At 44.6% G+C, this 118,189-nt stretch overlaps 3 protein-coding genes, 2 long non-coding RNA genes and 1 other non-coding gene across 11 annotated transcripts; 4 read left to right on the top strand and 2 right to left on the bottom strand.

The window, feature by feature from the left end:
• Window positions 1–5,428: 5,428 nt before the first annotated feature.
• On the bottom strand, window positions 5,429–5,500 carry trnat-cgu (transfer RNA threonine (anticodon CGU)). The gene has a single exon. It is a non-coding gene; the product is annotated as a tRNA-Thr (tRNA).
• Window positions 5,501–5,854: 354 nt separating this feature from the next.
• On the top strand, window positions 5,855–10,280 carry LOC116359968 (uncharacterized). Of its 2 annotated transcripts, XR_004206844.1 has the most exons (3): window positions 5,860–6,067; window positions 6,973–8,601; window positions 8,972–10,280. It is a non-coding gene; the product is annotated as an uncharacterized LOC116359968 (long non-coding RNA). The 2 variants fall into 2 exon arrangements; XR_004206843.1 differs by having other exon boundaries at window positions 5,855–6,067; window positions 6,973–10,280.
• Window positions 10,281–22,697: 12,417 nt separating this feature from the next.
• LOC116352974 (polycomb protein suz12-A-like) lies at window positions 22,698–56,472 on the top strand. 2 transcript variants are annotated; one of them, XM_031813673.1, is made up of 17 exons: window positions 22,698–23,201; window positions 23,303–23,492; window positions 25,697–25,743; window positions 26,455–26,519; window positions 33,135–33,203; window positions 34,106–34,155; window positions 34,874–34,959; window positions 35,761–36,004; window positions 38,114–38,213; window positions 39,132–39,237; window positions 40,076–40,259; window positions 40,998–41,089; window positions 42,994–43,137; window positions 43,465–43,622; window positions 51,733–51,931; window positions 52,646–52,725; window positions 55,534–56,472. In XM_031813673.1, the coding sequence occupies exons 2-17, from the start codon at window positions 23,420–23,422 to the stop codon at window positions 55,940–55,942; spliced, it is 2,106 nt and encodes a 701-aa protein (XP_031669533.1). In that variant the 5' UTR covers window positions 22,698–23,201; window positions 23,303–23,419; the 3' UTR covers window positions 55,943–56,472. The 2 variants fall into 2 exon arrangements, with proteins under 2 accessions (XP_031669533.1, XP_031669532.1); XM_031813672.1 differs by having other exon boundaries at window positions 22,698–23,492.
• A 571-nt stretch (window positions 56,473–57,043) lies between these two features.
• On the top strand, window positions 57,044–61,415 carry LOC116359833 (uncharacterized). Its single transcript, XR_004206785.1, has 3 exons — window positions 57,044–57,230; window positions 57,282–57,361; window positions 57,809–61,415. It is a non-coding gene; the product is annotated as an uncharacterized LOC116359833 (long non-coding RNA).
• An 811-nt stretch (window positions 61,416–62,226) lies between these two features.
• On the bottom strand, window positions 62,227–98,878 carry crlf3 (cytokine receptor-like factor 3). 2 transcript variants are annotated; one of them, XM_031813669.1, is made up of 10 exons: window positions 98,753–98,878; window positions 85,607–85,743; window positions 76,019–76,226; window positions 74,296–74,383; window positions 73,882–74,059; window positions 73,361–73,430; window positions 67,899–68,063; window positions 65,423–65,561; window positions 65,213–65,325; window positions 62,227–64,767 (listed from the first exon to the last, which is right to left on the bottom strand). In XM_031813669.1, exons 2-10 carry the CDS (start codon window positions 85,721–85,723, stop codon window positions 64,499–64,501), a joined length of 1,347 nt encoding a protein of 448 aa, XP_031669529.1. In that variant the 5' UTR covers window positions 85,724–85,743; window positions 98,753–98,878; the 3' UTR covers window positions 62,227–64,498. The 2 variants fall into 2 exon arrangements, with proteins under 2 accessions (XP_031669529.1, XP_031669530.1); XM_031813670.1 differs by having other exon boundaries at window positions 73,373–73,430.
• A 4,148-nt stretch (window positions 98,879–103,026) lies between these two features.
• Window positions 103,027–115,587, top strand: LOC109876376 (mpv17-like protein). Of its 3 annotated transcripts, none has more exons than XR_004206816.1 (5): window positions 103,027–104,267; window positions 104,597–104,667; window positions 109,386–109,415; window positions 113,520–114,733; window positions 114,853–115,587. XR_004206816.1 is itself a non-coding variant. In XM_031813943.1 (4 exons), exons 1-4 carry the CDS (start codon window positions 103,946–103,948, stop codon window positions 113,751–113,753), a joined length of 657 nt encoding a protein of 218 aa, XP_031669803.1. In that variant the 5' UTR covers window positions 103,027–103,945; the 3' UTR covers window positions 113,754–115,587. The 3 variants fall into 3 exon arrangements, 1 of the variants encoding a protein (XP_031669803.1); XR_004206815.1 differs by having other exon boundaries at window positions 113,520–114,762; window positions 114,808–115,587; XM_031813943.1 differs by having other exon boundaries at window positions 113,520–115,587.
• Window positions 115,588–118,189: the final 2,602 nt, after the last annotated feature.

The following is a 118,189-nucleotide window of genomic DNA, read 5'->3' as shown; positions in this document are numbered from 1 at the left end:
CATGCTATTGTTTAAGGAGAGTGGCACATTATGTACTTGAAAATGTATTAATAAACCAAATTAGACACATTTCGCAAGACTTGTGAACAACATTTGAACAGAAATACAATGCTTCATTGAATCAGCCTAAAACGTGCGTGTACACTGGTGCTGCCATCTAGTGGCCAAAATCTAAATTGCGCCTAAAGGAATATAGTACATTGTGGCCTTTCTCTTGCATTTCAAAGAGGTAAAAAAGAAAATAGCCGTGTTTATCTTTGTATGATCTTTTTCCAGATCTAAGTGTTATATTCTCCTACATTAATTTCAATTTCCACAAACTTCAAAGTGTTTCCTTTCAAATGGTATCATAATATGCATATCCTTGCTTCAGGGCCTGAGCTACAGGCAGTTAGATTTGGGTATGTCATTTTAGGAGAAAAGTTAAGAAAAAAAAGGGTCCAATCCTTAAGAGGTTGTTAATGTTCAGTGCCAAAAGCATAGAGACACTGTGTTCCATATTTCTTAGTCTTTTGGTATGAGTGGACTTGGTGCAGGTCCATAGTGGTTACATACAATGATGAAAATAACTAAATAGTCATTATTCAGAATAACAATATAACATTCTTCAAGAAAGAAAAAAACGTCCCCCACTCTCAAGGGAAATATGTTTATTTAATTAGTATAATCTGATAAAGGAACATTCTATTATAGGATGTAATTATAAAATGTGAATGTTTATTATTAAATCCTTCTTTCTTGAACATCTCTTTTCCACTTGACGAAGTCAGACGAAGAAGACGCCTTTCATCAAATGTTTCCAACAGGTCAAAGTTATTCCGGGTTTTTCCTGTTTTACTGCACTAACATTCCAAACCAAAACCATGTGTGGTTCATTATTGTGATCCCTGGTCAGAGAACCGCACTGGCCCTTTAAATAACCTACTGCACCGTACTCAACTCAACAACTACCTTGTGACAACTTGACCCAGTGTATACTATATGTCTGTGTCTGGAACGGCAACCTATTCTCTATAGTAAACTACGTTTGAAGGTGCATAGGGAATAGGGTGAGATTTTGGGACGTTTAGGTTCCTGGTCAAAAGTAGCACACTAGGGAATAGGGTGTGATTTTGGACGTTTAGGTTCCTGGTCAAAAATAGCCACACTAGGGAATAGGGTGTGATTTTGGGACGTTTAGGTTCTTGGTCAAACGTAGCACACTAGGGAATAGGGTGTGATTTTGGGACGTTTAGGTTCCTGGTCAAAAGAAGCACACTAGGGAATAGGGTGCGATTTTGGGACGTTTAGGTTCCTGGTCAAAATAAGCACCTAGGGAATAGGGTGCGATTTTGGGACGTTTAGGTTCCTGGTCAAAAGTAGCACATTAGGAAATAGGGTGCGATTTGGGAATGAAGGGCCCGGTCAAAAGTAGAACGCTAAGGAATAGGGTGCTATTTGGGACGTACTATATGTCATCAAATCAACAACGTAGTCACGTCCCTCCGTATATGCCGACTGTATGAGTGACATGCTAATAGTGGAGATGACATAGTCCGTCATAAATCACACATTCCCTCAGCCTGCCTGTGGTGATCTATTTTATAACATGATTTATGTCAGTGAGAAAACATCGGAGGGGTTTTAGCACCCTGCGTACGGGGACTGTTGTGTGTGTGTGTGTGTGTGTGTTGTGTGTGTGTGTGTGTGTGGTGTGTGTGTGTGTGTGTGTGTGTGTGTGTGTGTGTGTGTGGTGTGTGTGTGTGTGTGTGTGTGTGTGTGGAGGGTTTTGTACAAACTAATCAAGCCATTTCTAGACTAGGTGTGAGAACTATGAAGCTGTTGGTGAGGATCACACACAGATATAGTCCTGACGTTTCAGTTAAACATTCAGGCCTGGAGCAGAAACACGACTTGGGTGCACACACACAGTCATACACCACACACACACAGTCATACACACCCACACGTCACACACACACACACAGTCACACACACACACACAACATATACACACCCACACAGTCCATATATACACACACACAGTCATACACACCACACACAGTCACACACACACACACACAGTCATACACACACACACCACACACAAGTCACACAGCACACACACGTCATACCACACACAGTCACACACAGTCATACAACACCACACAGTCCACACACACACACACAGTCATACGCACACACACACACAGTCATACACACACACACAGTCATACACACACACACACACAGTCATACACAGACACACACAGTCACACACACACACACACACACAGTCACACACACACTCCTACGTGCTCGCTCACACACAGGGATTCTGGTCTGAATCCCATGTCAGAACGGAAAAACATTTGGTGGATTCTAGGTATCTACTACACCATCTCCTGCCGTTGTACCCTCGAGCAAGGCACTTGACTCCTAAACTACTCCAGGGGTGTCACATTGTGGCTATACAGGTTCAGATGAACTGGGTGATCTTGTGGGCCAGAAACTGGGACTTTGTAGGCCAGTTGAGAGGAGGAACACTACTCACCTTGCCAACAAAGACCCACCCTCTAACACACCAGGACCAATGGAACAACAAAGACTCTTCCTCTAACAACACCAGGACCAATGGAACAACAAAGACCCAACCTCTAACACACCAGGACCAATGGAACAACAAAGACCCACCCTCTAACACACCAGGACCAATGGAACAACAAAGACCCACCCTCTAACACACCAGGACCAATGGAAACAACAAAGACCCACCCTCTAACACACCAGGACCAATGGAACAAAAAGACCCACCCTCTAACATACCAGGACCAATGGAACAACAAAGACCCACCCTCTAACACACCAGGACCAATGGAACAAAGACCCACCCTCTAACACACCAGGACCAATGGAACAACAAAGACCCACCCTCTAACACACCAGGACCAATGGAACAACAAAGACCCACCCTCTAACACACCAGGACCAATGGAACAACAAAGACCCACCCTCTAACACACCAGGACCAATGGAACAACAAAGACCCACCCTCTAACACACCAGGACCAATGGAACAACAAAGACCCACCCTCTAACACACCAGGACAAATGGAACAACAAAGACCCTTCTTCTAACACACCAGGACCAATGGAACAACAAAGACCCACCCTCTAACACACCAGGACCAATGGAACAACAAAGACCCACCCTCTAACACACCAGGACCAATGGAACATTGGCTAAAACATGGCTAGTTGTGAAACACACTAATGATCTATTTACTGAATTAAACGATATAGATAATGTTGAAAAGACAAGGAAGGGAAGCTAAGGTACACAATAGTAGGTTTTGGTAGACAGAAGGTGCTCTTTGGTAAAAGGGATACATTTTGTCACTCTTCATATAATTAATTAAAATGCAAAGATTAAAAACTCTGATTAAAAACTAAGGTTAAACAAAGTTTTTAATCTTTGTTTCCATTGAACATGCTATACAAATAAAGGCATTTTAATTAATGATATGAAGAGTGCCTTGGTCCTCCCTTATTTTAATATTTGACCTATATTTAACTTGGCAAGTTAGTTAAAAACAAATTTTATTTACAATGAAGGCCTACCCCAATGACACTGGGCCAATTGTGTGCCACTCATATGGGTCTCCCAATCACAGCCAGGAATCAAACCAGAGTCTGTAGTGACATCTCTAGCACAGAGATGCAGTGGTTTAGAGAGCTTCGCCACTCGGAGCCCCAAGACAATGTATTTTTCCACTTTAATGTACTACTAAGATTGTATTTATTCATTCCAAATGGGTAAAAAAAAACTGTAAAGTTGCTTTGAAAGTAAAACTATTGTTGTGAAGCAAAGACAATGCTCAATCTGCATTATGCTAATCTATCCACTGAAATTACCTTGTTGTCCTCAAGTGACCCGTCTTGCTCTCATACTTCAGCGTTCAGTTGAGAGAGAAATTGGCCTGGTTTCTTTGTAGTTCAAAAGTATTTAGGGTAAGGGAAAGAGTTAACTACAGTAAAAAAAACGTCCTCACAGATGCACCCATCATGTAAACCTATCGATCTTAGCTACAGTCGGCCACACCATGTGCGCGTCATCCTTGCACAGGTTGGGCACACTCTCCAAAGCGCACAGTTGGAACACGAGGGGATACTTGTTGAGTTCTAGAGCCCACGACCAGGGTTCCCTTTCGCAATCCCCAAACAACTTTCATGTTATGAGTAAAATCCTTTAGGAAAAATGTATATGCTATCCTCCAAAAAGCAGGTTTAATTGTCCAGTCAGACACGAAACAGATTTCAGAATGGCCTCTATCGGCATGGAACATAGGCCCATCTCTCCAAAGATAGTTGAATATTCTCCTAAAGTTATTCCTGAACAAAAAAAGCAGTAGGCTACGGTGTGTCCCAGACCGGTAACGTTGCCCGGGGAAAAATAAACCCACCTGATCTCTCTCCCTCTCTCTGCGTGTGTACTGACCGATTGTCCCGTACAGAACCTAGAGACAGTAGCCCAAACCCAGTGGCTCTGGCTGTGCTGTGTGGGCCGCGTAGTGCGAGCCTCCTTTTCAGGCCCTCCCTAAAATGGAATTCTAGGTGGTGATGACTAGGCAGTAGGTATGTCGAGCTCCATGCGTGCGCCACTCCAGAATAACACAGTCCCGGAGACAGTTGAGATCGTGCAGTAACCATTGCCACCAAATGGAAAGGTTTGGCTCTGCACTCGCGTATGTAATAGTGTGGGGAGTAAATTACTATTGTACCTTCCTCTTCCCAAACAATAATCAGAAAAACGAGGATTTTCGTATACCATAAGGATTTATCAAGTTTCTGAGTAAAATATAAAGTTATAACGTTGATTTGCCTAACATATTTAGGCCTATATTATCAGGCTGTATTATTACGGCATTGGATTGAAAACAATATCTATATTTATAAACATGTGTATTTACAAAGATAGACAATAACTCAGTCTTAGTTTAGTTTTAGTTTTTTTTCATCCATGTGTCATTCTATGATGGCTGATCTCTCATCTGATCTGTATATACAATCTCAGTGGGCTACTTAACTGGTCGATACACACTATTGTAGTTGGAGCGCCGACTGGTGGTCATTAGGAGGGGCGTGCCAAATAAACGTCTGAAATAAAAGTTTAAGCTTTTTAGCTGTTAAACTGTTTAAACTTTTATTTCTCCTAGATTTGTTTTAGCTCTAAACTTGTTTTTACCTTGATTGTCTCTAATGTATTGTCTTGATGAACACCACTTATGAATGAGAAGTCTTAAGCATATAACTTTTACATTGTACATGGTTGAGATTTAAACGTTTTATCAACGTATTAACTTAATATTGACTTAGAAATCTGTATCAAATATCACCACGTTGGAACTGTCCCGTTTTAAAAATGTGTCCACCGTGGACTTCGTTTCCGAGGCACGGACGGGGATCGAGCCCGCGATCTTCGGTTTACGAGACCGACGCCTTACCACTTGGCCACCGCGCCCGGTAATAGTGCGAAGGAAAAATATGAGTTTTCAAACCTTTTTCCTGCCAATTGACTGAATCCGTTTGGAGAATGTTATGGATGATACAAATATATTTATTGATAGTAGCACGTTTTTATGACGAGCAATCTCAAACATACATCTCCAAACCAAGACACATCGTCTCATCTTCCAGTTGACCACTTAGCTAAGCTTAGCTAAAACTGACGTTGGTATCTAGCTACTGGAAGTTAGCTACACGGGTCGTTTTCAAAATGTGACTTTAGCCGCTAGAAAGCAAAATATGATGATGATGATGATGATGCCCGATACGTATTGTGTTTATTATCAGCAGTGATCGATTGTAATGACGCTATTTCGAACACGCCCTGTCCACGTGTTCCTGAATGTAACACTGCACCCGGATGTAGTGGGTGATTAAGCTAAGGATCATGTTGCTAGCCCGGTTTGGTATCTCGACCATCAAACGTTATATGTTGACGATTATGTGATTTATAGCTAGCTAGATAACTTGGATGCAGATTGCAAGCGTGGCTCATTTTAACCTGTGCGCTTGGGTCATTTTGGTAAGTCCTAGGAATGTTCCTAGCTCAGCAAAGATGTAGCTGGCTAACTAAAACAAATCTCTTACGCTAACTAGCTAACCATATGAGATCAATACAGTACATCCAGTTCTGTACCGATGTCATTGTCAAAAGTGGTCACCGAAGGTTGCAAATTCATGAAATTTTGTTCGAATACATATGGTCCTAATACTATTATTTGTCTGATATGTGCACCGCACTGTAACAAGTTGCAATGTTGTTAGCTAGCTACAATAACATTACAATGTTGTTAGCTAGCAACAATACCATTACCATGTTGTTAGCTAGCTACAATAACATGACAATGTTGTTAGCTAGCTACAATAACATGACAATGTTGTTAGCTAGCTACAATAACATTACAATGTTGTTAGCTAGCTACAATAACATTACAATGTTGTTAGCTAGCTACAATACCATTACAATGTTGTTAGCTAGCTACAATAACGTTACAATGTTGTTAGCTAGCTACAATAACGTTACAATGTTGTTAGCTAGCAACAATAACGTTACAATGTTGTTAGCTAGCAACAATAACGGTACAATGTTGTTAGCTAGCAACAATAACGTTACAATGTTGTTAGCTAGCTACAATAACATTACAATGTTGTTAGCCTGAGCTTTGAAATTAAGCTAAGTTCCACATGTGTGTTCTGTGGAACATACAGTATTATTCAGGTTTCCTGAATCAGGGCAGTGAAATGTGTTCTATAAGATCATAAGTGTGCGTGTTTCACTTTTTTGACCATGCGAGTTCTCAGTTAGATACAACAGAGGAGCCTACCTATGTTACTTACCGTAACTGAATTTCATATTCCATTCTATATTCATAATATTGCATTTATATATAACCTGGTAAAACTACATTCCCAGCCGTTCCTTTGCAGGTGAGGAAGCCTTGAAATCAGCACTACTGCAGGAGGAACCTGGGAGAGGCTGGATAACCTGGGAGAGGCTGGATAACCTGGGAGAGGCTGGATAACCTGGGAGAGGCTGGATAACCCGGGAGAGGCTGGAGAGACCCTGAACTGACACCCCAGCCCTGTCCCAAGTCGTCGTTGATCTTCCACGCCTCCATGTCCCAGGTGTAGGTTAAACCCTTGAAGCTGGCGAGACCCTGAAGTCCCACCCCTGGGTCCCCTCCCCAGCCTCAGCACCAGCCTCAGCCCCTTTGACGACCTACCATGCCTCTGATCGTGGATGCTGTGTGGGCCGTGTGGAGCATCGGGGCCGGGGTCTATGACTACTTCCACACCAGTGCCATGGAGGAACGCATCGGCAACCTGGAGAGCGTCCTCACCATCCACCAGTGTGTCATAGCAGCTCTGTCCGCAGGCCTCGTCCTCCTCATGACCTACATACTGTGGAGAAAACACTGAAGCCATGGTTGTATTCAGTCAGTGAGATGGCACCGGGGGGGGAAGTTTCCCCCTAGGTACAGATCTTGGATCATTTCCCCCTCCCTCAATCCTATCTGTAACCAGTAGTGGGGAAAATACTAAACTGACCCAAGATCAGCATCTAGGGGCAACTTCACCCTACTCTAGCGGGGATGAGACGGTCCTAGATACTCCAGACCTAAGTACTGCATTACGGATAGCATCGGCTACTCACCAAACTAACAGCCAGTCCCAAATCACGCCCTAACTCTCCCCCATTGTCTTATGTCATATCATGCGATGACTGTCAGTTTAGGGGCGGGGCATCGTGTAGGAGTGGCCCCACCTAGCATAAGATAATGACCTTGGCACTAACCCTTGGGTGTTGGCAGATCTGAAGGGTCTTGATAGGTATAAGCAGTGTAACGCTGGTTCATCACATTACTACTGGAGCTCAACAGACAGTCCTCAACCCCTCCCTAGTCCTTCCCCTCGGCCCTGACCCTCAAATGAACATGGATAGGTATGACAACTGGGTAGGTATAGGATTCTGTTTCATCAAAGAGCTACTATTGGAAGACGAGCTCAAGAGACCATGAGGAGTTGCTTGTGGAAGCTTCCTGGTGGACAGTAGCCCTGGTATACAGTGCAAAGGCTCTAGCAGAGCTGGTTGGAGTAGAGTCATCCCTCCAGGTCTCGTTCGTCACTCTGCTGTTACTTGGGCAAAGGCTCTATCAGAGCTGGTTGGAGTAGAGTCATCCCTCCAGGTCTCGTTCGTTACTCTGCCGTTACTTGGGCAAAGGCTCTATCAGAGCTTGTTGGAGTAGAGTCATCCCTCCAGGTCTCGTTCGTTACTCTGCTGGTACTTGGGCAAAGGCTCTAGCAGAGCTTGTTGGAGTAGAGTCATCCCTCCAGGTCTCGTTCGCCACTCTGCTGTTACTTGGGCAAAGGCTCTATCAGAGCTGGTTGGAGTAGAGTCATCCCTCCAGGTCTCGTTCGTTACTCTGCTGTTACTTGGGCAAAGGCTCTAGCAGAGCTTGTTGGAGTAGAGTCATCCCTCCAGGTCTCGATCGTCACTCTGCTGTTACTTGGGCAAAGGCTCTATCAGAGCTGGTTGGAGTAGAGTCATCCCTCCAGGTCTCGTTCGTCACTCTGCTGTTACTTGGGCAAAGGCTCTATCAGAGCTGGTTGGAGTAGAGTCATCCCTCCAGGTCTCGTTCGTTACTCTGCCGTTACTTGGGCAAAGGCTCTATCAGAGCTTGTTGGAGTAGAGTCATCCCTCCAGGTCTCGTTCGTCACTCTGCTGTTACTTGGGCAAAGGCTCTATCAGAGCTGGTTGGAGTAGAGTCATCCCTCCAGGTCTCGTTCGTTACTCTGCTGTTACTTGGGCAAAGGCTCTATCAGAGCTTGTTGGAGTAGAGTCATCCCTCCAGGTCTCGATCGTCACTCTGCTGTTACTTGGGCAAAGGCTCTATCAGAGCTGGTTGGAGTAGAGTCATCCCTCCAGGTCTCGATCGTCACTCTGCCGTTACTTGGAACAGGATTGAGAGGAAGTTTGAGAGCTGAGGGTAGCTGGAGAGGAGTTCTTCAATCTGAGAGCTCGAGTGCCGTGTTGACTGTAGCCTGGTCCCCAGATCTGTTTGTGCTATTGTGTCCACTCCTTGCCATGCCAAACATGGAATTGACATGATAGCACCAACAGATCTGGGACCAGTCTATCATGGCTGGCTGTGATCATAAAACACTGTATTTTGCTACTGTGTGGATACTGACGTCTAGCCTGGTCCCTGTTCTGTTTGTGCTGTCTTGCCAACAATGACCATAATGACCGTAGGAGTGGGCAAGACCATACGAACAGATCTAGGACCAGGCTAACTCAGGCCCCCTTGTTTAATTTAAAACTACCATCCATTGAATGTGATTGATTCATTTTGGTCCTGTTATATTGCTGAAAGGGATTTGTGAAACATGGCTTCTGTCCATGTCACTGTAGAATAAGCCTACATAATAATGACACTGTTGGGACTAAACATTATAAACCGCTTTTCCGGTTTTCTCTGTATTTGTACGTCATAACATCTCCTTTTAATATCATGCTTTTATCATTGTTGGATCTGTTCCCTGTCTACCTGGTTCACTATTATCATGTCTGTCGGCCATTGTTGGATCTGTTCCCTGTCTACCTGGTTCACTATTATCATGTCTGTCGGCCATTGTTGGATCTGTTCCCTGTCTACCTGGTTCACTATTATCATGTCTGTCGGCCATTGTTGGATCTGTTCCCTGTCTACCTGGTTCACTATTATCATGTCTGTCGGCCATTGTTGGATCTGTTCCCTGTCTACCTGGTTCACTATTATCATGTCTGTCGGCCATTGTTGGATCTGTTCCCTGTCTCCCTGGTTCACTATTATCATGTCTGTCGGCCATTGTTGGATCTGTTCCCTGTCTCCCTGGTTCACTATTATCATGTCTGTCGGCCATTGTTGGATCTGTTCCCTGTCTACCTGGTTCACTATTATCATGTCTGTCGGCCATTGTTGGATCTGTTCCCTGTCTACCTGGTTCACTATTATCATGTCTGTCGGCCATTGTTGGATCTGTTCCCTGTCTACCTGGTTCACTATTATCATGTCTGTCGGCCATTGTTGGATCTGTTCCCTGTCTCCCTGGTTCACTATTATCATGTCTGTCGGCCATTGTTGTCGACTGAAGTGCTACTGTGCGTATTTTGCTGAATCACTACCTGTTTGTTGGTTTCTATGTGAACAAACGGTATTAATGTCAGGTTAATAAATAATGTGATTAACTCTGCACTATTCTTTCCTCCTTAATGTATGTGAGGTATTCGTTTATCATGTACAAACTATGATTTGTAATTCCTTTGAAAGTCGGTTGCCATGCCAGTGGTCACAGCTGGTTGTCATGACGTCACTGAGATACGGTCCTGTAGGTTGTAACTACAACCTTGTTCCTGGAGAACCAGATCCCTATGGGCCCTGGTCAAAAGTAGTGCACTACATAAGGAATAGGGTGCTATTTGTAATGGAGCCATGGACGAGGGAATGTCCACAGATAAATATGGTCCATCCAGGTCAAAGATTCTTCTTCTCTTGATTCGTATCAGGGATTGAGGATGTCAGGAAGAGACTGCTTCTTCCTTCCAGAGCTACTGTCGACTTGCCCAGGATTGCTGCTTCCATGGTGCCTGCCCCCTAAATATGTCATCAGACCAAGTTGCTGAATAAAAACATCTGTCTTTCTCTCTCTCATTATACCAGGCTATTTGCTCAGTCGGGCCAATTCCCGTCCTCATTATGTTTGTGGGTCAGTCCATTCTTATTAGTACCGTACTCTTCACTTCCACATGTCTGATATATATACTCTGTTTATTAGGTACACCCATTAAGAACCGGGTCGGACCACCCGTTGCCTCCAGAACAGCCTGAATTATTCAGGGCATGGATTCTACAAGGTGTGGCATTCAAACGCTGCTCAATTGGAATCAAGGGACCTAACGTGTGCCAGGAAAACATTCCCCACACCATTACACCACCACCGCCACCAGTCTGTACCGTTGATACCAGGCAGGATGTGGTCATGGACTCATTCTGCTTACGCCAAATCCTGATTCTGCCGTCAGTCTGTACCGTTGACACCAGGCAGGATGTGGTCATGGACTCATTCTGCTTACGCCAAATCCTGATTCTGCCGTCAGTCTGTACCGTTGACACCAGGCAGGATGTGGTCATCGACTCATTCTGCTTACGCCCAATCCTGACTCTGCCGTCAACAGGAACTGGGATTCAATTGGACCAGGGAATGGTTTTCCAGTCCTCAATTGTCCAGTGTTGGTGATCGCGTGCTCACTGGAGACACTTCCTTGTTTTTAGCTGATAGGAGTGAATTCGGTGTGGTCGTCGGCTGCGATAGCCAATCCGCGACAAGGACCCGTTCTGAACACCACTGTTGCACTGTGCTGTTATCTGTCTGTTTGTGGCCTGCCTTTTAGCTTGCACCATTCTTGCCATTCTTCTTCGACCCTCTCTCATCAACAAGCTGTTTACTCCCACAGGACCCGCTGCTGACTGGATGCTTGTTGATTTGTCACACCATTCTCTGTAAACCCTAGACACTGTCGTTCGTGGAAAAACCCAGGAACAGAGGGAAGTGGGAATCACAGGAACAGAGAGAAAGAGTGACGTGGGAATCACAGGAACAGAGAGAAAGAGTGACGTGGGAATCACAGGAACAGAGAGAAAGAGTGACGTGGGAATCACAGGAACAGAGAGAAAGAGTGACGTGGGAATCACAGGGACAGAGAGACAGAGTGACGTGGGAATCACCGGAACAGAGAGAAAGAGTGACGTGGGAATCACAGGAACCGAGAGAAAGAGTGACGTGGGAATCACAGGAACAGAGAGAAAGAGTGACGTGGGAATCACAGGAACAGAGAGAAAGAGTGACGTGGGAATCACAGGAACAGAGAGAAAGAGTGACGTGGGAATCACAGGAACCGAGAGAAAGAGTGACGTGGGAATCACAGGAACAGAGAGAAAGAGTGACGTGGGAATCACAGGAACAGAGAGAAAGAGTGACGTGGGAATCACAGGAACAGAGAGAAAGAGTGACGTGGGAATCACAGGAACAGAGAGAAAGAGTGACGTGGGAATCACAGGAACAGAGAGAAAGAGTGACGTGGGAATCACAGGAACAGAGAGAAAGAGTGACGTGGGAATCACAGGAACAGAGAGAAAGAGTGATGTGGGAATCACAGGAACAGAGAAAGAGTGACGTGGGAATCACAGGAACAGAGAGAAAGAGTGACGTGGGAATCACAGGAACAGAGAGAAAGAGTGACGTGGGAATCACAGGAACAGAGAGAAAGAGTGACGTGGGAATCACCGGAACAGAGAGAAAGAATGCAGCTGCATTGCTTGCTGTTTGGGGTTTTAGGCTGGGTTTCTGCACAGCACTTTGAGATATCAGCTGATGTACGAAGGGCTTTATAAATACATTTGATTTGATTTGAATCACAGGAACAGTGATTCAGTGAAGTGGGAATCACAGGAATCGTGACATCCAAAGTGTGGTATTCTGAACTCGGTTCAGGGAGTCATCTCTGGGATGTCGATGGAAGCTGAGGTCAGATACCTAAAAGAGAATAGAAGAGCAGGTGGGGTTAGTTTCCTGTCACCTGACCAGAACAATGAATGGAGAAAGGGAAAAGAGTATTGGTTCTTATTTTTTTATTTTTTACAAAGAACACCTCCCTACCACAGGAGGTTGGTGGCACCTTTAATTGGGGAGGACGGGCCCTGGTCAAAAGTAGCATGGACCACAGGAGGTTGGTGGCAGATTTAATTGGGGAGGACGGGCGAAGGTCAGGGCTGTGATTGTGGTGGAGATCATGATCCAGAGTTGTTGAAGTGCCCTGTAACAGGGTGAAGGAAGTTGAGCTGGCGAAGGTCAGGACGGTCCATCAGATCTCCTATGGGGATGCAACCAAAAGAGTTGAGAAAGCAAGTGACAGTGTTGAAGGTATGATATGCAGATGCAACACAGCCCGCTGGTCAAGCAAGACAACAGTGTGTTAAAAAGGTGTGTTTTATAGCATTTATTACAACTGTTATTAATTGTACGGCACAAAGTATCAAATAAATCTAAGAAGTTGAACATCATTGTGGCTGCAGCTGAAAAATATCTGAGACTTCAATGGAAGATGTGCCACACTCCCAGGCTCCTGAGCCTGAGTTTGGATTGGATTTGGCAGTTTGGTTTTAACAGAAGAAATAATATGTTTTGGGTATTTTTTTGCCCCCTCACACCGACAATGTTTCGATTTTTGTGCTCGTTTTGTTTTCATCCCGCACAGTAGGTGGCGGCAATACACTTTTTGAGTGTAGTCTGCCCCAATACGTATAAAGAAAAAGAAGTAGCTCGTGTGCGTCACTAGTTACCACAGCCACAAGGTAAGAAAGCCCGCCTACTCGACCAATCAGATGAAGGAGTGTGATAACGTGAATGCCGGCTTACGCTTCGTGGGAAACGACCAATCAGGTGAGAGAGTGTGATGACTTGTTTGCCGACCGGCTCGCAGGGGCAGAAAAGAGACCTGTATTTCTTTTATCCAGTGATCCATCAATTATTTGATTATTTATTAGCTATAATAAAACCAACCGTTCTAACTGCAAAGTGGTAATCAGATGTCTTATTCAAACTCAGCAAGTTTATCAGGATGTTTGCTTTTAGCTGCATCATTTTTCAAATGGCATGTAGACCAACAAATTAATATATCTTTCATTTTAGATCTTTATTTTCAAAATCCACAAGTAAAATGTTCACAGTTTCACAGAAATGTTCACATACATTTCAATTTTGGAAATTGTCTGATTTAAGATGAAAACGTCTACCCTGTTACTTTATTTAACATAGCTTTGCTATCCATCTTTTTGGTATTTTGTACCAGTTTCCAAAGGCATGGTCTTCAAGCTATGGAATGTGGTCAAAACATTTTCATTCAAATAATAATTGATTGGATTTACATGGCACTTTTCTCACCACACGAACAACCCCACGTACAACCTCTCTATTTGATTTGATTGGCCCATCCACCCCAGTCTTCTTCAGAGGATAAAGGTAACTTTATACATTATTCATACACTTCAGATACATGGCACTTTTATACAAAGTATTACATGATAGGAATACAGTTTGATATACACATTACACATACCACGGTACTCATCCATAAAGCAGTGGGATGTCGTGGTGCTGCAGCAACCCCCATGGAAATAATGGAAAAATACAAATGTTGAGAGAAAATAAATATCCACAAAAGTAGTGCACAGGGCCTTTACTAGTCCTTTACAGGGCCTTTACTAGTCCTTTACTAGTCCTTTACAGGGCCTTTACTAGTCCTTTACAGGGCCTTTATTAGTCCTTTACAGGGCCTTTATTAGTCCTTTACAGGGCCTTTACTAGTCCTTTACAGGGCCTTTACTAGTCCTTTACAGGGCCTTTACTAGTCATTTACAGGGCCTTTACTAGTCATTTACAGGGCCTTTACAAGTCCTTTACAGGGCCTTTACTAGTCATTTACAGGGCCTTTACTAGTCCTTTACAGGGCCTTTATTAGTCCTTTACAAGTCCTTTACAGGGCCTGTATTAGTCCTTTACAGGGCCTTTATTAGTCCTTTACAGGGCCTTTATTAGTCCTGTACAGGGCCTTTATTAGTCCTTTACAGGGCCTGTATTAGTCCTTTACAGGGCCTTTATTAGTCCTTTACAGGGCCTTTATTAGTCCTTTACAGGGCCTTTACTAGTCCTTTACAGGGCCTTTACTAGTCCTTTACAGGGCCTTTACTAGTCATTTACAGGGCCTTTACTAGTCCTTTACAGGGCCTTTACTAGTCCTTTACAGGGCCTTTACTAGTCCTTTACAGGGCCTTTATTAGTCCTTTACAGGGCCTTTATTAGTCATGTACAGGGCCTTTATTAGTCCTTTACAGGGCCTGTATTAGTCCTTTACAGGGCCTGTATTAGTCCTTTACAGGGCCTTTATTAGTCCTTTACAGGGCCTTTACTAGTCCTTTACAGGGCCTTTACTAGTCCTTTACAAGGCCTTTACTAGTCATTTACAGGGCCTTTACTAGTCATTTACAGGGCCTTTACTAGTCATTTACAGGGCCTTTACTAGTCCTTTACAGGGCCTTTACTAGTCCTTTACAGGGCCTTTACTAGTCCTTTACAGGGCCTTTACAAGTCCTTTACTAGTCCTTTACAGGGCCTTTATTAGTCCTTTACAGGGCCTTTACTAGTCCTTTACTGGGCCTTTATTAGTCCTGTACAGGGCATTTACTAGTCCTTTACAGGGCCTTTACTAGTCATTTACAGGGCCTTTACTAGTCCTTTACAGGGCCTGTAATTGGTCCTTTACAGGGCCTTTATTAGTCCTTTACAGGGCCTTTACAGGGCCTTTACTAGTCATTTACAGGGCCTTTACTAGTCATTTACAGGGCCTTTACTAGTCATTTACAGGGCCTTTACAAGTCCTTTACAGGGCATTTACTAGTCATTTACAGGGCCTTTACTAGTCCTTTACAGGGCCTTTACTAGTCCTTTACAGGGCCTTTACAAGTCCTTTACAGGGCATTTACTAGTCCTTTACAGGGCCTTTATTAGTCCTTTACAGGGCCTTTACTAGTCCTTTACAGGGCCTTTACTAGTCCTTTACAGGGCCTTTACTAGTCCTTTACAGGGCCTTTACTAGTCCTTTACAGGGCCTTTACAAGTCCTTTACAGGGCCTGTATTAGTCCTTTACAGGGCCTTTATTTGTCCTTTACAGGGCCTTTACTAGTCCTTTACAGGGCCTTTACTAGTCCTTTACAGGGCCTTTACTAGTCATTTACAGGGCCTTTACTAGTCCTTTACAGGGCCTTTACTAGTCCTTTACAGGGCCTGTATTAGTCCTTTACAGGCACTTTATTAGTCCTTTACAGGGCCTTTATTAGTCCTTTACAGGGCCTTTATTAGTCCTTTACAGGGCCTTTATTAGTCCTTTACAGGGCCTTTATTAGTCCTTTACAGGGCATTTACTAGTCCTTTACAGGACCTTTACCAGTCCTTTGCTAGTTCTTTACAGGACCTTTACTAGTCCTTTACAGGGCCTTTAGTAGTCCTTTGCTAGTTCTTTACAGGACCTTTACTAGTCCTTTACAGGGCCTTTAGTAGTCCTTTGCTAGTTCTTTACTAGTCCTTTACAGGGCCTTTAGTAGTCCTTTGCTAGTAATTTACAGGGCCTTTATTTGTCCTTTGCTAGTAATTTACAGGGCCTTTATTTGTCCTTTACAGGGCCTTTACTAGTAATTTACAGGGCCTTTACTAGTCCTTTGCTAGTAATTTACAGGGACTTTACTAGTCCTTTACAGGGCCTTTACTTGAGTTTGAGTTTGAGTTTATTTTTATTTTTACAGGGACAGTGCACATTAATCAACATTTCAGTAAAAGTGCCGGTTTTAGCCAACCGGCTAATTTTCAACCGCAGTCCCTGGGCAGGTTATTAAAAACAATTACAATATAGACAATAGCAACATAGAACAAGCAAGACATAGCAACATAGGACAAGCAAGACATAGCATACAGACAGAGCAACATAGGACAAGCAAGACGTAGCATACAGACAGAGCAACATAAAACAAAAAGCAGCAAGACAAAATTCATAAAAGCAACAAAGTGTTTCCACACCTCACAAGCTACAGATAACAGACAACATGGAGAGCGGCAACACACAGCTAGGGACCATGATCACAAATCTGATTGACCTTTACAGTTCTGTATTAGCAGACCTAATAGTGTTTAGTGAGGGCAAAACATTCTCACCCCCCCCCCCTCCCAAAACATCTTCCTGCAGTTACGTACTCATCATTACATACTCTTGCAATAAGTGCCATGGCCTCTTTAGTGACCACAGCGTTAGGACAACCCTTTAAAGTGCCATGGCTTCTTTAGTGACCACAGCGTTAGGACAACCCTTTAAAGTCCCATGGCCTCTTTAGTGACCACAGCGTTAGGACAACCCTTTAAAGTGCCATGGCCTCTTTAGTGACCACAGCGTTAGGACAACCCTTTAAAGTCCCATGGCCTCTTTAGTGACCACAGCGTTAGGACAACCCTTTAAAGTCCCATTGCCTCTTTAGTGACCACAGCATTAGGACAACCCTTTAAAGTCCCATCTTATTGAGGAACATTCCACTGTTAGTACTTCAACATGATTCTAATTAAATGTTATATCAAGTGTGTGGTGTAAAGGACAGTGATCCGTCTATGAACTTACTTCCTTCTTGTCTCTTTCAGCAGCATACTTCTCAAATCAAATGTATTTATAAAGCCCTTCGTACATCAGCTGATATCTCAAAGTGCTGTACAGAAACCCAGCCTAAAACCCCAAACAGCAAGCGATGCAGGTGCTGAAACACGGTGGCTAGGAAAAACTCCCTAGAAGGGTCAAAACCTAGGAAGAAACCTAGAGAGGAACCAGGCTATGAGGAGTGGCCAGTCCTTCTCTTTGGCTTTAGTTTGTCTGTCTTTCCTCTGGTGTCATTCATACAGAGCCTTCAGAAAGTATTTACACCCCTTGACTCGTTCCTAATTGTCTTGTGTTACAGCCTGAATTTAGATGTTTTTTTTGGTCACTGGCCTACACACAATACCCCATAATGTCAAAATGGAATTATGTTTTTCAAAATGTATTAAAAATTCAAATCTGAAATGTCTTGAGTCAATAAGTATTCTACCAAGACTAATTAATGCCTAATTAAAGAATTAAAGTCTAATTAAGTTCAGGAGTAAAAATGTGACCGACCGCCTCGATTCGGTCTTATGTAGCAACATTTGAAATGTTGTCTTTAAACACTAGATAAAGAGCAGAGCAACACTGCAGTTGAGGAACAATGGGAAATTAATTATGTTTTGAAAGTTGATAAACTTGTAACCCCACCTTTGAGAAAATGGCCCTTGAATGTTTTGGTACACCTACTGAAGAGCCCTTCTTTGTCTACACCCATTCAGCATTGTTCACACGCTCTTAAGCCTTAGCCCCACCCGTCTCTTTAAGGATTCACATGTGAGGTCATGTGCTAAACAGAGTTAGAAATGTAGTAAACAACCAAAGATTTCAAGACTAAAAGTTGTGAAAGTAGTAGCCTACAATAAGGAAAAACTCCAAGTAAAAAAATACACTATCTAGTCCTTGACCTATATCGTAGTCTGACTTTGGTGTGGTCCCGTGTGGCTCAGTTAGTGGTGCTTACAACACCAGAGATTGTGGGTTCGATTCCCACAGGAGACCAGTATGAAAAATGTATGAAGTCGCTCTGGATAAGAGTATCTGCTTAAATTACTAAAATGTAATGTTGTTCTTCACATTACTGTCTCTGATAAACACACACTATATGAAATAAAAGTGTATTTATCACATGCACAGGATACAGAAATACATGGTTATTTGCATAGTAACGATAGAACGTGTCCAGACTCAAACATTTTATAATTATTAGATTACGCTTACTCAGAAACTTGTCTAAATTGATGGATCATGTGCACGAAATGCTATATAATCACCACCCAATTCACACTGGAGTTTCTTACCAAGAAGACAGTGAATTTTCCAGAGTGGCCGAGTTGTGACTTAAATCGGCTTGAAAATCTATGGCAAGACTTTTGAAAATAATAAATTAGAAAATAATAAATAGGCAAATATTGTACAATCCAGGTGTGAAAAGTTCTTAGAGACTTACCCAGAAAGACTGTAATTGCTGCTAAAGGTGATTCTAACATGTATTGACTCAGGGATGTGAAAACTTACGTAAATTAGATATTTCTGTATTTCATTTTCTAAAAATTTGCTAAAAATGTCTAAAAACATGTTTTAAAAAAACGTTTTCATTATGGGGTGTGTTGTAAATGGGTGAGAATTTGTTTTCCTTTTCATCCATGTTGAATTCAGGCTGTAACACAACAAAATGTGGACTCAGTCAAGGGGTCTGAATACTTTCTAAAGGGACTGTATGTCTTTGTGCCCACAACTTGAAATGGGAGGCTATAAAAAAATAAATAAAGAGAGTTGCATGCCCTACAGTTGAAGTCAGAAGTTTACATACACCTTAGCTAACTACATTTAAACTCAGTTTTTCACAATTCCTGACATTTAATCCTAGTAAAAAATCCCTGTCTGGGGTCCGTTAGGATCACCACTTTATTTTAAGAATGTGAAATGTCAGAATAATAGTAGAGAGAAGGATTTATTTCAGCTTTTATTTCTTTCATCACATTCCCAGTTGGGTCAGAAGTTTACATACACTGAATTAGTATTTGGTAGCATTGCCTTTAAATTGTTTAACTTGGGTCAAATGTTTTGGGTAGCCTTCCACAAGCCTCCCACAATAAGTTGGGTGAATTTTGACCCATTCCTTCTGACAGAACTGGTGTAACTGAGTCAGGTTTGTAAGCCTCCTTGCTCGCACACACTTTTCTGCCCACAAATGTTCTATAGGATTGAGGTCAGGGCTTTGTGTTGGCCACTCCAATACCTTGGCTTTGTTGTCCTTAAGCCATTTTGCCACAACTCAACTCCCAGTAATGTACTGGGTAGACCACCTCCCAGTAATGTATTGGGTAGACCACCTCAGAGTAATGTATTGGGTAGACCACCTCCCAGTAATGTATTGGGTAGACCACCTCAGGGTAATGTATTGGGTAGACCACCTCCCAGTAATGTATTGGGTAGACCACCTCAGGGTAATGTATTGGGTAGACCACCTCCCAGTAATGTATTGGGTAGACCACCTCAGAGTAATGTATTGGGTAGACCACCTCCCAGTAATGTATTGGGTAGACCACCTCCCAGTAATGTATTGGGTAGACCACCTCCCAGTAATGTACTGGGTAGACCACCTCCCAGTAATGTATTGGGTAGACCACCTCCCAGTAATGTACTGGGTAGACCACCTCCCAGTAATGTATTGGGTAGACCACCTCAGAGTAATGTATTGGGTAGACCACCTCCCAGTAATGTATTGGGTAGACCACCTCCCAGTAATGTACTGGGTAGACCACCTCCCAGTAATGTACTGGGTAGACCACCTCAGAGTAATGTATTGGGTAGACCACCTCCCAGTAATGTATTGGGTAGACCACCTCAGGGTAATGTATTGGGTAGACCACCTCAGGGTAATGTATTGGGTAGACCACCTCAGGGTAATTATAAGGTATGATATATTACTATTAAAATGAAAGGCTTGTAGGCATAGCCGCAGGAAGTAGGGGTGCTGAGGCTGCTGCAGCACCACCTGAAAAATCCCAATAAAATAAAAAAAAGTATTCATATCAAATAAATTGTGCTCTAGGAATTTATTACTCCTGTGTGAGCCGGAGACAAATACTCCTCAAAAGATCTCTACTGGACAACTTATAATGTAGACAGGAGTTTTTCCATGTAGCATCACCTGAACAGCAGCTCCGCAGGTGGAGTCGGGGTCTCAGGGACCATAATTCAGGGAATGGGGTCGAATCCCAGCCAAGGCATATTATTTAGAAAATCGTTTTATGTGACAACACACTTTCAGCACATTGTTGTTCAAACTATTATTTGTATTTAGTCAAGTATAAGCTTCAACCTTAAGCATCCTAAATAATGCCATAGAATCACTGTTTTTAATAGCAAAAAAAGGGGATTCACCACGAAAAAGGGAAACATGATGGAAGGTACAAACTGTACGGTAACTGGTAGTAGGCCACTAAGACCCCGCGACTAGCCAAATCAAATCAAATCAAATTTATTTATATAGCCCTTCGTACATCAGCTGATATCTCAAAGTGCTGTACAGAAACCCAGCCTAAAACCCCAAACAGCAAGCAATGCAGGTGGAGAAGCACGGTGGCTAGGAAAAACTCCCTAGAAAGGCCAATACCTAGGAAGAAACCTAGAGAGGAACCAGGCTATGTGGGGTGGCCAGTCCTCTTCTGGCTGTGCCGGGTGGAGATTATAACAGAACATGGTCAAGATGTTCAATGTTCATAAATGACCAGCATGGTCGAATAATAATAAGGCAGAACAGTTGAAACTAGAGCAGCAGCACAGTCAGGTGGAAGTTGAAACTGGAGCAGCAGCATGGCCAGGTAGACTGGGGACAGCAAGGAGTCATCATGTCAGGTAGTCCTGGGGCATGGTCCTAGGGCTCAGGTCAGTTGAAACTGGAACAGCAGCATGGCCAGGTGGACTGGGGACAGCAAGGAGTCATCATGTCAGGTAGTCCTGGGGCATGGTCCTAGGGCTCAGGTCCTCCGAGAGAGAGAAAGAAGGAGAGAATTAGAGAACGCACACTTAGATTCACACAGGACACCGAATAGGACAGGAGAAGTACTCCAGATATAACAAACTGACCCCAGCCCCCCGACACATAAACTACTGCAGCATAAATACTGGAGGCTGAGACAGGAGGGGTCAGGAGACACTGTGGCCCCATCCGAGGACACCCCCGGACAGGGCCAAACAGGAAGGATATGACCCCACCCACTTTGCCAAAGCACAGCCCCCACACCACTAGAGGGATATCTTCAACCACCAACTTACCATCCTGAGACAAGGCTGAGTATAGCCCACAAAGATCTCCGCCACGGCACAACCCAAGGGGGGGGGGGGGCGCCAACCCAGACAGGATGACCACAACAGTGAATCAACCCACTCAGGTGACGCACCCCCTCCAGGGACGGCATGAGAGAGCCCCAGCAAGCCAGTGACTCAGCCCCTGTAATAGGGTTAGAGGCAGAGAATCCCAGTGGAAAGAGGGGAACCGGCCAGGCAGAGACAGCAAGGGCGGTTCGTTGCTCCAGAGCCTTTCCGTTCACCTTCCCACTCCTGGCAAGCCACTGTGCCGCCGAGATTTGATGAATATTGTGGGGAAAAAACATCTATATGAACATCAAATGCTGCTTTTCATTGCTGACCAGCAGATGTCATTAATATGCATATTGTTAAAAGATTTGCATAATTCATGTTTTTTTCAGCTTGATTTGGTGAAAGCCCCAAAGGCTTCAGAAAAGTCTTGGTTTCCCATCAATATTTATGCTAGCTAGCTAGCTCATTTTAGATGAGAGTAGCAAAAGGTAGCTACCATCTAAAATAGAGAAGACAACTTTCCATTTTTTTCCCCAAAAATTTGTGGCCTTTCTCAGTGTTATACATTTGAGTGATGTTGCCAACTGGGAAGTTGAGAAAAGAAACGATCTCTGACTTGGAACAAAATTTGCTTTGAAAGGTTGTCCAAGTCGGAATTCCAAGTCGGGAACTCTGGCATCTTTTCTTGAGCTCCGACTTTCCAACCAGAAGATCACTGACCTCACTTTTCCCAGTTCCCAGGTGTCTTGAAAGCACCTTTGGCCCTCATACGTGAACTCCAGATACGCCATTTCGAAAATTAGGCGTTTCCCGCGAAACGGAAAATGCGTCATCACACTCCCTTATCTGATTGGTCGGATAGGCGGGCCTTCTGACTTTGTGGCTGTGGTAACTAGTAATGACTGCGTGTGAATGGCAAACGTTTCTCTACCGAACGTCATCTGCCAACCCGTGATGATTCGCACCAATCACAACTCTCACTTCTCCAAACAACGCCTCTGATTCGGCTAGGATCTGTGAGGGCGGTTGCTTTCAAGTCACTATTTGAATTATTGAGTTCAGGGAGTTTATGCCTGATATGTGGGAGAGAAAAAAAAACGGTCAATTTGACTGTTTCGTAGAAGCTCTCAGGAAAATTGTACTAAATGGTTCATTTGCGTAGAGTTTTGTAGCTTTACCAAACCAACATAGCGGCTAGCCCAGCTAGCATTATTTCATGGCATCTTTCCAACTCACCTTATTTGTTGTGATATCTACAGCGATTCAGCAGGTCCAGCTAACAAGCTAGCTCAGGGTTAGCATAACTAGCTAACTGACGTTCAGTAGGAAACATAGCTACCACAGAGATAGCTAGGTGAACGTGCCGGGTGCTTGCTAACTTCTCTAATTTCGTGCGTTCTTGCGATTTAATCGAAATAGTTTCTCTGACGAACTTTTTTCTAGCCAACAAACAATGCATTTCTACAACAAGTCTTAATGTTTATTCCATGAATTTGACAAGATAGCTAGCTAACTTTGCTGGCTAACACCGCCTGGCTAGCTTCAGCTTGCTCGTTTTTGGTAACGTTACTCTTTGTTTTGACAAAGGACTTGACATTTTTTTCTTCCATATTTGGAATATACCTGGGACATTTAGTATTTCCGGGGCCATGTCTCCCCAGAAGCACGGTTCTTCTGACGGCGGCAACAACGTATCGGGTCCCGCTGTGGGATACGTTGGCACCGGTGGCGGCAGAGCGAACGGCCGTGTCTACCACCACCAGACAACTGCAGTTGTGATGCCCGCAGCCAAGAAGCCGAAAATGGAACTGGTTCAAGCCGATCATGAGTTGTTCTTGCAGGCATTTGAAAGTGAGTTGCTGTCATTGTCGTCATATAATGTTTTTGCATGATTAGTTATCTTGTTATTGCTAGATTGGCATTTACAATCAATCTCTATTTAATCTAGTTTAAATAGTAGTGTCCCTTGTGAGGCATCTTTCGAAAAACAAAATTATAACCACATTTCACCAGAATGACGTCAAGTTCAAAGCATCTGACAACATGATTTGACAGTCATCAGTATACAAAGAAATCTGACCCTATTTTAGATTTATAGCTAACTACTGTAGTTAATTTATTTGACCACGTGTTTGCTTACTTCCTCCTCTGAAGAGATTACATGTGCCAGAACTACTTTGAGAAATGAGCATGTGCTGCCTTTGAAATATTGTTTTTATTGAACCTTTAACTAATTAAGAACAAATTCTTATTTACATTGACGGCCTACCAAAAGGTAAAAGGCCCCCTGCGTGGACGGGGCCTGGGATTACAATAAAAATATAGGACCAAACACACATCACGACGAGAGACAACACAACAGTCCATAAAGAGAGACCTAAGACAACATAGCATGGCAGCAACACATGACAACACAGCATGGTAGCAACTGTGTACTAACTAACTTGCTTCTACACCTGCATTGCTTGCTGTTTGGGGTTTTAGGCTGGGTTTCTGTACAGCACTTTGTGACATCAGTTGATGTAAGAAGGGCTTTATAAATACATTTGATTTATTAATGCAACACACATAAATATGTATAGGGTCACTTCCATGTTAAAGGGACCCATGATCACCAACAATGGGAAGTCTATATTTGTGAAAAATGTAAAGGTCTGTGTGTGTGTATATGAATATATATATATATATTTTTTTTTTAACCATTTCCCATCCTAAAAATGAGGAATAAGCAAAGGCTTTGATTTCTGGTCAAACAGATGGAAAAGGGGTCTTAGAAAACATCTACCAGAAATTATTGAAATGTTTTAGAAATACATTAAAACACAACCATGTTGGAAGTAAAGACTCCAAAAATCAACCCTTATATTTTGTTTCGGGGAAGTGTTTCTGCCTTCTGTAAGTTTAAGAAAACATTCCTTTGTGCCTTAAAATTCCGTTATCAAAAACCCACATTAGCTAGAGTGTTTTTACTGACGTACATTTTGTTTATGAATTATTAAGTGATTACAACTCGAAATCCCGTCATCAAATCGGTGACAGAATTTCAGAAAAATCGGTAACAGAATTTCTGCAATTGAATTGGCTACAATGGGAAATCATAGTAGTCACAAACCACAGTTGGATTCACATGTTTGGACAGTAGAGTACAGTAAAGAAAGGTATAGTTACATACAGTATACCGTAGAGCACACTAGTTGAGTACACTATACTGTACTGAACTATACTATATGGAACTATACTGAACTATACTATACGGAACTATACTCTACTGTACTGAAATATCCTCTACTGAACTAAACTGTACTGAACTGTACAATACTGCACTATACTCTACTCTACTGAACTATCCTCTACTGAACTGAACTATCTTCTACCGAACTATACTGTACTGAACTCTATTGTACTGAACTATACTCTATTGTACTGCATTATACTCTACTGTACTGAACTCTACTGTGCTGAACTAGACTCTACTGTACTGCACTATACACTACTGTACTGAACTCTACTGTGCTGAACTATACTCTACTGTACTGCACTATACACTACTGTACTGAACTCTACTGTGCTGAACTATACTCTACTGTACTGCACTATACACTACTGTACTGAACTCTACTGTGCTGAACTATACTCTACTGTACTGCACTATACACTACTGTACTGAACTCTACTGTGCTGAACTATACTCTACTGTACTGCACTATACACTACTGTACTGAACTCTACTGTGCTGAACTATACTCTACTGTACTGCACTATACACTACTGTACTGAACTCTAATGAACTGAACAATACTCTACTGTACTGATCTCTGCTCTACTATACTTTACTGCTCTGTACTCTACTGTACAAGTATACAAATAAGATTGTTGTTTATGTAAAGTAATTTACTGTAAGCTAATAAATGTTGACCCAGTGTCAGTTTCAGAGCCAACAATAATTACCCTTCTAGGATAAATAGTCTGTTGTTATCAATATAATGTATAATGTTATTGTCAATGTAATTTACTGTGAACTTAGTGAATGTTCAACCAGTCTATTGTGTTTCCAGAACCGACCCAGATCTACAGGTTTCTCAGAACAAGGAACTTGATAGCGGTACGTTGGAAACCTTCTCAGCACCTGTCATTCTTTATTGTCTGTGGCCTCTAATGGTGTGTCTGTTATGAAGATGGTAACCATTTAATGTGCCTCTAGAATAGCATTCTGTTGAGCAGATAAAGACTTACCTTGAACCAGCTGTAACATGGCTGGTTAATGATGTCTGTTTTGAAGATGGTAACCATTTAATGTGCCTCTAGAATAGCATTCTGTTGAGCAGATAAAGACTTACCTTGAACCAGCTGTAACATGGCTGGTTAATGATGTCTGTTTTGAAGATGGTAACCATTTAATGTGCCTCTAGAATAGCATTCTGTTGAGCAGATAAAGACTTACCTTGAACCAGCTGTAACATGGCTGGTTAATGATGTCTGTTTTGAAGATGGTAACCATTTAATGTGCCTCTAGAATAGCATTCTGTTGAGCAGATAAAGACTTACCTTGAACCAGCTATAACGTGGCTGGTTAATGATGTCTGTTTTGAAGATGGTAAAGTTTTGATGCGCTGCACAGTTCCACTAGATAGAATGGCCTTCTTTTGGTCATTGGACAATCTGTTTGGTCATTGGACAATCTGTTTGGTCATTGGACAATCTGTTTGGTCATTGGACAATCTGTTTGGTCATTGGACAATCTGTCAAAGTGCAGAAGATGCAAGTGCAGATTTCTAATTGTTTTTTTCCTGTTTTTTTGTTGTTATATTTTCAGCCCATATTTCTGCACAGAACCCTCACCTACATGTCCCACAGAAACTCCAGAACAAACGCCAAACGGTAAAAACCTGCGTTAGCCATTTAGGTTATTCTTCAATAACACAAACTCCACAGCAAATCAAGGGGAGGAACAAATAGGTTTATTTGAGAAGGACAAATCAAGATGTTATGCTGGGAGGCAGATGTTCAGATGTTCAGTCTCCCCTCTCAGCTTTTCTCCCCCGAACAAAGGAACAGGATGCTGTTTTATAGCCTACGGTTGACCAATCAAAACTCCTTGCAGTATGACTGGGCCAATGGCCAAATAACCAGTATCCTGCTCCGGACTGTACAGAACGAAGCTCTGAGTTCAGGAGTGACATTCCACACATTCTAAACGGCTGTTGAACTGAAAACCAACTCCTATTTACATTGACAATTCCCTATTGACCGTTTTTAGTATTTTATTTAGTTTTTAGTACTCTCGTCCTCTCATCCTCTCGTCCTCTCGTCCTCTCGTCCTCTCATCCTCTCATCCTCTCGTCCTCTCATCCTCTCGTCCTCTCAAACTCTCATCCTCTCATCCTCTCGTCCTCTCAAACTCTCGTCCTCTCATCCTCTCGTCCTCTCGTCCTCTCATCCTCTCGTCCTCTCATCCTCTCATCCTCTCGTCCTCTCGTCCTCTCGTCCTCTCATCCTCTCGTCCTCTCAAACTCTCGTCCTCTCATCCTCTCGTCCTCTCATCCTCTCGTCCTCTCAAACTCTCAAACTCTCGTCCTCTCGTCCTCTCGTCCTCTCATCCTCTCGTCCTCTCAAACTCTCAAACTCTCATCCTCTCGTCCTCTCGTCCTCTCGTCCTCTCATCCTCTCATCCTCTCAAACTCTGCGTTGTGTATTTATCTTCTACGTATTCTTACACCTGCATGAAGGTGTTGATTCTATCTGTTAAATGTTTTCACATGTACATTGATATGTTAGGCATTCTCAGCATACTAATGAAGCTAGTTTGATGAGTTTCCAGTCTTTTAAATAGCCTACATGAGCAGCAGACATAATGACCGTGAACCCAACGACCTCAGAACCTGAAGAGTTGGTAGGGTTAAACCCTGTTGGATTACTGCAGGGGAGAGTGTGTGTGTGGTTCAGTATGCTGTTATCTTAACAGAGGGCCAACCGCCACGGGGCTGCATAGTGTAGGAGGGGGCTGCCCCTGCTGTTTCACTGAGTGATGTAATGTATACATACATCTGTATGTCTATGGACTTGTTCAACGTTGCAGGTGACTACAGATTGACTGATCTACAAATCACCTTGCATCATATAACTACTCATTTATTATTTGTAGATCAATTTACCCATGATGCATCATCGCAGATTTGATGCTCTTGAAAACCAGTGATCCCTGTGGGAATTGAAAATCAACCTTGTTGCTAGCGCTGCACTCTTCCTAACTGAACCACACAGGACCATTGTCTGCTGAAATGAGACGGTGTACGTGTAGGCTGGTTTGCTATTGGCTATATCTTTCTCTATGTAAATGAGAAAGGGTGTGTGTAGTTATATTAGCTGTTTTGCATATCGTTTGATTATAGTGATATTTGGGGCCCTGAGTTCTTCTTGATTTATAGTGATATCTAGAATCATATGTTTTCCCCCTACTGTCACCAGCAATACTAATACAACCTGAAGTGATATAACTGAAGTGATGTCATCCTACCTAGCCCTGCCAAATTCCCTCAAATTACTTCTTAATGCTGGAACACCCTCCTTAATTGAAAATGTTTCTTACAGAATAAATATGAAATGCAAATGTATAACCATGGTAACTATCAAAACGGAACAGTTAGGAGATTATGGGGAAATCATTAGACTAAAGGTGAGGACACAACAGTTCACCTGACAGGTAGGTAGCCTCGTGGTTAGAGCTTTGAGCCATCGAATCCCAGAGCTGACAAGGTCTATATCTGTCGTTCTGCCCCTGAGCAAGGCAGTTAACCCACTGTTCCCCGGGCGCTGACAACGTGGCTGTCTATTAAAGCAGCCCTCCGCCCCCTGTCTATTAAAGCAGCCCTCCGCCCTCCGCCCCCTGTCTATTAAAGCAGCCCTCCGCCCCCTGTCTATTAAAGCAGCCCTCAGCCCTCCGCCCCCTGTCAGAGCAGCTCACAGATTACTGCACCTGTACATAGCCCACCTAAAATTTAGCCCAAACAACTACCTCTTTCCCAACTGTATTTAATTTTTATTTATTTATTTATTTTGCTCCTTTGCACCCCATTATTTTTTTATTTCTACTTTGCACATTCTTCCATTGCAAAACTACCATTCCAGTATTTTACTTGCTATATTGTATTTACTTTGCCATCATGGCCTTTTTTTGCCTTTACCTCCCTTCTCACCTCATTTGCTCACATTGTATATAGACTTGTTTATACTGCATTATTGACTGTATGTTTGTTTTTACTCCATGTGTAACTCTGTGTCGTTTTATCTGTCGAACTGCTTTGCTTTATCTTGGCCAGGTCGCAATTGTAAATGAGAACTTGTTCTCAACTTGCCTACCTGGTTAAATAAAGGTAAAATAAAATAAAATAAAAAAAAATTAAAGCAGCCCTCCGCCCCCTGTCTATTAAAGCAGCCCTCCGCCCTCCGCCCCCTGTCTATTAAAGCAGCCCTCCGCCCCCTGTCTATTAAAGCAGCCCTCCGCCCCCTGTCTATTAAAGCAGCCCTCCGCCCCCTGTCTATTAAAGCAGCCCTCAGCCCCCTGTCTATTAAAGCAGCCCTCCGCCCCCTGTCTATTAAAGCAGCCCTCCGCCCCCTGTCTATTAAAGCAGCCCTCCGCCCCCTGTCTATTAAAGCAGCCCTCCGCCCTCCGCCCCCTGTCTATTAAAGCAGCCCTCCGCCCCCTGTCTATTAAAGCAACCCTCCGCCCCCTGTCTATTAAAGCAGCCCTCCGCCCTCCGCCCCCTGTCTATTAAAGCAGCCCTCCGCCCCCTGTCTATTAAAGCAGCCCTCCGCCCCCTGTCTATTAAAGCAGCCCTCCGCCCCCTGTCTATTAAAGCAGCCCTCCGCCCCCTGTCTATTAAAGCAGCCCTCCGCCCCCTGTCTATTAAAGCAGCCCTCCGCCCCCTGTCTATTAAAGCAGCCCTCCGCCCCCTGTCTATTAAAGCAGCCCTCAGCCCTCCGCCCCCTGTCGATTAAAGCAGCCCTCCGCCCCCTGTCGATTAAAGCAGCCCTCCGCCCCCTGTCTATTAAAGCAGCCCTCCGCCCCCTGTCTATTAAAGCAGCCCTCAGCCCTCCGCCCCCTGTCTATTAAAGCAGCCCTCAGCCCTCCGCCCCCTGTCTATTAAAGCAGCCCTCCGCCCCCTGTCTATTAAAGCAGCCCTCCGCCCCCTGTCTATTAAAGCAACCCTCCGCCCCCTGTCTATTAAAGCAGCCCTCCGCCCCCTGTCTATTAAAGCAACCCTCCGCCCCCTGTCTATTAAAGCAGCCCTCCGCCCCCTGTCTATTAAAGCAACCCTCCGCCCCCTGTCTATTAAAGCAGCCCTCCGCCCCCTGTCTATTAAAGCAGCCCTCCGCCCTCCGCCCCCTGTCTATTAAAGCAGCCCTCCGCCCCCTGTCTATTAAAGCAGCCCTCAGCCCCCTGTCTATTAAAGCAGCCCTCCGCCCCTGTCTATTAAAGCAGCCCTCCGCCCCCTGTCTATTAAAGCAGCCCTCCGCCCCCTGTCTATTAAAGCAGCCCTCCGCCCCCTGTCTATTAAAGCAGCCCTCAGCCCTCCGCCCCCTGTCTATTAAAGCAGCCCTCCGCCCCCTGTCTATTAAAGCAGCCCTCAGCCCTCCGCCCCCTGTCTATTAAAGCAGCCCTCCGCCCCCTGTCTATTAAAGCAGCCCTCCGCCCCCTGTCTATTAAAGCAGCCCTCAGCCCTCCGCCCCCTGTCTATTAAAGCAGCCCTCCGCCCCCTGTCTATTAAAGCAGCCCTCCGCCCCCTGTCTATTAAAGCAGCCCTCCGCCCCCTGTCTATTAAAGCAGCCCTCCGCCCCCTGTCTATTAAAGCAGCCCTCAGCCCTCCGCCCCCTGTCTATTAAAGCAGCCCTCAGCCCCCTGTCTATTAAAGCAGCCCTCCGCCCCCTGTCTATTAAAGCAGCCCTCCGCCCCCTGCCTATTAAAGCAACCCTCCGCCCCCTGTCTATTAAAGCAGCCCTCCGCCCTCCCCCTGATTCAGAGGGGTTGGGTTAAATGCAGAAGACATATTTCAGTTGAAGGCATTCAGTTGGACAACTGACTAGGTGACTTTTCCTTTTCCCACAAGGCTGAATCCAAGCATGTTATGTACATTTGACCATTTACTGTACGTTTCACTGCATATGTTGATACTGAAATCTGAAAATACTCTGAATACATTCGGGAACATGATACTATTCCTATGTGTTGGAGGTGCAACAGAAGACAAACATTTTTCAACATGGGGCTAACTAACTGGTGTCCCCAAGTGTCCACACACACTCACCTCTCCAAAGTGTTCACAGTTCCTAAGTCATTTCAATGCACTTTTATGTCTGAAAGAAGTCTTCAACTACAAGGTGCTTTTTTAAAATCTCTCCTCTCGGTGCCGTTGAGGAACTAGAGCAAAGCACACTTGTTGTTTTGTTAGGAACACAACCCAGCATCTCCTCCATCATACTATTACTGTTTACACAATTCCAAAACGCTCTATTGTAAATTGCCATCTGGGGCAGATGGGCATCATTTGAAAGGTTGTTCTATGGTCAACATGACCTAGCTAAGTTATAAAGTACGATATTAATACGATGATAAGCTTTCACAAGGCAATTCCGGGAAGCTGGTGGTAATTCTGGTGCCTGTAGGAAGGAGTCGTGAGTGCATTCTGGTGCCTGTGGGAAGGAGTCGGGAGTGCATACTGGTGCCTGTAGGAAGGAGTCGTGAGTGCATTCTGGTGCCTGTAGGAAGGAGTCGCGAGTGCATTCTGGTGCCTGTGGGAAGGAGTCGCGAGGGCATTCTGGTGCCTGTAGGAAGGAGTCGGGAGGGCATTCTGGTGCCTGTGGGAAGGAGTCGCGAGGGCATTCTGGTGCCTGTGGGAAGGAGTCGCGAGGGCATTCTGGTGCCTGTGGGAAGGAGTCGCGAGGGCATTCTGGTGCCTGTGGGAAGGAGTCGCGAGTGCATTCTGGTGCCTGTGGGAAGGAGTCGCGAGTGCATTCTGGTGCCTGTGGGAGGGAGTCGCGAGTGCATTCTGGTGCGTGTGCCGAGGTGACAAACCCGGCTCATTCTGAACGGAACAACCCAGTGTATGACGCCATGTCATCTTGGAATGTGTTGACACTGTGTATATGACATGAGTTTTATCATATGGAAATGATTGGTTGGCTTGTATCACATCAAAGCAGTATTTATTATAGTCCTCAACGTCTCCTCTTTATAAATACATTTGAGTCCCTCTTCATTCACTGCATTTCCTTCACTCGGTCAACAAAACATTTACAAAAGTTGCCCAATTAGGGGCAGGGATGGGGACAACTTCTGGTCACGTACGGGGCTCTAGTTCATAACGGCTGTCAGTCAAAACCCATACAGAGCTGTGAAGCACAGAGCCTGAGCTCTGACGTCATGTATAGCATGTTACTGAACAGCCACAGCTCTGACGTCATGTATAGCATGTTACTGAACAGCCACTGAGCTCTGACGTCATGTATAGCATGTTACTGAACAGCCACTGAGCTCTGACATGTATAGCATGTTACTGAACAGACACTGAGCTCTGACGTCATGTATAGCATGTTACTGTACACACACTGAGCTCTGACGTCATGTATAGCATGTTACTGTACAGACACTGAGCTCTGACGTCATGTATAGCGTGTTACTGAACAGACACTGAGCTCTGACGTCATGTATAGCATGTTACTGAACAGACACTGAGCTCTGACGTCATGTATAGCACGTTACTGAACAGCCACTGAGCTCTGACGTCATGTATAGCATGTTACTGAACAGACACTGAGCTCTGACATGTATAGCATGTTACTGAACAGCCACTGAGCTCTGACGTCATGTATAGCATGTTACTGAACAGCCGCTGAGCTCTGACATGTATAGCATGTTACTGAACAGCCACTGAGCTCTGACGTCATGTATAGCGTGTTACTGAACAGCCACTGAGCTCTGACGTCATGTATAGCATGTTACTGAACAGCCACTGAGCTCTGACGTCATGTATAGCATGTTACTGTACAGCCACTGAGCTCTGACGTCATGTATAGCGTGTTACTGAACAGCCACAGCTCTGACGTCATGTATAGTGTGTTACCGAACAGACACTGTTACAGTTTAGGAGATTTATAAATACCCCCAAATCTGCCATTTTCACTCCATTTTCAAGGAGTGTACAGAGCTCAATGGGTTGAATACATCCTCACTTTACGATGATATATATCTTCATTTTGTGGTGTCGTCTGATTCTCCCAATTTCACACTTCCTGTCATGGATTTAACATCATTGGATGGTTGTAGGGGCAGTGGGTGGGGCAGTGGGTGGGGCACTTTTCCAGCGTGGTTAAATCCTTGACTGGGAGTATGCAACACAAGTGTGGAGGAGGAGGAGGACACAGCCTCAGAGATGCAGTGTAAATCCCCAGTGTGTCCTGTCTATTAACCCTGGGGGGGTTCTCTGGGGGGGGGGTCAGGAAGTCCTCCAGGGTGGATCACCTGCTGTACAGAGTGGAGAAGAAGAGGGCTGAGCAGAAGGCACACAGGTAAACAGACCATCATCTTCCAGAGCTGTGTTCCAATACTAACCACACTAACTGGGGTGGCTGGTTAGCCTAGTGGTTAGAGCGTTGGACTAGTAACCGGAAGGTTGCAAGTGTCAGCTCGGGGATTTGAAATCTGTAGTTCTGCTCCTGAACAGGCAGCTAACCCACTAGGGTTAACACTTTGAGAGCCAAACACTCTGAATTTACAAACAGACAATCTGACAACACAACTCTGGCAGTCCAGATTTGAATTTATGAACACACCCGAAGTCGTAAAATGTCTAGCTAGTTATTTGTTATGCTAACAAGATAGCAAGAGGTTGCATAGCAACAGAATCAACTTCCTGCAGACGGGCGAAGAGCTAGTACGCTCAACTGAAAGGATACTGTTTGTTTACAGTTTACTTACATTTTTACTAATAGTATATATTCATTAAGTATGTAGTATACAGTATGTTAGTATGGGTACTCATTAAGTATGTAGTGTACAGTATGTTAGTATGGGTACTCATTAAGTAGGTAGTATACAGTATGTTAGTATGGGTACTCATTAAGTAGGTAGTATACAGTATGTTAGTATGGGTACTCATTAAGTAGGTAGTATACAGTATGTTAGTATGGGTATTCGAACACAGCTCTGGTCTTTTTCCATTAGTCCACTGTTGATACAGTGATGATGTGGCCTGCTACACTTTCCTTGTTGAAAGTTCTCCAGGCCAATGTCCTGTACTTTAACCAATGACCAAAATGGGACTGTATCAATGAGTAGAATATCGTTTTTGAGTGGACTATTACTTTAACTCCCAAAGTGCTTGATATCCATAGTCCCAAAACACCCATTCACACCTGAAAGAATAAGATCTAAGGTCTTTTTGGTAACTCTTGTCTAACTCTGTCCCCAGCCTGGCTTCACACCTGCAACTCACCTTCACTGGGTTCTTTCATAAAGTCGGTAAGTGTTTAACTTGATGTTTGTAGGGATGATGGTCGGCAAGTGTTTAACTTAATGTTTGTAGGGATGATGGTCGGTAAGTGTTTAACTTGATGTTTGTAGGGATGATGGTCGGTAAGTGTTTAACTTGATGTTTGTAGGTATGATGGTCGGTAAGTGTTTAACTTGATGTTTGTAGGGATGATGGTCGGTAAGTGTTTAACTTGTTTGCAGGGACGATGGCATATATCAATTGAATCAGATATCAAATGCACGTTATTTGTTTAAATCCTGACGGTTACTGTCTTCTTATTCCCCCATCCTGACGGTTACTGTCTTCTTATTCCCTCTCATCCTGACGGTTACTGTCTTCTTATTCCCCTCTCATCCTGACGGTTACTGTCTTCTTATTCCCCTCTCATCCTGACGGTTACTGTCTCCTTATTCCCCTCTCATTCCCCCCTCATCCTGACGGTTACTGTCTTCTCATTCCCCTCTCATCCTGACGGTTACTGTCTTCTCATTCCCCTCTCATCCTGACGGTTACTGTCTTCTCATTCCCCTCTCATCCTGACGGTTACTGTCTTCTCATTCCCCTTTAATCCTGACGGTTACTGTCTTCTCATTCCCCTTTAATCCTGACGGTTACTGTCTTCTCATTCCCCTCTCATCCTGACGGTTACTGTCTTCTCATTCCCCTCTCATCCTGACGGTTACTGTCTTCTTATTCCCTCTACAGAGAAGTCATCAGTAGCCTCAGAGAATGAGCAGAACTCTGTTTCTCTAGAGGTGCTGCTGGTTAAAGTCTGTCACAAGAAGAGGAAGGTAAGAGCGAGAGAGTGTGAGAGCGTCTGCTAAATGTCAAAAATGTAAATGTGTGTGTGTGTACGCGCTCACATCATCTCTCATTTTACCCCTCTATCTCTCATCCTCTTTTCTCCCCACTCTCCTATACACATTTCCACTCCCCCGTTCTCTCTCATCCTCTTCTCTCTTTTCTCCCCACTCTCCCATACACATTTCCACTCCCCCGTTCTCTCCCATACACATTTCCACTCCCCTGTTCTCTCCCATCCTCTTCTCTCTTTTCTCCCCACTCTCTCATATACATTTCCACTCCCCTGTTCTCTCTCATCCTCTTCTCTCTTTTCTCCTCACTCTCCCATACACATTCCCACTCCCCCGTTCTCTCCCATACACATTTCCACTCCCCTGTTCTCTCCCATCCTCTTCTCTCTTTTCTCCCCACTCTCCCATACACATTCCCACTCCCCTGTTCTCTCCCATCCTCTTCTCTCTTTTCTCCCCACTCTCCCATACACATTCCCACTCCCCCATTCTCTCCCATACACATTTCCACTCCCCTGTTCTCTCCCATCCTCTTCTCTCTTTTCTCCCCACTCTCTCATATACATTTCCACTCCCCTGTTCTCTCTCATCCTCTTCTCTCTTTTCTCCCCACTCTCCCATACACATTCCCACTCCCCCGTTCTCTCCCATACACATTTCCACTCCCCCGTTCTCTCCCATACACATTTCCACTCCCCCGTTCTCTCCCATACACATTCCCACTCCCCCGTTCTCTCCCATACACATTCCCACTCCCCCGTTCTCTCCCACCCCCAGGATGTGAGCTGTCCAGTGAAGCAGGTTCCTACAGGGAAGAAACAGGTGCCTCTGAACCCAGACAGCAGCACTCCCAGCAGTCAGCCCAAGCCGGGCTCCTGTCCTTCTCTGGTGGTGTCCAGTAGTGAGTTTGATGCCAGCAACGGCCACACGGTTAAGTCCTACTCCCTGTTGTTCAGAGTGTCTGGACCAGGCAGGACGCAGCACAACGGATTGGTCAATGGACAGACCAATGAGAATATAGGTAGGCTTAGTGCTGGAATTAAACTACATGTGGGTGGGGGGAACTCCAGTCTTGTATTGGTACAGAGGATGTGTGTGTGTGTGTGTGAACCCCAGTCTTGTATTGGTACAGAGGATGTGTGTGTGTGTGTGTGAACCCCAGTCTTGTATTGGTACAGGGTGTGTGTGTGTGTGTGTGTGAACCCCAGTCTTGTATTGGTACAGGGTGTGTGTGTGTGAACCCCAGTCTTGTATTGGTACAGGGTGTGTGTGTGTGTTAACCCTAGTCTTGTATTAGAACATAGGATGTGTGTGTGTGTGTGTGTGTGTGTGTTAACCCTAGTCTTGTATTGGTACAGAGGATGTGTGTGTGTGTGTGTTAATCCTAGTCTTGTATTGGTACAGAGGATGTGTGTGTGTGTGTGTGTGTGTGTGTTAACCCCAGTCTTGTATTGGTACAGAGGATGTGTGTGTGTGTGTGTGTGTGTGCTAACCCCAGTCTTGTATTGGAACAGAGGATGTGTGTGTGTGTTAACCCCAGTCTTGTATTGGAACAGAGGATGTGTGTGTGTGTGTTAACCCCAGTCTTGTATTGGTACAGAGGATGTGTGTGTGTGTGTGTGTGTGTTAACCCCAGTCTTGTATTGGTACAGAGGATGTGTGTGTGTGTTAACCCCAGTCTTGTATTGGTACAGAGGATGTGTGTGTGTGTGTTAACCCCAGTCTTGTATTGGTACAGAGGATGTGTGTGTGTGTGTGTTAACCCCAGTCTTGTATTGGTACAGAGGATGTGTGTGTGTGTGTGTGTGTTAACCCCAGTCTTGTATTGGTACAGAGGATGTGTGTGTGTGTGTGTGTGTGTGTGTGTGCTAACCCCAGTCTTGTATTGGAACAGAGGATGTGTGTGTGTGTGTTAACCCCAGTCTTGTATTGGAACAGAGGATGTGTGTGTGTGTGTTAACCCCAGTCTTGTATTGGTACAGAGGATGTGTGTGTGTGTGTGTGTTAACCCCAGTCTTGTATTGGTACAGAGGATGTGTGTGTGTGTTAACCCCAGTCTTGTATTGGTACAGAGGATGTGTGTGTGTGTGTGTTAACCCCAGTCTTGTATTGGTACAGAGGATGTGTGTGTTAACCCCAGTCTTGTATTGGTACAGAGGATGTGTGTGTGTGTGTGTTAACCCCAGTCTTGTATTGGTACAGAGGATGTGTGTGTGTGTGTGTGTGTGTGTGTGTGTGTGTGTGTGTGTGTGTGTGCTAACCCCAGTCTTGTATTGGAACAGAGGATGTGTGTGTGTGTGTTAACCCCAGTCTTGTATTGGAACAGAGGATGTGTGTGTGTGTTAACCCCAGTCTTGTATTGGAACAGAGGATGTGTGTGTGTGTTAACCCCAGTCTTGTATTGGAACAGAGGATGTGTGTGTGTGTGTGTGTGTGTTAACCCCAGTCTTGTATTGGTACAGAGGATGTGTGTGTGTGTTAACCCCAGTCTTGTATTGGTACAGAGGATGTGTGTGTGTGTGTGTTAACCCCAGTCTTGTATTGGTACAGAGGATGTGTGTGTGTGTGTGTGTGTGTGTGTGTGTTAACCCCAGTCTTGTATTGGAACAGAGGATGTGTGTGTGTGTGTGTTAACCCCAGTCTTGTATTGGTACAGAGGATGTGTGTGTGTGTTAACCCCAGTCTTGTATTGGTACAGAGGATGTGTGTGTGTGTTAACCCCAGTCTTGTATTGGTACAGAGGATGTGTGTGTGTGTTAACCCCAGTCTTGTATTGGTACAGAGGATGTGTGTGTGTGTTAACCCCAGTCTTGTATTGGTACAGAGGGTGTGTGTGTGTGTGTGTGTGTGTGTGTGTGTGTGTGTGTGTGTGTGTGTTAACCCCAGTCTTGTATTGGTACAGAGGATGTGTGTGTGTGTTAACCCCAGTCTTGTATTGGTACAGAGGATGTGTGTGTGTGTGTTAACCCCAGTCTTGTATTGGTACAGAGGGTGTGTGTGTGTGTTAACCCCAGTCTTGTATTGGTACAGAGGGTGTGTGTGTGTGTGTGTGTTAACCCCAGTCTTGTATTGGTACAGAGGGTGTGTGTGTGTGTGTGTGTGTGTTAACCCCAGTCTTGTATTGGTACAGAGGATGTGTGTAACAGGAAGAAGAGAAGCTCCACCGTCAGACAAGAAGAAGTTGGAGAAACGACGTTCGTAGCTCAGATGACTGTGTTTGATAAGAACAGGTACACACACACACACACACACACACACACACACACACACACACACACACACACACACACACACACACAGAGAGAGAGAGCTATGTCTTACTATACTTGAGGACTTTTTGGGAACCAACAATTTGATTCCCATTCAAGTTCTTATTTTCCCTAACCCTTAAACTTAACCCCTAAACCTAACCCCTAACCCCTAAACCTAACCCCTAACCCCTAAACCTAACCCTAAAATAGACTTTAACCAGTGTGGACCGGCTGAATGTCCTCACTTGTCTGAATTATAGTTGGTTTACTACTCTTGGACTTTAGGTACTCACCAGTATAGTACAGTGTACACACACACACACACACACACACACACACACACACACACACACACACACACACACACAGGGTTGTGTTCTTTTGTTATTCATCTTTCACACACACACTCTGTCTCTTTCTCATTCTCACTCTCATATGCTGCACACGTCTCCGGGGGACTGCGTGGCTTGTCCCGCGTCTCCGGGGGACTGCGTGGCTTGTCCCGCGTCTCCGGGGGACTGCGTGGCTTGTCCCGCGTCTCCGGGGGACTGCGTGGCTTGTCTCGCGTCTCCGGGGGACTGCGTGGCTTGTCTCGCGTCTCCGGGGGACTGCGTGGCTTGTCTCGCGTCTCCGGGGGACTGCGTGGCTTGTCTCGCGTCTCCGGGGGACTGCGGGGCTTGTCCCGCGTCTCCGGGGGACTGCGGGGCTTGTCCCGCGTCTCCGGGGGACTGCGGGGCTTGTCCCACAACAACTGCATTGCAGTTGGCCTTCTAGAAATCACCTTCACAAAAACCGACTCTTCATCACCGATCTGAAGCTCTGGAAGACCTTTCGGGCGTCTGCAGTTGTTGGATGGCCTCTATCTGTTGCTGTTAATGTTTTTGTGTGTGTGTGTAGGCGTCTGCAGTTGTTAGATGGAGAGTATGAGGTGTCTATGCAGCAGATGGTGGACTGTCCTGTCAACAAGAAGAGAGCTACCTGGGAAACAAACCTGGATGGAAAGGTACGTGTGTGTTGATACAGTCCAGACTCCCAGTACAGGCTAAGTGGAGAGCTAACATGATACAGTCCAGACTCCCAGTACAGGCTAAGTGGGGAGCTAACATGATACAGTCCAGACTCCCAGTACAGGCTAAGTGGAGAGCTAACATGATACAGTCCAGACTCCCAGTACAGGCTAAGTGGAGAGCTGACATGACACAGTCCAGACTACCAGTACAGGCTAAGTGGAGAGCTGACATGACACAGTCCAGACTCCCAGTACAGGCTAAGTGGAGAGCTGACATGATACAGTCCAGACTCCCAGTGGAGGCTAAGTGGAGAGCTAACATGATACAGTCCAGACTCCCAGTACAGGCTAAGTGGAGAGCTAACATGATACAGTCCAGACTCCCAGTACAGGCTAAGTGGCGACAGGCACGGTGCAGTCCAGACTCCCAGTACAGGCTAAGTGGCGACAGGCACGGTGCAGTCCAGACTCCCAGTACAGGCTAAGTGGCGACAGGCACGGTGCAGTCCAGACTCCCAGTACAGGCTAAGTGGCGACAGGCACGGTGCAGTCCAGACTCCCAGTACAGGCTAAGTGGCGACAGGCACGGTGCACTCCGTTGGGGACATCGACTGCGTTGATAAACAAATTTGATCCGTGAGACACATTTGGCAGGAAGTATCGAAAATAAAAATGATTGTACCAAAAAAGTACAGAAGTTTTGTATAGGGTGCATCACTAGTATGTAATTCCTCCTCCCAGGCCCCTGGTCTTCCTCTCTGAACAGACAGGAAGAGGTCAGCACTTCCCTTTACTCATGTCTCTCTCTCTCTCCCTCCTCCACTTTCTGTAGCTCCTCCCTCCGTTTGAGACGTTCTCCAAGGGTCCTACTCTCCAGTTCACACTGCGTTGGACAGGCGAGCCCAGTGATAGGTCGACGGCCCCTGTGGCCAAACCCCTCGCCACGCGGAACGCTGACGCTAGCAGCCTGACCTCCGACCCTAAGCCCTGCTCCCTCAGACCCACTCAGACCGTAGGTGAGACACGGGCCGGACGACGCACTCGCACATTGACAGACTGTTGTAATCTGTAGAAGCTCACCAAATGGTGTCAATTTAAAGGGATTCTTTAACATATACCATGTTTAAATGAATATCATTTTTATGTCTTTGCTTCCGGTATAAAATAAGTTATTAAGAGGTAGTTTTGTGAGCCAATGCTAACTAGCGTTAGCACAATGACTGGAAGTCTGTGGTATCTGCTAGCGAACATTAGTTAGCAATTGCGCCAGTGATAGTTAGCAACATCCTTCATACTGGACACCGAGAAATAAAAGTAGTATCCACGAGTTCATCTGATTTCTGGGGAAGTAGAAAAATAACCTCACTACCAAAATCCTGAAGTATCCCTTTAAACATGGAACACGTTAAAGAATCCCTTTAAACATGGAACACGTTAAAGAATCCCTTTAAACATGGAACACGTTAAAGAATCCCTTTAAACGTGGAACACGTTAAAGAATCCCTTTAAACGTGGAACACGTTAAAGAATCCCTTTAAACGTGGAACACCTTAAAGAATCCCTTTAAACGTGGAACACCTTAAAGAATCCCTTTAAACGTGGGACACGTTCTATGACATCATCAAAGAATCCCTTTAAACGTGGGACACGTTCTATGACCTCACCAAAGAATCCCTTTAAACGTGGTACACGTTCTATGACCTCACCAAAGAATCCCTTTAAACTTGGAACACGTTTCTTCCCTCTCTCTGTAGCTGTGAAAGACTCATTCAGCAGTACAGAGTTTCAGATGAGACAAGAACACACACTTGAGGAACCAAGTGACAATCTACGCATATTCTACCAGGTGAGAGGGAGAAACACACTTGTATTCATGACTTTAGGGCAGATTGCATTGTGAAGTCTATGTCTGAATCACAGTTGTGTTGTGCTTGTCTTTTGTTCTCTTGTTATGTGTCTGACTGGAGGTGGATGGTATGAGAGACCTGGTCCTTTATAACAGATCTGACTGGGGGTTATTAGAGACCTGGTCCTTTATAACAGGTCTGACTGGGGGGTGGATGGTATGAGAGACCTGGTCCTTTATAACAGGTCTGACTGGAGGTGGATGGTATGAGAGACCTGGTCCTTTATAACAGGTCTGACTGGAGGTGGATGGTATGAGAGACCTGGTCCATTATAACAGGTCTGACTGGAGGTGGATGGTATGAGAGACCTGGTCCTTTATAACAGGTCTGACTGGAGGTGGATGGTATGAGAGACCTGGTCCATTATAACAGGTCTGACTGGGGGTTATTAGAGACCTGGTCCTTTATAACAGGTCTGACTGGGGGGTGGATGGTATGAGAGACCTGGTCCTTTATAACAGGTCTGACTGGAGGTGGATGGTATGAGAGACCTGGTCCTTTATAACAGGTCTGACTGGAGGTGGATGGTATGAGAGACCTGGTCCATTATAACAGGTCTGACTGGAGGTGGATGGTATGAGAGACCTGGTCCTTTATAACAGGTCTGACTGGAGGTGGATGGTATGAGAGACCTGGTCCATTATAACAGGTCTGACTGGGGGTTATTAGAGACCTGGTCCTTTATAACAGGTCTGACTGGGGGGTGGATGGTATGAGAGACCTGGTCCATTATAACAGGTCTGACTGGGGGTTATTAGAGACCTGGTCCTTTATAACAGGTCTGACTGGAGGTGGATGGTATTAGAGACCTGTGCCTTTATAACAGGTCTGACTGGGGGGTGGATGGTATGAGAGACCTGGTCCTTTATAACAGGTCTGACTGGGGGGTGGATGGTATTAGAGACCTGGTCCTTTATAACAGGTCTGACTGGGGGTTATTAGAGACCTGGTCCTTTATAACAGGTCTGACTGGGGGGTGGATGGTATTAGAGACCTGGTCCTTTATAACAGATCTGACTGGGGGGTGGATGGTATTAGAGACCTGGTCCTTTATAACAGGTCTGACTGGGGGGTGGATGGTATTAGAGACCTGGTCCTTTATAACAGGTCTGACTGGGGGGTGGATGGTATTAGAGACCTGGTCCTTTATAACAGGTCTGACTGGGGGGTGGATGGTATTAGAGACCTGGTCCTTTATAACAGGTCTGACTGGGGGGGTGGATGGTATTAGAGACCTGGTCCTTTATAACAGGTCTGATGGGGTTATTAGAGACCTGGTCCTTTATAACAGGTCTGACTGGGGGGGTGGATGGTATTAGAGACCTGGTCCTTTATAACAGGTCTGACGGGGTTATTAGAGACCTGGTCCTTTATAACAGGTCTGACTGGGGGGTGGATGGTATTAGAGACCTGGTCCTTTATAACAGGTCTGACTGGGGGTTATTAGAGACCTGGTCCTTTATAACAGGTCTGACTGGGGGGTGGATGGTATTAGAGACCTGGTCCTTTATAGCAGGTCTGCATCCTGTTCCCTATATAGTGCCCTTCATTTGACCAGGGCCCATGGTTCACTATGTAGGCCATAGGGTCCCATTTGGTACAATGTATTTCAGACTTGGCTGTCTATGATGGGGAGTTTCATAGTTTCTACTGACTCATACTCTATGGTCAGACTGGCTGACCTTTTGTGTAGAATTACATCGTCTATATCCTTCTCACGCTCTCCCTCCCTCACCCCTCTCCTCCCTCCCTCCCTACCTCCCTCCCTCACCCCTCTCTCTCTCCCTCCCTCACCCCTCTCTCTCTCCCTCCCTCACCCCTCTCTCTCTACTTCTGTCTCTAGTTCCTGTATAACCACAACACACAGCAGCAGACCGAGGCTAGAGATGACCTCCACTGTCCCTGGTGCACTCTGAACTGTAGGAGACTCTACAGTCTCCTCAAACACCTCAAACTGGCCCACAGCAGATTCATCTTCAACTACGTGGTGAGAGCGAGGGGAAGCGAGAGAGAGAGACCCAGAGACAGAGTGTGTGTGTGTCTGGTGCACTCTGAACTGTGGAGGACTACAGTCTCCTCAAACTGGCCCACAGCAGATTCATCTTCAACGATGACTGCATTTAGACAGGCAGCCCAATTCTGATATTTTGCCAATAATTGGGTTGGCTGTGTAAACAGCCTAGGAGGTGAGAGAGACCGGGGGTGTGTGTGTGGGGTTGTACTGTCAGGAGCTGTACATATTGGGGGCTGAATAAGGGCTGGTTATTAAACTATACAGGTCTGTTGTGATTGACATGTTCTATGACCTCACCAGCCCCACCCTAAAGGAGCGAGGATAGACGTGTCTATTAATGAGCGTTACGACGGGGTGCACGCTGGGAATCCTCGGGATATTCACAGTCAGCCCGGCTTCGCCTTCAGCAGGAACGGACCCGTCAAGAGATCCCCCGTCACACACATCCTCGTCTGCAGGTAACTGGGTACACACGACTGGGTCACACACACACACCTTCATCTGCAGGTTACACAGACAGACACACACCTTCATCTGCAGGTAACTGGGTACACACGTCTGGATCACACACGCACACCTTCATCTGCAGGTTAAACAGACAGACACACACCTTCATCTGCAGGTAACTGGGTACACATGTGTGGGTCACACACACACTCACACACACACACCTTCATCTGCAGGTAACTGGGTCACACACACACACCTTCATCTGCAGGTAACGCAGACAGACAGACACACACCCCTATAGTCGTCAAGGCCAAGTCAACTAGAAGTCCAGGTAGCAGATAAAGGGACCTATCAGATATGTATGTAGTTGCTGCTGTACATGAACTAATATACATGGGTTCTGACTGGTTTGTTACTTTACAATTGTAAAATGATATGCTCCCTGCTTTTCAAATCCAAGAAGACTGCTGGAAAGCCTGAACGCAACATGGTCATTTCTGAGAGTCACACAGTGGAGGAACATGTTGTCTGTAGTCTACTGTACATGGAGGGACATATTGTCTGTCTGTAGTCTACTGTACATGGAGGGACATATTGTCTGTCTGTAGTCTACTGTACATGATGGAGGGACATATAGTCTGTCTGTAGTCTACTGTACATGATGGAGGAACATGTTGTCTGTCTGTAGTCTACTGTACATGATGGAGGAACATATTGTCTGTCTGTAGTCTACTGTACATGATGGAGGAACATATTGTCTGTCTGTAGTCTACTGTACATGATGGAGGGACATATAGTCTGTCTGTAGTCTACTGTACATGATGGAGGAACAGGTTGTCTGTAGTCTACTGTACATGATGGAGGAACATGTTGTCTGTAGTCTACTGTACATGATGGAGGAACATATTGTCTGTAGTCTACTGTACATGATGGAGGGACATATTGTCTGTCTGTAGTCTACTGTACATGATGGAGGAACATGTTGTCTGTAGTCTACTGTACATGGAGGGACATATTGTCTGTCTGTAGTCTACTGTACATGATGGAGGAACATATTGTCTGTAGTCTACTGTACATGATGGAGGGACATATTGTCTGTAGTCTACTGTACATGATGGAGGAACATGTCTGTAGTCTACTGTACATGGAGGGACATATTGTCTGTGTAGTCTACTGTACATGATGGAGGAACATGTTGTCTGTAGTCTACTGTACATGGAGGGACATATAGTCTGTCTGTAGTCTACTGTACATGATGGAGGAACATGTTGTCTGTAGTCTACTGTACATGGAGGGACATATTGTCTGTCTGTAGTCTACTGTACATGATGGAGGAACACATTGTCTGTAGTCTACTGTACATGATGGAGGGACATATTGTCTGTCTGTAGTCTACTGTACATGATGGAGGAACACATTGTCTGTAGTCTACTGTACATGATGGAGGGACATAATGTCTGTCTGTAGTCTACTGTACATGATGGAGGGACATATTGTCTGTCTGTAGTCTACTGTACATGATGGAGGAACATATTGTCTGTAGTCTACTGTACATGATGGAGGGACATATTGTCTGTCTGTAGTCTACTGTACATGATGGAGGAACATGTTGTCTGTAGTCTACTGTACATGGAGGGACATATTGTCTGTCTGTAGTCTACTGTACATGATGGAGGAACATATTGTCTGTCTGTAGTCTACTGTACATGATGGAGGGACATATAGTCTGTCTGTAGTCTACTGTACATGATGGAGGAACATGTTGTCTGTAGTCTACTGTACATGGAGGGACATATTGTCTGTCTGTAGTCTACTGTACATGATGGAGGAACATATTGTCTGTCTGTAGTCTACTGTACATGATGGAGGAACATATTGTCTGTCTGTAGTCTACTGTACATGATGGAGGGACATATAGTCTGTCTGTAGTCTACTGTACATGATGGAGGAACAGGTTGTCTGTAGTCTACTGTACATGATGGAGGAACATGTTGTCTGTAGTCTACTGTACATGATGGAGGAACATATTGTCTGTAGTCTACTGTACATGATGGAGGGACATATTGTCTGTCTGTAGTCTACTGTACATGATGGAGGAACATGTTGTCTGTAGTCTACTGTACATGGAGGGACATATTGTCTGTCTGTAGTCTACTGTACATGATGGAGGAACATATTGTCTGTAGTCTACTGTACATGATGGAGGGACATATTGTCTGTAGTCTACTGTACATGATGGAGGAACATGTCTGTAGTCTACTGTACATGGAGGGACATATTGTCTGTGTAGTCTACTGTACATGATGGAGGAACATGTTGTCTGTAGTCTACTGTACATGGAGGGACATATTGTCTGTCTGTAGTCTACTGTACATGATGGAGGAACATGTTGTCTGTAGTCTACTGTACATGATGGAGGAACATATTGTCTGTCTGTAGTCTACTGTACATGATGGAGGAACATATTGTCTGTCTGTAGTCTACTGTACATGATGGAGGAACATATTGTCTGTCTGTAGTCTACTGTACATGATGGAGGAACATATTGTCTGTAGTCTACTGTACATGATGGAGGAACATATTGTCTGTCTGTAGTCTACTGTACATGATGGAGGAACATGTTGTCTGTCTGTAGTCTACTGTACATGATGGAGGAACATATTGTCTGTAGTCTACTGTACATGATGGAGGAACATGTTGTCTGTAGTCTACTGTACATGATGGAGGAACATGTTGTCTGTCTGTAGTCTACTGTACATGATGGAGGAACATTGTCTGTCTGTAGTCTACTGTACATGATGGAGGAACACATTGTCTGTAGTCTACTGTACATGATGGAGGAACATGTTGTCTGTCTGTAGTCTACTGTACATGATGGAGGAACATATTGTCTGTCTGTAGTCTACTGTACATGATGGAGGAACATGTTGTCTGTCTGTAGTCTACTGTACATGATGGAGGAACATATTGTCTGTCTGTAGTCTACTGTACATGATGGAGGAACACATTGTCTGTAGTCTACTGTACATGATGGAGGAACATGTCTGTCTGTAGTCTACTGTACATGATGGAGGAACATGTTGTCTGTCTGTAGTCTACTGTACATGACGGAGGAACATATTGTCTGTAGTCTACTGTACATGATGGAGGAACATGTTGTCTGTAGTCTACTGTACATGATGGAGGGACATATTGTCTGTCTGTAGTCTACTGTACATGATGGAGGAACATTGTCTGTCTGTAGTCTACTGTACATGATGGAGGAACATATTGTCTGTAGTCTACTGTACATGATGGAGGAACATGTTGTCTGTAGTCTACTGTACATGATGGAGGAACATATTGTCTGTCTGTAGTCTACTGTACATGATGGAGGAACATATTGTCTGTCTGTAGTCTACTGTACATGATGGAGGAACATATTGTCTGTCTGTAGTCTACTGTACATGATGGAGGAACATATTGTCTGTAGTCTACTGTACATGATGGAGGAACATATTGTCTGTCTGTAGTCTACTGTACATGATGGAGGAACATGTTGTCTGTCTGTAGTCTACTGTACATGATGGAGGAACATATTGTCTGTAGTCTACTGTACATGATGGAGGAACATGTTGTCTGTAGTCTACTGTACATGATGGAGGAACATGTTGTCTGTCTGTAGTCTACTGTACATGATGGAGGAACATTGTCTGTCTGTAGTCTACTGTACATGATGGAGGAACACATTGTCTGTAGTCTACTGTACATGATGGAGGAACATGTTGTCTGTCTGTAGTCTACTGTACATGACGGAGGAACATATTGTCTGTAGTCTACTGTACATGATGGAGGAACATGTTGTCTGTAGTCTACTGTACATGATGGAGGAACATATTGTCTGTCTGTAGTCTACTGTACATGATGGAGGAACATATTGTCTGTCTGTAGTCTACTGTACATGATGGAGGAACATATTGTCTGTCTGTAGTCTACTGTACATGATGGAGGAACATATTGTCTGTAGTCTACTGTACATGATGGAGGAACATATTGTCTGTCTGTAGTCTACTGTACATGATGGAGGAACATGTTGTCTGTCTGTAGTCTACTGTACATGATGGAGGAACATATTGTCTGTAGTCTACTGTACATGATGGAGGAACATGTTGTCTGTAGTCTACTGTACATGATGGAGGAACATGTTGTCTGTCTGTAGTCTACTGTACATGATGGAGGAACATTGTCTGTCTGTAGTCTACTGTACATGATGGAGGAACACATTGTCTGTAGTCTACTGTACATGATGGAGGAACATGTTGTCTGTCTGTAGTCTACTGTACATGACGGAGGAACATATTGTCTGTAGTCTACTGTACATGATGGAGGAACATGTTGTCTGTAGTCTACTGTACATGATGGAGGGACATATTGTCTGTCTGTAGTCTACTGTACATGATGGAGGAACATGTTGTCTGTAGTCTACTGTACATGATGGAGGGACATATTGTCTGTCTGTAGTCTACTGTACATGATGGAGGAACATATTGTCTGTCTGTAGTCTACTGTACATGATGGAGGAACATGTTGTCTGTCTGTAGTCTACTGTACATGATGGAGGAACATATTGTCTGTAGTCTACTGTACATGATGGAGGAACATGTTGTCTGTCTGTAGTCTACTGTACATGATGGAGGAACATGTTGTCTGTCTGTAGTCCACTGTACATGATGGAGGAACATTGTCTGTCTGTAGTCTACTGTACATGATGGAGGAACATGTTGTCTGTAGTCTACTGTACATGATGGAGGAACATATTGTCTGTCTGTAGTCTACTGTACATGATGGAGGAACATATTGTCTGTAGTCTACTGTACATGATGGAGGAACATGTTGTCTGTCTGTAGTCTACTGTACATGATGGAGGAACATGTTGTCTGTAGTCTACTGTACATGATGGAGGAACATGTTGTCTGTCTGTAGTCTACTGTACATGATGGGGGAACATATTGTCTGTAGTCTACTGTACATGATGGAGGAACATATTGTCTGTCTGTAGTCTACTGTACATGATGGAGGAACACATTGTCTGTAGTCTACTGTACATGATGGAGGAACATATTGTCTGTCTGTAGTCTACTGTACATGATGGAGGAACATGTTGTCTGTCTGTAGTCTACTGTACATGACGGAGGAACATATTGTCTGTAGTCTACTGTACATGATGGAACATATTGTCTGTAGTCTACTGTACATGACGGAGGAACATGTTGTCTGTCTGTAGTCTACTGTACATGATGGAGGAACATATTGTCTGTCTGTAGTCTACTGTACATGATGGAGGAACATATTGTCTGTAGTCTACTGTACATGATGGAGGAACATGTTGTCTGTCTGTAGTCTACTGTACATGATGGAGGAACATGTTGTCTGTCTGTAGTCTACTGTACATGATGGAGGAACATTGTCTGTCTGTAGTCTACTGTACATGATGGAGGAACATGTTGTCTGTAGTCTACTGTACATGATGGAGGAACATATTGTCTGTCTGTAGTCTACTGTACATGATGGAGGAACATATTGTCTGTAGTCTACTGTACATGATGGAGGAACATGTTGTCTGTCTGTAGTCTACTGTACATGATGGAGGAACATGTTGTCTATAGTCTACTGTACATGATGGAGGAACATGTTGTCTGTCTGTAGTCTACTGTACATGATGGGGGAACATATTGTCTGTAGTCTACTGTACATGATGGAGGAACACATTGTCTGTAGTCTACTGTACATGATGGAGGAACATATTGTCTGTCTGTAGTCTACTGTACATGATGGAGGAACATGTTGTCTGTCTGTAGTCTACTGTACATGACGGAGGAACATATTGTCTGTAGTCTACTGTACATGATGGAACATATTGTCTGTAGTCTACTGTACATGACGGAGGAACATGTTGTCTGTCTGTAGTCTACTGTACATGATGGAGGAACATATTGTCTGTCTGTAGTCTGCTGTACATGATGGAGGAACATGTTGTCTGTAGTCTACTGTACATGATGGAGGAACATGTTGTCTGTCTGTAGTCTACTGTACATGATGGAGGAACATTGTCTGTCTGTAGTCTACTGTACATGATGGAGGAACATGTTGTCTGTAGTCTACTGTACATGATGGAGGAACATATTGTCTGTCTGTAGTCTACTGTACATGATGGAGGAACATATTGTCTGTAGTCTACTGTACATGATGGAGGAACATGTTGTCTGTCTGTAGTCTACTGTACATGATGGAGGAACATGTTGTCTGTAGTCTACTGTACATGATGGAGGAACATGTTGTCTGTCTGTAGTCTACTGTACATGATGGGGGAACATATTGTCTGTAGTCTACTGTACATGATGGAGGAACATATTGTCTGTCTGTAGTCTACTGTACATGATGGAGGAACACATTGTCTGTAGTCTACTGTACATGATGGAGGAACATATTGTCTGTCTGTAGTCTACTGTACATGATGGAGGAACATGTTGTCTGTCTGTAGTCTACTGTACATGACGGAGGAACATATTGTCTGTAGTCTACTGTACATGATGGAACATATTGTCTGTAGTCTACTGTACATGACGGAGGAACATGTTGTCTGTCTGTAGTCTACTGTACATGATGGAGGAACATATTGTCTGTCTGTAGTCTACTGTACATGATGGAGGAACATATTGTCTGTAGTCTACTGTACATGATGGAGGAACATGTTGTCTGTCTGTAGTCTACTGTACATGATGGAGGAACATGTTGTCTGTCTGTAGTCTACTGTACATGATGGAGGAACATTGTCTGTCTGTAGTCTACTGTACATGATGGAGGAACATGTTGTCTGTAGTCTACTGTACATGATGGAGGAACATATTGTCTGTCTGTAGTCTACTGTACATGATGGAGGAACATATTGTCTGTAGTCTACTGTACATGATGGAGGAACATGTTGTCTGTCTGTAGTCTACTGTACATGATGGAGGAACATGTTGTCTATAGTCTACTGTACATGATGGAGGAACATGTTGTCTGTCTGTAGTCTACTGTACATGATGGGGGAACATATTGTCTGTAGTCTACTGTACATGATGGAGGAACACATTGTCTGTAGTCTACTGTACATGATGGAGGAACATATTGTCTGTCTGTAGTCTACTGTACATGATGGAGGAACATGTTGTCTGTCTGTAGTCTACTGTACATGACGGAGGAACATATTGTCTGTAGTCTACTGTACATGATGGAACATATTGTCTGTAGTCTACTGTACATGACGGAGGAACATGTTGTCTGTCTGTAGTCTACTGTACATGATGGAGGAACATATTGTCTGTCTGTAGTCTACTGTACATGATGGAGGAACATATTGTCTGTCTGTAGTAGAAATCTAATTTCATCAGTTATATGTGGAAAAAAAAACGTATTTGCGTGAACATTAGCAAGGCAGCAGCAGAGGAAACAGAGTTCTCTCCTCCCTCTCTTCCCAGTTCTGGTTTGCCATCTAGCTTGCTACCTTTACTAGCCCAAACCAGTGACAAACTTAGCTGTGTTATCCACATGTAGCAGTACACAACCAAAATCTTGCTTCCTTATGTTGCCAGCTAGAAAGAAATGGCCACAAATTCATTCAGAAATGGAGGAAGAGCATAGCTAGCTTTAGCAAGCTAACGTTAGCAGCTGCCTTTTCAAGAAGATCTTTACCTCTCTCTCTCTTTCCCTCTCCTCTGTTCTCCTTCCTGCTTCCTGTAGGATATTTACCTCTCTCTTTCCCTCTCCTCTGTTCTCCTTCCTGTAGGATATTTACCTCTCTCTTTCCCTCTCTTCTGTTCTCCTTCCTGCTTCCTGTAGGATATTTACCTCTCTCTTTCCCTCTCCTCTGTTCTCCTTCCTGTAGGATATTTACCTCTCTCTTTCCCTCTCTTCTGTTCTCCTTCCAATAGGATCTTTACCTCCCTCTCTCTCTCCTCTCTCTCTCTCTCTCTTCTCTCTCTCTCATTTATATTCATTCTCCCCCTACCCATCTCCTCTCTTCCTGTAGGCTAAAGCATGTATGTATTCAGGTACAATTGACATTCACTTACTAACCCCTCCCTCTCCTCCCCTTAGACCGAAGCGTCTCCTCCCCCCCAGTCTGTGTGAGTTCCTGGAGGCTGATGGAGGAGAGGGAGACCAGCAGAGAATCATCCCAGGTCACAACCGCCTCTACTTCCGCTCAGACAGCTGTACACCCAAAACACCGCAGGAGGTAGATCACGACAGTGAGGATGAGACAGACCCCTTCTGGCTCCGAGAGAGGACCATCATGGTGAGAGACGCAAACACACACTGAGCAGGTAGCTACTACACATGGTGAGATACACACTGAGCCGGTAGCTACCACACATGGTGAGATACACACTGAGCCGGTAGCTACCACACATGGTGAGATACACACTGAGCCGGTAGCTACCACACATGGTGAGATACACACTGAGCCGGTAGCTACCACACATGGTGAGATACACACTGAGCAGGTAGCTACCACACATGGTGAGATACACACTGAGCTGGTAGCTACCACACATGGTGAGATACACACTGAGCCGGTAGCTACCACACATGGTGAGATACACACTGAGCCGGTAGCTACCACACATGGTGAGATACACACTGAGCAGGTAGCTACCACACATGGTGAGATACACACTGAGCAGGTAGCTACCACACATGGTGAGATACACACTGAGCAGGTAGCTACCACATTACAGACAGTAGGTATTAGGCCCATACAAACCCAGGTCTACTCTGCACCAGTACAGACTGTAGGTATTAGGCCCATACAAACCCAGGTCTACTCTGCACCAGTACAGACTGTAGGTATTAGGCCCATACAAACCCAGGTCTACTCTGCACCAGTACAGACTGTAGGTATTAGGCCCATACAAACCCAGGTCTACCATTACAACAGAGCCATACTGACATTGGGTTTGGAGTCTCCAACTTGACTCTGGATCCACTCTGACTGTTGTTCTGTCTACAGCAAATCCAGGAGTTTACAGATGTGAACGATGGAGAGAAGGAGGTGATGAAGCTATGGAACCTTCACGTTATGAAGTATGGGTACGTACCCCGCATTAAAGCCCTGGCCTCGTTATACAGCCTCTGTTTAAAGCATCACGTTGCTGTGTGTCGTTCTCTAGAGCTTCATGAGACGTTGCTGTGTGTTGTTCTCTAGAGCTTCATCAGACGTTGCTGTGTGTCGTTCTCTAGAGCTTCATGAGACGTTGCTGTGTGTCGTTCTCTAGAGCTTCATGAGGCGTTGCTGTGTGTCGTTCTCTAGACGTTGCTGTGTGTCGTTCTCTAGAGCTTCATGAGACGTTGCTGTGTGTCGTTCTCTAGAGCTTCATGAGACGTTGCTGTGTGTCGTTCTCTAGAGCTTCATCAGACGATGCTGTGTGTCGTTCTCTAGAGCTTCATGAGACGTTGCTGTGTGTCGTTCTCTAGACGTTGCTGTGTGTCGTTCTCTAGACGTTGCTGTGTGTCGTTCTCTAGACGTTGCTGTGTGTCGTTCTCTAGACGTTGCTGTGTGTCGTTCTCTAGACGTTGCTGTGTGTCGTTCTCTAGACGTTGCTGTGTGTCGTTCTCTAGACGTTGCTGTGTGTCGTTCTCTAGACGTTGCTGTGTGTCGTTCTCTAGACGTTGCTGTGTGTCGTTCTCTAGACGTTGCTGTGTGTCGTTCTCTAGACGATGCTGTGTCGTTCTCTAGACGATGCTGTGTCGTTCTCTAGACGTTGCTGTGTGTCGTTCTCTAGACGATGCTGTGTGTCGTTCTCTAGACGTTGCTGTGTGCCGTTCTCTAGAGCTTCATGAGACGTTGCTGTGTGTCGTTCTCTAGACGTTGCGGTGTGTCGTTCTCTAGACGTTGCGGTGTGTCGTTCTCTAGACGTTGCGGTGTGTCGTTCTCTAGACGTTGCTGTGTGTCGTTCTCTAGAGCTTCATGAGACGTTGTTGTGTGTCGTTCTCTAGACGTTGCTTCATCTTTCACCTCCCTGTTCATCACTTATTACATCTGTAGCTTAAACTGTGAATCATATCGTCGCATGACTCCAAGTTGAATAAACTGTGAATCATATCGTCGCATGACTCCAAGTTTAATAAACTGTGAATCATATCGTCGCATGACTCCAAGTTTAATAAACTGTGAATCATATCGTCGCATGACTCCAAGTTTAATAAACTGTGAATCATATCGTCGCATGACTCCAAGTTTAATAAACTGTGAATCATATCGTCGCATGAATCTGTAGTTTAATAAACTGTGAATCATATCGTCGCATGAATCTGGGGTTTAATAAACTGTGAATCATATCGTCGCCTGACTCCAAGTTTAATAAACTGTGAATCATATCGTCGCCTGACTCCAAGTTTAATAAACTGTGAATCATATCGTCGCATGACTCCAAGTTGAATAAACTGTGAATCATATCGTCGCATGAATCTGTAGTTTAATAAACTGTGAATCATATCGTCGCATGACTCCAAGTTGAATAAACTGTGAATCATATCGTCGCATGAATCTGTAGTTTAATAAACTGTGAATCATATCGTCGCATGACTCCAAGTTGAATAAACTGTGAATCATATCGTCGCATGACTCCAAGTTGAATAAACTGTGAATCATATCGTCGCATGAATCTGTAGTTTTAATAAACTGTGAATCATATCGTCGCATGAATCTGTAGTTTAATAAACTGTGAATCATATCGTCGCATGAATCTGGGGTTTAATAAACTGTGAATCATATCGTCGCATGAATCTGTAGTTTAATAAACTGTGAATCATATCGTCGCATGACTCCAAGTTGAATAAACTGTGAATCATATCGTCGCATGACTCCAAGTTGAATGAACTGTGAATCATATCGTCGCATGAATCTGTAGTTTTAATAAACTGTGAATCATATCGTCGCATGAATCTGTAGTTTAATAAACTGTGAATCATATCGTCGCATGAATCTGGGGTTTAATAAACTGTGAATCATATCGTCGCATGAATCTGTAGTTTAATAAACTGTGAATCATATCGTCGCATGAATCTGGGGTTTAATAAACTGAATCATATCGTCGCAGACTCCAAGTTGAATAAACTGTGAATCATATCGTCGCATGAATCTGTAGTTTAATAAACTGTGAATCATATCGTCGCATGACTCCAAGTTGAATAAACTGTGAATCATATCGTCGCATGACTCCAAGTTGAATAAACTGTGAATCATATCGTCGCATGAATCTGTAGTTTTAATAAACTGTGAATCATATCGTCGCATGAATCTGTAGTTTAATAAACTGTGAATCATATCGTCGCATGAATCTGGGGTTTAATAAACTGTGAATCATATCGTCGCATGAATCTGTAGTTTAATAAACTGTGAATCATATCGTCGCATGAATCTGGGGTTTAATAAACTGTGAATCATATCGTCGCATGACTCCAAGTTTACTTCCATATGATGGTTGGATGGAAACCTGCTTAATGCCATCTATTTCTCACTCATTTAGAGTTACAAAATGCTCTCAAACACAACAGAATCTGTATTATTTGTATGTTTTATTTAATTACGAAAGTCAGTTAAGATCAAATTCTTATTTACAATGACGGCCTAGGAACAGTGGGTTAACTGCCTTGTTCAGGGGCAGAACTACAGGTTTTTACCTTGTCAGCTCGGGGATTCGATTTAGCAACCTTTCGGTTACTGGCCCAATGCTCTAACCACTAGGCTACCTGCCGCCCCCAAATGAATTCGTATTAACCAGGCGCTCTCGACTAGAGGCTCCATAGTGTCTGTGGCGCAGGCTGAACGTTTGACGTCCCTACTCTAATCCCCACTCCCCTCTCTCTCTCCCCCCACTCTCTCTCTCTGCCCCTCAGCTACATAGCAGATAACCAGATGAACGGAGCCTGTCTGGCGTTTGTGGAAGGTTGCGGAGCGTACATTGCCAGGAAGAACCTCTGTAGGAACTTCCTGTTACACCTGGTCAGCATGCATGACTTTAAACTGGTTACCACGACAACCATCAACCAGGCCATGACACGCCTCCGACACATCCAGCAGACCCAGCAGCAGGAAGGAGGAGAGGGGGATGGAGGAGAGTATTGGGTGACAGCGCTGGAGTCTCCGTCTGAGCTGCAACCCGACTATGCCACATGTAATGACGACCACACGGATGGTAAGAGTAACCATGGTAATGGCCGCACGAACGGAAACGGCGATGGCGATGAAGCTGGTAGTTCTGTTGCTGTGGAAACGTCCAGGCCGAGCAAGAGGCATAAGTTGTGAGGTACCCTCCGGCCCTCTCCTGGAGGAGTGATGAGTATCTAAAAGGATGCCCGGTGATTGGCTGAGTGGAGGATGAAAATAATAAGAGAGACTCATGATGACATCATTCCAAACAAGCACTGGGTGTTGGGTTTACCGTATAGAGGTGGTGGGCCAGAATCATTTAAGTCAATTTGGACACACACGCACACACACACACACACACACACACACACACACAGTCCCACTGGTTATAGCAGGGAAACCGTGGTCTAGTTTTTCCCCATGTCTGGTTATTCAGTCTTGCTTTGATGTCATTAGACTGATGTTACAGTGACCATGAGGTCTGTAAACTCATCACTTTAGCAATAACTTAGTCCCAACTGGCACCATATTCCTTTATACTAGTGTGCACTACTTTTTTACCAGGCCCTGCTATAGACTAGGGGATGTACTTGTACATCAAGCTGTCTGCTATAGACTAGCATTCTGTCCAAGGGATGTACTTGTACATCAAGCTGTCTGCTACAGACTAGGGGATGTACTTGTACATCAAGCTGTCTGCTATAGACTAGCATTCTGTCCAGGAGGTGTACTTGTACATCAAGCTGTCTGCTATAGACTAGCATTCTGTCCAGAAGGTGTACTTGTACATCAAGCTGTCTGCTATAGATTAGCATTCTGTCCAGGAGGTGTACTTGTACATCAAGCTGTCTGCTATAGACTAGCATTCTGTCCAAGGGATGTACTTGTACATCAAGCTGTCTGCTATAGACTAGGGGATGTACTTATACATCAAGCTGTCTGCTATAGACTAGGGGATGTACTTGTACATCAAGCTGTCTGCTATAGACTAGCATTCTGTCCAGGAGGTGTACTTGTACATCAAGCTGTCTGCTATAGACTAGCATTCTGTGCAGGGGGTGTACTTGTACATCAAGCTGTCTGCTATAGATTAGCATTCTGTCCAGGAGGTGTACTTGTACATCAAGCTGTCTGCTATAGACTAGCATTCTGTCCAAGGGATGTACTTGTACATCAAGCTGTCTGCTATAGATTAGCATTCTGTCCAGGAGGTGTACTTGTACATCAAGCTGTCTGCTATAGACTAGCATTCTGTCCAGGAGGTGTACTTGTACATCATTCTGTCAAGGAGTGGTACTTGTACATCAAGCTGTCTGCTATAGATTAGCATTCTGTCCAGGAGGTGTACTTGTACATCATGCTGTCTGCTATAGACTAGCATTCTGTCCAGGAGGTGTACTTGTACATCAAGCTGTCTGCTATAGACTAGCATTCTGTCCAGGAGGTGTACTTGTACATCAAGCTGTCTGCTATAGACTAGCATTCTGTCCAGGAGGTGTACTTGTACATCATTCTGTCAAGGAGTGGTACTTGTACATCAAGCTGTCTGCTATAGACTAGCATTCTGTCCAGGGGGTGTACTTGTACATCAAGCTGTCTGCTATAGACTAGCATTCTGTCCAGATGGTGTACTTGTACATCAAGCTGTCTGCTATAGATTAGCATTCTGTCCAGGAGGTGTACTTGTACATCAAGCTGTCTGCTATAGACTAGCATTCTGTCCAAGGGATGTACTTGTACATCAAGCTGTCTGCTATAGACTAGGGGATGTACTTGTACATCAAGCTGTCTGCTATAGACTAGCATTCTGTCCAGGAGGTGTACTTGTACATCAAGCTGTCTGCTATAGATTAGAATTCTGTCCAGGAGGTGTACTTGTACATCAAGCTGTCTGCTATAGACTAGCATTCTGTCCAGGAGGTGTACTTGTACATCATTCTGTCAAGGAGTGGTACTTGTACATCAAGCTGTCTGCTATAGATTAGCATTCTGTCCGCTATAGACTAGCATTCTGTCCAGGAGGTGTACTTGTACATCAAGCTGTCTGCTATAGACTAGCATTCTGTCCAGGAGGTGTACTTGTACATCAAGCTGTCTGCTATAGACTAGCATTCTGTCCAGGAGGTGTACTTGTACATCATGCTGTCTGCTATAGACTAGCATTCTGTCCAGGAGGTGTACTTGTACATCAAGCTGTCTGCTATAGACTAGCATTCTGTCCAGGAGGTGTACTTGTACATCATTCTGTCAAGGAGTGGTACTTGTACATCAAGCTGTCTGCTATAGATTAGCATTCTGTCCAGGAGGTGTACTTGTACATCATGCTGTCTGCTATAGACTAGCATTCTGTCCAGGAGGTGTACTTGTACATCAAGCTGTCTGCTATAGATTAGCATTCTGTCGAGGAGTGGTACTTGTACATCAAGCTGTCTGCTATAGACTAGCATTCTGTCCAGGGGGTGTACTTGTACATCAAGCTGTCTGCTATAGACTAGCATTCTGTCCAGGAGTGGTACTTGTACATCAAGCTGCCTCACTACAGAAGCAGGAGCTGGGCTCCTGCCCTCTGGGCCGTTCTGGCTGTTACAAGGCTTTAGTACTTTAGGCCGAGGCCCATAGGGTCCTGTATAGATCAGTGGTTCCCAAACTGTTTCACTCAGGTCCCTCTTCCAGCATTGGGGAACATCCGTTTCTATGGGCACAAGCACTGTTCATGACACAAACTGTTCACACCCCTAAAATGTTGCAGATTTGAAAGCTTATTTCCTTGCATTTCTATACATTTTGCCATGTCTAATGTGTTTTCTTGTGATATTTGAGTGACAAAAAAAATGAATGTCTATAGGCTAAAAAAAACAAACGTTAGCTTGACGTGGGCTGGACATTTCTGACAAGTTATATCTCTCTAAGAAATGTAATGACTGACATGACAAAGAGGAACTGATGATGCAATAACCTGTTTCCACACGTCACCTTGTGTGTTCTACTATTACAACTTTCAAGAGTCAGTTGAAAGCTGGACTGAGTTCCCCCTAGGGGGGCGCGCCCCACAGTTTGGGAACCGCTGATATATGGAATAGGATCAGTACTGTGTCCATCCTCACTGGTTCATCAGTACTGTGTCCATCCTCACCTGTCCAACCTACTTTAGCCCCCGTCTTGTCTCAGGTGCCTGTTTGAGACAGACTTGGGTGTCTGTGCACTAGACCGGAAATAGGGTGCCATTTGGGATATTTGCATATATATATATATATATATATATATATATATATATATATATATATATATATATATATATATATATATATTAAACGTTTTTGCTACAGTGTGCACTAATGAATACAACCCTGATGACGGACAGACTCTGCTGTATTGTTATTGGTTGGTTGTAATGATGATGCATTCTGAATTTCAACATTTGATTGTTATGTTTATTACTATGGGGAACATTTTGAGGCTAAACTTGAGGGACGGTATGCTGGTCTGAAGTCCAGCTCTTGGAAACAGTGTTGTTGGACTAGAAGGTGTCTTGGCTCAGGGTAGAAACATCCCTTTGCCCCCCCCACCCCCCATCCATCCTAAACTAAATGTGTATTGCTGTCAGACCTCTGTTTAAATACTATTTGGAGTCTTTAATGTTTGCTCTAGCCTGCCTGGAGTGCTAGATGGGAGGGGAGTTGCAGTTTTGGGACTAGTCTTTAGGTCCATTTAAGCCAGGCAAGCTCAATCAAGCACAGATCAAGTATTTGAACTCAGATCTGGTTAGCACTCAAGTCAGTCCGGATCCAATGGTGCTACTAGACAGATGATTCAGGCCCTCAGCGAGCACAGATCGAGTATTTGAACTCAGGTCTGGTTAGCACTCAAGTCAGTCACAGGATCCAATGGTGCTACTAGACAGATGATTCAGGCCCTCAGCGAGCACAGATCACAGTCATCTGTAACCTTTTTGAGGTTGTCAGGTCATTAGGTCAAGGTTCAGTTACACTGTATGACCACATTCATCATCAAGCTGAAACCGTGCAGCACCCGCATCCACTCACTGCTTTTGGGCAGTGTCCCGAATGGCTCCCTATATAGTATACTACTTTTGACCAGGGTCCATAGGGTAGTGCACTACTTATAGGGAATAAGGTGCCATTTTGGACGTACTCTTACTATGTTGGAGTAATTTGGGACACGGTCAGTGTTGACGTCTTCAGAAAGGTGACATGTTGACCTGCTGGACATCAACTGTAGTAAGTATTACAATGGGGAGTTAAATGTTGTTGAGTTTCCTGACCAAAGAGTTGGATCTGCTGCAGATTTTCTACTGTTTTCCTCACCTGTGAAACTGTCCCAATTAGCATCTTATTTCCTATATATATATAGTGTACCATAGGGCCCTGGTCAAAAGTAGCATGGACCACAGGAGGTTGGTGGCACCTTTAATTGGGGAGGACGGGCCCTGGTCAAAAGTAGCATGGACCACAGGAGGTTGGTGGCACCTTTAATTGGGGAGGATGGGCCCTGGTCAAAAGTAGCATGGACCACAGGAGGTTGGTGGCACCTTTAATTGGGGAGGACGGGCCCTGGTCAAAAGTAGCATGGACCACAGGAGGTTGGTGGCACCTTTAATTGGGGAGGATGGGCCCTGGTCAAAAGTAGCATGGACCACAGGAGGTTGGTGGCACCTTTAATTGGGGAGGACGGGCCCTGGTCAAAAGTAGCATGGACCACAGGAGGTTGGTGGCAGCTTTAATTGGGGAGGACGGGGCCCTGGTCAAAAGTAGCATGGACCACAGGAGGTTGGTGGCAGCTTTAATTGGGGAGGACGGGCCCTGGTCAAAAGTAGCATGGACCACAGGAGGTTGGTGGCAGCTTTATTTGGGGAGGACGGGCCCTGGTCAAAAGTAGCATGGACCACAGGAGGTTGGTGGCAGCTTTATTTGGGGAGGACGGGCCCTGGTCAAAAGTAGCATGGACCACAGGAGGTTGGTGGCACCTTTTTGGGGAGGACGGGCTCGTGGTAATGGCTGGAGCGGAATGGTATCTAACGTGATTTCCACGTGTTTGATGCCATTATGAGCCGTCCTCCCCTCAGCAGCCTCCACTGGTATGGGCCCTGGTCAACAGGAGTGCACTATATAGGAAATAGGGTGTCATTTCAGATATAGGAAACAGGGTGTCTTTGCTTCTCCAGTGATGGGGGTGGATCTTTTCAGGTGTGAACTTGAATTGCAATCAATCAGAACCCAAACAAAGGAATCTGTTCCTACATTCTGTAGCTGTGTGCAGTATGTTGACGAGGGTCATGCTCATTTGGCACAAAACGTTAGAAAGCACTCAAAACGAGGGAGTTGGAGGTACTCTCTGTACCAATCCAATAAAACACTTATCTTCTGTTGCAAAACGTTTTTGCTACAGTGCGCCTCAGTGAACATGACCCAGGTTTGTGTATATAACACGTCACTTCAGGAAAAAAGAGCAACATTTTGCTCTAGCGAACCCAGAATGGAAAATGCAAAAGAAAAACAGGACTTTTGTTCACCAACATCCTAAAACCAGCTGGACGTTGGAATTTAGTAATCAAGGAGTCATAGAAAATGTTTTTTATTTAAAAGAATAAAGATGTTTTTTACTATTACCATTTAACGTCTCATATGGTTTTAATTGAATGGATACGGTTCTAACACTACTGGTCACGTTCTCATGGATACGGTTCTAACACTACTGGTCACGGTTCTAACACTACTGGTCACCTTCTCATGGATACGGTTCTAACACTACTGGTCACCTTCTCATGGATACGGTTCTAACACTACTGGTCACGTTCTCATGGATACGGTTCTAACACTACTGGTCACCTTCTCATGGATACGGTTCTAACACTACTGGTCACCTTCTCATGGATACGGTTCTAACACTGGTCACCTTCTCACGGATACGGTTCTAACACTACTGGTCACGTTCTCACGGATACGGTTCTAACGCTACTGGTCACGTTCTCATGGATACGGTTCTAACACTACTGGTTACTGTAACTATCTCATGGTTATGGTTCTAACACTACTGGTCACGTTCCTGTAACTATCTCATGGATACGGTTCTAACACTACTGGTCACCTTCCTGCAACTATCTCATGGATACGGTTCTAACACTACTGGTCACGTTACTGTAACTATCTCATTCACATGTTAGGATAGGGAATAGACCTTCAGCGAGCCCGAGAATATAACTTTTCAGACTGGGCCAGTAGGAATGTGCCCAACTAGCCCGTCAGACCAGCCAAATGTTGTATATCCAACCATGACACGGGCCGGAACATTTTAGACCCCGTTGTTACCCTGGCTAGTAGAAATGGTCTGCTAGCCTGGCTGACCCAACATCCTGACTTCTGTCCATCTCTTGGTTGTAGCTCCAATTTTTGGATTGTTTCATATTTCAGACACACAAAAAATAGATGACTAAGCAATTTATTGGATGTTTCTGGGGCATTCGTTCTGTACTGAAGGAAGGAACATACACACATGTCAATAACAAGCAGGACTGGGGTCAATGCCATTTTAGGGAGTAGACTCACATTCCACTTTAACGCAAATCGGAATTTTTGTTAAACTCCCGAATTGAAATGGAACTGAGCCCCCACCCTGATTTACAAGTCACAGTCAGCATTCCAAATGGCACCCTATCTGATGCACTTCTTTTGACCAGCCCTATGGATCCTGGTCAGAAAGTAGTGCACTAGATAGGGTGCTATTTGGGACTCAAACACACAGTTAAAGGAATCTGAGACGGATGTTTGCATAAAGAGGGTGGTGGATGACAAGACAGCTGAGGACGACCCCACTTTAACAGGTGGCCTGGTTCCATTTCCAATCCTACCGTCATTGGCAGCCTTTCACTGATATCAGATGATTTGGATGTGAAGCAACACTGCCACAGAGTAACTATACAGCTATATACTGTATCCAAGCTATAGCTTTTATCTAGCAGTGTCTTACAGTGTGTATGACCACTGTTAACCTGTTAAATGTGAAACTGTCACACTCCCGAGTGGCGCAGCGGTCTAAGGCACTGTATTGCAGTGCTAGAGGCGTCACTACAGACCCTGGTTTGTTTCCAGGCTGTCACACAACCGGCCATGATCGGGAGTCCCATAGGGTTTGGCCCAGCATCGTCCGGGTTAGGGGAGGGGGGGTAGGCAGTCATTGTAAATAACATTTAGTTCTTTCCTGACTTGCCTAGTTCAATAAAGGTTCATTTAAATTTGAACCATCAAACTCAACAGTCAAGTCTGCTGAAGAGCGCTCTGTAACCACAGCAACCATACCATCTCTGCAGAACCACAGGATGCAACCCAAAACGGCCCCCTAGTCCCTGTAGTGGTCTAGAGGAAATAGGATGCAGTTTTAAAATATAAATTCACCTCTCACAAGTTCCTCCAAAAATTCACATGAAAGTACATCAATGTCTACAAGTGAAGTTTACATTACATGGTTGTGAATACTGTTAGCAAAACAAACAAAAAAAAGTTTTTAAAAAGCACATTAAGAGCATGAAATCTGATCTGAATCTGATTCAGAACACTTATAGAATCTGAACTTTGTACACCGCAAGAGTTCTGCTCACACCGAGCTAGAGAACTGAAAACGGGTCGACAGGGAGAGGAGAGACCGACGAAGAAGAGGTTACGATCTCTTGGAGTGAGTTGTTTTTCACAGTGATGGTGTTTTATTCTGTGGTAAACCAGACCAGCATGCTTTGCAGCTCAAGTGTTTGATGAAAGGTAAAGTCTCGCTCTCTGATCACTTCTCTGAGTGAGACCACCCCCTTATTGTTCTCACATTCAAAAGTTTTAAAAAACACCACCATTTTAGGACGTTTGGAGAGAATGTGCATGTGAAATGGGGCACAGGAATGGCACCCTATTCCCTATATAGTCCACTACTTTTGACCAAGGCCCATAGCACTATGTAGGGAACAGGGTGCCATTTCATGCACAGCCTGAGTGTGTCTTGAAAAGGAATAATGATTGGTCAGTTCTGGTACATCAGTCTGTATCAGATGGCAGGATATCTTATCAGACAGGTCAGAAATGGATTGTGTACATTGTCCATCCAGGTGCCCAAGAGGAGAAAGCTGATGTTTTCTGATACCGGAGCAGACAACTCTCAGCCATCACCGGTCATACCTGGAGGAAGCACAGATCGCTGCGCCAGATGAAACCTTTCCCAGGGTGAAAGGACCAGATGAGTCACAGTGGGTTAAAGAGGGGTACATTTACTGTAAACAACAGTTGAATTCACATTTAGAAATACCCCAACACTGAACAGTTGCTATAGGGGGTAGAGGCTAAGTGTCGAAGGCAGTGGTATTCAAAGGCGAGGATCGCGACCCCCCCCCCCCCCCCACTAAACAAAAAGTACGAGTACAGATTATTGTATGAGACAATATACAAACGTATTTGAAAAATAAAATTGAGTACATTTATTTTGGTTTCTTGTAAATGTAATTTAGGATTATTCGTTGATGTAAAAATCTAAAATGTAATGTTTTTTTTATTATTTTGGGGTTGGGTTCATGAGAAATTGCACACAACAAAATAGGGTCCCTGCTAAGAAGTTTGAATAGCAGGGGTTGATTTGGGACAGGACAACTCCAGCAGACAAGACTGTTACCCTGCTTGTCCCTTTGTGTTGACTGACAGGGCTGCTGTCCAATCACCAGCCTCAGAACACCAGCACCTTCCAACCAGGGTGGGCTAAGGAGCAGCCAAAGAACAGGCAGTCCACCCCCTGGTCCAGCAGCCAATCAAACACCACTTCCCGGTTCCCTGAGCCAATCGTAACCCTCAGCTTGAAGTTGCCTCCGTCGCTAAGGTTGTTGTTGTTGCTAATAGGAAGTAGGTTGACCACTTCCATATCGAAGGTCACGGCAGAGCCGAGGGTGATGGAAGGCAGCTGGTTGGTCATCTCTTTACCGTTGACAAACACTGCTCCTGGAGGGGAGAAGAGGGAGAGAGAGAGAAGAGGGAGAGAGAGAGAGAAGAGGGAGAGGGAGAGAGGGAGGGAGGGGAGGGAGAGAGAGAGAGGGAGGGAGGGAGAGGGAGAGAGAGAGAGAGAGAGAGGGAGGGAGGGAGAAGAGAGGGAGGGAGAGGGGAGGGAGAGAGAGAGAGAGAGGGGAGGGAGGGAGAGAGGGAGGGAGGGGAGAGAGAGAGAGAGAGAAGAGGGAGGGAGGGAGAGAGAGAGAGAAGAGGGAGGGAGGGAGAGAGAGAGGAAGAGAGAGAAGAGAGGAAGAGAGGGAAGAGGGAGGGAGGGACAGGAGGGGGAGAGAGAGAGAAGAGGGAAGGTGAGAAAAAAATCTTGACGTTTTGCTACCTTTTAACGCTGCTGCTACTCTGCAATTGTACACTTTACCCAAATAAAAAGTGATTGTGAGCGTACCGTTGGTGGAGATGCAGACGGCCTGGTCCCTCTGCAGAGACTCCGCCTCTCCCTCACACCCCACACACACCCCAATACTGTCCCGCTTGTCCACCTGGCCCGTGGCAGAGATCCTACGCAAGCACACAGAACACACATTAATCACAGCATAACATTACGCTACAGATTGTGATGCAGAGAGAGAGAGAGAGGGAGTGTGTGGGTACTGACTTGAAGGTGAGCGTCTGTCCACAGAAGTAGGTCGGAGCGTTGGAGTAGAGAACCCCAGCTTTAGAAGGGGACGAGTCACTCCGCATGGCGATGTTCCTTCTACTGCTGAGGATGTAGCCCTCACTGCCTGGACACCACTCTGGAACACACACACACGGTCAGAGAAACACAGTCAGAGAAAAACACACGCACACACGGTCAGAGAAACACACACACACACGGTCAGAGAAACACACACACACACACACACGGTCAGAGAAACACACACACACACGGTCAGAGAAACACACACACGGTCAGAGAAACACACGCACAGTCAGAGAAACACACACACACACACACACACGGTCAGAGAAACACACCACCCAGAAGAAGACAGGAACCATGACAACAGTACATCTTCAGTCGAGGCCGACTGCATTTCAACAGGTCTGGCTCCAGGAGACACACCTTCTCACGCCACAGACACTGAGACACAGGAGATGAGACAGGAGGTTGAGTGACGCCAGAGAGGACGGTGCTTTACTGACACCAACAGCACAGGAGGTGAAATTACAAGCTAGGTAGCTAGTGTGTACTAAGTAGCTAGTGTGTGCTAAGTAGCTAGTGTGTGCTAAGTAGCTAGTGTGTGCTAAGTAGCTAGTGTGTACTAGGTAGCTAGTGTGTGCTAAGTTGCTAGTGTGTGCTAAGTAGCTAGTGTGTGCTAAGTAGCTAGTGTGTGCTAAGTAGCTAATGTGTGCTAAGTAGCTAGTGTGTGCTAAGTAGCTAGTGTGTGCTAAGTAGCTAATGTGAACTAAGTAGCTAGTGTGTACTAAGTAGCTAGTGTGTACTAAGTAGCTAGTGTATGCTAAGTAGCTAGTGTGTGCTAAGTAGCTAGTGTGTGCTAAGTAGCTAGTGTGTGCTAAGTAGCTAGTGTGTGCGTACTAGCTAGCTGCACAAGCAACAATGGTTAACATTACACCCTGGACCAGAGCTAGTTCCCTGACTAGTATGTGCCTAACACACTGATGCCCTGGACCAGAGCTAGAGACTCACGATACACGAGACCAACAAACGTCTACAGGTTACGCGAGCACACCCCATCAGAGACACAGAAATACCATCAGAGACACAGAAATACCATCAGAGACACAGAAATACCATCAGAGACACAGACACACCATCAGAGACACAGAAACACCATCAGAGACACAGAAACACCATCAGAGACACAGAAACACCATCAGAGACACAGAAACACCATCAGAGACGCAGAAATACCATCAGAGACGCAGAAATACCATCAGAGACACAGAAATACCATCTGAGACACAAAACACCATCAGAGACACAGAAATACCATCAGAGACGTACTTTGAGGTTCGTAGACCACGCTGTGTCAGCATGCAGAACCTGGAGCTGAACACATCACCCTGTATCTGCTCCAGGTGTGTCTGTGTTTACCCTGAGGTGTGAGTTTACCCTGGGGGGTGTGAGTTTACCCTGGGGGGTGTGAGTTTACCCTGGGGGGTGTGTGTTTACCCTGGGGGGTGTGAGTTTACCCTGGGGGGTGTGAGTTTACCCTGGGGTGTGTGAGTGAGTGTGTGTGTGTGTTCGCGAGTTTACCATGTGGTGTGTGAGTTTACCCTGGGGGGTGTGAGTTTACCCTGGGGGGTGTGAGTTTACCCTGGGGTGTGTGAGTGAGTGTGTGTGTGTGTTTGCGAGTTTACCATGTGGTGTGTGAGTTTACCCTGTGGTGTGTGTGTGTGTGTGAGTTTACCATGTGGTGTGTGAGTTTACCATGTGGTGTGTGTGTGAGTGTTTACCCTGTGGTGTGTGTGTGAGTGTTTACCCTGTGGTGTGTGTGTGAGTGTTTACCCTGTGGTGTGTGTGTGAGTGTTTACCCTGTGGTGTGTGTGTGAGTGTTTACCCTGTGGTGTGTGTGAGTGTTTACCCTGTGGTGTGTGTGTGTGTGAGTGTTTACCATGTGGTGTGTGTGTGAGTGTTTACCCTGTGGTGTGTGTGTGAGTGTTTACCCTGTGGTGTGTGTGTGAGTGTTTACCCTGTGGTGTGTGTGTGAGTGTTTACCCTGTGGTGTGTGTGTGAGTGTTTACCCTGTGGTGTGTGTGAGTGTTTACCCTGGGGTGTGTGTGAGTGTTTACCCTGGGGTGTGTGTGAGTGTTTACCCTGGGGTGTGTGTGTCTCTGTTTACCCTGTGGTGTGTGTGTGTTTACCCTGTGGTGTGTGTGTTTACCATGTGGTGTGTTTTACCATGGGGTGTGTGTGTCTCTGTTTACCCTATAGTGTGTGAGTGTTTACCCTGTGGTGTGTGTGTGTTTACCCTGTAGTGTGTGAGTGTTTACCCTGTGGTGTGTGTGTGTTTACCATCTGGTGTGTGTGTGTGTGTGTTTACCCTATAGTGTGTGAGTGTTTACCCTGTGGTGTGTGTTTACCCTATAGTGTGTGAGTGTTTACCCTGTGGTGTGTGAGTGTTTACCATGGGGTGCCAGCGTGGTGTATCCTGTCTGTGGGACGCTCCAGGGGCTCCACTCGGTACGTCCCTCCCCCCGGGCACACACCCTGAACAGATGATCAGTGTGGGGGTCCAGGTGTAGGACCAGGAACTCCTGCTCCGGCCCGATGTAGGTGTCCTCGTACTGACCTGAAGGGGAAGATACCAAGGTTAGGACCATCAACTACCATTAACAAAGCACTATTCTAGTAGAACGTACTAGTCATATTATAAAGTACTATTCATATGATAAAGTACTAGTCACATGATAAAGTACTAGTCATATTATAAAGTACTATTCATATGATAAAGTACTAGTCATATTATAAAGTACTAGTCATATTATAAAGTACTAGTCATATTATAAAGTACTATTCACATGATAAAGTACTAGTCATATTATAAAGTACTAGTCACATGATAAAGTACTATTCACATGATAAAGTACTATTCACATGATAAAGTACTAGTCATATTATAAAGTACTAGTCATATGATAAAGTACTATTCATACTGTAAAGTACTATTCATACTGTAAAGTACTAGTCACATTATAAAGTACTATTCACATGATAAAGTACTATTCACATGATAAAGTACTAGTCACATGATAAAGTACTATTCATATAAAGTACTATTCATACTGTACAGTACTAGTCATATTATAAAGTACTAGTCACATGATAAAGTACTATTCATATAAAGTACTATTCATACTGTACAGTACTAGTCATATTTTAAAGTACTATTCATACTGTACAGTACTAGTCATATTATAAAGTACTATTCACATGATAAAGTACTAGTCATATAAAGTACTATTCAATTAAAACGTATTATTCATATTATAATGTACCATTCATACAATTACATTTTATAATATATTTCACGTTATAATATGATATAGTCTTAATATTATTAAGCTATATCAATAAAGTACTAATATGTAATTCTGTGGTTAGGACAACATATCCACAGGCGCAAACAGATTCATGGGATCAGGACTGGTCCCTTTGTTGCACTGAGAGACAGTCGCTGGTCCCTTTGTTGCACTGAGAGACAGTCGCTGGTCCCTTTGTTGCCATAAGAGACAGTCACCGGTCCCTTTGTTGCACTAAGAGACAGTCGCTGGTCCCTTTGTTGCCATAAGAGACAGTCACCGGTCCCTTTGTTGCACTAAGAGACAGTCGCTGGTCCCTTTGTTGCCATAAGAGACAGTCACCGGCCCCTTTGTTGCACTAAGAGATATTTACCGGTCCCTTTGTTGCACTAAGAGACAGTCGCCGGTACCTTTGTTGCACTGAGAGACAGTCGCTGGTCCCTTTGTTGCACTAAGACAGTCGCCGGTCCCTTTGTTGCACTAAGACAGTCACCGGTCCCTTTGTTGCACTAAGACAGTCACCGGTCCCTTTGTTGCACTGAGAGACAGTCGCCGGTCCCTTTGTTGCACTGAGAGACAGTCGCCGGTCCCTTTGTTGCACTGAGAGACAGTCGCTGGTCCCTTTGTTGCACTGAGAGACAGTCGCCGGTCCCTTTGTTGCAATGAGAGACAGTCGCCGGTCCCTTTGTTGCACTAAGAGACAGTCGCCGGTCCCTTTGTTGCACTGAGAGACAGTCGCCGGTCCCTTTGTTGCACTAAGAGACAGTCGCCGGTCCCTTTGTTGCACTGAGAGACAGTCGCCGGTCCCTTTGTTGCACTGAGAGACAGTCGCCGGTCCCTTTGTTGCACTAAGAGACAGTCGCCGGTCCCTTTGTTGCACTAAGAGACAGTCGCCGGTCCCTTTGTTGCACTGAGAGACAGTCGCCGGTCCCTTTGTTGCACTGAGAGACAGTTGCCGGTCCCTTTGTTGCACTGAGAGACAGTCGCCGGTCCCTTTGTTGCACTGAGAGACAGTCGCCGGTCCCTTTGTTGCACTAAGAGACAGTCGCTGGCCCCTTTGTTGCCATAAGAGACAGTCGCTGGTCCCTTTGTTGCACTGAGAGACAGTCGCTGGTCCCTTTGTTGCACTAAGAGACAGTCGCCGGTCCCTTTGTTGCACTGGGAGACAGTCGCCGGTCCCTTTGTTGCACTAAAAGACAGGCACCGGTCCCTTTGTTGCACTAAGAGAAAGTCACTGGTCCCTTTGTTGCACTAAGAGACCGTCGCTGGTCCCTTTGTTGCACTGAGAGACAGTCGCCGGTCCCTTTGTTGCACTAAGACAGTCGCCGGTGCCTTTGTTGCACTAATAGACAGTCGCCGGTCCCTTTGTTGCCATAAGAGACAGTCACCGGTCCCTTTGTTGCACTAAGAGACAGTCGCCGGTCCCTTTGTTGCACTAAGAGACAGTCGCTGGTCCCTTTGTTGCCATAAGAGACAGTCACCGGCCCCTTTGTTGCACTAAGAGATATTTACCGGTCCCTTTGTTGCACTAAGAGACAGTCGCCGGTCCCTTTGTTGCACTGAGAGACAGTCGCCGGTCCCTTTGTTGCACTGAGAGATAGTCGCTGGTCCCTTTGTTGCACTGAGAGACAGTCGCCGGTCCCTTTGTTGCACTGAGAGACAGTCGCTGGTCCCTTTGTTGCACTGAGAGACAGTCGCCGGTCCCTTTGTTGCACTAAGACAGTCGCCGGTCCCTTTGTTGCACTAAGACAGTCACCGGTCCCTTTGTTGCACTGAGAGACAGTCGCCGGTCCCTTTGTTGCACTGAGAGACAGTCGCTGGTCCCTTTGTTGCACTGAGAGACAGTCGCTGGTCCCTTTGTTGCAATGAGAGACAGTCGCCGGTCCCTTTGTTGCACTAAGACAGTCACCGGTCCCTTTGTTGCACTAAGACAGTCACCGGTCCCTTTGTTGCACTGAGAGACAGTCGCCGGTCCCTTTGTTGCACTGAGAGACAGTCGCTGGTCCCTTTGTTGCACTGAGAGACAGTCGCTGGTCCCTTTGTTGCAATGAGAGACAGTCGCCGGTCCCTTTGTTGCACTAAGAGACAGTCGCCGGTCCCTTTGTTGCACTGAGAGACAGTCGCCGGTCCCTTTGTTGCACTAAGAGACAGTCGCCGGTCCCTTTGTTGCACTGAGAGACAGTCGCCGGTCCCTTTGTTGCACTGAGAGACAGTCGCCGGTCCCTTTGTTGCACTGAGAGACAGTCGCCGGTCCCTTTGTTGCACTAAGAGACAGTCGCCGGTCCCTTTGTTGCACTAAGAGACAGTCGCCGGTCCCTTTGTTGCACTGAGAGACAGTCGCCGGTCCCTTTGTTGCACTGAGAGACAGTTGCCGGTCCCTTTGTTGCACTGAGAGACAGTCGCCGGTCCCTTTGTTGCACTGAGAGACAGTCGCCGGTCCCTTTGTTGCACTAAGAGACAGTCGCTGGCCCCTTTGTTGCCATAAGAGACAGTCGCTGGTCCCTTTGTTGCACTGAGAGACAGTCGCTGGTCCCTTTGTTGCACTAAGAGACAGTCGCCGGTCCCTTTGTTGCACTGGGAGACAGTCGCCGGTCCCTTTGTTGCACTAAAAGACAGGCACCGGTCCCTTTGTTGCACTAAGAGAAAGTCACTGGTCCCTTTGTTGCACTAAGAGACCGTCGCTGGTCCCTTTGTTGCACTGAGAGACAGTCGCCGGTCCCTTTGTTGCACTAAGACAGTCGCCGGTGCCTTTGTTGCACTAATAGACAGTCGCCGGTCCCTTTGTTGCCATAAGAGACAGTCACCGGTCCCTTTGTTGCACTAAGAGACAGTCGCCGGTCCCTTTGTTGCACTAAGAGACAGTCGCTGGTCCCTTTGTTGCCATAAGAGACAGTCACCGGCCCCTTTGTTGCACTAAGAGATATTTACCGGTCCCTTTGTTGCACTAAGAGACAGTCGCCGGTCCCTTTGTTGCACTGAGAGACAGTCGCCGGTCCCTTTGTTGCACTGAGAGACAGTCGCCGGTCCCTTTGTTGCACTGAGAGATAGTCGCTGGTCCCTTTGTTGCACTGAGAGACAGTCGCCGGTCCCTTTGTTGCACTGAGAGACAGTCGCTGGTCCCTTTGTTGCACTGAGAGACAGTCGCCGGTCCCTTTGTTGCACTAAGACAGTCGCCGGTCCCTTTGTTGCACTAAGACAGTCACCGGTCCCTTTGTTGCACTGAGAGACAGTCGCCGGTCCCTTTGTTGCACTGAGAGACAGTCGCTGGTCCCTTTGTTGCACTGAGAGACAGTCGCTGGTCCCTTTGTTGCAATGAGAGACAGTCGCAGGTCCCTTTGTTGCACTGAGAGACAGTCGCTGGTCCCTTTGTTGCACTGAGAGACAGTCGCTGGTCCCTTTGTTGCACTAATAGACAGTCGCCGGTCCCTTTGTTGCACTGAGAGACAGTCGCTGGTCCCTTTGTTGCACTAAGAGACAGTCGCCGGTCCCTTTGTTGCACTGAGAGACAGTCGCCGGTCCCTTTGTTGCACTGAGAGACAGTCACCGGTCCCTTTGTTGCACTGAGAGACAGTCGCCGGTCCCTTTGTTGCACTGAGAGATAGTCGCAGGTCCCTTTGTTGCACTGAGAGACAGTCGCCGGTCCCTTTGTTGCACTGAGAGATAGTCGCCGGTCCCTTTGTTGCACTGAGAGACAGTCGCTGGTCCCTTTGTTGCACTAAGAGACAGTCGCTGGTCCCTTTGTTGCCATAAGAGACAGTCGCCGGTCCCTTTGTTGCACTAAGATACAGTCACCGGTCCCTTTGTTGCACTAAGAGACAGTCACCGGTCCCTTTGTTGCACTAAGAGACAGTCGCTGGTCCCTTTGTTGCACTGAGAGACAGTCGCCGGTCCCTTTGTTGCACTGAGAGACAGTCGCTGGCCCCTTTGTTGCACTAAGAGACAGTCGCCGGTCCCTTTGTTGCACTGAGAGACAGTCGCTGGTCCCTTTGTTGCACTAAGAGACAGTCGCTGGTCCCTTTGTTGCCATAAGAGACAGTCGCCGGTCCCTTTGTTGCACTAAGATACAGTCACCGGTCCCTTTGTTGCACTAAGAGACAGTCGCCGGTCCCTTTGTTGCACTAAGAGACAGTCACCGGTCCCTTTGTTGCACTAAGAGACAGTCGCTGGTCCCTTTGTTGCACTGAGAGACAGTCGCCGGTCCCTTTGTTGCACTGAGAGACAGTCGCCGGTCCCTTTGTTGCACTGAGAGACAGTCGCCGGTCCCTTTGTTGCACTGAGAGACAGTCGCCGGTCCCTTTGTTGCACTGAGAGACAGTCGCCGGTCCCTTTGTTGCACTGAGAGACAGTCGCCGGTCCCTTTGTTGCACTGAGAGACAGTCGCCGGTCCCTTTGTTGCACTGAGAGACAGTCGCCGGTCCCTTTGTTCAGAAACGTATTTATCCGTTATTAAAAGTTATGTTTTATTAAAACATTCCGACTTAGATTATTATAATAATTTTGAATAAATACGATTGATATACTATCACAAAGAAATGAAGAAGTTCTGGGATATTAAATCATTTTTGACCTGGGTACTGACCAGACACTGAGCGACGATACTGCAGACGGTAGTCCTGCACCGCAAACTCATCATCCACCTAGAGAGACACAGAGAGAGACAGAGAGAGGGAAACACAGAGAGGGACACAGAAACAGAGAGAGACAGAGAGAGAGACAAAGAAACAGAGAGACACAGAGAGAGAGAGATACAGAGAGACACAGAAACAGAGAGACACAGACACAGAGAGAGACACAGACAGAGAGAGACAGAGAAACAGAGAGACACAGAAACAGAGAGACACAGAGACAGAGAGAGACAGAGAAACAGAGAGACACAGAAACAGAGAGACACAGACACAGAGAGAGAGACAGAGAAACAGAGAGAGACACAGACACAGAGAGACACAGACACAGAGAGACAGAGAAACACAGAAAGAGACACACAGAAAGACACAGACAGAGATGTTATGAAACACACACCCCCACAGTACAGTGTAGTAGTTAGTTAATATCAGTGTCAAAACACCTGTAGAGTGTGTGTGTCCTCACCTTACACCAGCGTACTAACACACTGCCAGGTCTCTCCTGGAGCTCCTCTATCTGGACCGGAGGGTGTGAAGAGACTGATCCGTGTCGTGACACTCTGTCTCTCACCGCGTACAGCAGAGAGTCATCCAGCTGGGCAGACACACACGGCACGTCTACTAACACTGGTACCTCCGGGAGGCTGAGACACACACACCACACACACACCACACACCCCACACACACACGGTTAAAATAACACACACACACACACACACCACACCACACCACACACCACACACACACCACACCACACACACACACACACACACCACACACGGTTAAAATAAGCACACACGCCGAGTTAACCTTTACATTGTCGTCTTAAAGTTATGACATAGTGAAAGAGAGTACGACAACTCCCTCTCTCTCCTTCACCTGTCCAGATGGATCTGAAGGGCCTTCTTGGTGAAACACCCCAGCAGGTCCTCCTTCTCCCCGAGACCACAACGGATAGCTACCTCACCTGGAGGCAGGGGGAGGGATTAAAACCTTTAATCAGTGTTTAATTACAGCATGAGTCATTAAATAGGACATCACTGAGGAGGAAGAGGACAGGAGAAACATGATTCTGATGGTACTGAGGAGGAAGAGGAGGACAGGAGAAACATGATTCTGATGGTACTGAGGAGGAAGAGGAGGACAGGAGAAACATGATTCTGATGGTACTGAGGAGGAAGAGGAGGACAGGAGAAACATGATTCTGATGGTACTGAGGAGGAGGAGGAGGACAGGAGAAACATCATTCTGATGGTACTGAGGAGGAGCAGGAGGAAGAGGACAGGAGAAACATGATTCTGATGGTACTGAGGAGGAAGAGGAGGACAGGAGAAACATGATTCTGATGGTACTGAGGAGGAAGAGGAGGACAGGAGAAACATGATTCTGATGGTACTGAGGAGGAAGAGGAGGACAGGAGAAACATGATTCTGATGGTACTGAGGAGGAGGAGGAGGACAGGAGAAACATCATTCTGATGGTACTGAGGAGGAGCAGGAGGAAGAGGACAGGAGAAACATGATTCTGATGGTACTGAGGAGGAAGAGGAGGACAGGAGAAACATGATTCTGATGGTACTGAGGAGGAAGAGGAGGACAGGAGAAACATGATTCTGATGGTACTGAGGAGGAAGAGGAGGACAGGAGAAACATGATTCTGATGGTACTGAGGAGGAAGAGGAGGACAGGAGAAACATGATTCTGATGGTACTGAGGAGGAAGAGGAGGACAGGAGAAACATGATTCTGATGGTACTGAGGAGGAAGAGGAGGACAGGAGAAACATGATTCTGATGGTACTGAGGAGGAAGAGGAGGACAGGAGAAACATGATTCTGATGGTACTGAGGAGGAAGAGGAGGACAGGAGAAACATGATTCTGATGGTACTGAGGAGGAAGAGGAGGACAGGAGAAACATGATTCTGATGGTACTGAGGAGGAAGAGGAGGACAGGAGAAACATGATTCTGATGGTACTGAGGAGGAAGAGGAGGACAGGAGAAACATGATTCTGATGGTACTGAGGAGGACAGGAGAAACATGATTCTGATGGTACTGAGGAGGAAGAGGAGGACAGGAGAAACATGATTCTGATGGTACTGAGGAGGAAGAGGAGGACAGGAGAAACATGATTCTGATGGTACTGAGGAGGAAGAGGAGGACAGGAGAAACATGATTCTGATGGTACTGAGGAGGAAGAGGAGGACAGGAGAAACATGATTCTGATGGTACTGAGGAGGAAGAGGAGGACAGGAGAAACATGATTCTGATGGTACTGAGGAGGAAGAGGAGGACAGGAGAAACATGATTCTGATGGTACTGAGGAGGAAGAGGAGGACAGGAGAAACATGATTCTGATGGTGTGTAAGAGTCATAATAATTTGTGAGGTGATTATATTATTATATGATATTATTATTATTATAATATTATATTATATTAGTCCTGTTACACACAGTGTGTAAGGGACATGTGTATTTTGCATATCCCTACTCCCCCTGAGACAGTCTCAGGGAGTGGGGTCACGGCCAGGGTCACCTTGTTAAGTGCCTAGCTCAAGGGCCCCAGGATTTGAACCATGCGTCCCTCCGTCTATCTATACCTCACCCTCTCGGAGCAGCTCGTCTGCAGTGTTGACTCCGTGTTCTATGAGTTTCTGGCAGTCGTCCAGCGGTCGAACGCTGTCCTGCTCGATGACATCCACCTCGCTAAGGAGCACGCTCAGACGCTCCGTAAGGAGGCGGGTCACAGCCGTCTGGAGCTCTGAGAAATGACGCTTCAACCCCTCTCTGGCCTGAGATGAGCTGCCTCGTACCTGGAGGAGCGAGAGGAGAGGAAGAGAGAGGAGGGGGAGAGAGAGGAGGGAGAGAGAGAGGGGGAGAGAGAGGAGGGGAAGAGAGAGAGGAGGAAGAGAGAGAGAGAGGAGGGGGGAGAGAGAGGAGTGGAAGAGAGAGAGGAGGGGAAGAGAGAGAGGAGGGAGAGAGAGAGAGAGAGGGGGAGAGAGAGGAGAGGAAGAGAGAGGAGGGGAAGAGAGAGAGGAGGGAGAGAGAGAGAGAGAGGGGGAGAGAGAGGAGAGGGAGGGAGAGAGAGAAGAGAGAGGAGGGAGAGAGAGGAGGGGGAAAGAGAGGAGGGAGAGAGAGAGGGGGAGAGAAGAGAGAGGGGGGAGAGAGAGGAGGGAGAGAGAGAGAGAGGAGGGGAAGAGAGAGGGGGGAGAGAGAGAGGAGGGAGAGAGAGGAGGGGGAAAGAGAGGAGGGAGAGAGAGGAGGGAGAGAAGAGAGAGGAGGGAGAGAGAGGAGGGGGAAAGAGAGGAGGGAGAGAGAGAGGGGGAGAGAAGAGAGAGGAGGGAGAGAGAGGAGGGGGAAAGAGAGGAGGGAGAGAGAGGAGGGAGAGAAGAGAGAGGAGGGAGAGAGAGGAGGGGGAAAGAGAGGAGGGAGAGAGAGGGGGGGAGCGAGAGGCGAGGAAGAGAGAGGAGGGAGGGAGAGAGAGAGAGAGAGAGGGGGAGGCAAGAGGAGAGGAAGAGAGAGGAGGGGGAGCGAGAGGAGGCAGGAGAGAGAGGAGGGAGAGAGAGAGGAGGGAGAGAGAGAGGAGGGAGAGAGAGAAGAGGGAGAGAGAGAAGAGGGAGAGAGAGAAGAGGGAGAGAGAGAAGAGGGAGAGAGAGAGAGGGGGAGCGAGAGGAGAGGAAGAGAGAGGAGGGAGAGAGAGGGGGGGGAGCGAGAGGAGAGGAAGAGAGAGGAGGGAGAGAGAGAGAGGGGGAGCGAGAGGAGAGGAGAGAGAGAGAGAGGGGGGTGGGAGAGGTTCAATTGATATGCTAACTTTGTACCAAAAATGCTAAAACGCACTGTTTCCAAATCGTAACCAGTCGTACCCAGTCCCCCAACGGAACAGGAAGCTGGTGGTTAGTCGTTTGCAGTGAAACTTAGTCTCCGTTTCAGTTCCTCTTAACAGACAATCATGCTGAGCTGAACTCCTGTCATTATGAAACTACCAGACTGTCTCAGTAACAAATGGCACCCTTAGTGTCTTTATAGTGCACTAGTGCTCATAGAGAGGAGGGGCCCATAAGGGAGGAAGGGCCAATAGAGCTCTGGTCAAAAGTAGTGCACTATATAGGGAGCTTTTTAGGACAAACCCACTGACTGACAGTCTTCCTCTCACTATGACTCTCACTATGAGAGAGAGACCAGAGAGAGAGAGAGACCGAGAGAGAGAGAGAGGAGAGAGAGAGAGAGAGCGACCAGTGAGAGAGAGAGAGACCAGAGAGAGAGATACCAGTGAGAGAGAGAGAGACCAGAGAGAGAGAGAGAGACCAGAGAGAGAGAGAGAGAAAGACCAGAGAGAGAGAGAGAGAAAGACCAGAGAGAGAGAGAAAGACCAGAGAGAGAGAGAAAGACCAGAGAGAGAGAGACCAGTGAGCGACTGAGAGAGAGAGAGAGACCAGAGAGAGAGAGAGAGAGAGAGAGAGAGAGAGAGAGAGAGAGAGAGAGAGAGAGAGAGAGAGAGAGAAGAGCAGAGGAGCTGCACTGATAAACAAGAGAAAATAATAGTTGGATGAGGATGGAAAGACCTACATAGAACACTATCAGAGATCAGTGTGTATGGACAGCAGGACACAGGAAATGCCTCACTGGAGCCATTGCATCACTTCCTGGTGTCTATTAGTTTTGTGGAGATAAGGGCAGTATCCTAAATGGCAGCCTATTCTCTATATAGTGAACTCATTTTGACCAGGACCCAAAGGTAGTTCACTATGGAGGGAAAAGAGTGCCATTTGGGATGTTGCCAAAGATAATGTATATTTTGGGACGGTGAAGGATGGGAAAGCTAATATTGTCATCTGGAATACAATGACACGTCCACTGGGAGTAGAGGGCATGCAGGCTGGGGAGAGAGAGATAAGAGGTATGAGAGAGAGGGGAGTTAGAGAGAGCGAGATACCTGAGAGAGAGAGAGAGAGAGAGTAAGAGGAGAGAGAGAGTGAGACGAGAGAGAGAGACCAGAGAGAGACCAGAGAAAGAGAGACCAGTGAGCGAGAGAGAGAGACCAGAGAGAGAGAGAGAGAGAGGAGTTAGAGAGAGCGAGAGACAGACCAGAGAGAGCGAGAGACAGACCAGAGAGAGAGAGAGACCAGAGAGAGACAACTACAGGATGTTTTGACTCCCTCTCTTCCAGAAGCCAGAAGTATCTAAGGCACACACACTGCTCACGGACGTCACACCATCCTGGTAATCTGTGTGTGTGTGACAGAGCAGCTTTTCCTGCCTGCCTCGTCTCATATTACAGTAATGATGACTCATCCCTGGGGAAGAGGGGGGTTATGGGAAAAATGGCCCAAAACTGGACTCCACAGCTGGGAAAGGAGAGAGATGTGTGCCAGATAATGGGGTGGGAACAGTGGGCCCAGAGAACAGCAGAACATAACCATTCTGTAGATAAAAGTGTCCGTTTCAAGTCATTGATAACTTTGGCATTCTCTTGGTTATATAGAGGGGGTACTACCCGTTCTCTTGGTTATATAGAGGGGGTACTACCCGTTCTCTTGGTTATATTGAGGGGGTACTACCCGTTCTCTTGGTTATATAGAGGGGTACTACCCGTTCTCTTGGTTATATAGAGGGGGTACTACCCGTTCTCTTGGTTATATAGAGGGGTACTACCCGTTCTCTTGGTTATACAGAGCGAGTACTACCCGCTCTCTTGGTTATATAGAGGGGGTACTACCCGTTTGCTGAAATGCTTGCGAGAGGGTGAAGTTCGTAAGTACTGAGTCAGTGTGGAGGTTATATACAGGGGGGTACCGGTACTGAGTCAGTGTGGAGGTTATATACAGGGGGTACTGGTACTGAGTCAATGTGGAGGTTATATACAGGGGGTACCGGTACTGAGTCAGTGTGGAGGTTATATACAGGGGGTACCGGTACAGAGTCAGTGTAGAGGCTATATACAGGTTGGTTGAGGTCATTTGTACATGTAGGTAGGGGTGAAGTGACTATGTATAGATAATAAACTGCGAGTAGCAGCAGTGTACAAGAGGGGGGGGTCAATGTAAATAGTCCAGTGGCCATTTCTATGAATTGTTCAGCAGTCTTATGGCTTGGGGGGTAGAAGCTGTTGAGGAGCCTTTTGGTCCTAGACTTGGTGCTCCGGTAGCACAGAAAACAGTCTATAACTTGGGTGACTGGAGTCTGTGACAAGTCTGGCTGAGCAGTGGTGACAGTACAGGGAAGGTTTCAGCCACAACTCTCTGTCCATCGCCATTTGTAATTTACTGGGAAGCCAAAATGTAGATTTAAAGGATGGAGAATCCTCCTGGTTCATTGAAGCCGCAACACTCGCCATCATACACAACTAGTTCCCAGCTACGCCTCACAAAAGGACAAATTTGAAATGAACCAATTGACATTTGAATGTTGATCACAACGTGCACATAGACTCAGTTTTTTTTGTGTTTTTTTACGGAATAGCCTGGAATGTTTTTCAGCTCAGATTTACTCAAGAGGCAGAGAGCTACAGCCCAGCATCGTCACAGCCTATAGACCTCATGTATTTTTAAAAAAATATATAGATTTAATGTGTTCCGGGTTTCACAGTGCAGACCGAACCCGAGGGCCCTGTACTGAATGGTTCAGTGCCAATACGTGTACCGTTACACCCCCTATTCAGTAGATGGGAATTGAACCACAGAAGTAGTTGTTTTATACACACACTACGTCATCACACACTGCCTTTCACCTGCAACACGTCAGCTGGATGGAAACATCTCTCTGGTGGGGGGGGGGAAACGGAGACATCTTGGTTTTAATCAGGATTTTAGAACATTCTGATCTGTTGCCAGATAGATGGATGTTACAGACGCAGATGGAAGTCCTCACCTGAACTAAACAGCCTGTTTTCAATAGAATGGGCTTTTAAGTTCGGGAGTTGGACGACTCCGCCCCCGGTTTGGCCAATGAGTCGTGTTTGTCTCTCTCTCTCTTTTCATATACCTCTCTTTCTCTGTTTTACTTTTAGAGGGGGAGGGAGGAGGAGGGGGAGGGGGAGTCTCTCTCTCTTTTCATATACCTCTCTTTCTCTGTTTTACTTTTAGAGGGGGAGGGAGGAGGAGGGGGAGTCTCTCTCTCTCTCTTTTCATATACCTCTCTTTCTCTGTTTTACTTTTAGAGGGGGAGGGAGGAGGAGGGGGAGTCTCTCTCTCTCTTTTTATATACCTCTCTTTCTCTGTTTTACTTTAGAGGGGAGGGAGGAGGAGGGGGAGTCTCTCTCTCTCTTTTTATATACCTCNTTGATAACTTTGGCATTCTCTTGGTTATATAGAGGGGGTACTACCCGTTCTCTTGGTTATATAGAGGGGGTACTACCCGTTCCCTTGGTTATATAGAGGGGGTACTACCTGTTCTCTTGGTTATATAGAGGGGGTACTACCCGTTCTCTTGGTTATACAGAGCGGGTACTACCCGTTCTCTCGGTTATATAGAGTGGGTACTACCCGTTCTCTTGGTTATATAGAGTGGGTACTACCCGTTCTCTTGGTTATATAGAGAGGGTACTACCCGTTCTCTTGGTTATATAGAGGGGGTACTACCCGTTCCCTTGGTTATATAGAGGGGGTACTACCCGTTCTCTTGGTTATATAGAGGGGGTACTACCCGTTCTCTTGGTTATATAGAGGGGTACTACCCGTTCTCTTGGTTATATAGAGGGGGTACTACCCGTTCTCTTGGTTATATAGAGGGGTACTACCCGTTCTCTTGGTTATACAGAGCGAGTACTACCCGCTCTCTTGGTTATATAGAGGGGTACTACCCGTTCTCTTGGTTATACAGAGCGAGTTTACTACCCGCTCTCTTGGTTATAGAGGGGGTACTACACGTTTGCTGAAATGCTTGCGAGAGGGGGTGAAGTTCGTAAGTACTGAGTCAGTGTGGAGGTTATATACAGGGGGGGGGGCGGTTACCGGTACTGAGTCAGTGTGGAGGTTATATACAGGGGGGTTGGGGTACGGTACTGAGTCAGTGTGGAGGTTATATACAGGGGGTTACTGGTACTGAGTCAATGTGGAGGTTATATACAGGGTGATACCGGGTACTGAGTCAGTGTAGAGGCTATATACAGGTGGTTGAGGTCCTTGTACATGTAGGTAGGGGTGAAGTTGAAGGCTATGTATAGATAATAAACTGCGAGTAGCAGCAGTGTACAAGAGGGGGGGGTCAATGTAAATAGTCCAGTGGCCATTTCTATGAATTGTTCAGCAGTCTTATGGCTTGGGGGGGTAGAAGCTTTTTGGTCCTAGACTTGGTGCTCCGGTAGCACAGAAAACAGTCTATAACTTGGGTGACTGGAGTCTGTGACAAGTCTGACTGAGCAGTGGTGACAGTACAGGGAAGGTTTCAGCCACAACTCTCGTCCATCGCCATTTGTAATTTACTGGGAAGCCAAAATGTAGATTTAAAGGATGGAGAATCCTCCTGGGTTCATTGAAGCCCCACCACTCGCCATCATACACAACTAGTTCCCAGCTACGCCTCACAAAAGGACAATTTGAAATGAACCAATTGACATTTGAATGTTGATCACAACGTGCACATAGACTATGTTTTTTTTGTGTTTTTTTACGGAATAGCCTGGAATGTTTTTCAGCTCAGATTTACTCAAGAGGCAGAGAGCTACAGCCCAGCATCGTCACAGCCTATAGACCTCATGTATTTAAAAAAAAATATATAGATTTAATGTGTTCCGGGTTTCACAGTGCAGACCGAACCCGAGGGCCCTGTACTGAATGGTTCAGTGCCAATACGTGTACCGTTACACCCCCTATTCAGTAGATGGGAATTGAACCACAGAAGTAGTTGTTTTATACACACACTACGTCATCACACACTGCCTTTCACCTGCAACACGTCAGCTGGATGGAAACATCTCTCTGGTGGGGGGGGGGAAACGGAGACATCTTGGTTTTAATCAGGATTTTAGAACATTCTGATCTGTCACCAGATGGATGGATGTTACAGACGCAGATGGAAGTCCTCACCTGAACTAAACAGCCTGTTTTCAATAGAATGGGCTTTTAAGTACGGGAGTTGGACGACTCCGCCCCCGGTTTGGCCAATGAGTCGTGTTTGTCTCTCTCTCTCTTTTCATATACCTCTCTTTCTCTGTTTTACTTTTAGAGGGGGAGGGAGGAGAGGGAGGAGGAGGGGGAGTCTCTCTCTCTTTTCATATACCTCTCTTTCTCTGTTTACTTTTAGAGGAGCAGGAAATAACATATTGTTTACAATTAGCCTGAGGGGGGAGGGGGAGAGGGAGGAGGGGGAGAGGGAGGAGAGGAGGGGAGGGAGGGGGAGAGGGAGAGGGAGGAGGGGGAGAGGGAGGAGAGGGAGAGGGGAGAGGAGGGGGAGAGGAGGAGGGGGAGAGGGAGGAGGGGGAGAGGGGGGAGGGGGAGAGGGAGGGGGGGGGGGAGAGGGAGGAGGGAGGGGGAGAGGGAGGAGGGAGGGGAGAGGGAGGAAGGGGAGAGGGAGGGAGGGAGGAAGGGGAGGAGAGGGAGGGGGAGTGGGGGTGGGGGGAGAGGGAGGAGGGGGGAGAGGGGAGTGGGGTGGGGGGGGAGAGGAAGCGGGAGAGGGGGAGGGGAGAGGGAAGGCTGTGTAACATCTTCCTGATACTAGATGAGGTCCTGGTCTGTGTAGTCTTTAGTCCCGGCTCTGATTATTGGGGGAGAGGGAGGAGAGGGATGGGGAGAGGGAGGAGAGGGAGGAGGGGGAGAGGGAGGAGGGGGAGAGGGAGGAGGGGGAGAGGGAGGAGGGGGAGAGGGAGAGGGAAGGCTGTAACATCTTCCTGATACTAGATGAGGTCCTGGTCTGTGTAGTCTTTAGTTCCGGCTCTGATTATTCAGCTCATTGATTTATCATCAACTAGAAGTCGACCGATTATGATTTTTCAACACCGATACTGATTATTGGAGGACCAAAAAAAGCCGATACCGATTAATGGCCGATTTTAATATTTATATTTGTAATAATGTTACAAATTACAAAATAATGTTACAATTACAACAATACTGAAAGAACAATTAAACACTTTTATTTTAACTTAATATAATACGTCAATAAAATCTATTTAGTCTCACATAAATAAATGAAACATGTTACATTTGGTTTAAATAATGCAAAAAACACAGTGTTGGAGAAGAAAGTAAAAGTGCAATATGTGCCGTGTAAGAAAGCTGACGTTTAAGTTCCTTGCTCAGAACATGAGAACATATGAAAGCTGGTGGTTCAATATTCCCAGGTAAGAAGTTTTAGGTTGTAGTTATTACAGGAATTATAGGACTATTTCTCTCTCTATACCATTTCTATTTCATATACCTTTGACTATTGGATGTTCTTATAGGCACTATAGTATTGCCAGCCTAATCTCGGGAGTTGATAGGCTTGAAGTCATAAACAGCTCAATGCTTGAAGCACAGCGAAGAGCTGCTGGCAAACGCAGGAAAGTGCTGTTTGAATGAATGCTTACGAGCCTGTTGCTGCCTACCACCACTCAGTCAGACTGCTCTATCAAATCATAGACATAATTATAATATAATAACACACAGAAATACGAGCCTTTGGTCATTAATATGGTCAAATCAGGAAACCATCATTTCGAAAACAAAACATTTATTCTTTCAGTGAAATACGGAACCGTTCTGTATTTTATCTAACGGATGGCATCCCTAAGTCTAAATATTGCTGTTACATTGTACAACCTTCAATGTTATGTCATAATTATGTACAATTCTGGCAAATTAGTTTACAACGAGCCAGGCGGCCCAAACTGTTGCATAAACCCTGACTCTGCTTACACTGAACGCAAGAGAACTGACACAATTTCCCTAGTTAATATTGCCTTCTAACATGAATTTATTTGAACTAAATATGCAGGTTTAAAAAATATATACTTCTGTGTATTGATTTTAAGAAAGGCATTGATGTTTATAGTTAGGGACATTCGTGCAACGATTGTGTTTTTGTTACATCATCACCCATTTGGCGAAGTAGGCTGTGATTCGATGAGAAATTAACAGGCACCACATCGATTATATGCAACGCACGTCAAGCTAGTTACACTAGTAATATCATCAACCATGTGTAGTTAACTAGTGATTATGTGAAGATTGATTGTTTTTTATAAGAGAAGTTTAATGCCAGCTAGCAACTTACCTTGGCTCCTTGCTGCACTCGTAACAGGTAGTCAGCCTGCCACTCAGTCTCCACGTGGAGTAACAGGTGGTCAGCCTGCCACTCAGTCTCCTCATGGACTAACAGGTGGTCAGCCTGCCACTCAGTCTCCTCATGGAGTAACAGGTGGTCAGCCTGCCACTCAGTCTCCTCATGGAGTAACAGGTGGTCAGCCTGCCACTCAGTCTCCTCATGGAGTAACAGGTGGTCAGCCTGCCACTCAGTCTCCACGTGGAGTAACAGGTGGTCAGCCTGCCACTCAGTCTCCACGTGGAGTAACAGGTGGTCAGCCTGCCACTCAGTCTCCTCATGGAGTAACAGGTGGTCAGCCTGCCACTCAGTCTCCTCATGGAGTAACAGGTGATCAGCCTGCCACTCAGTCTCCTCATGGAGTAACAGGTAGTCAGCCTGCCACGCAGTCTCCTCATGGAGTAACAGGTGGTCAGCCTGCCACTCAGTCTCCTCATGGACTGCAATGTAATCGTTCAGAATCGGTGTCCAAAAATGCAGATTACCGATTGTTATGAAACTTGAAATCGGAACGAATTAATCGGCCATGCCGTAGGTCGAACCTCTAATCTGAATGAGGCTTGGACCAGTGTAGTTGTGTTATCACCTGTTTGCGTGAGGGTTGGACCAGTGTAGTTGTGTTACTACCTGTTTGCGTGAGGGTTGGACCAGTGTAGTTGTGTTACTACCTGGTTGCGTGAGGGTTGGACCAGTGTAGTTGTGTTGTTACCTGTTTGCGTGAGGGTTGGACCAGTGTAGTTGTGTTACTACCTGGTTGCGTGAGGGTTGGACCAGTGTAGTTGTGGTGTTACCTGTTTGCGTGAGGGTTGGACCAGTGTAGTTGTGTTACTACCTGGTTGCGTGAGGGTTGGACCAGTGTAGTTGTGTTGTTACCTGTTTGCGTGAGGGTTGGACCAGTGTAGTTGTGTTAATACCTGTTTGCGTGAGGGTTGGACCAGTGTAGTTGTGTTAATACCTGTTTGCGTGCTTGGCTGAGTCCATGTAGGCGTTGTTGTAGTTCGCTCCTGTAATTCTGAGCTGCTTCTATACTCTCCTTAGCCTCCTGCAGCAGCGCCTCAGCTTCTATAGACATCCTGCTGTACCGCCTGGCTCCTACACACACACACACACACACACACACACACAGAGACACACACACACACACACGTCATTAGCGGATGGTTGTAACTTCGTGTCCCTGTGGTCTGATACTCTTCACTCTGACAGCGTTCAGACTGGAACGTGTGTATTTCCCCTGAAGTCAGTTTGACGCTCTGCACCACCACAGTACGACAACAAGGAGGGTCAGACAGACAGCAGGAAGGAGAGACAGTAGCTTGTAGACCAGACAGACGGCAGTGAGGAGAGACAGTAGCTTGTAGACCAGACAGACAGCAGTGAGGAGAGACAGTAGGGGAGATAAGAGGAGAGTAGAGGATGTCTGACGATGATGTGCAAAACAGATCAAACCACTTCCCTTTAACTGGAGGAAAGCAACCAGCCAACCAGAGACCAGACACTAGCAGCAACCAGCCAACCAGAGACCAGACACTAGCAGCAACCAGCCAACCAGAGACCAGACACTAGCAGCAACCAGCCAACCAGAGACCAGACACTAGCAGCAACCAGCCAACCAGAGACCAGACACTAGCAGCAACCAGCCAACCAGAGACCAGACACTAGCAGCAACCAGCCAACCAGAGACCAGACACTAGCAGCAACCAGCTAGCCAGAGACCAGACACTAGCAGCAACCAGCCAACCAGAGACCAGACACTAGCAGCAACCAGCCAACCAGAGACCAGACACTAGCAGCAACCAGCCAACCAGAGACCAGACACTAGCAGCAACCAGCCAACCAGAGACCAGACACTAGCAGCAACCCGCTTCAAGCAGAGACCAGACACTAGCAGCAACCAGCCAACCAGAGACCAGACACTAGCAGCAACCAGCCAACCAGACACTAGCAGCAACCAGCCAACCAGACACTAGCAGCAACCAGCCAACCAGAGACCAGACACTAGCAGCAACCAGCCAACCAGAGACCAGACACTAGCAGCAACCAGCTTCAAGCAGAGACCAGACACTAGCAGCAACCAGCCAACCAGAGACCAGACACTAGCAGCAACCAGCCAACCAGAGACCAGACACTAGCAGCAACCAGCCAACCAGAGACCAGACACTAGCAGCAACCAGCCAACCAGAGACCAGACACTAGCAGCAACCAGCTTCAAGCAGATCGTCGCTATTCACATTCAAGATGACTGTTTCCCACATAGCAGATACAAACATAAATCCATGGGTATGAAACAAAAGAGCTCTACTGACGCTATGGGTTCGAGTACAGCCTGTACCAGACCAGAACATGCTGAGGTAGTTTGGCTGAAGGTAGAGTACAGCCTGTACCAGACCAGAACATGCTGAGGTAGTTTGGCTGAAGGTACAGGGTAGAAGAAGCCTGTACCAGACCAGAACATGCTGAGGTAGTTTGGCTGAAGGTAGAGTACGGCCTGTACCAGACCAGAACATGCTGAGGTAGTTTGGCTGAAGGTAGAGTATGGCCTGTACCAGACCAGAACATGCTGAGGTAGTTTGGCTGAAGGTAGAGTATGGCCTGTACCAGACCAGAACTTGCTGAGGTAGTTTGTCTGAAGGTAGAGTATGGCCTGTACCAGACCAGAACATTCTGAGGTAGTTTGGCTGAAGGTAGAGTACAGCCTGTACCAGACCAGAACATGCTGAGGTAGTTTGGCTGAAGGTAGAGTATGGCCTCTACCAGACCAGAACATGCTGAGGTAGTTTGGCTGAAGGTACAGGATAGAAGAAGCCTGTACCAGACCAGAACATGTTGAGGTAGTTTGGCTGAAAGTAGAGGATAGAGTACAGCCTGTACCAGACCAGAACATGTTGAGGTAGTTTGGCTGAAGGTAGAGTACGGCCTGTACCAGACCAGAACATTCTGAGGTAGTTTGGCTGAAGGTACAGGATAGAAGAAGCTTACTTCAGTCTTCACTAAAACCTCCATCTCAAGTGCATTGTTTTCACCCATAGACTTGTATACAGACTGGTTTCGCACACAGACTGTATACAGACTGGTTTCACACACAGACTGTATAAAGACTGGTTTCACACACAGACTGTATAAAGACTGGTTTCACACACAGACTGTATAAAGACTGGTTTCACACATAGACTTGTATACAGACTGGTTTCACACACAGACTGTATACAGACTGGTTTCACACACAGACTGTATAAAGACTGGTTTCACACACAGACTGTATAAAGACTGGTTTCACACACAGACTGTATAAAGACTGGTTTCACACACAGACTGTATAAAGACTGGTTTCACACACAGACTGTATAAAGACTGGTTTCACACATAGACTTGTATAAAGACTGGTTTCACACAGACTGTATAACGACTGGTTTCACACAGACTTGTATAAAGACTGGTTTCACACAGACTGTATAAAGACTGGTTTCACACACAGACTGTATAAAGACTGGTTTCACACATAGACTGTATAAAGACTGGTTTCACACACAGACTGTATAAAGACTGGTTTCACACACAGACTGTATAAAGACTGGTTTCACACACAGACTTGTATAAAAACTGGTTTCACCAGAGGCAGAAAGAGGAGATGGACAGGTTTTCACTAGAAGCCATCCCAGTGTACACAATGTGTCCTACCCTGCCCCCAAACACACACCTTAGTGAGGACATCTGGGAGGTTCATTGATTGATTGATTGATTGATTGAGTGAGACTGTTCAAAGGGTCACCGTACGACTGTCAAACACACACCGGGAGGGTCAGAGTTAGTGTTGCAGGACAACAACACCAGTGGAACCACATGACCCACTGGGCTGAACCCACCCGTTTCCCTCCAGACGGATAACACAAAACACATGGTCTGTCCCTTAAAGAACTCCCCCTGGTAAAACGGAGTCCAGTATTTAGGGAATAGGGTGCCATTTGGGATGCAGACAGTGGTTCCATCTCCCCCTGGTAAAACAGAGTCCAGTATTTAGGGAATAGGGTGCCATTTGGGATGCAAACAGTGGTTCCATCTCCCCCTGCGGACATCTTTGGTTCAATCTACAGACCTAACAGATAGATTGACTGTGACTGTAGGCCTAACAGAACCACACAGACACAGTCAATCTAACAGAACCACACAGACACAGTGAATCTAACAGAACCACACAGACACAGTCAATCTAAAAGAACCACACAGACACAGTCAATCTAACAGAACCACACAGACACAGTCAATCTAACAGAACCCCACAGTCACAGTCAATCTAACAGAACCACACAGTCACAGTCAATCTAACAGAACCACACAGACACAGTCAATCTAACAGAACCACACAGACACAGTCAATCTAACAGAACCACACAGACACAGTCAATCTAACAGAACCACACAGTCAATCTAACAGAACCACACAGAAACAGTCAATCTAACAGAACCACACAGACACAGTCAATCTAACAGAACCACACAGACAGTCAATCTAACAGAACCACACAGTCAATCTAACAGAACCACACAGACACAGTCAATCTAACAGAACCACACAGACAGTCAATCTAACAGAACCACACAGTCAATCTAACAGAAACACACAGACACAGTCAATCTAACAGAACCACGCAGACACAGTCAATCTAACAGAACCACACAGTCAATCTAACAGAACCACACAGTCAATCTAACAGAACCACACAGTCAATCTAACAGAACCACACATACACAGTCAATCTAACAGAACCACACAGACACAGTCAATCTAACAGAACCACACAGACAGTCAATCTAACAGAACCACACAGTCAATCTAACAGAACCACACAGTCAATCTAACAGAAACACACAGACACAGTCAATCTAACAGAACCACGCAGACACAGTCAATCTAACAGAACCACACAGTCAATCTAACAGAACCACACAGTCAATCTAACAGAACCACACAGACACAGTCAATCTAACAGAACCACACAGACACAGTCAATCTAACAGAACCACACAGTCACAGTCAATCTAACAGAACCACACAGTCACAGTCAATCTAACAGAACCACACAGACACAGTGAATCTAACAGAACCACACAGACACAGTCAATCTAACAGAACCACACAGACACAGTCAATCTAACAGAACCACACAGACACAGTCAATCTAACAGAACCACACAGTCACAGTCAATCTAACAGAACCACACAGACACAGTCAATCTAACAGAACCACACAGACACAGTCAATCTAACAGAACCACACAGACACAGTCAATCTAACAGAACCACACAGACACAGTCAATCTAACAGAACCACACAGACACAGTCAATCTAACAGAACCACACAGAAACAGTCAATCTAACAGAACCACACAGAAACAGTCAATCTAACAGAACCACACAGACACAGTCAATCTAACAGAACCACACAGACACAGTCAATCTAACAGAACCACACAGTCAATCTAACAGAACCACACAGACACAGTCAATCTAACAGAACCACACAGACACAGTCAATCTAACAGAACCACACAGACACAGTCAATCTAACAGAACCACACAGTCAATCTAACAGAACCACACAGTCAATCTAACAGAACCACACAGAAACAGTCAATCTAACAGAACCACACAGACACAGTCAATCTAACAGAACCACACAGACACAGTCAATCTAACAGAACCACACAGTCAATCTAACAGAACCACACAGTCAATCTAACAGAAACACACAGACACAGTCAATCTAACAGAACCACGCAGACACAGTCAATCTAACAGAACCACACAGTCAATCTAACAGAACCACACAGACACAGTCAATCTAACAGAACCACACAGTCAATCTAACAGAACCACACAGACACAGTCAATCTAACAGAACCACACAGTCACAGTCAATCTAACAGAACCACACAGTCACAGTCAATCTAACAGAACCACACAGACACAGTCAATCTAACAGAACCACTTGGACAATGTAACAGAACCACACAGACACAGTCAATCTAACAGAACCACACAGTCACAGTCAATCTAACAGAACCACACGGTCAATCTAACAGAACCACACAGTCACAGTCAATCTAACAGAACCACACGGTCAATCTAACAGAACCACACAGACACAGTCAATCTAACAGAACCACACAGACACAGTCAATCTAACAGAACCACACAGTCAATCTAACAGAACCACACAGACACAGTCAATCTAACAGAACCACACAGACACAGTCAATCTAACAGAACCACAGTTACACTAGAGCATATTGAGATCTGCTTCTTTGTCACTGATCTGTTAGAAAATAACTAGTGTATGTTTTTCAGACACTGTCTCTAGAATCCTACAGATTATAACACACTGTCTCTAGAATCCTACAGATTATAACACACTGTCTCTAGAATCCTACAGATTATAACACACTGTCTCTAGAATCCTACAGATTATAACACACTGTCTGTAGAATCCTACAGATTATAACACACTGTCTCTAGAATCCTACAGATTATAACACACTGTCTCTAGAATCCTACAGATTATAGCACACTGTCTCTAGAACCCTACAGATTATAACACTCTGTCTCTGTCTCTAGAATCCTACAGATTAGAACACACTGTCTCTAGAATCCTACAGATTATAACACACTGTCTCTAGAATCCTACAGATTATAACACACTGTCTCTAGAATCCTACAGATTATAACACACTGTCTCTAGAATCCTACAGGTTATAACACACTGTCTCTAGAATCCTACAGATTATAGCACACTGTCTCTGTCTCTAGAACCCTACAGATTATAGCACACTGTCTCTGTCTCTAGAATCCTACAGATTATAACACACTGTCTCTAGAATCCTACAGATTATAACACACTGTCTCTAGAATCCTACAGATTATAACACACTGTCTCTAGAATCCTACAGATTATAACACACTGTCTCTAGAATCCTACAGATTATAACACACTGTCTCTAGAATCCTACAGATTATAACACACTGTCTCTAGAATCCTACAGATTATAACACACTGTCTCTAGAATCCTACAGATTATAACACACTGTCTCTAGAATCCTGCAGATTATAACACACTGTCTCTAGAATCCTACAGATTATAACACACGGTCTCTAGAATCCTACAGATTATAACACACTGTCTCTAGAATCCTACAGATTATAGCACACTGTCTCTGTCTCTAGAACCCTACAGATTATAGCACAGTCTCTGTCTCTAGAACCCTACAGATTATAACACACTGTCTCTAGAATCCTACAGATTATAACACACTGTCTCTAGAATCCTACAGATTATAACACACTGTCTCTAGAATCCTACAGATTATAACACAGTCTCTAGAATCCTACAGATTATAACACACTGTCTCTAGAATCCTACAGATTATAACACACTGTCTCTAGAATACTACAGATTATAACACACTGTCTCTAGAATACTACAGATTATAACACACTGTCTCTAGAATCCTACAGATTATAACACACTGTCTCTAGAATCCTACAGGTTATAACACACTGTCTCTGGAATCCTACAGATTATAGCACACTGTCTCTGTCTCTAGAACCCTACAGATTATAACACACTGTCTCTAGAATCCTACAGATTATAACACACTGTCTCTAGAATCCTACAGATTATAACACACTGTCTCTAGAATCCTACAGATTAAAACACACTGTCTCTAGAATCCTACAGATTATAACACACTGTCTCTAGAATCCTACAGGTTATAACACACTGTCTCTGGAATCCTACAGATTATAGCACACTGTCTCTAGAATCCTACAGATTATAACACACTGTCTCTAGAATCCTACAGATTATAACACACTGTCTCTAGAATCCTACAGATTAAAACACACTGTCTCTAGAATCCTACAGATTATAACACACTGTCTCTAGAATCCTACAGGTTATAACACACCGTCTCTGGAATCCTACAGATTATAACACACTGTCTCTAGAATCCTACAGATTATAACACACTGTCTCTAGAATCCTACAGATTATAACACACTGTCTCTAGAATCCTACAGATTATAACACACTGTCTCTAGAATCCTACAGATTATAACACACGGTCTCTAGAATACTACAGATTATAACACACTGTCTCTAGAATCCTACAGATTATAACACAGTCTTTAGAATCCTACAGATTATAACACACTGTCTCTAGAATCCTACAGATTATAACACACTGTCTCTAGAATCCTACAGATTAAAACACACTGTCTCTAGAATCCTACAGATTATAACACACTGTCTCTAGAATCCTACAGATTATAACACACTGTCTCTAGAATCCTACAGGTTATAACACACTGTCTCTAGAATCCTACAGATTATAACACACTGTCTCTAGAATCCTACAGATTATAACACAGTCTTTAGAATCCTACAGATTATAACACACTGTCTCTAGAATCCTACAGATTATAACACACTGTCTCTAGAATCCTACAGATTAAAACACACTGTCTCTAGAATCCTACAGATTATAACACACTGTCTCTAGAATCCTACAGATTATAACACACTGTCTCTAGAATCCTACAGGTTATAACACACTGTCTCTAGAATCCTACAGATTATAACACACTGTCTCTAGAATCCTACAGATTATAACACACTGTCTCTGTCTCTAGAATCCTACAGATTATAACACACTGTCTCTAGAATCCTACAGATTATAGCACACTGTCTCTGTCTCTAGAACCCTACAGATTATAGCACACTGTCTCTGTCTCTAGAACCCTACAGATTATAACACACTGTCTCTAGAATCCTACAGATTATAACACACTGTCTCTAGAATCCTACAGATTAAAACACACTGTCTCTAGAATCCTACAGATTATAACACACTGTCTCTAGAATCCTACAGGTTATAACACACTGTCTCTAGAATCCTGCAGATTATAACACACTGTCTCTAGAATCCTACAGATTATAACACACTGTCTCTAGAATCCTACAGATTATAACACACTGTCTCTAGAATCCTACAGATTATAGCACACTGTCTCTAGAATCCTGCAGATTATAACACACTGTCTCTAGAATCCTACAGATTATAACACACTGTCTCTAGAATCCTACAGATTATAACACACTGTCTCTAGAATCCTACAGATTATAACACACTGTCTCTAGAATTCTACAGATTATAGCACACTGTCTCTAGAATCCTACAGATTATAACACACTGTCTCTAGAATTCTACAGATTATAGCACACTGTCTCTGTCTCTAGAACCCTACAGATTATAGCACACTGTCTCTGTCTCTAGAACCCTACAGATTATAACACACTGTCTCTGTCTCTCTCAGGGCTCCTAAAGATAATCAACAAAAAAAGTCCTAATTTGTATTTCCTGGGGATCAGTTACTTCTCATCAGAATGTATCTTGTTGTACTGTAGTGGTGGCCGGTTGCAGTTATCTGTTCTCTGTCCTGGGATCAGTTACTTCTCATCAGAACGTATCTTGTTGTTCTATAGTGGTGGCCATTTGCAGTTATCCTTTCTCTGTCCTGGGGTCAGTTACTTCTCATCAGAATGTATCTTGTTGTACTGTAGTGGTGGCTGGTTGCAGTTATCTGTTCTCTGTCCTGGGGTCAGTTACTTCTCATCAGAATGTATCTTGTTGTACTGTAGTGGTGGCCGGTTGCAGTTATCTGTTCTCTGTCCTGGGGTCAGTTACTTCTCATCAGAATGTATCTTGTTGTACTATAATGGTGGCCATTTGCAGTTATCCTTGATCTGTCCTGGGGTCAGTTACTTCTCATCAGAATGTATCTTGTTGTACTGTAGTGGTGGCTGGTTGCAGTTATCCTTTCTCTGTCCTGGGGTCAGTTACTTCTCATCAGAATGTATCTTGTTGTACTATAGTGGTGGCCATTTGCAGTTATCCTTTCTCTGTCCTGGGATCAGTTACTTCTCATCAGAACGTATCTTGTTGTACTATAGTGGTGGCCATTTGCAGTTATCCTTTCTCTGTCCTGGGGTCAGTTACTTCTCATCAGAATGTATCTTGTTGTACTATAGTGGTGGCCAGTTGCAGTTATCCTTTATCTGTCCTGGGGTCAGTTACTTCTCATCAGAACGTATCTTGTTGTTCTATAGTGGTGGCCGGTTGCAGTTATCCTTGATCTGTCCTGGGGTCAGTTACTTCTCATCAGAATGTATCTTGTTGTACTATAGTGGTGGCCGGTTGCAGTGATCTGTTATCTGTACTGGGGTCAGTTACTTCTCATCAGAATGTATCTTGTTGTACTATAGTGGTGGCCGGTTGCAGTGATCTGTTATCTGTCCTGGGGTCAGTTACTTCTCATCAGAATGTATCTTGTTGTTCTATAGTGGTGGCCATTTGCAGTTATCCTTTCTCTGTCCTGGGGTCAGTTACTAGGGCCTCAGAGAGGGGAAAGGTCAAGCTTGTCTTCATATGTAAACATGTATTTTAAACCATGTGAAGGGGTGGTTGAGGGGGAACCAATTATCTCTTGGCTCCACAATGTCTGTGTGCCAGTCACTGTGTCTCTGTGATCTTGTCCAGGAGGGGTGTATTTGATATATGCCTGTTGATGAGGTTTTGTTTTATGGTCCTGAGTGGTACCAAGAGCGAGATAAGAACATAGTTTAGGAGACCAAAGCTGAACGATAATTTATAGCCAATGCTGTCTGGCTATGTGTGTCTTTGCTATAAAGGATCTCAGTTGCAATGTGTAAGGGACTCTCAGAGGATTCATTTATAGACACTGAATTGATCTGAGAGTCACAGGGTTGTGATGGAGCTCATTATAAATAAAGATGGACTTTATGATAACTCTGACTTGTGTGATGGTTTGGTCTCATGATTTGGTAAATACAGGAACTGTCCACTACAGACCACATTTTATATTCATGTGGTCCTTTTTTAGTTGGGGGTTACAGATACAATATTCAGATTCATATCAATTAATTTTTTCAGGTCATATTTTCCATTCCATATATTCCTGTTGTACCTGTGTGCTGCCAACATGAAAACCAAACAGGAAGGTGTTAGTAGTGTCACAGTGATGTCAAAAAGTCCATATAACTCTGCAGGTCTGCCAGTCTCCTCATGGAGTGCAATGTAATCGGCCATAATCGGCGCCCAAAAATGCCATTTAACGATTGTTATGAAAACTTGAAATCGGCCCTAATTAAATTGCCCATGCCGATTAAATCGGTCGACCTCTAGTGGTCAAGTAGGCTACTGTGGCTATGTGATCATAATGTAGGCCTACCAGAGTGGCCTACCAGAGTGGTCTACCAGAGTGGCCTACCAGAGTGGCCTACCAGAGTGGCCTACCAGAGTGGCCTACCAGAGTGGCCTACCATCAACAGCAATAGAGAAAATGCATCCAATAACAATTCAACATGTAAACAGCTGTTCTGTCATTCAGCCTACAGTAGCAGCCAATGTGTGGTGTTCAATGTCAGCCGACATTCCATGAGACTTTTGAAAGAAAAACAACAACATACAGGGCTTAACATGAACCTGTTTATCTACTTGTCCTTCAGACAAGGAGGTGACTGAAAATGTTGTCGTGTTGTTTACGCTTTACAAAATAAAATGCATGATTGTTCCCATAGCATTATTACAGAGAATCAGACACATGATGCTGCCCTTTGCCTATTGGCTACTTAGATTATTCACGCCTGTCTCAAAATACAACACTGCCCCCTTAAAGACAAAGAAAAAGCTCTTTACCTGACCTACTTGTCTAGAAATGTTTTGTGCTCTTGTAGGAAGCAATCACTCCCCTACTACTGACTACTAATGATCTATAACTGGGCTAATAACTCACTGACTAGTAAAGGATATGAACTCAAATGTGGACACGTGGCTACATGCTGCTCTTGATTTGATCTCAAAGCAAGCACATCTACTCACTATCAAGTCAGATGTTATTATGGGTGTAGTGAAATGCTTGCGTTTCTAGCTCCGACAGTGCAGTAATATCTAACAATTTCACAACATATACACACAAATCTCAGTAAAGAAATGGAATTAAGAACGTATAAATATTTGGGACGAGCAATGTCAGTGATACCACAGCTGTAAACACAGTCCAGTTTAAAGTAAATGGCACAAATCCATATATGGCAATGATCTATTTGCATATAGGCCTAACTGCAGTTCTGATTGGTTATGCCCCACCAGTCTGTGTAGAGTATGGGCTGAGTCGTGCTCAATAGAATCCTACTGTGACGCGTTCTGCCTTCAACAAAATCTCTTGCATAGGTAGTTTTGTTTCAGGTATGTTTGCATTGAAATTGGCCACTGTCGCCACAGTAAAGCTAAATGTAGATTGGTGTTAACTAACAGGGAACACACTCTAGAAAGTTGAGTAAAGTTCAATCTTGTGCTTCTCAGGCCACTGCGCGCCGCGCTCAGTTTAGAGGGAACGTTGGTTAGGACTGAGTTAGCACCGATGTTGGGACTAGACAGATGGAGAACTTTGTGTGTGTGCGCTTGAGAGTGTACAAACGTGTGTATAGGCGTGTGTGTTAGAGGTGTATGCTACAGTGTTGTCTATGTGATGATGCTGCTGCCGCTGATGATGCTGCTGCTGCTGGTGACCTAGATTCAGACCGGGCCTCCTGCCTGAACACACTGGCTACATCACAAATAGAACCCTAGTCCCTATGTAGTGCACTACTGTTGGGTCTGATCCCTATTGGCCCTGGTCTCTCTCTCTCTCATCTCTGTCACATGCATTTACATGTGACAGAGATAGTGTGTGTGACAGAGATAGTATGACGTGAATGTGTATGTCCCACTTCTAAGACTAGACCCCCTCCCTCCACACACACACAGGATTTAAAGGCAGTAATCTTGGAGCAATATAACAGATTCCCCCCAGCGTGGGAGGAACATTCAGGTCACATGGATAATCACACACACACACACACACACACACACACACAATGTTGATCGCAGAAAGCCTCAGACTATTGTTGAGAAGATGCTGTCAGTGAAGCATGAAATCACCCTCACTCCAGCTGAAACAAAGTCTGCTACGGTCCTGGTCAAAAGTAATGCACTATGTAGGGAATATGATGCTATTTGGGACGCAAACGTTGTTTTTCAGGACTTCGCGTATGCACGGAAATTCATACAGTGGGTTTGGCTTTCGGACTTGTTATGAACATAGACCACTGACCTATAGATACGTCTTGATCTGTTGCTAGGAAACAGTCCTACTGGCATGTCTACACTTTAATTCCATGAGTGTTACTGATAGCGAAGTCAAGAAAGGAAAGTAACAAATGTTATTCCATAATCACTATCTAATATAATCATTCCTAGCCACCGTGCTTCTACACCTGCATTGCTTGATGTTTGGGGTTTTAGGCTGGGTTTCTGTACAGCACTTTGAGGTATCAGCTGATGTAAAACGGGCTTTATACATCAAATTGTATTTATTTGATGGATTGATTGATTTAGTAACCTACAAAATCTCATCACTTTGGACAACTGCCATTCTGATAGTTATTTCTAGACCTTTCATTTAATTTCACCATATCCAGCAGTAGGCTACTACAATCATTAGAATCACTAGAATCCTACATCAGACGTGTAATGACATTGTCTGTCATTGTGTGTTCAACGTGGAAAGTTATGACAGATGCTCACATAAAGACGAGTGTGGAGCTTCGACCGCAACTATTATTATCACGTAGCGAGCGGATGACACCGAGATGCAACGCAACTTTGCACAACAGAAAAACATGCCCATACTCGCTCAAAATCAACTTCCGTAATTCTAAAACACCCCCGTTTCACGAGAAGTCGTCACCCAACATGCCTTTATCGATACATATGCACTTCACACAATTGAGGTTATTGTTGATGATGAATGAAAGTAAAGCATCGAGGGCTTGGCTTTCACCAACCCTCAGGAAACAATACATTTCCAGAAAATGTCAAAGAAAACACCCAAGTAAGCCAGTTCATAGTACATCAAAAGTAATATTCAAGACATTAGTAAACGCTTCATGTAGCCTATTAAATAATGCGGTAACGAATCCTACCTGATTCGGACTTAGTTTCTGGTCATTCTAAAGTTCGATGCCGTTTCGGCTACCGACCAAAGCAAAGACGTTCTTTCGCCAGTCCCCCAAAAAAATTCTGCTGATCGACAGCTCAACTAACCAATAGAAGAAGGATATCGCCCAGTCTTGCTCTCCGTGTGCCCGCCCTCTGAGTTGCAAATGTGATACAATAGCCTTGCTGTAATAGTTAAAACCACTGATGAAACTCGGATGATGCATTGGCATAAACATCCCAAGTCAAGTCTCAACCAAATAAATGTACTTTCCAACTGTGCGATTTTATTGTTTGGACATTTTTATCATCGCCAAAATATGCATGTGATTGCGAATACATTTACTGCCGTGACTGAATCATGACAGCTATCAAATTAAATCAAACTTTATTTGTCACATGCATCGGATACAAGTGTAGACCTTACCGTGAAATGTTTACTGACAAGCCCTTAACCAACAGTGTAGACCTTACCGTGAAATGTTTACTGACAAGCCCTTAACCAACAGTGTAGACCTTACCGTGAAATGTTTACTGACAAGCCCTTAACCAACAGTGTAGACCTTACCGTGAAATGTTTACTGACAAGCCCTTAACCAACAGTGTAGACCTTACCGTGAAATGTTTACTGACAAGCCCTTAACCAACAGTGTAGACCTTACCGTGAAATGTTTACTGACAAGCCCTTAACCAACAGTGTAGACCTTACCGTGAAATGTTTACTGACAAGCCCTTAACCAACAGTGTAGACCTTACCGTGAAATGTTTACTGACAAGCCCTTAACCAACAGTGTAGACCTTACCGTGAAATGCTTACTGACAAGCCCTTAACCAACAGTGTAGACCTTACCGTGAAATGTTTACTGACAAGCCCTTAACCAACAGTGTAGACCTTACCGTGAAATGTTTACTGACAAGCCCTTAACCAACAGTGTAGACCTTACCGTGAAATGTTTACTGACAAGCCCTTAACCAACAGTGTAGACCTTACCGTGAAATGTTTACTGACAAGCCCTTAACCAACAGTGTAGACCTTACCGTGAAATGTTTACTGACAAGCCCTTAACCAACAGTGTAGACCTTACCGTGAAATGTTTACTGACAAGCCCTTAACCAACAGTGTAGACCTTACAGTGAAATGTTTACTGACAAGCCCTTAACCAACAGTGTAGACCTTACCGTGAAATGTTTACTGACAAGCCCTTAACCAACAGTGTAGACCTTACCGTGAAATGTTTACTGACAAGCCCTTAACCAACAGTGTAGACCTTACCGTGAAATGCTTAGTGACAAGCCCTTAACCAACAGTGTAGACCTTACCGTGAAATGCTTAGTGACAAGCCCTTAACCAACAGTGTAGACCTTACCGTGAAATGTTTACTGACAAGCCCTTAACCAACAGTGTAGACCTTACCGTGAAATGTTTACTGACAAGCCCTTAACCAACAGTGTAGACCTTACTGTGAAATGTTTACTGACAAGCCCTTAACCAACAGTGTAGACCTTACCGTGAAATGCTTAGTGACAATCCCTTAACCAACAGTGTAGACCTTACCGTGAAATGCTTAGTGACAATCCCTTAACCAACAGTGTAGACCTTACCGTGAAATGCTTAGTGACAATCCCTTAACCAACAGTGCAGTTCAAGAAGAGTTAAGAAATGATTTACCAAATAAACTAAAGTAACACAATAATAAAAAGTAACACAATAACATAACAATAACGAGGCCATATACAGGGGGCACCGGTGCCGAGTCAGTGTGCGGGGTACAGGTTAGTTGAGGTCATTTGTACATGTAGGTAGGGGTGAAGTGACTGCATAGACAATAAACAGTGAGTAGCAGCAGTGTACAAGGGGGGGGGGGGGGGGGGGTCAATGTAGATTGTCCAGTGGCCATTTGATTAATTGTTCAGCAGTCTTATGGCTTGGGGGGTAGAAGCTGTTGAGGAGCGGTACCGCTTACCGTGCGGTAGTAGAGAAAACAGACTATGACTTGGATGACTGGAGTCTCTAACAATTTTTTGGGCGTTCCTCAGAAACCGCCTATTATATAGGTCCTGGATGGCAGAAAGCTTGGGTCCAGTGATGTACTGGGCCGTACGCACTCCCCTCTGTAGCGACCTTACGGTCAGATGCCGAGCAGTTGCCATACCAGGCGGCGATGCGAACGGTCAGGATGGCTCTCGATGGTGCATCACCATGAGGCTTTATCAATCCGTGGACTAAAACACAATGCTATTATTATGGTATCAAAATAGCAGACAGTTCAGTCTACATTTGTTTTATTAGTACGTCAAACAAACAGCTAAATTAGCTTCTTTTTTTTAACGAATAAAACAACACCTCACAACACAACCCCTCTCCCCGACATATTAACAACCCCTCACAACACAACCCCTCTCCCCGACATATTAACAACCCCTCACAACACAACCCCTCTCCCCGACATATTAACAACCCCTCACAACACAACCCCTCTCCCCGACATATTAACAACCCCTCACAACACAACCCCTCTCCCCGACATATTAACAACCCCTCACAACACAACCCCTCTCCCCGACATATTAACAACCCCTCACAACACAACCCCTCTCCCCGACATATTAACAACCCCTCACAACACAACCCCTCTCCCCGACATATTAACAACCCCTCACAACACAACCCCTCTCCCCGACATATTAACAACCCCTCACAACACAACCCCTCTCCCCGACATATTAACAACCCCTCACAACACATCCCCTCTCCCCGACATATTAACAACCCCTCACAACACAACCCCTCTCCCCGACATATTAACAACCCCTCACAACACAACCCCTCTCCCCGACATATTAACAACCCCTCACAACACAACCCCTCTCCCCGACATATTAACAACCCCTCACAACACAACCCCTCTCCCCGACATATTAACAACCCCTCACAACACAACCCCTCTCCCCGACATATTAACAACCCCTCACAACACAACCCCTCTCCCCGACATATTAACAACCCCTCACAACACAACCCCTCTCCCCGACATATTAACAACCCCTCACAACACAACCCCTCTCCCCGACATATTAACAACCCCTCACAACACAACCCCTCTCCCCGACATATTAATCTTTTAGAATGTTTGTCAATCGTAAAGTATTTTTGGTCTGTGATGTCTTTTTCGTTATGTGTCGGACCCAGGAAGAAAAGCCATTGTCGCCATTGGAGTCGGCTAATGGGGATCTCAGTAAAATCTCAAGCTAAAAACATAATAATATACAGTATATAGCCACATGAAGAGCCCTGGCTCTCTGTCTGTATACCGTTTCAAGAGCACCCCCTAGTGGTGATAGACAGAAATGGCTCTCTGTCTGTATACCGTTTCAAGAGCACCCCCTAGTGGTGATAGACAGAAATGGCTCTCTGTCTGTATACCGTTTCAAGAGCACCCCCTAGTGGTGATAGACAGAAATGGCTCTCTGTCTGTATACCGTTTCAAGAGCATCCCCTAGTGGTGATAGACAGAAATGGCTCTATGTCTGTATACAGGTTCAAGAGCACCCCCTAGTGGTGATAGACAGAAATGGCTCTCTGTCTGTATTTATTTATTTTATTTATTTATTTTACCTTTATTTAACCAGGTAGGCAAGTTGAGAACAAGTTCTCATTTACAATTGCGACCTGGCCAAGATAAAGCATAGCAGTTCGACAGATACGACACAGAGTTACACATGGAGTAAAACAAACATACAGTCAATAATACAGTATAAACAAGTCTATATACAATGTATACCAACTGTATACCGTTTCAAGACCACCTATCGATGATAGGTCGGCAAAAGACATTGTATTTATTTGAGCTCTTAAGGTTTTATAAATCAAACTGTTGTCAAAACTTGTCATCATTGGTTAAAGCATTTCAGGCAGAAAACCTCTTAGAAAACAACAACTTGGTATGCTTATCTAATCAGAATAATATAGAAGGTGGTTTTACATGTTGATTGCTCTGTGTGAGTGTTCTATGTGTGCGCGCGATAGAGAGATTTGAAGTGTATCTATTCCTTTGGAACTTTTGTGAGTGTAATGATTACTTTTCATTTTTCATTGTTTATTTCACTTGTATTTATTATCCCTTTCACTTGCTTTGGCAATGTAAATATATGTTTCCGATGCAAAACATCTGAGAGAGAGAGAGGGGTAAAGGGAGGGGTAGAGGTAGAGAGAACAAGCTGTGCGTAAAAGTAACCGCCGGCCACCATACATGCGTGTAAAAGTGAAGTACAGTGCTCGCAGCTTCACAGATTAACAACACATTTGATTGGTTTAAAATCGGCATGCCCACTACTCTAAAAACTAACAGGGGTCATTGTGATTTGTGGAGTTGTTGAAGCGCGCTATACATCTGAGCGCCTCACGGGACAATCCTCTAGATTAGCGGTTGACGCAGAGGATGGATTTCGTAGATAGCAACCTGATACTGTACCGTACTGGTCCGTATACAGGGACGGGATGATCTAGAATGGACGAATGAAATGCTTTAAATGTAACCTATTTCGATACTCTTCCTTTTATCAAATTAGTCCGTCGTTATAAGGATAGAATGTGTGTAGTCCTAATCTTTAAATAGGCTAGATGAGCTATGACGGGAGAGCTAAATATGGACCATTCCTGTTTCGATTCCAAAATGAAGAGACCCAACGGAATGGTGGCAGATTTGGTGCGTTACAACACGGTCTCGTGGGACGTTTGTGATGGAGCCGTTTAACTTTCTCACTAAAACAAGCAGATGTAAGAATGCGTGTAACGGTACTTTAATGGTTGGAAGTAACATCTAAACCTTTTGGCTAAAATGAATGTATTGTCGGGTTCTGCTTGCTCACTAACATCAGATAATAATCTCAGGTATACAAGCGTAGACTACATTTAGCTGGCATGCCAAGTGTGTGAATAGGAGGAACTTTAGAATATCTATCCCGCCATTGTGCCCTTGGGTAGGGCACTTAACCTATAACCTGCTCCAGGGCCGCTGTTCTGCCACTGACCGACCGGTGCCTCTCTCAACGTGTGTGTTTCTTCACCTAGGAGGGTTTGGAAAGGCAGAAGACAACTTTACTTTTGAAGTTTCACCCAGCAATGGACTACACGATTATATTCTACTCTGTTCTGTTGTCGTAGAACACCGCAGTTCAAAATGAACGTGTTGAAAATGAGGAAAGCCGTATTTAAAGAAGCGGTTAAACGCTTTCCATGGCTTGCCAACGTTACTCTGTATGGCTGCCTGTTTGCCGGCGGCGACTTTGTTCATCAGATGATCGCACAAAGAGAAGAGATGGACTGGAAACACACCAGAAATGTTGCCATAGTGGCCATCAGCTTCCATGGAAACTTTAATTATTTCTGGTTGCGGGCTTTGGAAAGCCGTTTCCCGGGAAAATCTCCCGGAATGCTCTTCCGCAAACTGCTTCTGGACCAAAGTGTTGCATCACCCTTGGCAACGAGTGTCTTCTACACAGGTAACGTGCATTTTAATGTGGGAAGTTTAATTGAAGTGTATCTATTGTAGCCTACAACAATTTTCTAATGTGTCCTACATAGAATAACCTTATATAGAGAAACAGACCAACGCGTCATGTCCATTGGGTAATAGGCCTAGGTTAGGCTACTCTCCTATAGCCTAACCTTGGATGTGTGTATTTGTAAATGCTGAACGTGATGAACGGACAGTGCTCTAACGTGTACTCGTTCAAAAGGTCGTGTGCGAAATGCACGAGGTTTGAGTGATGCGTGAAATGGGCACAAGTGTGACCTACAGTTTGTACTCTCTCGCCGTCTTCATGTGCAGGAGTGAGTTTCTTGGAGAATAAAGACGACGTCTTCGAGGACTGGAGAGAAAAGTTCCTCAACACGTACAAGGTAAGATGAAATCAGAACGAACCGGAACCGGCCGAGAGGCCGGCCGGCCCACGCATACAGGCAGAGAAGGAAAGTCACCTTCCGCCCGCCTGGTGTGAGCTCACCCCCGATTAACCCAGATTATGGCACCGCTTTTGCGCAGCAATGGGCACGCGGCCAGGGATACGGCAATGCATGACTATTACTGCCAGTCCAGCCCAACTCTTCCAGGCCCAACAACCTTTGTAAAATAATACTGAGATCTGGGTAGAACATATTCCCCCCATTGAAATCAAATGAAAGGGCAGTGTAGAACGTTAGAGGGTCTGAGTGGTAGATCTATAGATCTGGACATATAGAGAGGGGTGCTGCTGGAAGAAGTCCCATTGGTCTGAGTGGTAGATCTATAGATCTGGACATATAGAGAGGGATGCTGCTGGAAGAAGTCTCTGATTGTTATATGAGTGGTAGATCTATAGATCTGGACATATAGAGAGGGATGCTGCTGGAAGAAGTCTCTGATTGTTATATGAGTGGTAGATCTATAGATCTGGACATATAGAGAGGGATGCTGCTGGATGAAGTCTCTGATTGTTATATGAGTGGTAGATATATAGATCTGGACATATAGAGAGGGATGCTGCTGGAAGAAGTCTCTGATTGTTATATGAGTGGTAGATCTATAGATCTAGACATATAGAGAGGGATGCTGCTGGAAGAAGTCTCTGATTGTAATATGAGTGGTAGATCTATAGATCTGGACATATAGAGAGGGATGCTGCTGGAAGAGGTCTCTGATTGTAATATGAGTGGTAGATCTATAGATCTGGACATATAGAGAGGGATGCTGCTGGAAGAAGTCTCTGATTGTTTTATGAGTGGTAGATCTATAGATCTGGACATATAGAGAGGGATGCTGCTGGAAGAAGTCTCTGATTGTTTTATGAGTGGTAGATATATAGATCTGGACATATAGAGAGGGATGCTGCTGGAAGAAGTCTCTGATTGTAATATGAGTGGTAGATCTATAGATCTGGACATATAGAGAGGGATGCTGCTGGAAGAAGTCTCTGATTGTAATATGAGTGGTAGATCTATAGATCTGGACATATAGAGAGGGATGCTGCTGGAAGAAGTCTCTGATTGTAATATGAGTGGTAGATCTATAGATCTGGACATATAGAGAGGGATGCTGCTGGATGAAGTCTCTGATTGTAATATGAGTGGTAGATCTATAGATCTGGACATATAGAGAGGGATGCTGCTGGATGAAGTCTCTGATTGTAATATGAGTGGTAGATCTATAGATCTGGACATATAGAGAGGGATGCTGCTGGATGAAGTCTCTGATTGTAATATGAGTGGTAGATCTATAGATCTGGACATATAGAGAGGGATGCTGCTGGAAGAAGTCTCTGATTGTTATATGAGTGGTAGATCTATAGATCTGGACATATAGAGAGGGATGCTGCTGGAAGAAGTCTCTGATTGTTATATGAGTGGTAGATCTATAGATCTGGACATATAGAGAGGGATGCTGCTGGAAGAAGTCTCTGATTGTTATATGAGTGGTAGATATATAGATCTGGACATATAGAGAGGGATGCTGCTGGAAGAAGTCTCTGATTGTTATATGAGTGGTAGATCTATAGATCTAGACATATAGAGAGGGATGCTGCTGGAAGAAGTCTCTGATTGTAATATGAGTGGTAGATCTATAGATCTGGACATATAGAGAGGGATGCTGCTGGAAGAAGTCTCTGATTGTTATATGAGTGGTAGATATATAGATCTGGACATATAGAGAGGGATGCTGCTGGAATTAGTCTCTGATTGTTTTATGAGTGGTAGATCTATAGATCTGGACATATAGAGAGGGATGCTGCTGGAAGAAGTCTCTGATTGTTATATGAGTGGTAGATCTATAGATCTGGACATATAGAGAGGGATGCTGCTGGATGAAGTCTCTGATTGTAATATGAGTGGTAGATCTATAGATCTGGACATATAGAGAGGGATGCTGCTGGAAGAAGTCTCTGATTGTAATATGAGTGGTAGATCTATAGATCTGGACATATAGAGAGGGATGCTGCTGGAAGAAGTCTCTGATTGTAATATGAGTGGTAGATCTATAGATCTGGACATATAGAGAGGGATGCTGCTGGATGAAGTCTCTGATTGTAATATGAGTGGTAGATCTATAGATCTGGACATATAGAGAGGGATGCTGCTGGATGAAGTCTCTGATTGTAATATGAGTGGTAGATCTATAGATCTGGACATATAGAGAGGGATGCTGCTGGATGAAGTCTCTGATTGTAATATGAGTGGTAGATCTATAGATCTGGACATATAGAGAGGGATGCTGCTGGAAGAAGTCTCTGATTGTAATATGAGTGGTAGATCTATAGATCTGGACATATAGAGAGGGATGCTGCTGGATGAAGTCTCTGATTGTAATATGAGTGGTAGATCTATAGATCTGGACATATAGAGAGGGATGCTGCTGGAAGAAGTCTCTGATTGTAATATGAGTGGTAGATCTATAGATCTGGACATATAGAGAGGGATGCTGCTGGATGAAGTCTCTGATTGTAATATGAGTGGTAGATCTATAGATCTGGACATATAGAGAGGGATGCTGCTGGAAGAAGTCTCTGATTGTAATATGAGTGGTAGATCTATAGATCTGGACATATAGAGAGGGATGCTGCTGGAAGAAGTCTCTGATTGTTATATGAGTGGTAGATCTATAGATCTAGACATATAGAGAGGGATGCTGCTGGAAGAAGTCTCTGATTGTAATATGAGTGGTAGATCTATAGATCTGGACATATAGAGAGGGATGCTGCTGGAAGAGGTCTCTGATTGTAATATGAGTGGTAGATCTATAGATCTGGACATATAGAGAGGGATGCTGCTGGAAGAAGTCTCTGATTGTTTTATGAGTGGTAGATCTATAGATCTGGACATATAGAGAGGGATGCTGCTGGAAGAAGTCTCTGATTGTTTTATGAGTGGTAGATATATAGATCTGGACATATAGAGAGGGATGCTGCTGGAAGAAGTCTCTGATTGTAATATGAGTGGTAGATCTATAGATCTGGACATATAGAGAGGGATGCTGCTGGAAGAAGTCTCTGATTGTAATATGAGTGGTAGATCTATAGATCTGGACATATAGAGAGGGATGCTGCTGGAAGAAGTCTCTGATTGTAATATGAGTGGTAGATCTATAGATCTGGACATATAGAGAGGGATGCTGCTGGAAGAAGTCTCTGATTGTAATATGAGTGGTAGATCTATAGATCTATACATATAGAGAGGGATGCTGCTGGAAGAAGTCCCATTGGTCTGAGTGGTAGATCTATAGATCTGGACATATAGAGAGGAGTGGTAGATCTATAGATCTGGACATATAGAGAGGAGTGGTAGATCTATAGATCTATACATATAGAGAGGGATGGTAGATCTATAGATCTGGACATATAGAGAGGAGTGGTAGATCTATAGATCTATACATATAGAGAGGGATGGTAGATCTATAGATCTATACATATAGAGAGGGATGGTAGATCTATAGATCTGGACATATAGAGAGGAGTGGTAGATCTATAGATCTAGACATATAGAGAGGAGTGGTAGATCTATAGATCTATATATAGAGAGGGATGGTAGATCTATAGATCTGGACATATAGAGAGGGATGGTAGATCTATAGATCTGGACATATAGAGAGGGATGGTAGATCTATAGATCTGGACATATAGAGAGGGATGGTAGATCTATAGATCTGGACATATAGAGAGGGATGGTAGATCTATAGATCTGGACATATAGAGAGGGATGGTAGATCTATAGATCTGGACATATAGAGAGGGATGGTAGATCTATAGATCTGGACATATAGAGAGGGATGGTAGATCTATAGATCTGGACATATAGAGAGGGATGGTAGATCAAGCTTTATTTAAATTGCTTTGTTATCACAGTCTCACAATCCACTTTATGAAGGAAATACAAACAGAGAGATGAACTGAACAGACAGACAGACAGACAGACAGACAGACAGACAGGAAGGAAGGAAGGAAGGAAGACAGACAGACAGACAGACAGGAAGGAAGGAAGGAAGGAAGGAAGGAAGACAGACAGACAGACAGACAGACAGACAGACAGGAAGGAAGGAAGGAAGGAAGGAAGACAGACAGACAGACAGACAGACAGACAGACAGACAGGAAGGAAGGAAGGAAGGAAGACAGACAGACAGACAGACAGACAGACAGACAGACAGACAGACAGACAGACAGACAGACAGACAGACAGACAGACAGACAGACAGACAGACAGGAAGGAAGGAAGGAAGGAAGGAAGGAAGGAAGGAAGGAAGGAAGGAAGGAAGGAAGGAAGGAAGGAAGGAAGACAGGCAGGCAGGCAGGCAGGCAGGCAGGCAGGCAGACAGACAGACCAGACCAGACCAGACCAGACCAGACCAGACCAGACCAGACCAGACCAGACCAGACCAGACCAGACCAGACCAGACCAGACCAGACCAGACCAGACCAGACCAGACCAGACCAGACCAGACCAGACCAGACCAGACCAGATCAGATCAGATCAGATCAGATCAGACCTGCTAGTCAGTTTATGATGTGAAGGATCTGTGCAGGATGGAGCTCTTGGAATACTGTATGAGACTTGGTTGATTATTAACATGTGTCTTGGTCTCTTTTAATTTCAGACTGGACTCATGTACTGGCCTTTCATGCAGGTAAATGATAAGGATGCTATTGACAGACAGTGTATCACTGTCCTGTAAATATCCCAGTGTATTGATGATAAACTATATTGTGTGAAGACATAACATCATGCTCTGAAATGTCCCCACCAACTAATACACATGCAACGGAATTTACTATAAACATCAGGTTGACCCTGTGCTGTGTCAATACAGTAATGTCACACACACACACACACACACACACACACACACACACACACACACACACACACACACACACACACACACACACACACACACACACACACACACACACACACACACACACACACACACACACAGTTCTATTTCAGTATGATGGTTTATTTACTGTTAGAGAGAACCACCTTCTTCTGCGGAAGTGATGATCTGATGTCATAATAGGGTGCTGGAATTGTTTCCGTTTGTGCTGTTCTAATAACTAATGTCTGTGTTCTAATAACTAATGTCTGTGTTCTAATAACTAATGTCTGTGTTCTAATAACTAATGTCTGTGTTCTAATAACTAATGTCTGTGTTCTAATAACTAATGTCTGTGTTCTAGTCATGTGCTGTTCTAATAACTAATGTCTGTGTTCTATTCATGTGCTGTTCTAATAACTAATGTCTGTGTTCTAGTCATATGCTGTAATAACTAATGTCTGTGTTCTAATAACTAATGTCTGTGTTCTAGTCATGTGCTGTTCTAATAACTAATGTCTGTGTTCTATTCATGTGCTATTCTAATAACTAATGTCTGTGTTCTAGTCATGTGCTGTTCTAATAACTAATGTCTGTGTTCTAGTCATGTGCTGTTCTAATAACTAATGTCTGTGTTCTATTCATGTGCTGTTCTAATAACTAATGTCTGTGTTCTATTCATGTGCTATTCTAATAACTAATGTCTGTGTTCTAGTCATGTGCTGTTCTAATAACTAATGTCTGTGTTCTATTCATGTGCTATTCTAATAACTTATGTCTGTATTCTATTCATGTGCTATTCTAATAACTAATGTCTGTGTTCTAATAACTAATGTCTGTGTTCTAGTCATGTGCTGTTCTAATAACTAATGTCTGTGTTCTATTCATGTGCTATTCTAATAACTAATGTCTGTGTTCTAGTCATGTGCTGTAATAACTAATGTCTGTGTTCTAGTCATGTGCTGTTCTAATAACTAATGTCTGTGTGCTAGTCATGTGCTGTTCTAATAACTAATGTCTGTGTTCTAGTCATGTGCTGTTCTAATAACTAATGTCTGTGTTCTATTCATGTGCTGTTCTAATAACTAATGTCTGTGTTCTATTCATGTGCTGTTCTAATAACTAATGTCTGTGTTCTAATAACTAATGTCTGTGTTCTAATAACTAATGTCTGTGTTCTATTCATGTGCTGTAATAACTAATGTCTGTGTTCTATTCATGTGCTGTTCTAATAACTAATGTCTGTGTTCTATTCATGTGCTGTTCTAATAACTAATGTCTGTGTTCTAATAACTAATGTCTGTGTTCTATTCATGTGCTGTTCTAATAACTAATGTCTGTGTTCTATTCATGTGCTGTTCTAATAACTAATGTCTGTGTTCTAATAACTAATGTCTGTGTTCTATTCATGTGCTGTTCTAATAACTAATGTCTGTGTTCTAGTCATGTGCTGTTCTAATAACTAATGTCTGTGTTCTAGTCATGTGCTGTTCTAATAACTAATGTCTGTGTTCTATTCATGTGCTGTTCTAATAACTAATGTCTGTGTTCTAATAACTAATGTCTGTGTTCTATTCATGTGCTGTTCTAATAACTAATGTCTGTGTTCTAATAACTAATGTCTGTGTTCTATTCATGTGCTGTTCTAATAACTAATGTCTGTGTTCTAGTCATGTGCTGTTCTAATAACTAATGTCTGTGTTCTAGTCATGTGCTGTTCTAATAACTAATGTCTGTGTTCTATTCATGTGCTGTTCTAATAATGAATGTCTGTGTTCTATTCATGTGCTGTTCTAATAACTAATGTCTGTGTTCTAATAACTAATGTCTGTGTTCTAATAACTAATGTCTGTGTTCTAATAACTAATGTCTGTGTTCTAATAACTAATGTCTGTGTTCTAATAACTAATGTCTGTGTTCTAGTCATGTGCTGTTCTAATAACTAATGTCTGTGTTCTATTCATGTGCTGTTCTAATAACTAATGTCTGTGTTCTAGTCATGTGCTGTAATAACTAATGTATGTGTTCTAATAACTAATGTCTGTGTTCTAGTCATGTGCTGTTCTAATAACTAATGTCTGTGTTCTATTCATGTGCTATTCTAATAACTAATGTCTGTGTTCTAGTCATGTGCTGTTCTAATAACTAATGTCTGTGTTCTAGTCATGTGCTGTTCTAATAACTAATGTCTGTGTTCTATTCATGTGCTGTTCTAATAACTAATGTCTGTGTTCTATTCATGTGCTATTCTAATAACTAATGTCTGTGTTCTAGTCATGTGCTGTTCTAATAACTAATGTCTGTGTTCTATTCATGTGCTATTCTAATAACTAATGTCTGTATTCTATTCATGTGCTATTCTAATAACTAATGTCTGTGTTCTAATAACTAATGTCTGTGTTCTAGTCATGTGCTGTTCTAATAACTAATGTCTGTGTTCTATTCATGTGCTATTCTAATAACTAATGTCTGTGTTCTAGTCGTGTGCTGTAATAACTAATGTCTGTGTTCTAGTCATGTGCTGTTCTAATAACTAATGTCTGTGTTCTAGTCATGTGCTGTTCTAATAACTAATGTCTGTGTTCTAGTCATGTGCTGTTCTAATAACTAATGTCTGTGTTCTATTCATGTGCTGTTCTAATAACTAATGTCTGTGTTCTATTCATGTGCTGTTCTAATAACTAATGTCTGTGTTCTAATAACTAATGTCTGTGTTCTAATAACTAATGTCTGTGTTCTATTCATGTGCTGTAATAACTAATGTCTGTGTTCTATTCATGTGCTGTTCTAATAACTAATGTCTGTGTTCTATTCATGTGCTGTTCTAATAACTAATGTCTGTGTTCTAATAACTAATGTCTGTGTTCTATTCATGTGCTGTTCTAATAACTAATGTCTGTGTTCTATTCATGTGCTGTTCTAATAACTAATGTCTGTGTTCTAATAACTAATGTCTGTGTTCTATTCATGTGCTGTAATAACTAATGTCTGTGTTCTAATAACTAATGTCTGTGTTCTAGTCATGTGCTGTAATAACTAATGTCTGTGTTCTAGTCATGTGCTGTTCTAATAACTAATGTATGTGTTCTAGTCATGTGCTGTTCTAATAACTAATGTCTGTGTTCTATTCATGTGCTGTTCTAATAACTAATGTCTGTGTTCTAGTCATGTGCTGTTCTAATAACTAATGTCTGTGTTCTAGTCATGTGCTGTAATAACTAATGTCTGTGTTCTAGTCATGTGCTGTTCTAATAACTAATGTCTGTGTTCATGCAAGTGACTGACTGAATGAATCCTCACTATCTTTAGCTGCAAATTTGTCAGTACGCCCAGACATTTGTTTTGAGAACGGAAGATATCTCCGTTTCAAGGTATCAGCTTAGAGAGAAGAAGCCTCGTGAGGTGTTGGTCTGTCACATGTTATGAACCAGTATTGGTCTGTCAGTCAGTGGTGCAGTGTGCTGTAATACGATACTAGTGTTCTTTTCTGAGGCACTTCAAACTGACACCTGTTTTTATCTCCCCCTTCCTCTCTCCCTCCCTCTTCTACCCTCTTCACCCTCTCCCTCTGCTTCTCCCTCCCTCTTCTACCCTCTTCACCCTCTCCCTCCCTCTTCACCCCTACCTCTGCTTCTCCCTCCCTCTTCACCCCCTCCCTCTCCCTCCCTCTTCACCCTCTCCCTCTGCTTCTCCCTCCCTCTTCACCCCCTCCCTCTGCTTCACCCTCTCCCTCCCTCTTCTACCCTCTTCACCCCTACCTCTGCTTCTCCCTCCCTCTTCACCCCCCTCACTCTCCCTCCCTCTTCACCCCTACCTCTGCTTCTCCCTCCCTCTTCACCCCCTCCCTCTCTGTCCCCCTCCCCCACTCACTCACCCTCCCTTCCTCCCCCACTCACTCTCACCCTCCCTCCCCAGTTCCTAAACTTCATCCTGATGCCTCTGTACCTGAGGACAGTCTTCATGGGCTGCTGTGCGTTCCTGTGGGCCACCTTCCTGTGTTTCTCCCGGCAGAGTGGGGACGGTACGGCCAGCGTGGCCCTCGCCTTCGTCCTGTATCCCAAACAGAGGCTGCAGGCTGCCCGGGAGGCCCACCTCGCCCGCAAGAAACAGAAAGAAGAGGAGGAACAGCAGCAGAGCACTGGCAACTAAATTAATTGGTTCAATGAGATTCGATTCAATTCAGGAAACAGAAAACAGAAGAGGACCAGAGCACTGACAACTGAATGAATTGATTCAATGAGATTCGATTCAATTCAGGGAACAGAAAACAGAAGAGGACCTGAGCACTGAGAACTGAATTGGTTCAATGAGATTCGATTCAATTCAGGGAACAGTAAACAGAAGAGGACCTGAGCACTGAGAACTGAACTGAATTGGTTCAATGAGATTCGATTCAATTCAGGGAACAGTAAACAGAAGAGGACCTGAGCACTGAGAACTGAACTGAATTGGTTCAATGAGATTCGATTCAATTCAGGGAACAGTAAACAGAAGAGGACCTGAGCACTGAGAACTGAACTGCTAAAATGTTATTTCAATTGAATTTCAACAAAACGTTGTTATATCTCCCTGTCTTCAAGGGCAACAAGACAAGGAACGAGGGCATGGTTAGAGGGTGAGAACACAACGTCATCATGTGAGGCCAGGGCAGGCTCTCACACCTTACAAAAAACACACAAAAACACATAGTGAGAAATGAATCAGTTGGATTGAATGTAACTTTATTGATATCTTCAGGGGCAAGGAGGAGTGAAAATAACTTTATTGATATCCTCAGGGGCAAGGAGGAGTGAAAATAACTTTATTGATATCCTTAGGGGCAAGGAGGAGTGAATATAACTTGATTGAATATAACTTTATTGATATCCTCAGGGGCAAGGAGGAGTGAATATAACTTTATTGATATCCTCAGGGGCAAGGAGGAGTAACTGTACAGACTGTACAGGTGTAGAAGTGCAATACATTACGTGAAACAGAACAAGTCACTCTGAGATACATGGACGTCCCCTGAAGTTGTTTGGAAGACAAACATGTTGGGTGGATGAGAGAGAGAGAAGGTGTTAGATGTTGTGATTTACAGGGATGTTCCTCAGGGAGAGGAGATGTTAGATGTTCCTAAGGGAGAGGAGGTGTTAGATGTTGTGATTTACAGGGAGAGGTGTTAGATGTTGTGATTTGCAGGGATGTTCCTCTGGGAGAGGAGGTGTTAGATGTTGTGATTTGCAGGGATGTTCCTCGGGGAGAGGAGGTGTTAGATGTTGTGATTTGCAGGGATGTTCCTCAGGGAGAGGAGGTGTTAGATGTTGTGATTTGTAGAGAGGTTCTTCAGGGAGAGGAGGTGTTAGATGTTGTGATTTGCAGGGATGTTCCTCAGGGAGAGGAGGTGTTAGATGTTGTGATTTGCAGGGATGTTCCTCAGGGAGAGGAGGTGTTAGATGTTGTGATTTGCAGGGATGTTCCTCGGGGAGAGGAGGTGTTAGATGTTGTGATTTGCAGGGATGTTCCTCGGGGAGAGGAGGTGTTAGATGTTGTGATTTGCAGGGATGTTCCTCAGGGAGAGGAGGTGTTAGATGTTGTGATTTGCAGGGATGTTCCTCAGGGAGAGGAGGTGTTAGATGTTGTGATTTGCAGGGATGTTCCTCTGGGAGAGGAGGTGTTAGATGTTGTGATTTGCAGGGATGTTCCTCGGGGAGAGGAGGTGTTAGATGTTGTGATTTGCAGGGATGTTCCTCGGGGAGAGGAGGTGTTAGATTCTTCAGGGTGTGTATTTGATCATGTATATATGTCAAATGTGTTTATTCTATGCTCTCAATTTCTATGTCCCATCGGTTGTGCCTTCTGTTGGTAACAAGAGCCCTTCATGTTCTGCTCTAGATTTAGTTAGTTCTTACTCAGAGAAACTGTGTGTGTTTTTGTGTGTGTGTGTGTGTGTGTGTGTGTGTGTATATATATATATTTATACAGTACCAGTCAAAAGTTTGGACACACCTATTCATTCAAGGGTTTTTCTTTATTTTTACTATTTTCTACATTGTAGAATAATAGTGATGACATCAAAACTATGAAATGACACATATGGAATCATGTAGTAACCAAAAAAAAGTGTTAAAGAAATCTAAATATATTTAATATTTTTGATTCTTCAAAGTAGCTACCCTTTGCCTTGATGACAGCTTTGCACACTCTTGACATTCTCTCAACCAGCTTCACCTGGAATGCTTTTCCAACTGTCTTGAAGGAGTTCCCACATTTGCTGAGCACTTGTTGGCTCCTTTCCTTCACTCTGCTGTCCAACTCATCCCAAACCACCTCAATTGGGTTGAGATTGGATTATTGTGGAGGCCAGGTCATCTGATGCAGCACTCCATCACGCTCCTTCTTGGTCAAATAGCCCTTACACAGCCTGGAGGTGTGTTGGGTCATTGTCCTGTTGAAAAACAAAATTATAGTCCCACTAAGCGCAAACCAGATGGGATGGCGTATCGCTGCAGAATGCTGTGGTAGCCATGCTGGTTACGTGTGCCTTTAAATCACTGTCGTTTCTCTTTGCTTATTTGAGCTGTTCTTGCCATAATATGGACTTGGTCTTTTACCAAAAAGGGCTATCTTCTGTATAGAAGATGTAGAAATTCCACAAATGAACTTTTAACAAGGCACACCTGTTAATTGAAATGCATTCCAGGTGACTACCTCATGAAGCTGGTTGAGAGAATGCCAAATATGTTCAAAGCTGTCAACAAGGCAAAGGGTGGCAGCTTTGAAGAATCTGTTTAATTTGTTTAACACAACATTGGTTACTACATGATTCCATATGTGTTATTTCATAGTTTTTATGTCTTCACTATTATTCTACAATGTAAAAAAAATGATTACAAAATTAAATGAAATCCGTAGAATGAGTAGGTGTGTCCCAACTGTTGACTGGTACTGTGTTGTATAACTCATCTCCAGATTGACCATTGAAGGATAAAGTGCTATCCTGTCCTGTTACTTGAATTGCCTATTTATTTATGTTAACCTACCAGGTTGCCATCGACCCGGTTACCTTATAACGTACATATATCCATGAACAAGAGGTATACAATACCATTAGGGCTGCAAAATACCCCCAAATTCATAGGTTTTCCAGAAATACCCATTGGAGGATTCCCGGATTTCCTCCTTATTCCTTACCAATTCCAGTTTTTGTTTTTCCAACCCTGGGAGTCTGGGAAATGTTCAGGAATTTTGCATCCCATCAAGGTAGTGAAGATCTGCAACATTCTTTACTTAAGTCAAACCTTACTGTGGAATTTTCCCCAAATTCCCAGGTTTTCCACAAATCCCAGTTGAAATATTCCTGGAATCTGAAGGGTATAAGAAAGAAATTCGGGGATACTCGGATTGACTCAGTTCCACCCTACTGTATAATCTACATAAGAGGTGTTAATATTACACATATTAGACTCAACATTTGTGACCTGTGTTTACTGTTACATAGAACAGTTGTGTCATGCCATTACATTGAATGAATAGATAGAGAAATAAAAAAATCCAAGCTCAAGTCATACCTCCTTTTCTTCGCCTCTTCAAGTAGAAGTTATCACGTTTAGTAGAGGTACTTACTGTACAGACAGAGGTATATTAGCCTCAAACCTCACAGGCTAAGATCAGGATTCAAATGTTCATGCTTTGTCAGCATGCACAATGTAAACACAAAGGACATTAACATAATGATATATAGATTTTAGCATATCAGTGTGAGATTGTTGACTAATGCATCTTGTTACTAAACTAAAAAAAAGGAACATCCTCTCACTGTCAATTGCATTTATTTTCAGTAAACTTAACATGTGTAAATATTTATTTTCAGTAAACTTAACATGTGTAAATATTTGTATGAACATAACAAGATTCAACAACTGAGACGTAAACTGAACAAGTTCCACAGACATGTGACTAACAGAAATGGAATAATGTTTTCCTGAACAAAGGGGGGAGGGGGGGGGGGTCAAAATGAAAAGTAACAGTCAGTATCTGGTGTGGCCACCAGCTGCATTAAGTACTGTAGTGCATCTCCTCCTCATGGACTGCACCAGATTTGCCAGTTCTTGGACATTTCTGGGGGGCTTTAGCCCTCACCCTCCGGTCCAACAGGTCCCAGACGTGCTCAATGGGATTGAGATCCGGGCTATTCGCTGGCCATGGCAGAACACTGACATTCCTGTCTTGCAGGAAATCACACACAGAACGAGCAGTATGGCTGGTGGCATTGTCATGCTGGAGGGTCATGTCAGGATGAGCCTGCAGGAAGGGTATCACATGAGGGAGGAGGATGTCTTCCCTGTAACGCACAGCGTTGAGATTGCCTGCAATCATTAGTGACCTTCACTGAGATGTAAAGCCAACTGTCATGGAGAGACAGACTAATCTCTTGCTCTGTTGGCGAAGACTGTTGTCGGTTGACTACGAGTGACGTGTGATGTTGCCCATTAGGTCCAACGTTGTGAGTTCCAGCTCCGCTTGGCGTCAGCCTGGTCCCCAGATCTGGTTGAGATTTGGCCTGCTCCTCCGTTGTCATTGTTGGCATGACAACTCCAGGAGTA

Source organism: Oncorhynchus kisutch, unplaced genomic scaffold (assembly GCF_002021735.2).
Source record: "Oncorhynchus kisutch isolate 150728-3 unplaced genomic scaffold, Okis_V2 Okis06b-Okis10b_hom, whole genome shotgun sequence".
NCBI lineage: Eukaryota > Metazoa > Chordata > Actinopteri > Salmoniformes > Salmonidae > Oncorhynchus > Oncorhynchus kisutch.
Note: the sequence above shows the minus strand (reverse complement) of the source record. Positions and strands in the feature narration are given on the sequence as shown.

Bases quoted from the DNA above. Each gene is read 5' to 3' on its own strand.
- LOC116352974 (XM_031813672.1), top strand. From the start codon at position 23,291: ATGTCTCCCCAGAAGCACGGTTCTTCTGACGGCGGCAACAACGTATCG. The intron at 25,744-26,454 runs GTACGTTGGAAA...TTATATTTTCAG, and splicing joins GAACAAGGAACTTGATAGCG to CCCATATTTCTGCACAGAAC. The intron at 36,005-38,113 runs GTAGGCTTAGTG...GTATTGGTACAG, and splicing joins ACAGACCAATGAGAATATAG to AGGATGTGTGTAACAGGAAG.
- crlf3 (XM_031813669.1), bottom strand. From the start codon at position 85,723: ATGTCTATAGAAGCTGAGGCGCTGCTGCAGGAGGCTAAGGAGAGTATA. The intron at 76,227-85,606 runs GTATTAACACAA...TCGCTCCTCCAG, and splicing joins TCAGCCAAGCACGCAAACAG to GTACGAGGCAGCTCATCTCA. The intron at 64,768-65,212 runs GTACGCTCACAA...TCTCCCCTCCAG, and splicing joins CGTCTGCATCTCCACCAACG to GAGCAGTGTTTGTCAACGGT.
- LOC109876376 (XM_031813943.1), top strand. From the start codon at position 103,946: ATGAACGTGTTGAAAATGAGGAAAGCCGTATTTAAAGAAGCGGTTAAA. The intron at 104,268-104,596 runs GTAACGTGCATT...CTTCATGTGCAG, and splicing joins AACGAGTGTCTTCTACACAG to GAGTGAGTTTCTTGGAGAAT. The intron at 109,416-113,519 runs GTAAATGATAAG...CTCCCTCCCCAG, and splicing joins TGTACTGGCCTTTCATGCAG to TTCCTAAACTTCATCCTGAT.